Source organism: Mus caroli, unplaced genomic scaffold (assembly GCF_978045245.1).
Source record: "Mus caroli unplaced genomic scaffold, Mus_caroli_1 scaffold_8, whole genome shotgun sequence".
NCBI lineage: Eukaryota > Metazoa > Chordata > Mammalia > Rodentia > Muridae > Mus > Mus caroli.
In genome coordinates, this window is record NW_028227263.1 from 135,476,632 (window position 1) to 135,620,810 (window position 144,179).

The 144,179-nt window shown below is 42.7% G+C and overlaps 5 protein-coding genes and 5 pseudogenes across 5 annotated transcripts; 4 read left to right on the plus strand and 6 right to left on the minus strand.

The window, feature by feature from the left end:
• Positions 1–13,598: 13,598 nt before the first annotated feature.
• LOC147003643 (aurora kinase C-like) lies at positions 13,599–21,187 on the plus strand. The gene is made up of 7 exons (XM_085841058.1): positions 13,599–13,771; positions 14,305–14,338; positions 14,556–14,747; positions 15,694–15,832; positions 18,145–18,293; positions 20,645–20,819; positions 21,016–21,187. Exons 2-7 carry the CDS (start codon positions 14,316–14,318, stop codon positions 21,184–21,186), a joined length of 849 nt encoding a protein of 282 aa, XP_085697184.1. The 5' UTR covers positions 13,599–13,771; positions 14,305–14,315; the 3' UTR covers position 21,187.
• A 14,131-nt stretch (positions 21,188–35,318) lies between these two features.
• On the minus strand, positions 35,319–36,557 carry LOC147003644 (RNA-binding protein EWS pseudogene; annotated as a pseudogene).
• A 2,351-nt stretch (positions 36,558–38,908) lies between these two features.
• On the minus strand, positions 38,909–39,411 carry LOC147003645 (RNA-binding protein EWS pseudogene; annotated as a pseudogene).
• A 1,709-nt stretch (positions 39,412–41,120) lies between these two features.
• Positions 41,121–41,875, minus strand: LOC147003646 (uncharacterized; annotated as a pseudogene).
• Positions 41,876–45,553: 3,678 nt separating this feature from the next.
• Positions 45,554–46,791, minus strand: LOC147003647 (RNA-binding protein EWS pseudogene; annotated as a pseudogene).
• Positions 46,792–57,389: 10,598 nt separating this feature from the next.
• Positions 57,390–57,889, minus strand: LOC147003648 (RNA-binding protein EWS pseudogene; annotated as a pseudogene).
• Positions 57,890–60,436: 2,547 nt separating this feature from the next.
• On the minus strand, positions 60,437–63,891 carry LOC147003649 (zinc finger and SCAN domain containing protein 4C-like). The gene is made up of 3 exons (XM_085841059.1): positions 63,517–63,891; positions 61,504–61,663; positions 60,437–61,419 (listed from the first exon to the last, which is right to left on the minus strand). The coding sequence occupies exons 1-3, from the start codon at positions 63,889–63,891 to the stop codon at positions 60,437–60,439; spliced, it is 1,518 nt and encodes a 505-aa protein (XP_085697185.1).
• A 13,319-nt stretch (positions 63,892–77,210) lies between these two features.
• Positions 77,211–86,439, plus strand: LOC147003650 (aurora kinase C-like). The gene is made up of 6 exons (XM_085842482.1): positions 77,211–77,240; positions 77,458–77,649; positions 78,597–78,735; positions 81,045–81,193; positions 83,543–83,717; positions 86,200–86,439. Exons 1-6 carry the CDS (start codon positions 77,218–77,220, stop codon positions 86,437–86,439), a joined length of 918 nt encoding a protein of 305 aa, XP_085698608.1. The 5' UTR covers positions 77,211–77,217.
• Positions 86,440–111,389: 24,950 nt separating this feature from the next.
• Positions 111,390–118,994, plus strand: LOC147003651 (vomeronasal type-2 receptor 116-like). The gene is given in 5 exon segments (XM_085841060.1): positions 111,390–111,586; positions 114,410–114,617; positions 114,619–114,702; positions 116,446–117,255; positions 118,752–118,994. Coding segments are annotated over 5 exon segments (1,542 nt in total).
• Positions 118,995–138,220: 19,226 nt separating this feature from the next.
• LOC147003652 (ubiquitin carboxyl-terminal hydrolase 29-like) lies at positions 138,221–142,892 on the plus strand. The gene is made up of 2 exons (XM_085842288.1): positions 138,221–138,286; positions 139,422–142,892. Exon 2 carries the CDS (start codon positions 139,429–139,431, stop codon positions 142,051–142,053), a length of 2,625 nt encoding a protein of 874 aa, XP_085698414.1. The 5' UTR covers positions 138,221–138,286; positions 139,422–139,428; the 3' UTR covers positions 142,054–142,892.
• The last annotated feature ends 1,287 nt before the right edge of the window (positions 142,893–144,179 follow it).

Consider the following 144,179-nt stretch of genomic DNA (forward strand, 5'->3'; position numbering starts at 1 on the left):
CACACAGGAAAACTTCAGCCCCATCTCCCTACAAATTTACATCGTAGTATTATCTCAGGGATTGTTTACAAAGCAGATGCCAACAAAAATAAAATCACAGATCTCTTCAGACCTCCCAGAAAAACCTATGGCACTGTGATATCGACCCCTCAGCTTATTTGGAGTGAGGTGGGTGTTTTATTAGTCAAAGCCTTTGGCCCTTTCTTGTGCCTTGTGTATTCACATGGTGTTGGGGAGTTAGTGAAAGACTCCAGGACTCCCAAAGGGAGACACTCACTTAAGCCTCGGGACAGCCGCGCACCCAAGAAGACACTGAGACTAAACTTAAGATGTAGAGAGTAAGATTTAATAAAGCAACAACAAGAGAGCACATAAAAAGCACATAGACCAGAGGCCCTGGGGTCGGAACTCATACACCCAGTATGGTGCAGAGGAGATTCGACCACCGGCCCAAACTTTTCACAAGCTTTTATAGGAAGGAGGCAAGGGGGGATCAGGGCAGGGAAAATACAGGTTTTACGTCACTAAGAGATTCAGCCAAGGGTTTTTCCAAAGTGCTTTTCGCAACGCGTCCCACACTTTGGCCATGTACTTGATTCATTGGAACTGAGGTTTTTACTCACACCCTTATCTCAAAAATGTCCCTGGCACAGTCCTTAGTTGGGAGGGGTTGGACTGGGTTCGTTCCAGGAAACCCTTATCTCAGAAATGTCCCCGGAACAGTTTTCATTTGAGAGGGGGTCTGACTCTGGTGTGAGAGTTCAGAATGTACTCTGGGGTGAGAAGTTCAGGAGGGTTCCGGGAACAATCTCCAGATGGGAGGGGTAGGAGGGCTCTGAGTTGGAGAGTTCAGTAATTTTCCTCTTTCATTCCCCACTTCTTTTTTGTGAATAGCTCTAATCTTAGAGCTGGGTCTTGGCCTCCTGGAGGACCCGATATTGTTGCCTTAATACCATAACCTGTACTGCATTTATTCTCTCTCTAACAAAAGCCACTAACTTATTAAGAATGCAGGGGCCAAAAGTGAGCAAAAGCATAAGTGTAATTAAAGGTCCTGCTATGGTGGAAAGGAGTGTGGTGAGCCAAGGGGACTTATTAAACCAGCTTTCGAACCATCCTTGTTGGCTTTCTCTTTCTCTTTTACGTATATCTAGGCGTTCTCTAAGTTTGGCCATAGAATCTTTGATTACTCCTGAATGGTCAACATAAAAACAACACTCTTCTTTTAGGGCAGCACAGAGCCCTCCTTCTTTAAGGAATAATAAGTCTAATCCCCTCCTATTTTGCAGCACTACTTCAGACAGGGAAGTTAAAGATTCTTCTAATTTAGTTATAGACTGTTCTATAGTTCTAAGATCAATATCCATAGCTGTACGTAATTCTTCATAATATTGGGGGGTCTGAATTAAGGCAGCGGTCCCTGTACCTACTCCCGCTGCTACTCCCAATCCTAAAAGTACTGCCAGAGTTAAGGTAATGGGCTCTCTTCTCCAGCGGACCCGATGATCAAACTTATCTAAAAAGGAGCTATCATCATAATACAGGAGTCTAGGAATAAGCTGAACTAAAATGCAGAAATCTTTGGAGCTATTAAAAACAGATATAGATACACAAGGAGTGAGACCAGTATTGCAAGCCCATACTGTTTCTATGGGGGGCACCAGATACTGACCACTTTTGCTAGGCTGGATGTTCTGGGTCTGATTACAAAGGTGCCATTTATCCTGAGGCGCCTGGCCTAAACAGAGCCCACTTCCTGAAACTGCTTCCAGAGTCAGCTTTCTGTTTTCCCCCCAAAGACATTGAGAATGATCTGAAGTAGTATTATAAGTCCTGGTCTGAGCAATGCCTTCATAATAAGGGGGCCTAGAGGCATAGCATAACCAACATGATTGAGTCATATTAGGATTAGTCCTATTCAACACCAAAAAAGCTCCTTGGACCAGACTGACCAGACGGCTTTCTGTGTCTAGGGGCGATGGGGAAACTAAGGTTGTCCTCATGAGGGATGTATTAGTCCCTAGGGAAGGTCTTGCCGTGGTGGGCGGTGGAGTTGGTGGAGCTGGTACAGCCGGGACTTGTGGGGGAGCTGGTACTATTGGGGGACCCTGTTCTGTAAGGACTTTATTGGGCCCTATGGGGGTTACCTCCAACTCTTTTATTGTCAGCCTGATTGTAAAAATGAACCCAGGGTCTCTCGGTGGACTGGATACACGCCAACCCCACTTATTTCCTTTAAGCCAACTTAAACGATTTTGTTTTCCTTTTTCAGTGAATTTTATAAGTAGGGGGTTGCAGTATTTACCTTTGCATGGTCCTGGGGGGCTGTTTTCAGTAGCACACCCATAAGCTCCTACGGCTGCCTCATCTGAATCTAGGACATAATGGAGGTCGCCATCGTTTGGATATTTATGGGGATCTCTTTCTCCTTGATATGGCTTATCATAACCACTACCTCGCTTAAACCGTGATTAGGTCCCAGGCAGAGGAAGGCTTCCAGTAGGCTTCCCCTGTTGTTTCACATGTCCATTTGCCACAAAAATAATCTGATGCCCCCCCACATTTTTGTTGAAGCTCTTTGTTTTGACCCTGACCAGGGCAAACATAAAACTGTGCAGCTCTAAGATTAGCTCGGTAGAACTGCCCTGAACACCCATACGTGTTCCCTATTCCACCTGGAACACACCTCTGTTCAGGGGGTGGGTTACTAAGATCAGTATGGTCGGGGAGGTCCCAATTGGGAGATCCTGCTGCTAGTCTACAGATGTCAGGTGTGAGATCAGGCCACCAAGTCCACAGGGGAAGGACTGCAGTGATTGCCCACACAATGTTTCCCTTTTCATTAAGCACTTCCCAAGACTGCTGGACTGGGGCATGAGGGTTGTGGTTCCCTAGGCTTAGGGTGACGCCCGCGACACAAGCGAAGTTTAAGAGGGTTGTCAGTAGTTGCCACCGTCCAGTTGTCTTCATGGTTGTCTCTTTCCTGGCCAGGAGCCTTCTTGACATGGGAGGCATGGATCCAGGCGGCGATTCCGTCTACCTTTACTGCTGTGGGGGTTGTTAACAGCACCAGGTATGGTCCTTTCCACCGAGGTTCAAGAGTGCCGGCTCGATGTCGTCTGACGAGGACCGAATCTCCAACCTGGAACCCGTGGGGCACTGTTGTAGTCCCCGTGCATAAGCTTCCTTGATCTGGTCCCAGATCTGTGTTCTGACAACCTCCAAGGCCTTTAAATGGGTAAACAGAACAGAGGGTGAGGAAGAGTCAACACAGGGATCCAATGTCCCGCCAGACTCAATTAAGGGGGGCGGTCCCCCATGTAGAATTTCATAAGGAGTAAGACCGAAACGTCCAGGTGTGTTTCGGACCCTAAGGAGCGCAAAGGGAAGGAGGGTCACCCAGTCCTTACCGCCGGTCTCAATAGCTAATTTTGTTAGGGTCTCTTTTAGAGTTCTATTCATTCTTTCTACCTGTCCTGAGCTTTGGGGTCTATAAGCACAGTGTAATTTCCAATCAGTCCCCAATTGTGTGGCCAGTCCCTGACTTACCTGGGCAACAAATGCGGGCCCGTTGTCTGAGCCAATTACCTTAGGGATCCCAAACCGGGGTAGGATTTCTTCAAGGATCTTCTTAGTCACTACCTTGGCAGTTTCAGACTTGGTGGGAAAGGCCTCTACCCACCCTGAAAAAGTGTCTACAAATACCAGCAGGTACTTGTTACCATACATTCCTGGTTTAATTTCAGTAAAATCTACTTCCCAGTAAACTCCTGGGCGATTCCCCCGTTGTCTTTTTCCTTGTTCTTTATAAGGCCGGGCAGCATTAGTGAGCGCACAAGCTCGACAGGACTCTACTACCTGTTGCACCACCTTATTTAATTCTTGGATCTGATATCTGGAATTTTTAATAAGTTTCAAGAGTTTGTCAACCCCTAAATGGGTGAATTGATGTAGTTTCTGGACAAACTCTCTTCCCTCTTTGGCAGGTAGCTTGATACGTGCTTGGGAAAAATAGGGAAGCTGGTCCGCAGTCCAGATGAGCTCCCTGATATCATATTCCTCTTTTTGGTCCTGGCGTGCTTCTTGACGAGGTTCTGGCGTGGGCTCGCCTCCCTTTACCAAGACTGCTTTTTCTAGAGCAGCTTGCTTTTGACAAAATATACAATTACAATTAGGATGAGTCACTGGTGAGGGTCTTGACGAAGGCCCACTCTTTCCTGCCAAAGCCATCACCCCCTGAGCTGCTTGCTTTGCTGCTACATCAGCCATCTGGTTTCCTTGAGCCACAGGATCCTGACCTTTTTGATGTCCTGGAAAATGGATAATGGCCACTTTCTTTGGCATATGTATAGCCTCTAAGAGGGCTAGAATTTCTTCTTTGTTTTTAATGTCTTTTCCTGCCGAGGTAAGTAGCCCCCTTTGTTGATAGATGGCCCCATGGATATGGGCTGTAGCGAAAGCATAACGGCTGTCAGTGTAAATGTTAATCGCCTTACCTTCAGCCAACCGCAGGGCTTGGGTTAGTGCCATAAGTTCAGCCTTCTGAGCCGAAGTTCCTTCTGGAAGACCACTCGCCCAAATTACCTGTTTTTCATCTACTACCGCTGCTCCTGCTTTCCTTTTTCCCTCCACCACAAAGCTGCTGCCATCTGTGTACCAGGCAGGCACACCCGGCCAAGGCTGATCAGTTAGATCTCTCCTCGTTCCAGTTTCCTCAGCCAGGACATCAGCACATTGATGTACAGGAGTGGAGTCGTCCGCCAAGGGGAGGAGGGTAGCAGGATTGAGGATAGCAGGTGGAGCAAAAGTTACTCGATCATTTAGCAACAAACTCTGGTAGTGGGTCATCCAGGCATTAGTCATCCACCGGTCAGGGGGCTGACGTACAATACTCTCCAAAGCATGGGGGGCGATTACAGTCACATGCTGACCCAGAGTAAGCTTGTCAGCGTCTTTAACAAGCAGGGCTACTGCGGCAATGGCTTTCAAACAGGAGGGCCAGCCACTGGCAACTGGGTCAAGCTTTTTAGATAGGTAGGCCACTGGCCGCTTCCAAGGTCCCAGAGTCTGAGTCAAGACCCCACGGGCTATTCCGGCCCGCTCATCAACATATAGGGTAAAGGGCTTAGTCAAATCTGGCAAGGCCAGGGCGGGGGCTGCAAGCAGGGCTGTCTTTATGCTGTCAAAGGCTTTTTGGTGTTCCTCAGTCCAAGTGAATGGGACTTTTTCTTTAGTAAGTGGATATAGAGGGGCTGCCAGTGTCGCGAACCCTGGTATCCAGAGTCTGCAGAAGCCCGCCGTCCCCAGAAACTCATGTACTTGGCGCGGGGTGGTGGGGGTTGGGATCAGCATCACAGTTTGTTTTCTGGCCTCAGTGAGCCACCGCTTTCCTTCCCTGAGGGTGTACCCTAGGTAGGTCACCTCAGTGCGACATAGCTGGGCTTTCTTAGCCGATACCCGATACCCCAATTCACCCAGTTCATTCAGGAGCTTCTTGGTTCCTTCAAGGCACAGTTCCTGGGTTGAGGCTGCAACCAGTAAGTCATCTACATACTGTAAGAGAGAAATCTGAGGGTTCTGCGCCCTAAAAGGCGCAGGGTCACGGTGGAGTGCTTCATCAAAGAGAGTAGGGGAGTTCTTGAATCCTTGGGGCAATCTTGTCCAGGTTAGCTGGCCCGTATATCCTCCTTCTGGGTCCCTCCATTCAAAAGCGAACAGTGGCTGGCTATTAGGGTGTAATTGAAGGCAGAAAAAGGCATCTTTTAAGTCCAGAACAGTGTACCAAGTCCGCTCCGGCGGGAGGGAACTTAGTAGGTTGTAAGGATTTGGAACAGTAGGGTGAATGTCCTGCACTCTCTTGTTAACCTCTCTTAAATCTTGCACTGGTCGATAATCATTAGTCCCAGGCTTTCGCACTGGCAGGAGAGGAGTGTTCCAAGGGGATTGGCAAGGCACCAGAATTCCTTGCTCTATCAGTCTCTGAATATGTGGCCGGATGCCTTCTTTAGCTTCCTTACTCATAGGATACTGTTTGACCGAGACTGGGGAGGCATCGGCTTTTAACTCTACCACGACCGGAGGCACTTGTTTAGCTAATCCCATCCCTGCCTGCTCAGCCCACACTCCAGAAAAAGCAGATAGCCATTCAGGATCTGGCAATTGTTTGGGACCCTGCTCATGGAGGCGATACTCTTCTTCTAAATTTAAAACCAAACATGCTATAGGAGTCTCTCCCCAGGTGATTTCTGGTCCCTTTGAGGTGAACTGGACTTGAGCTTTAAGTTTGGTCAACAAGTCTCGTCCCAAAAGGGGCGCAGGGCATTCAGGAATCACAAGAAAAGAGTGGGTTACTTGATTTTTTCCTACTTCCAAAACTCTCTTAGTAGTCCAGGGGTAAAATTTACTGCCAGTAGCTCCTGTTACCATAGTCTTTTTACTTCCTAATTGTCCCAACGGTTTAGTCAAAACTGAGTGTTCTGCTCCTGTGTCTATTAAAAAATTAACAGGAGTCCCCTCCACAGAAAGTGTTACCCTAGGCTCAGGGAGGGGATCTGAGCCCCGACTTCCCTAGTCTTCTTTCATAGTCAACACCTTGGGTTCTTTTGGCTTCCTTTTGGGGCAATCTCTGGCCCAATGTCCTTTCTCTTTACAACATGCACACTGGTCTCTTTCAAGTTGGAGTTTCTGTTCCCGTGGAAGTCTTCTTGCCTTGTTGCCCAGGTACCCTGACTGTCCTCTTTCTGCCCCTTTTGCACCTGCTACTATGGCCAAAATCTTGGTTAAGTTTCTCTCTTGTCGGCGATCACGCCGATTCTCCCTCTCTTCAAGCTCCCTTTTTTCTCTCTCTCGCTTTTCTTCCTCTGTCTCCCTCTTATGATACACTTTTTCAGCTTCTTTTACTAAATCCTGCAAAGTATAATCTTGGAGCCCCTCTAGTCTCTGTAACCTTTTCTTAATATCAGAGGCTGACTGACCAATGAAAGCCATAGCCACAGCTGCTTTCTGACCCTCTGAAGAGGGATCAAACGGTGTATATCTCCTGTAAGCCTCCATTAGTCGTTCTAAGAAAACAGAGGGCGGCTCCACTGGTCCCTGAAGGACCTCTCTTACCTTGGCCAAATTAGTAGGTCGCCGTGCAGCTCCTTTGAGCCCCGCCACTAGAGTCCGGCGGTAGACCGTGAGACGCTCCCTACCTTCCGCGGTGTTATAGTCCCAATTAGGGCGAGTCAAGGGGAAGGATTCATCTATGAGATTGGGGAGGTTGGTGGGGGTCCCATCTTGTCCCAGGACATTCTTCCTGGCTTCTAGCAGAATTCTTTCTCTCTCCTCCGTGGTGAAGAGGACCTGCAAAAGCTGCTGACAATCATCCCAAGTGGGTTGATGGGAGAACATAAGTGATTCAAGGAGCCCAATAAGCCCCGAGGGGTTTTCTGAGAAAGGAGGGTGGTTAGTTTTCCAATTATATAAATCAGAAGAGGAAAAAGGCCAGTACTGCAAAGGAATAAGATCATTAGGTCCTGACGCCGGCCCTCCCACATGTGCTCTAAGTGGCAAGGCGACTGTTGAGTCCGGTCCCCCCTCCTCCCCGGGGCTTCGTCCTCGGCGGCTCCTAGTTCCCCCAGCCGGTCCCTGAGCCCCTCTCGCTACTGCTCCCTGCGGCGGGGCAGCCACAGGCGGCTGCTGGGGTGGGGGGTAAGGGGGAGGTTGGGAGTCCATCCAGAGGAGGTCGTCAACCTCTGGATAAATCTTGGGGGGTGCTGAGGGTCTGGATTTTTCAGCTGCATCGGACTGGGCAACCGCGACTGTCAATTTTGAAGAATTTGGAATCCAAGGCTTGACCCACGGAGGTGGAAACTGAACAAGACTCTGCCAAGTCACAATGTAGGGGATCTGATCAGGGTGACCTCCTTCTTCCTGAAAGACAATTTGCCTGACGGCGGCGATTAGTGACAAATCAAAAGCACCCTCTGGTGGCCAGCCTACTCCAAATGTCGGCCACTCGGAGGTGCAGAAGGTCTGCCAAGGCCCCTTTTTAACTTCCACCGACTGGTTGTGAGCCCTGTCTCTCACCTCTCCCCAATGCTCCAGGGTTAGAGACAGGGGAGAGGAGGCAGATTGTCCCATTTCTAGAATAATAGCAGACACGACAAAAGCAGACACGACAAAAGCAGACACGACAAAAGCAGACACGAGACTGAGATAAAAAGAAAAAACCAAAGCACGAGGTGAAACTCGAACCCACGATCTCGCAACCTGAAGCACGAGGTGGGACTCGAACCCACGATCTCGCACAGATTGAGACCTACCCAGTCTCCAGAGGGGTTCACCAGACGTCTCTAGTCCTCCCCTTGTCCTCCTGGGACGTCTCCCAGGGCACACAGACGGTGGACACCTGGACACGTCTATCCTTGTCCACAGCCCGCGCTCCTACCCGGAACGCGGTCTCACTGTGCACATTGCACACTGAGCATCTGCAAAACCGAAACTGCGATCGCACCAGATACAGAATAGCCTATCTGGCCTCTCAGAGACAAACAAAACACAGACACCAGATCAAAACAGAACAGCAGAATAGAAAATCTTACCTCTGAGTGGGTCCAGGACTTCTGGGTGGTCGCGCTGATTCCCGGCCAACGCACCAAATGAAAGACTCCAGGACTCCCAAAGGGAGACACTCACTTAAGCCTCGGGACAGCCGCGCACCCAAGAAGACACTGAGACTAAACTTAAGATGTAGAGAGTAAGATTTAATAAAGCAACAACAAGAGAGCACATAAAAAGCACATAGACCAGAGGCCCTGGGGTCGGAACTCATACACCCAGTATGGTGCAGAGGAGATTTGACCACCGGCCCAAACTTTTCACAAGCTTTTATAGGAAGGAGGCAAGGGGGGATCAGGGCAGGGAAAATACAGGTTTTACGTCACTAAGAGATTCAGCCAAGGGTTTTTCCAAAGTGCTTTTCGCAACGCGTCCCACACTTTGGCCATGTACTTGATTCATTGGAACTGAGGTTTTTACTCACACCCTTATCTCAAAAATGTCCCTGGCACAGTCCTTAGTTGGGAGGGGTTGGACTGGGTTCGTTCCAGGAAACCCTTATCTCAGAAATGTCCCCGGAACAGTTTTCATTTGAGAGGGGGTCTGACTCTGGTGTGAGAGTTCAGAATGTACTCTGGGGTGAGAAGTTCAGGAGGGTTCCGGGAACAATCTCCAGATGGGAGGGGTAGGAGGGCTCTGAGTTGGAGAGTTCAGTAATTTTCCTCTTTCATTAGCTGAGACCAAGCCTGTAAACATGCATTGCATATCTTTGTGTCCTAAGATACTATTCTTGAGACCAGTAACCTTTGTGATGAACGAGGGACACTTGAGCCATGAAATACTTCATATGTAAGGCAATATGGATCCACATTTTTCCTAAGTATCTGTATTCTTGCAAATTCCAACAGCCTTTTTCTGTTTTCCTTTAGCAGTCTCTCTCTCTCTTTTTTCTCTCTCTCTGCATGTGTAAGCTCTCTTCACTGCTGAGCCATTGCTCCACCTCTTTAATCATATAAATATACACCCTTCTTCATACTACACAGCTGAAAATTTTGCCTGTCTTTGTAGGGTGAAAATGATAAACCTTGTGTTTTCAGCTGTTTCAAATTTTTCTCAGATTAAAAAAAATGTAGTGGAGCTGGGTGGTGGACTCCTTCTTTAGGAGGCACCTCAGATTAGAATGCAGAGTCAGTGGAGGTGGTAAACTCGGATGGGATAACTCAGTGGTCCAGAGCATAACATCTTCTAGAAGACCTGAATTCAGTTACCTGCACCCATGCCGAGCAGTTAACAATTGCCTGCAATTCTAGCTTCATGGGATCCTATACCCTCTTCTAACCACCAACTGCCACAGGCATTTTTCTGTATGCACAGACACACAGAGATACAATTAAAAAAATAAATTAATATTTTCCAAGCCTATTAAAGTAGAGAATAATGGCTCTGCCAGGTGTAGCTATATGGTTCTACTACAAATCATTTTCTTTCTTTTTTTTTTTTCTCCTTTCTGAGACAATGCTAGAGTTGTCTATATAACCATTTAGCTGAGGTAGCACAGTAGTAAGAGCAGTGGTTTCTCTTGCAGAGCACTGGGTCTGGTTGCCAGCATCTACATGGTGGCCTACAGCCATCCATAACTCCATTTGCAACTGACTTCTTTGGGACCTTGGTGTGCAGGGAGTGTACATACAAACATGCAGGCAAAACATTCACACACATGCACGTACACACAATATTTACTAAAAGAAACCAAGTGTAAGACTGGGCATGGTGGTACAAGCCTTTACTAACACTCAGGGAAGAGAAACAGGTGTGTCTATGATTTCAGCTAGGCCTACATAGTGAGATCCTTTCTCCAGAGAAAAAGAAGAAAAGGAAACCAAGTGTAGTGGGGTGTGCCTACAAGTGGCTCAGGCAGGAGGACTGTGTCATGTAAAAGTTTAACTATGGTCTTTCTTGTGTGTACTCCCACATAATGACAGAGATTATATTTATACAGAAGCTTAAAGAATTACAGCTGTACAGAAATTCATCTATTCTGACCTGACTATGAATGTCTGGCCTATTTTCCAGCCCCATGTCTTGTTACCTGCCATCTTAGGCTTTCCCTGGCTCCTCCTGCTCCATCATCTCATGGAGACTCCCTCCATGACACCCTTCTTGATCTCTATCTCCACCTTGGACCCCCTCACTGGGAAGGAAAAATCCTATTTTATCTCTCCTGCCCAGCTATTGGCTATTTAGATCTTTATTAACTGACCAAGCCAGCTCAGTCAGTCAATGGGTTCTTCAGGAAGGGAGAAAGGATTGATAAGAAAAACACAATTAGACAACACTGTAAAGTAACCCCAGCCAGTTCTGAAGCTGAAGGCCTGTTTATTTTTTTCCAGTCTGCTTTTATACCATTCTAGGTACACACAAAGTATATGGTCAGTCCTAAGGCATAAACAAAATAGTTAAGGAAAAAAACAAAGCTTAAATAATGAACAAACCAGACAATAATCAAAGTAATCAAACAGGCAATAAACAAAGTCCCATTGTCACTGTGTCTAGGGATTTATCAGGTTGACCTTCCTAGAAGCAACTTCAAAAGCTCTCCACAGTTAGCCAATCAGAGGTGATGGAGAACAATTTTTACACAACATTGAGACAGGAGATGCTTCAACAATTATGACACTTCCAATATCCAATAGCAATGAGGTGTCCTTGCACAGAAATCAGCATTTGAATGCACATTATGTAAAACTATCCCACAAAGATGTACTGCTTGAGGCCAGTCTACTTTGCACAGCCCAGGGTGTCCATTGGGTACATGACAAGACATGAGCTTCATAATGAATTCCAGACCAACCTAGGCTACAGTGAGACGTGGTCTCAAAAAACAAACAAACAACAACAACTAAAGAAAAATCAAACCTCAAGCAATAAAAACTAAAACTGGAAGGCTATAGATGTTTGTTTTTAGCATAGTGACTACTCTTAAAATATATCTCTTAGCTGGCTGGCTGTAGGGCACGCCTTTAATCCCAGCACCTGGGAGGCAGAGGTGTGTTCATATTGGGAGTGCAGGGGGGAGGGGAGGAGTGTGTCTCTGTGAGTTCAAGCCTATGCAAAGGGAATACAACTGGAAACAAGTGTGTTTGCTTGTTTTTCAGGTGGTGCTTTGTTTTTCCCCTTAGCTGGAGTTGGTCTTTACAATTTTACTCACATTGCCTAGTCTGAAAAGAACAGGAAAGCATCATTGCTCCAGGCTGTCAATTTCTTTTAAAAGCAGTGAGCCAGCTGGGCACTGGTGGCACACACCTTTAATCCAAGCACTTGAGAGGCAGAGGCAGGCAGATTTCTGAGTTCAAGGCCAGACTGGGCTTGAACAGAGTGAGTTCCAGAACTACACAGGGATACACAGAGAAACCCTGTCCTGAAAAACAAAAACAAAACAGAACACCCAAAAACAAAACAAAACAAAAGAAGAAAGTAGTGAGCCTTTGTGGAAACAAGAACTTTACTGCATAGGGAGGGTTATAATACTTGGATTGGCCTTGTGTTGTGGAAACACAGGCCTTTGATCCCTGCTGTCTGGAGCCAGAGGCAGACAGATCCATTTGAATTCGAGGCCAGCCTGGTCTACATAAGGATTATCAAAATACCCAGCACTAAAAAAGGAACCCCGTGGGGTGGGGAAGTGGCAGAGGGTGAGGGATGACAAACAAACAAGGATACTTACAAAAGAGTCTCACAAATTAGGTGGGGTTTTTAAAAATTTGTTTTGTAAGAAGGAACCAAACTGAAGCCTTTTGAATAGAACTTCCATTTTGAATAGGGGTCAAATAAAGTTTAAGTTCCTAAAGACCTCCATGGATAATGAAAAGGTCAGGAACTTTGGGAAGGTCTTGGAACACTTGCTCCTCTTGGAAGGGAGAGGCTAAGGTTTCTCAGACCACAGAGTGGGAACAGACCTGCAGGTGGGGACACATTCTACAGGACAGACAGTTGCCCACCTTCAGACGAGTTTGCCATTTTGCTGAGACATTAGCTATACCTTCTCCTCCCCTTCTAGACTCATGCTCTCTCCGATTATCATGGAGTCATTAACGTTAAGAGGAGGACATTCCTCGAAATAGGAATGTAAAAATAAGTAGTGTTATACAAACAAGCATTACTGACACTTGTGGAGGCCCATGCCTGCTAGTCCTGTCTCAGAGGCAGAAACAATGCATGTCATGCCGGATCTGGCAAATCCTGATGGGTGGGAATATGTAACTGTAACTTGAAGCAGATGTTGATGGTTTCAGGCTTAAAATTTTTCTGGGATATTCTGGCTTGGAGTTGCTTTTCAGCTCCCAAGTTCTGTGGTCTGATCAGTAGCAGCCTGAGTACAATAATAGACTTTTGTCATCTACTTGTGGATGGACGTCCCAAGAAGCAGTCAGCTGCCAAGTCTGTGTTGCTATCTCCTACTGGTCAGTTTTTGCTGCCTAATTCAGTATCTTGCTTTGTATCTTGCTTTGCTTGGGTTGTTTTGGATTTTCAGCCCCCAATACTTTGTTTTTCAAGACAGGATTTCTCTGTGTAGCTTTGGCTGTCCTGGAACTTGCTCTTTTAGATCAGGCTGGTCTCAAACTCAGAGATGCCCCGTGCCTCCTGAGTGCTGGGATTAAAGGTGTGTGCAGGATTTGTAAAGATTTTAATTCCCTATTCTAATAAACATAAATTTCATCGCATTTGACAGAGGAGACACATATTTGCTGTTTCTAATTACGGGGTGCTCGAGGTTGATTGCCGGTGCTCTGTACCTACACAAACACCTAGTGCCCCTCCTGCTGACCTCCGCAGATGGTACTTTCCTTGCTAGTGATTTTAGGCACTTTCTGGACCCGCCCCCACCATCCTATAGGGCAAGCAGCCTGGCTTCTCAGGCGCGCCTATTGGGCATGCTTATGACCTCAGAAAGATAACCAATGGTTATCAGCTGGGATCTACTAGACTCTATCAAAGCGCGATCTGGAAACCTCTTGAGTGCGGCTGTGCTAGTGGATTACCAGTGTGTGTGTCCCGTGTGTCCCAGAGTGGGTGAGACATTCCGGGCGGTTGGGGAGGCTGGAGTCAGAGCGTTACCCGCCTACCTTTTTCCAGGATCTAAGCAACTAGCAGGACTTCAACTTGCCCTCACCTCTTTAGAGTTCAGGGAAGAGTCACCTCCTTCCGGCTGGGCTTCACACACAAGTAAGAGGTAGGAGAACCCGGACGGACTCCAAAGTGGTGGCACGTATGTGAAAGATCCCTGCAAGCAGGAGGAGGAGGCAGCAGGATGGGGACAGTTAGAGGTCACTGGGGTCCGCAGCCAGGGGTGCGTTATGTGTGTGTTCACTGCATTGGCAGTGAAGGCTTCAGCCTTCTCTCTCTGCGTCATCCTTCCTCTCCCTCACTCCCTCTCCTCCCTCTTTTTCCTCCCCCCCCCCTCCTTTCCTGGGTTCACTCTCCATCTCTCCTTTTCCTGCAGTCCTTCTTTTTCTCCTTCTCCCTTTTTCCTTTCCCTTCCATGCCCTCCCCTACAACTTTCTTGATGCCCCTTCCCCTCTCCTATACCCTTTCCCCTCCCACCCTCCCCCAGTCTCTGATAGGGTGATTCTCCTGTGTACTAAGTGGGCCTCAAAGTTGCTATGGAGTGGAGGGTGACTTTGAACTCCTGCCTCCTTGTCTACCTCCCACAGACTAGGGTTGCTATTGAGCATCACCAGGCCCATTTTTCCTCTCTTTCCTTAGCTACTGGCCAGATGGAGCCCAGCACCTCAACCAGGTGAGTGCTTTGCCAAAGTTTCTAGAAGAAAGAAAATGGGACTCAGGTGACTAGTAAGCAGGGCAAGAGGAGCATTGGCTCATGGATCTAAAATGCTATTTTCCCTATGGAAGACCACTGCTGAGGTTGTGAGCTCAGTGAATGAGGAAGGGGAGCGGTTGGGGACCCCTAACTCTTCCCAGTCTCTGAGATGAGGCCATCTCTTCCATCTATTCAGGAAGCATTTCACCATCAGTGACTTTGAAATCGGGCGTCCTCTGGGCAGGGGGAAATTTGGGCGTGTGTACTTGGCTCGGCTCAAGGAAAATCATTTCATCGTGGCCCTGAAGGTCCTCTTCAAGTCTGAGATAGAGAAGGAGGGATTGGAGCACCAACTTCGCAGGGAAGTGGAGATCCAGGCACACCTACAGTAAGCCTGATCTATGTGGAACTCAGAGCTGGTTCCCTCTTGCTGCCCTCGACCTCTGAACTCAGTCTTCATGACTCCCAAATAAGCATTTTGCTTTCTACCTGAAGACTTTTCTCTGTAACTCATTCCGGTTAGGACAATTCTCTCCTGGTATTGGACACACCAGTTTCAAGTGTACACACATGTGCAGATCAGAGGTCAACCCCCAGTGTTACTCCTCAGGTGATGCACATCTTTTTTTTTTTTTTTGGTTTTTCGTGACAGGGTTTCTCTGTGTAGCCTTGACTGTCCTGGAACTCACTTTGTAGACCAGTCTGGCCTCGAACTCAGAAATCCGCCTGCCTCTGCCTCCCGAGTGCTGGGATTAAAGGCGTGCGCCACCCCGCCCGGCGATGCACATCTTTTTTAAAAATGTATTCCTTTGTCCGGAGCCCCTGAGAAGCAGAGGCATGTGGATCACTGGGTGTGAGGCCAGCCTGATGGTTCCCAGTGAGTTCCAGGTCAACCAAAGTTACACAGTGAAACTCTGTCCACAGCAATCGGTTTTGTCTTATACCTACTTATTTGTTTGTTTATTTTAGTTTTGGTTTTGGTTACTTGGAGACAGGGTTTCTCTGTGTAGCCATAGCTGTCCTGGTATTTGCTCTGTAGATCTAGTAGGCTGCTCTTGAACTCGAGATTTGCCTGCACCTGCCTTTGGAGTGCTGAGATTAAAGTCTTGCACTACTCAGCAATTTTATTTTATTTTGTTTTGTTTTACAGGGAGTGGTGGCACATGGGCTACATGTGAGTCACAGGACACATGTGGAGGACAACTTGCAGGAATTAGTTCCTCTCTTCCACATACAGATTCTGGGAGTGGTACTCGGGTTAGCACACTTGGCAACAATGTCTCTGTTTGCTATGCATCTTGCCTGCCTTGACTCTTCCTTCCTTCCTCCTTCAGACACCCGAACATCCTTCGCCTGTACAACTACTTCTACGATGACACTCGGATATACTTAATTCTGGAGTATGCTCCAGGAGGTGAGCTCTATAAGGAGCTTCAGAGAAATCAGAAGTTGGACCAGCAGCGTACAGCCACGGTGAGGGGAGTTCTGGGACCAAGGATGCACGCAGTGATGACAGTTACTGATTGTAGCTGCCAATATCCCTTCCCAACTCTTCTTAACTTACTCTTTTGTGTGTTAGTGTGGGATGTGGGGTGGGGGAGCATACAGGCCGTAGTGGGCACATATAGAAGTCATGAGACAACTTGGGGAGGAGTCTGTTTTCTCCTTTCACTTTTATGTGGCTTCCAGGGTTGAAACTCAGGTCACCAGGTGTGTACAGCAAGCTCTCTTACCTACTGAGACATCTTGCTGGCCTTCATCTCTTGTTGTTCTGAGTTGCAGGAAATCTTGCTAGATAGCCCAGGCTAGCCCAGGCTTCCCTGAAATCTCCAGGATGAAACCTGGCTCACGGTGCTGTATTTCCTTCCTTGGGCAGAGTCTTTTCTAAGCAGCTCAGAATGACTTGGAACTCCTGTATAGCCCAGGTTAACCTTGAGTTTGCAACCTTGTAACTCCTAGGATGATAGGCCACCCAGCTTTGGACTCTTTGTTTCCATGAGGGTTGTTTGTTTGTTTATTTGTTTGTGTGGTTTTGGTTTTTAGGTGTGCTTACATGTAACTTGTTGGTCTAGTTCTTCTCTAGTGTGTTTATGGCCTTGGGTTGATCCCAATGTAGCCACAGAATATTATTATTGATAGATTTTTTTTTTTAGAGATAGGTTCTTTCACTTCTTGTCTAACCTGGAACAATATATACAGACAGGCTGGCCTCAAATTCACAGAAATCCTCTTGCCTCTGCTTCCCTAGTGCTGGCTACCACACCTGGTATCGTTCTTATCAAGCATTTGATTGTAACTGGGGCTGGAGAAACAGCTCATTGGGTAAGGATGCTTGCTGCTGAGGCTGAACACCAGCATCCTGGGACCCGCATGGTCGAAGGAGAGATAAAACCCAGAAGGTTGTCCTTGTACCTCTCCATGCACTTATTCACATATTTAGGCACAGAAAAACAAATAAATGCAATGAAAATAGTATATAAAAAGTCCAACTCTATTAGATAGAAAATGAAACCATAAACATATATTGGAAAGCTAGCTGGACATAGTGTTGCTGGCCTATAATTCCAGAACTTTGAAGGCTGGAGCAGAAGGCTCAGGAGTTCAAGGTCAGCTTGGTCTACATATCAAGTTTCAGGCCATAAGGTTACATAGTGCAACCTTATCTCATAAAAGGAAAAAAGAAAAGGTACCTTGAAATTGTAGGGTACTTTAAGAAAAGCCCTAGAACTCTATCTCTGCACCATCAGTTGTCTTTGCTGGACAATAAAATCTCTGACTCCTGTAGCCTTCCCTCTGATCCTTTAGGGGGAATGTTCTGACTGGCTCAGCTGTAGCCTCCCCCAGCCTTGAGTAGGCTGGCTCAGACCTTGCTGCCACTGTGAATGAGACGACCTGGGGTAGACCTTCCCACCTAGATAGCTCTATTGTTCTTGTCACCTGCTGCTGCTCTTTTCCAAGAAGCAGCTACAGCTGAGAGGCTGAACCTGTCTTCCTGAGAGAGCCAACAACCTGTGAACTTGGCGACCTAATGCTAATAGCTCTGACAGACTAGTGTTAACAACTTAGCAACAAAGCATCAAGAAGCCTGGCATGGCGGGGGATGGGCCATCCCGCTTTATAAGCACAGACTCTTAGTAAACATTGGGCCTTGAGCAGAAATCTGTCTTGGTCTCTTTACTTCTTTGATGTTCTATACAGCTCTGGCCTCCCACTCAGGAACTCAGTTAGTGTGGCTGCAGGGGGCTACAGGGTCTGAAGGCTCCATCTCAGGTGGTCTCATTCACAATGGCAGCAAGGTCTGAGCCAGCCTACTCAAGGCTGGGGGAGGCTACACTCAGCACAGCTTCTGTGTCTGGCTCCTGTTCTGCTAAGTCTATAGTGGAGGGGTGGGGGCTGGCTAGTTTATAACCATCATGCTATTTAAAGACAGGCAGATCTCATGAGTTTAAGGCTGACCTGGGCCAGACAGTGAAGGCCCTCTTTTAAAAAGAACAAAGAGGCAAGCGGTGGTGACTGAGGCCTTTACTCCCTGAGCTACAGAGAGAGTTCCAGGGTAGTAAGAGCTACAGAGAGAAACCCTGCTGAAAAACAAGGTCGATAGTAAGGCACCACTCTAAAGATTGTCCTCTATGCTCTGCATTGCTATGTATATACACACAAAGAGACAATAGAATTATTGTCAAAAAATGAGATTCCTTGGCAATGATAAAATTCGTAGTGTCTGTTCTACCTCACAGGGAAGCCGAAAAAGTCTTCCCCCCACCAGACTGCTTTTGTTCACACAGATAATACACGAGTTGTCAGATGCCCTGACCTACTGCCATGAGAAGAAGGTGATTCACAGGGACATCAAGCCAGAGAATCTCCTGCTGGGCCTCAATGGTGAGGTGAAGATCTCAGACTTTGGGTTGTCTGTGCATACCCCCTCCCTCAGGTAGGTTGGATGGGATGGGGGTGGGACGCTCACACTAGTGAGGCATTTCCCAAGTGAATTCATCTCACATGGAAGGCCCAGATACAAACTGGGCCTTGTGGTTAACAAGCACCTTTTCCAAATACACACTTTTAAAATGCACTTGCAAATTGAAAGAATAGGTGGGTGGGGTGATGGACTCAGTAGATAAGAACAGTTCCTTTGTGATCAGGAAACCTGACTTTAAATGAAAAGAACCTGTAAATACCTGGCTGTGGCTATGGATTACTTTAACCCCTGCCTTGAGTGATGGAGGCAGGCAGATCCTATAAGCTGGCTAGCCACTGGCAGAAATGACTGGGTTAGGTCCAATGAGAGACCTTGCGTTAAAGGAATACAGTGGGGAGCTTAATAAAGACACTGAATGTCGTCCTCTGTCTTTGTTAGTGTGTGTCTGTAGGCATGTACACACACACATACACACACACACCACAAATAGAGCTTTGCTTTCCTAGTCTTTATCAGTGTTTGCCTTTGCCAGTAAGATTCCATGTAAAATTAGCAAGCATCCCAGGAAGGAATTTCTCCATGTCGATGAGCTACATTTCCTTGGTTCCTCTTGAGACATACACCATCATTATGTACATCATAAATCTTCCTCAGACGAAAGGATGGACCATCTGGAGATTGCCATACCCAAGGATCCACCCCATAATCAGCCTCCAAATGCTGACACCATTGCATACACCAGCAAGATTTTGCTGAAAGGACCCTGATATAGCTGTCTCTTGTGACACTATGCCGAGGCCTGGTAAACATAGAAGTGGATGCTCACAGTCAGCTATAGGATGGAATACAAGGCCCCAATGGAGGAGCTAGAGAAAGTACCCAAGAGCTGAAGGGGTCTGCAACCCTATAGGTGGAACAACAATATGACTAACCAGTACCCCCAGAGCTCGTGTCTCTAGCTGCATATGTATTAGAAGATGGCCTAGTCTGCCATCATTGGGAAGAGAGGCCCCTTGGTCTTGCAAACTTTATATACCCCAGTACAGGGGAACACCAGGGCCAAGAAGTGGGAGGGGTGGGAAGGGGAGTAGTGGGGGTATGGGGGACTTTTGGGATAGCATTTGAGATGTAAATGAAGAAAATACCTAATTAAAAAAAATAAATATAAAAAAAATCTTCCTCAGTCACTGACTCTGACCACCAGGCTGGCCTCAGACTTACAGCAATCCTGTGATGTTATGCTACAGGTGATATGCTGCACCATGTTTTAAAACATGAGATTAGTGTTTCTTCCCTTATAGTATTTACTTTTTCTGAGTTGGTTTAGTTTTTTTAATTTTTATCTTCTATGTATGGATGTTTTGCCTGCATCTAGGACTTGTGCACCGTTTTTCATGCCTGTTCTCGTGGAAGCCAGAAGAGGGCATCAGTTGTTTTTAAGCAGCCACATGGATGCTGCAAAATCTGTCCAGGGTCTTTTAGAAGAGCAGCCAGTGCTCTTAACCACTGAGTCATCTCTCCAGCCCTGCCTTGTCTGACTGGTTGTGGATTCATTCTAGCTTCAAACACAATGCTCTTCCTGTTGCAACCTTCCCAAATGCCAGAATTAAGAGATGTGAGCTATTACTATATGCATCTGCTTTCCCTGAATGTTAAACAAAAAGAAACCTGTGTTTATTCTCATATGTGCATGTAGGCACACATGTGCCATGTTGTGTCTGGGAGGAGGGTGGGCGTGTAAGAGGACACCTTCAAGATAGTCCCTCACCTTCCACATTATTTGAGACAAGGTCTTTTGTTTGCTCTTTCATAGTTGCCTAGCTGGTCTACAGACTTTCTATGATTCTCCTCTGCCTCCCATCTCACTATAGAAGTTCTAGGACAATAGTCATGGACCCGGCTTTATGTGGGTTCTGGGGGATAGAACTCAGGTCCTCAGGAATTCCCCCTGCAAGTGCTTTGCCCCCTGACTCACCTCCTATAGCCCCTCTGAATCTTGATCCATATTAACAGTTGGTGTTTATGAACAGTTCTCCTTGCCTCAGGCATGCACAGGAGTGGACCCTTTAGGATGTCCCTGTGTCTCCCATTTCCTTGGAAGCTGAACAGGGAAGATTTCCCTTCTTCTGTTTTTTGTTTTTGCTTTATCGAGACAGGGTTTCTCTGAGTAGCTCTGGCTGTCCTGGAACTCACTTTGTAGACCAGGCTGGCCTCAAACTCAGAAATCTGCCTGCCTCTGCCTCCCAAGTGCGGGGATTAAAGTTGTGCGCCACCACTGCCCGGTTTTGTTTTTGTTTTTGTTTTTTGGTGTTTTCCCTTCTTCTGAGCCTACGCACAGCCCAATCTTCTGTGTCTTGTTCTAGGAGAAAGACAATGTGTGGGACTCTGGACTACTTGCCCCCGGAAATGATAGAGCAGAAACCGTACAATGAGATGGTTGATCTGTGGTGCATTGGCGTGCTCTGCTATGAGCTGCTGGTGGGGAAGCCACCCTTTGAGAGCAGCACCTCCAGTGAGACATATAGACGCATCCGCAAGGTATGGCCAGCGCACGCACACATGACATTCACCAGGAAGCCAGACAGTGATGGGTCCTGGGTGGGCCTTTGGGGACTGAGTGTATACAAAAGATTATCTGCTAATAGCCAAAAGGGTGCCATGAGGAGACTTATAGCACAGGGAGATTACGAAATGAAAATAACTAGATTCTATTCTTCTTCCCCTGGCTCATTAGGTGGATTTTAAGTTTCCTTCATCAGTGCCTGCAGGAGCCCAGGACTTGATCTCCAAGCTTCTTAGGTACCATCCTTCAGAGCGGCTGAGCCTGGCCCAGGTCCTGAAGCACCCCTGGGTCAGGGAACACTCTCGAAGGGTGCTGCCTCCCTGTGTTCAGATGTCTTCCTGAGTCCTGCCCATCTCTATCCCTATGTATTTCTTCAGGAAGCTCTCCAGGCTCTTTTGTTAGTGTGTGTGGTTTGCTTGTTTTCTCTTTTATGAAATGATGTTAATTAAAACTGATTATTTTCGCATCAATCTTCTTGCTTGAGTGAGTTAGTGTGTAGATTGAATTGAAAAGTTTGTCTTACATGAGTGATAGAGGTGGAGGCCAGAAGCCCACACCAGGTGGCTCCCTCTATTGCTCTCCATCTCATATTCTGAGAGGATAGATCTCTGAACTGAACATGAAATCACCAAGTGGGCTTGACTGGCTGGTAAATAAAACACTGTGATCCTTCTATGTCCAGCTCCCTAGTGCCAAGATCACAGAAGCACTAAAGTATGCCCAGCTTGTACCAGGGTGCTGGGGATCAAACTCAGTCCCTGTGCTTCTGCACATGGACAGAGGCACACCCATGCTTACACACACATAAAATAACAACTAAGTGAAAGGAAGTTGGTGTATAAGGAGAGATGATGTATGTGTAGAACTTGGGGTCCTCTCTAGAGCACTCAGTTTATCAGCTTTACATTTGCCCTGATTTTGGGCAAATGTTCCAGACATACAACACTCCAATCTACATTCTATACAGAAAGAAAGTCAGTCTCACCCAGGCCCAGAATCCTCCTGCACTGTGTGCATTGTTACTTGATGGATCTGAAGCCAGGCCTGGTGACCCATGCCTACAATCTTAAGTATTCAGGAGGCTCAAGCAGGAGAAGTTCAGTTCAAGGCCAACCCGGACAATTTAGCGAGATTGTCTCAAATTAAAACAATTTCAAGTAATAATAACACCACTCCTGGGCATATACCCAGAAGATGCTCCAACATATAATGACACATGCTACACTATGTTCATAGCAGCCTTATTTATAATAGCCTGAAGCTGGAAAGAACCTAGATGTCCCTCAATGGAAGCATGGATATAGAAAATGTGGTACATGTATATACTACAGTACTACTCAGCTATTAAAAATGATGACTTTGTGAGAATTTTAGGCAAATGGATAAAACTAGAAAGGATCCTGTGTGAGGTAACCCAATCAGAAAAGAACACCCATGGTATGTACTCACTGATATGTGGATATTAGCCCAGAAGCTCAGAATACCTAAGGTACAATTCACAAACCACATGAAACTCAAAAAAGAAGACCAAAGTGTGGATACTTCCATCCTTCTTAGAAGGGGGAACAAAATACCCATGGGAGGAGTTACAAAGTGTGGAGCAGAGACTGAAGGAATGGCCAACTAGAGACTGCCCCACCTGGGGATCCATAAACCCCGCCACTATTGTGGATGCCAACAAGTGCTTGCTGACAGAAGCCTGTTATAGCTGTCTCCTGAGAGACTCTACCAGTGCTTGACAACTACAGAGGTGGAGGCTCACAGCCAACCATTGGACTATGCACAGGGTACCCAATGGAGGAGCTAGAGAAAAGACCCAAGGAGCTGAAGGGGTCTGCAGCCCCATTGGACAACAACAATATGAACTAACCAGTACCCCCAGAGCTCCCAGGGTGTAAACCACCAATCAAAGAGTACATTTGGTGGGACTCATGGCTCCAGCTGCATATGTAGCAGAGGCTGGCTTTGTAGGTCATCAGTGGGAGGAGAGGTTCTTGATCCTAGGAAGGCTCTATGCCCCAGTGTAGGGGAATGCCAGGGCCAGGAAGTGGGAGTGGGTGGGTTGGTGAGCAGGGGGAGGGGGAAGAGGATAGATGGTTTTCAGAGGGGATACAAAGAAAGGGGATAACATTTGAAATGTAAATAAAATATCCAATAAAACAAAAGAAAAAAGAAATAACAACTACAATAATAATAAATAGTAATAGGTATGTCTAAGCCATGATGCTAGGTCTGGGACCTTATTTTAGATAAAGAGTAAGAAAACCTCTTCTCTTTGGGGAGGGAGTGATCTGTTTGTAAGCAGGGAAAGAACTATGTTTCCCAGAAGGTATAGAGCACAAGAGTCTTGTGGCTTGCTCTGCAAATAAAATGCTAATGCCTGCGGCTCTACTGGCTCCATGCCATGACGTCATCCTTGCGCTACTCTTCAGTTCACATCCTGTGTGGGAATCTTAGCTGCATTCCTGTTTAGCCTGTAGTAAGGAGGAAAACCTAAACACTGCAGTGAACCCAGCTGTGCTCTGTGACCTGGGCCTGACAGCCAGCAGCCAAAGTCACCTGCCCCGGGTAAGGAGATACAGTTTTCTACGGAGCTCACGGGATTCCTGGCTCTGCTGCCTGCATGGTAGCAGGATGGCGTCCGTGCTAGTGGGCACCGGGCTTGTGGGTTTTCGGAGACGTTTGATGCTTCCTTAAGTTTTGGAGAGCCTGTCAATCAAGAGAGCCTCTAGGATAGTCTTTATAATTGTGTTTGCTTCGGAAAAGTGGATCCGCATGGCCACCCAGTTCATCCCTAGTCTTTTTTGTTTGTTTGTTTGTTTTGTTTTGTTTTTCGAGATAGGGTTTCTCTGTGTAGCCCTGGCTGTCCCGGAACTCACTTTGTAGACCAGGCTGGCCTCGAACTCAGAAATCCAACTGCCTCTGCCTCCCGAGTGCAGGGATTAAAGGTGTGCACCACCACGCCCTGCTCATCCCTAGTTTTAGGCTTAGGTTTCAAAGCTGGGACAAAAAGCTTAATGTCTACTAAACAGAACAAAGCACACCCGCCACTGGGGTGTTTAAGCAACTTTATCCTTACAGGTCACCAAGAGTTCTTGGCTGGCATAGTTAGCCCCCTCCCCCCCTCCCTTAAACTCCCCAAGCTCTGGAGCTGGGTTGCTCTGTCCCCAGCTGCCCTTCCCTTTACAATCTAACCAGTTTGGTTATCCCTGCTCTTTTGGGCCTCTTGGCTGCTGCACCTTTCCCCTCCCCCTCCTCTCTCTCTCTCTTATGCTGCTCCTCTTCTCATATGGCTCAGGGTCATGTCCAATCTGGACTCTCCCAGGTGTTTCTGTCTCTAGCTGTGCTCTCCCACTTATCTATGGTAAACTTTCTCTTCCACCATACCTACAAGCAGTCTTGGCCTTTCCCTTTATTTCTTACTTTTCCCCTTCATGTTGTACCTGAGAGGGTCGTTTATGCACTGGAGGCCATACCTAAGAAAGTTGGAGCTCACTCCCTAATATGTGCCAACCTGCCTCCTTTTCTATAACTAACATTTTGGAATTGTGCCTGCTCTAAGTCGATCTAAAGGAACCCAGATGACTGTTTCCTAGTACTAATCTAGAAGCCCAAAGATAACTTCTGTGACAATGGGCAACAGTCGTCTAGGGTTTGGTTTAATAACTGGGTCCTGTTTGTTGCCATTTCTGCTTCTAATAAAGGACTCACATAGCCCTCACTTTCCAGCATTGCAGCTCTGCTAGTTAGCTCTCCTACAGCTTCCTCATGCCAGAAAGTCGGCCTCTGGTAGGTATTTAAGAGATTGAAGACTAAAATGAAGCTCCAGGCTAAGGACTTTCATCACTTCATATTAGACACAATCTGTTAAGCATCGAATTCTTCCTGGCTGACTTCTTAGGATCTTTTTTTTTTCTTTCTTTTTTTTTTGATTTTTAATATTTTTATTACATATTTTCCTCAATTACATTTCCAATGCTATCCCAAAAGTCCCCCATAGCGCCCCCCACTTCCCTACCCACCCATTCCCATTCTTTTGGCCCTGGCATTCCCCTATATTGGGGCATATAAAGTTTGCAAGTCCAATGGGCCTCTCTTTCCATTGATGGCCGACTAGGCCATCTTTCGATACATATGCAGCTAGAGACAAGAGCTCCAGGGTTCTGGTTAGTACATCATGTTGTTCCAACAATAGGGTTGCAGATCCCTTTAGCTCCTTGGGTACTTTCTCTAGTTTCTCCATTGGGAGCCCTGTGATACATCCAATAGCTGACTGTGAACATCCACTCCTGTGTTTGCTAGGCCCCGGCATCGTCTCACAAGAGACAGCTATATTTGGGTCCTTTCAGCAAAATCTTGCTAGTGTATGCAATGATGTCAGCGTTTAGAAGCTGATTATGGGACGGATCCCTGGATACAGCAGTCTCTAAATGGTCCATCCTTTCATCACAGCTACGAACTTTGTCTCTGTAACTCCTTCCCTGGGTGTTTTGTTCCCAATTCTAAGAAGGTGCACAGTGTCCACACTTTGGTCTTCATTCTTCTTGAGTTTCATGCGTTTATCAAATTGTATCTTATATCTTGGGTATCCTAAGTTTTGGGCTAATATCCACTTATCAATGAATACATATTGTGTGAGTTCTTTTGTGATTGTGTTACTTCACTCAAGATGATGCCCTCCAGGTCCATCCATTTGGCTAGGAATTTCATAAATTCATTCTTTTTAATAGCTGAGTAGTACTCCATTGTGTAAATGTACCATAATTTCTGTATCCATTCCTCTGTTGAGGGACATCTGGGTTCTTTCCAGCTTCTGGCTATTATAAATAGGGCTGCTATGAACATAGTGGAGCATGTGTCCTTTTTACCGGTTGGGACATCTTCTGGATATATGCCCAGGAGAGGTATTGCTGGATCCTCCGGTAGTACTATGTCCAATTTTCTGAGGAACCGCCAGACTGATTTCCAGAGTGGTTGTACAAGCTTGCAATCCCACCAACAATGGAGGAGTGTTCCTCTTTCTCCACATCCTCGACAGCATCTGCTGTCACCTGAATTTTTGATCTTAGCCATTCTGACTGACTTCTTAGGATCTTGATTCCCGGTCTGACTCACTGCTACTCAGGTGTACCAATCTGACCCAACATTTCCTTTGCTTTTCCAGCTTTTATCTTTGAGGTTTACTCCGCCTCAGTCTTCAGATCTCTGGAAGACCATTCTATGTCACATTTCTACTCAGATGCCACTTTTAGAAAGCTTTTTTAAAGTTTGGGCTGGAGAGATGGCTCAGTGGTCAGAAGCACTGGGTGTTCTTTCAGAGGACCCAAGTTTTAATTCCCAACACCCATAGGGCAGCTGATAACTGGAACTCCAGTTTCAAGAGATCTGACACCCTCACAAAGACACATATGCAGACAACACACCAATGCACATAAAATGAAAGCATTTAAAATATTAAAAACTTAACAATTTATGTATGTCAAGTGTTTGTGGGTCTACTCACATGCAAGCAATGGCTCAAGTGTGGAAGTTGTGGGACAGCTTTCAGGAATTGGTCCTGTCCTACTTTTTTTTGTTTGTTTGTTAAAGATTTATTATTATATGTAAGTAGACTGTAGCTGTCTTTAGATACACCTGAAGAGGGCATCAGGTCTCATTACGGATGGTTGTGAGCCACCATGTGATTGCTGGGATTTGAACTCAGGACCTTTGGAAGAGCGTCTTACCCACTCAGCCATCTCACCAGCCCCTCTCCTACTTTCATATGGGTTTTGGGGATCAAACTCAGGTGGTCTGGCTTGAGGGAAGTTCTTTTATTCTCTGAACCATCTCACTTGCCCAAGTAGCACTCCTTTTATTTATTTCTGTAATCCCAGTACTGGAGAGGCAGAGGCAGGAAGATCAGGAGTTCAAGGTCAGCCCTGGCTACTTAGCAAGTTTGAGACCAGCTTGGACTACTTATGACCTTAACAAAAATAAGCAACTTGCGGACATCTTTTAGCATCAAGTCACTGACCTGTACATAGGTACCAGCCATATTTACCATAGACTGTATTAATTAACAGAAGCTAGACAAGTTAAATGTGATATGATTTATCTTTCAGAAAGCTCATCTCTATTCCATGGGTATTTTTATACCCATGGTACCTTTTTCTGTTTGTTTTGTTTTGTTTTATTTTCCTTCCTCATAGCTGTTGCCCATGACATGAGAATTACTGTGTTTCTCTGGAAATAGAGGCTCTGAGATGAATTGAGGTACCTAATGTTACACAGCTGTTGAGTAGTAGTTCCAGGAGCTTAGATTGAAACTCTAGGTTTATCGACTTCAGAATTGAGGCGTTTGGCAGCATTCAGCAAGGGCAGGAAACTAGCTGGATCAGTGAAGCTCAAGAAATGATGTTTGTAAGGTTGTTGGTTTTGGTCCCATCATCATTATTTTGTCATGCCTGTGACATCCACAACAGACCCTCTCTCACAGCCCACGGTTTAACTTTGCTGTTAGTTACTTTCTAAGAGCTCCTGTTTAGGAGGCATCTGCCCTTCACACTTATATATTATGCCCTGCCTTAGATTTGTTTCCTATGTGATAAGATTCCCTGACAGAAGCATTGAGGAAAAAAGGGGTTTGCTTGGCTCACAAATCCAGATCCATCACAGCAGGGAAGTCATTGTGGCAGGAGCCTATGAGAGGTGGTTACAGCATGTTTGGGGTCAGAACCACCAAGAACAATAATTGCATGCGTGCATGCTTATGCTCCCCTAGTTTTCTGTTTGCTTGTTTGGTTTCAGGCAGGGTCTCACCAAGTAGCCCTCTCAGGCCTGAAACCAAGAGACCCATCTAGCTCTGCTTTTGGAAATGCTGGGGTTAAAGGTGCAAGCTGCCACACCCAGGACTTTCATTCATTCTAAGGTTACATGCATTCTTTTTTTTTTTTTTTTTTTTTCTGTCTTCAGACACCCCAGAAGAGGGCATCAGTTCTCATTATGGATGGTTGTAAGCCACCATGTGGTTGCTGGGATTTGAACTCAGAACCTCTCCTCTGGAAGAGCAGTCAGTGCTCTTAACCTCTGAGCCATCTCTCCAGCCTTCTTTTTTTTTTTTTTTTTTTAAGATTTATTTATTTATTATATGTAAGTACACTGTAGCTGTCTTCAGACACTCCAGAAGAGGGCGCCAGATCTCGTTACGGATGGTTGTGAGCCACTATGTGGTTGCTGGGATTTGAACAATGGACCTTTGGAAGAGCATTCGGGTGCTCTTACCCACTGAGTCATCTCACTAGCCCCTACATGCATTCTTATTAGTGAGTGCAAGTATGGGTTTGCATTTGGAGGCCCGAAGACAACTTTGGGAATTGAGTTCTTGCCTTTTCCTTGGTAAAGTCCCTGAGTAGAGATCAAGTTGTAAAGCTTGATCTCAAGTGCCTTTGCCCTCTGAGCCAACTCAGTGACTCCACTTTTCCCTTTTTATACATTCTGATACTCAAACCTAGGAATGGTGTCAACTACTTTTAGGTTGGGTCTTCCTACTTAACAGAATCAAGATTATCAACATAATCTCACTGATGTGCCCACAGGTCAACCTGTTCTAGGAAGTCCCTCACCGGGACTATCTTCCTAGGTGATTCTAGATTGTGTCAAGTTGTCAATTAAAACTAGCCATTAATGCTCCAAACAGCCTGTCTCATCCCTTGTGGCCCATGAAACAGCATAGCCTTCAGGATGTGCTGTGCAGTTTGGGCATTAATCTCTGTATTTTTAGGGAAAACCTGAAGCCAGTGCTAATATGTTTAATGACTTTTCAGGTGTCTTTCACCTTTGAGGATGTGGCTTTTACCCAAGAGGAGTCCAGGCAGCCTGCTCTAGCTCAGGGGACCCTGTACTGGGAGGTGATACTGGAAACCCTTGGGCTTCTGGTCTCTCTGGGTAGTCTTGATAGCTCCCCAGTTCAGGGTCATTGGCTGCTCTCATTTCACCCTCTGACTCCAGGCCTTGATGCTTAAGAGGTCCTCTGAGCTAATCTTCTTTTCTTCCCACTGCTTCAAGCACTTTCTAGACTCATCTCTTCCTGTGTTATTCATCTTTTGGCTCCCAGGATAATGTAGAGAAGAGGACCATGGAAGAAGGGTGTTTTGTAGAACCCAGAGTTAAGATTTCCAGATTCTTTAGCTAGTCTTCCCCTCTGCCCAACCCTGCCCCCAATATATTTTTATTCTTTTAGTCATGTCTATGTGTGCAGGGCTATGTGCAAATTCGATGGCTCGAAGAGTTCAGACAAATTTTTTTGGTGATACTTAATTCTGTATGCACAATAAAGCCTAAGGCATGACTCCATCGAAACTCTCTGTAAAGTACATGTGACCTCTTCTATAAAGATAAGTTCTATAGATTAATTGGGTCTGGGCAAGGGTGGTACTATAGAGGGAGATAAATGCTCAGAGTCTGGGGAGACAGGTGTGACCATACAAATGGCACCTGCCTGTTAACCAGCTGCACTCCCAGCCTTCTGGGTAGAAAATAGGTTCTGGAACCCTTCCTCGGAAGAGTTAACCCTGCATGGTTAACAATCCTGGTTTCCTTGAAGGCTTACCTGTGATCATGAGGATCTCCCATCTCCTACATCTGTGTGTGTGTCTGTGCATCAGTATGTGTGTGAGTACAGGTGATGGAGAAGGCCAGATGTGCCACATCCCCTGCAGTTGAAATTGCTGGAAGTTGTGAGCCTCCTGACATGGTGCTAGGGATCAAACTCAGGTCCTTTGGAAGAGCAGTCCATACTCTTCACCACAGAGCCACCTCCCCTGTAGTGAGTAGCACTTTTACCTACTAAGCCCCCACTCTTCTCCACCCCCCACATTTATTTTTGTCCAGATGTAATGATACTTTTGTGTTAGTCCTTGAGAGGCTAAGGGAGGAGGATTGTGAGTGGAAGGCCAGTTTCAGTTAAGAGAGATCTTATTTTGTTTGTTTTCTGTATTTATCATATTTATAGTAGTAAAAATTAGTTCAGTTCTTACTGTCAGTGGTCTCTGCTTTTTTGCAAGTTTTTGTTTTTCTAAAGAGTCTTATGTGGGGGTTTTCTCTCCTTTTTAAACTGTTTTTGGAAAAACATGATTATATTTATATTTTATGCCAAGGAGGGTGGCATTTGTGCTATGGCATGTGTATGTGCGTCTGTTTTCTCTGCCTACTGTGTGGAGCCAGTCTATCTACTTGCTGAGCCATCTTGCTGGCCCTCTGGGGAACTTTGAGCAGCAAATGCCATCTATGAGCCTGGCTTCTCTGAAGTTTGTTTTCTAGTTTTTCTAATAATTTTAACAGGTAGTTACTTCTCACAGGTCTAGATGCTGAGAAATCCACAGTCAGGGTTAGGTAGCTTGGGTCTATGTGCTAAGGGCCTTCTTCTTTCGAGCTCTATTTATTCGAACTCTATGCTCTATGCTTGTGGGGAGGTGACCTGGGGATGCTGTGAGAACATTCTGAATAGAATCCACATTTAGACTGTGACTTGCAAGGACACTGATAAGCTTTGCTTAGGATCTAAACAAACACTTGGGCCAATGAAAATGCATGGTCCTCTGATTTGGATAGTGGTTGTGTGTTGGAAACATATTCCTCAGCAGGGTGGTATTGAAGACTTAGGGCTGGCAGACTTGCTTACCGTTTTACTAGGAGGCTGGGGAGATGGCTTAGTTGTTAAAAGCATTGGCTGTTCTTCCAGAGGACCCAGGTCCAAATCCAAATACCAACATGGAAGCCAACAACTGTCTGTGGCTCTAGTTCCCTGGGATCTGATGCCCTCTTGTAGCCTCTGAGGGCAACAGGCACACAAAAGGGGCACAGACATACATGCAGGCAAAACAGCCATATACATAAAATAAAATAATAAATCTTTTTAAAAATTATAGAGCTTTACAAATTAATAGTAACCTGAGTGCTAACTCTAGGTAGGACCCATGTGTATGGAGAAGGAGAGAACAAAAAGTTATTCAAAGTGCTGTCCTTTCCAGGGGTTAAAGTACTCAACAGCATAGTTCTAGCATGGCCTTAGTTACAGTGGGTTACAGAAAATAAGTACTGAATGAGTGTGCTGATTCACACCTGTCTATAACCTTGAGGCCATCCTAGTAAATTAAGGAAGAGAGTGGGAACAGAGAAAAGGAAAGTGTGTGTGTGTGTGTGTGTGTGTGTGTGTGTGTGTGTGCGTATGTGGTGTGTGGTTAGTATAAGGGAGTGAGTTCAGGAAAGCCTTGTTTCAGAAGTGAGATTAACAGACTTGATTTCTATTTTTTGCAAAGACTTGATTTTCTTTTTTTTTTTTTCTTTGAAGGGACTGGTTCTTTATTTCAAATTGTCACTTGTCAATATTCAGTATTAAAACAGTAGCACAACACAGTTCTCTTTCTCTGGTCAGAGGAGAGTACAAACTAGCCAGGAATCTGCAGGGTGCCCACCTAACAGGCCGAGAAGAAACCAGCTGAACATGACAATTGGCTGGTGTCTTAGTCAGGGTTTCTATTCCTGCACAAACATCATAACCAAGAAGCAAGTTGGGGAGGAAAGGCTTTATTCAGCTTACACTTCCATACTGCTGTATGACCAAAGGAAGTCAGGACTGGAACTCATACTGAGTATGACCAAAGGAAGTCAGGACTGGAACTCAAGCAAGTCAGGAAGCAGGAGTTGATGCAGAGGCCATGGAGGGATGTTCCTGTACTACCCATTTTGTATTTCCTTCACCTTCAGCAAGCACCTCAGCAAGTCTTGGCTCTTTTCCTGGAGGATTGACCATAGCTTCATTCCTGGGTCTGTGTCCTATGTCATCCTGCTTGGATTAGGCTGTTGTAGTTTCCCATTGACTTTAATCACAGGACATGGTAGTACTAAGGGATCTCCTACATTCCAGACATAATCTTGCTTACCTCCATTGTGAAGAAGCAATCCAATTTCCCCCTGGTAATCTGGATCTATCACCCCTCCTAACACTGTTATTCCTTTCTTAGCCTGTTGGTTTAAGGGCATTAGAAGCCCAAAATGACCAGGGGAAGTCTGAGCTTCCAGTTCAATGGAATGTTTGTTGTAGCTCCTGGTAGGAGCACTCCCCCCTCTGGAGCCAAAACTTCTAGGCCAGCAGAACCTAGAGTTATGGGGACAGGAAGCAAAAATTTTCCTATTGCTTCACGAGGAGTGATAATAAGTGGACCTATTCCCTTTTCCACCCATGATTCCTAGACCCATGGATCCTGGCTATGGGGGAAACTGTACCATATAGCAAATTCGGATTCAAAGCATATACTGCCTTCTGAAGAACTCTGCCCCAGCCTTTCCATGCTGTTACCACCTCATTGGCACTGTAACTGCATCTTCAAAAGGCCATTCCATCTTTCTATCAGACCAGCTGCTTCAGGATGATGGGGAACATGGTAAGACCCATGAGTTCCATGATTGTGAGCCCACTGTCGCACTTCTCTGGCTGTGAAATGAGTTCCTTGGTCAGAAGCAATACTGTGTGGAATACAATGACAATTGATTCAGTAGTAGCTGTGAATGGAAGTCAAAGGATCTAGCAGTTACACAGCAAGCAGGTGAAGGAGCAAGAGCAAGGCTCCCTTCATCCAATGTCCTTATATTGTCTCCATCAGAAGGTGTAGCCCAGATTAAAGGCGTGTTCCACCACACCTTTAATCGCAGATGAAAGGTGTAGCCCAGGTTAAAGGTGTGTTCCACCACACCTTTAATCCTGGATGACCTTGAACTCAGAGATTTAATCTTCTGGAGTCCATAGCCACTATGCTCAAGATCTCCATACCAAGATCCAGATCAGAAACTTCTATCTCCAAGCCTCTAGATAAGGGTCACTGGTGAGCCTTCCAAATCTGGATTGTAGTTCATTGCAAATAGAGTCAAGTTGACAACCAGGAATACCCAGTACAGGTGGGGACACTTTAAGGATGAGCACACCACTAGCCCACAGACTGCAAAGAATTCTCACTGCCAATGACTTGGCCAAACTAACCCAACCCCCCAAAACAAAAACATTCAAAATAATGTAAAATTTAAAAAGTTTTTTTTTTCACATAAGCTATTCAAGATTTCTCTAGCACTGACCGATACAAAGCACAGTGAGATGGCACTTTAGAGACCTCAGCTTCAGGAAAGAGCTATGAGATGATGTTCATGTGGCTCAATCAGTGGCACAAACATAATTTTCCTTTCTCTGTCTCCCTTGGGGGCAGGTGACCTCTAAGAGGTCACCACAACACTAAGGGGCAGCAAGATCGATCTTTGAGCAGTAAGGAAAGGGGTAGAGATGCAACAAATTTGGGCTGAGGGCTGGGGCTGAATGGTAGCACATTTGCCTAACATTCATGAGGCCATGGGAGGTGGGGCTGTCTCAGACATCTCACTGTCTTATTTGGTCACATCTGATGGAAAAAGTACAAAATAAAAATAAGTGTAAAGTTGTTCTAAGAAACAAAAGCTGAAAACCTTCACAGCCTGGAATAGTTTTTCTGTTTTTGGCTAACTTCCTAGAATCTCCCTGTTGTTTGGCTAAGACTTGGTGCAGAGCACTGAGCTCTCCCACAGTGGAGCCTGCCTGGGCTCTGCTGGCTCTCAGCAAGGCACGCCCAATCCTGGGTTTCTCCTCCATGGTGCAACAGTATCCATTAGGCTAATATGTGCTGCTCCAAGTGGCAGAAGTGCTTGGAATGTTAAAAATGGTTGCTAAGACAGAAAGTAATCACAATGTGCATATCACAACTGCATTGAAGACACTGTGTTGTGCTCACAGTCTTTTAAATATTGTTCTAAAAGGTGTTCAGCCCCTCCCGCTGGAACTCTGGAAAGAGGCTGACACAGTTTTGTGCAAAAGACAAGAGGAGTAGAGGAGGTGGCAGGAGGGAAAGCAGTCTTCAGTTAAAAGGATCAGCCCTCAGTTTCAAAGTCAGCTTCAGGGAGGATGTATATGGATATATACATATATGTATATGCAATCTCTCAAATATTTATGCTCATGGTATATTTTAATCATCTCTGAAGACTACTTCCCATTATACAAACTGGGGAAAGAGATGAGGGTGGAAAGAAGGGAACAGCACTTAGGATGATCAAAAGTGAAAATGGACAGTATTTGTATGCTTGTCTGTGTGAGTCTTTCTTTGGGCTTATCCTGAACAGTGTTACATTCATCTCAGAAACCATAAGTCGCTGACAAAGAACGTGTAGGTAGAATACCTTCTTTTATGTATTTGTTCTGAGTATGTGGGGACACCCACAATAATTCACACAATTGTCATTGAACCTGACTACCAACCAGAATGTAATAGCAAGTCCTTCTTGCTGAATGTATCACAAACTTTGGAGATGGGACATGAGAAATCAAGCTCATATTGACTCAGACAATTCAGAACTGTTGGGTTACTTTTTATAACTCCTGAGTGCATTCAAGATATTGGAGGAATAAAGTTATCGAGCTTTTTACACTGTGAACTTCACCAATGTCCATTTTAGTAAGACTACCATTGCCACATTGTTAGCATAACTCTTATTGGGGTACACATTATTTTCCTGGTTGGATTTGTGACTTGCTCTATAGTGATGATTCTTTTTTTTTTTTTCTTAGTGGTCATATGGCATTTTATTTTTTTATTTTTTTTTTAATTTTTAATATTTTTATTACATATTTTCCTCAATTACATTTCCAATGCTATCCCAAAAGTCCCCCATAGCGCCCCCTACTTCCCTACCCACCCATTCCCACTCTTCTGGCCCTGGCATTCCCCTATATTGGGGCATATAAAGTTTGCAAGTCCAATAGGCCTCTCTTTCCATTGATGGCCAACTAGGTCATCTTTCGATACATATGCAGCTAGAGACAAGAGCTCCAGGGTTCTGGTTAGTACATCATGTTGTTCCTACAATATGGTTGCAGATCCCTTTAGCTCCTTGGGTACTTTCTCTAGCTTCTCCATTGGGAGTCCTGTGATACATCCAATAGCTGACTGTGAACATCCACTCCTGTGTTTGCAAGGCCCCGGCATCTTCTCACAAGAGACAGCTATATTTGGGTCCTTTCAGCAAAATCTTGCTAGTGTATGCAATGGTGTCAGCGTTTAGAAGCTGATTATGGGATGGATCCCTGGATACGGCAGTCTCTAAATGGTCCATCCTTTCATCACAGATTCTTAATCCATGGTTTATGAGTAATGGAATACATAGATTTCTGGTGGTATCAAACACTTAGACTCTACTCAGTAGCAAAACTACCACTGTAACAATTAAAAATACATATGGCTGTGGATCTTTTCACTATTTAGCTTGTTTTAATGTTTCTTCACAAATGATAAAAATAAAAAGTACAGGCAAAGAATAAACATAATATTCTCACTAACATAATAAACAAGGACTTATACTTTTAAAACATTTTCTATTTTAAAAACTAAATCTGGTCATCAATGCAGCTCTGCATGTCTCTAGTAGGGCCAGTCTCTGTGTTGCTGATGGTGCTCATGTTTATCCAATTTCCCAGGACCTCCAAGTCTGCCTGTTCCTTCAGTCTGATCCAATAAAGGTCCAGGAGGGCCACTATGACTACCTTGTCTTCCTGTACCAAAACCAACCTAGTCCATGCTGAGGCCTCCTCAGAAGTCTTATGTGTCTCCACCTCTACCACCTCTGAATATTCAGCTATGATAATCAAAGTCAGTCCCACAGTTCAACTATTCCTGCTTGCATGCCACCAGGGCTGCCTCAGCTATGATTACCACCCCGAGGTGGAAATGGTGGAGGGAGAAACCCTCAGCATTAGGGGCCTTATACTGGTTGCATTCTGTTCTCCAGGTGAAATTTGGTTTCCACAGCCCAGATTGAGACACTGCCAGACACTGCTTGCTGCTGGACATTTTACCTTTCAAAGGGATTCCCTCTTGAGCCTCAGAGACCCTTTTGTGGAGGAGCTTCTGCTACTTCCTCCATGTCCTGGCATATAAAACACGGTTCCTCCAGGAACACCTGGGAGCCAGAACTTCCACAAAGTGGTGGTGGTATCCCTCTGCCCTCACATGATTGCATGCCACCCTGAACCCTGTTCATTAGATGCTTCTCTCGGGCTAGAGAATCTTTATGTTTGCTTCATTGAACATCTTTTCCATCTCCATTCCATGGCACTGTTGGTAGATGGTGGAGCTTTGTAGGACATTGTGGCATCACATTTAGGCTTTCCTGTTTCCTTATCCATGGAGATATTGATCATGGCTTGTCCAGTTCTTTTGTTAATCTTGACAGTCCCACACTGCTTAAAGAAGCCTTTCAGATCATCCAAAGTCACATTGTCACTTAATCATTGCACATAAATTTCACTGTTGTCAGAGTCTTCATCGAGGTCTATAGCAAAGCCTTGATCAAGATCTGGTCCTTCAATCATGGGTCCAGCAGTCTTATTGAAGACACCTTGATTTCCACAGTACCCATTGCACTCCTCCCTGCCCACTTTTGCTAATGCTTCTAGAATCAAACCTCCCTCCTCTCCTGCCACAGTTATCAGGGTCACTTAAGCTCTGGTTATCCCCTTGTCAGGAAAATTCTCCATATTTCTACCCATAAATACCCATGCCACTGGAGTGGTTCTTTTGAAAAGAACTCTGGTGCCCATAGCTGCTACTCTGTTGGCTATATTGATTTTTAGCCTGGTTATAGGTTCTTTTCTGAGGGGAGTAACTGTCTTATTTTTTGTTTTACTGCTGTGAACCAACACCCTGACAATGGCACGTCTTACAAAAAACAACATTTAATTGGGGTTGGCTTACAGGTTTAGAGGATGAGTCCATTATCATCAAGGTAGCAGCATGATAGCTTCTAGGCAGGCATGGTACAGGCAGAACAGAGAGTTCTTCATCTTCACCTGAAGGCTGCTCGTGAAAGACTGACTTCCAGGCAATTAGAATGAGGTTCTTGAAGCCCATGGCAACAGCAACACACCTATTCCAACATGGATAGGCCTCCAAAAAGTGCTATTCCATGGACGAAGCATACTCAAATTATGACATTCCACAATGTGACTCCAATAGGCTCATTCAACTACGAGTCTATGGAGGCCATAGCTAGTCATATAAAATAAAAAAGTGCATTTAGTCCAACTTTTAAAGTCCACATAGTGTACAGCAGTATCAATTTTAAAATTCCAAAGTTCAATGTCTCTACTGAGACCCAGCCAATCACTTATCTTTAGTCTCCAAATCAAGACAGGAACCAGCTATGCAAACTAAACTTTGTATTTTCATGTCTGATGTCAAAGCAATTGTCAGTTCTGCAACACTTTTTGCATCTTTGTTGATGGCAACAAACTTCTTTTCCTGAGCTGGTTCCATTCTGTGTTACCAGCATTACTGAGGAGATATCCATTGGCTCTGGTACCTTGAAATTTTTGGGTCTCTGAGGCAACTTGGATGTTACAGCTTCTTTGAAACCAGGATCCATACATGATCTTCTGGGCTCCTCCTAAGGGCAGATGTCAGGTCTCCAGCTCTATTATCTGTATCACTCCAAGCTCAGGTACATCCACTCCACTGCTGCTTTTGTTCTTGGTGAGCATCCCATGGGACTGGATTCTCCAGTATGCTGGGGTATTTAGCTGCAACTAGGCTTCACCAATAACCTCTTATAGGCTCTCTTTATGATGCCAAGCTTCAAATCCTTTGCATGACCCCATCAGTCCCAAGATATCAGCTGCAACTGCAGCTAAAACTTCACTGGTGGCCTTCTATGCCTTCTCACAGTGCTAAGCCTCAGCTGATATTCATGACCCCTTCATGCATTCAAATCCAGTACAAACTGTGTGACTCTTACACACCAAGTATAGCTGCAGCATGACAAACAACCTCGGCTATCTCTGTACCATGATTTTGTGCTCTCTGTAAACACGTGCCAGAAATTTTCACCCCAGTGATGCTGGGCACCACTAATTCCTTAGATTCAGCTAACCGGCAGCAGTCTCCTCTCCTCTTGACTATAAAGTTTGAGAAAGATGTCCCGAACCACTATTGTCTGCTGAATGCAAAAGCTGGAACATGGTCCTCTTGTTCTATTACATTATCACTAGCTTCCTCTTTTCTAACTTCTTCACTGCCTAAGCTTTTCTGTCCTGTATCATGCTCTGTATATTGACCTTGAATTTAAATATCAGAATGCCTGACTCCTGGGATTAAAAGTGTATGCCATCACACCTGGATTTAAGTTTTTTTTTTTTTCTCCAACTAGAACATGCTCTGTCTCAGGGTGTCCTTCTTCAGGGATCTGTTCGGCTTTGTCTGCTGGGATTAAGTGTGTGTACCACCATGCTTGGATCTAAATTTAGTTGGGTAGGTTCTTGCCACAAGGGCACTACTTCCTTAGTCCAATTTAATATCATGAACACAGAATTCAGCTCCATTTCACTTCCTGTTTCCCCTTTAATACTCAGATTATATATTTGCGATTTTTCCTTTCTCAGCTTACCAAGTATCTTTAAAATGCTTTTTTTGAAACTTAACCAGAGGAAAAAAATCTATGATGGGCATTTCTGAGATTTCTTTCTCAATTTAATTAATCTGACTTTCTTCACCTTAGCCTCACACAGGCTCTTAAAACAAGAGCAAAATTGGACCACAGTCGTCCCCAAAATATCACAAAAGCACTCTTTAGGACACATATTGAAAATCTCCCCTGAAACCTCTTGGACCAGGTCTGCATATTTCAAACTATTTCTCAGTCACAAATTATTCCATATTCCTAATATTGTAGTTCCTTTGCCCTATTTAAAGCATTCTACTGCATTCCAAATCCAAAGTCCCCATATCCACATTCTTCCCATAAAAAAATAGATAAATAAATAAATAAGGTCAGGCCTATATTAGCAATATCCCACTCCTGGTGCCAACTTCTGTCTTAGTTAAACTTGTACTGCTGTGAACAGACACTATGACTGACCAAGGCAAGTCTTATAAAGGTGACCATATACAAGATAAGATATGATGGAGGTGTTATAACTGGCTGCCTAGTATATCTCCTGAGTGCTTGGTGATAATGGTCATCTGTATCCGAGGCTAGGCTGGTTATAATCCCCCTGTGCTAGATTGAGTTTGACTAGTCTAAGAGTGCTTGGTACCATTCTGTGGTCTTTTAGGTGGCATGGATTCTGGGTGCTGGCTACTAGCTGCTCATCATAAGCTCAGCAGGCAGCCTAGGTGACATATGCAGACTGAGCTGTGTAAAAGGCCTGTGTTTTGATGAGTGTAGAATTGTTGGTGTCATAAGCATCAGTCCCATATCCTTGTGCAAGCTGACCAAATGCCTGGGGGAAGTTGGAGTGATATAACCAGTAAGCAGCTGTCCATAATAAGTTCCCTGTGCAATCTGCCCATAGGTGGCAGTGGGTATAGCAGACATCAGTAGGCTGTCTATAGGTTCCCTGGCTTTGTGCCCATATGCCTTGGTGGTCTGTGCATATCTTTGAGTTGGCTGAGCTGGGTAGGCACTGTAGCCCTGTTGGTTTGCAGGTTAGCTTTAGGCACTGTAATCTATGGAAGCCATTTTCTCTCCTTCTTCCCTGTTCTCTCAAAGTTTGTCTCCCTCTCTTGTTCCCCAATGGTTGCAAGTTTTCAGACCAGAGGAAATATATGTTCTACAGTTGTTATGACATATTTTTTGAGAAGCATTGCTTTACAGGAAGCCTTTCCCTACAATTCAGGCCAGGAATCAATGGTAGTGTTTCTCAAAGTCCCCATCAATAATGAAGGCCTTAATTTTTTTCTAAATGATCATAGCTGGAATGTACTTTTATTAAAAAAACCATTTTATTCATTTACATTTCAAATGATATCCCCCTTCCAGTTTACCCCTCCAGAAATGCCCATCCCATCCCCCCCAGTCACCTCACCTTGCCTCTATGAGGTTACATCTTCACCCATTCAACCACTCCCACCTCATCACTCTAGCATCTCCCTGCTCTGGTTCATCAAGTGTCTCTCCCTTCCCAATGATGTCAAATAAGGCCATCCTCTGCTTCATATGTATATGGAGTCCTGGCTCCTTCCTGTGTACTCCTCCTTTGGTGGTTTAATCCCTGGGAGCTCTGGGTGGACTAGGTAGTTGATATTGTTCTTCTTATGGGGCTGCAAGCTCCTTCAGTCCTTCCCCTAACTCTTCCATTAGTATTTTCAGGCTCATTCTGATGGTTGGCTGTGTCTGCATCTGTATTGGTCAGGTGCTGGTAGAACCTCTCAGGAGACAGCTATATCAGGCTCCTTTCATTAAGCACTTCTTGGCATCAGGAATAGTATGGCTGTTTGGTGTCTGCAGGTGGGAAAAGGTCCCAAAGTGGGGTCGTCTCCGAATGGCCTTTCCTTCTGTCTCTGTGCTAATTTTTGGCCCTCTCTACCATGGATCACCCTGATCAAGTATGGGGTCCCTGGAATGTGGGTCCTTGAAGGCTAGGTGGGTAAGGATTCACCAGTGACAAACAGAAACAAACAGGGAGGCAGTTTGAATCTGAGTCTATTTTGGAGGTCTCAAGCTAGGGTTTTTATACATTAAAAAAATATATATATATATTTCAACTCTTTAAAGACATGATCAGTGAAGCAATCTCAAATACCATCATTATCATTTGGCACATTACTTAAAGCTGGCATGGCACTTGGTAAAAAGCTAACTTTAATATTTTCCACTTCTTGTCCTAGTGTTAAAATTACATCCTCTACAGCACCACGTTTTACTTCTAATATTTTATCTCTAACTCATTGCCTTGCAAGTGTTAAAGAGACATTTTTATTTACATCATAACAAAATGTGCAGACTTCATATCTGAGACTAAGGTGACTGTTGAGACTGTAAGTGAAGTAAGGATGGCTATTAAAGCACTAATAGATAAAATCAGAGCCACAGCAAAATGCTTTGCTCTAATTAGTGCATTAACTCTTTTAAGCATTTCTAAGGCTACTTTATCAAACCAAACATCATCTTTTAACTCTACAAGAAGCATAATATAAGTAGGTATTTGTAGTAAAAAAAAATAACTGAATAATTTCTAAAAGGTGTTCAGCCCCTCCCGCTGGAACTCTGGGAAGAGGCTGACACAGTTTTGTGCAAAAGACAAGAGGAGTAGAGGAGGTGGCAGGAGGGAAAGCAGTCTTCAGTTAAAAAGATCAGCCCTCAGTTTCAAAGTCAGCTTCAGGGAGGCTGTCCTCTGGCAGAGTCAAGGTCAGAGGGAGGAGTGGCCGCGGGGCAGGGATGGGGAAGGTCTACATCTCCTTTAGGTCCAGCAGGGTCCAGCATCCTTTGTGTACAGAGATGCCCCTCTTTGGGGCACTTCAATTTATCTTCCAAGTCATCAATGGTCTTCTCCAGTTTGATTCCCGATCTTTCAGCAAACTCAGCACAGGTCTCTGCCTCCTGGAGTTTATCAGTACGAATCTTTATTTCTTCTTCATACTTGTCTTCTTTTTGAGAGTACTTTTCTTCAGCAGCACTCAGACACTTCAGGTTCTGGTCCATCAGTCTGATCTGCTCTTCCATCTCTCGCAACAGGCCTTGCCAGCGGACCTCTGCCAGCTCAGCACATTCCTCCTTGTGTTTCCAGTCTCCTTCAATAATCACCAACTTATGAGCCACCTCTTCATACTTCCTATCTGCCTCTTCTACAATGTGCACTGCTTCCTTTAGCTGGATTTCCTGGAGTTCCATCTTTTTTTCATCTTTTAGACCCCTTATTTTCAATCACATTCATACCTTTCTCACTCTCATCTGCAGCCTTCTCCACTCCCTCCAGCTTCTGCAAAACAGTGGCAAGGCGCTCCTGGACATGGTCCCGCTCCTCTTCAACCAGGTGGATCCTGCAGTTCAATGAGGCCACCTCAGCATCAGCCTGCTCCCAGGCCCACCTTTCTCCCTCCACTTCCTGCTAGAGGCACTCGACCCTCTCCTCAGCATCATCAGCCTGCTGCTGCAGAACCTGGATCTTGAGCTTAACTGCCTCGATGGTGGTGCTCCCGGACATGGTGCCTACCAAGCTGCTTCTGGAAATCAGGTTCCTACCTCCTCTGCTCAGCATTGTAGTAGCTTTTCACCCTACTACCGACTCAAGACTTGATTTTCTATCTAATGGTCGTCCTTGAACAGTTGAGAGTGACCTTGAGTTCTTTATTATCTTGCACCCATCTCCCAAGTGCTAGGATTGTAATGTATGTTTTTTTTTAAAGATATATTTATTTATTTTATGTATGTGAGTACACTGTAGCTGAACAGATGTTTGTGAGCCTTCATGTGGATGTTGGGAATTGAATTTTTAGGACTTCCTGCTCCCTCTGGTCAATACTGCTTGCTCTAGATGGCTGCGCTTGCTCAGTCCCTGACTGCTCTGGCCCAAAGATTTCATTATTATTATACATAAGTACACCGTAGCTGACTTCAGATAGACCAGAAGAGGGCATCAGATCTCATTATGGGTGGTTGTGAGCTACCATGTGGTTGCTGGGATTTGAACTTAGTCAGTGGTCTTACCCATTGAGCCATCTCGCCAGCCCTATAACATGCTTGTGTGTGAGTGTGCACACTTGTGCTGGGATTCATAGAGCTCAGACGACAGCTTGCAGGAGTCACTTCTCCCTACCACTTATACTGGGGATCAAAGTCTGGCTTGGAGGCAAGTGTCTGTCAGCCTGCCCTGCTTTTTTTTTGGGGGGGGGGTAATATGTTATTGTTTGTTTTGAAATAGGGCCACAGTATTGACTAGGATGTCCTTGAACTCAAAGGTCCACTTTCCTCTCTTCCTGAGTTCTGGAATTAAAGGAGTATTCCACTACACCAAGTATGCTTTGTTATTGTGCTGTTTGTTTGTTTGTTTGTTTGTTTGTAAACACAAGGTCTAACATTATAGCCCAGGCTGGATTTGAACTTATGGTGTAACCCACCTTGGCCTCAGACTTGTGGCAGTGCAGCTTATTTGCCTCAGCCTCCCTGATACCAGGTGTCTTAGTTATGGCTTCTATTGCTATGATGGAACACCATGACCAAAGCAACATAGGGAAGAAAGGGTTTATTTGACTTACATTTCCAGATCATGTTCATCATCGAAAGCTGTCAGGACAGGAACTCAAACAGGGCAGGAACCTAGAGGCAGGAGCCGAGACCATGAGGGCTGCTGCTTGCTGGTTTGCTCTCTTGGCTTGCTCGACCTATTTCTTATAGAATTAGGACCAGGATTGACACCACCCATAATCACTAATCATCCATCCGTCACTAATTAGGAAAATGCACTATAAGCTTGTCTGCCTTCAGCCCAGTCTTATGGAGGCATTTTCTCAGTTAAGATTCCCTTCAGTACAAAAGTTCTAGCTCAAAGGTGTTCTCAACCTGTGGGTCGGATCCTTTTGGATCCTTTTGACATCATGAGTTTTGAAGGCAAATGGATGGAACTAGAAAATATACTCCTGAGGGAGTTAACTCAAATCGAAAGGAAATGCATGGTATGTCCTTCTTAAGAAGTAGATACTAGCCAAAGAATTACAGAATACATAGGATATAATCCACAGAAGTCATGAAGGTTAACAAGCAGAAGGGTGCAAGGGAGGATGTTTTAGTTGGACTTGGGAGGGAGAAGAATGAAATCACTGGACACAGAGGAAGGGAGAGGGGAAAAGGGCACATGATCTGGTATGGGGCAGGGGGATACAGGATAGAAGCCCTGAAAAAACAAATAGACGTATGCAAACTTAGGGGTGATAAATGTGGGTGGACCCTCTAGAAGGTACCAGATAGCTGGGAAGTGAGATTCTCTCAGGACTCAAAGGGAGGAACTTTAGATCAAATGCCCAACAGTGGGGAGAGGGAACTTGTAGAGTCTACCTCCATTAGAAAGACAGGGCATTGAGTGGAGGGATGAGGTTGTGATCCACAGTCAAAAACTCTGACCTAGGATTGTTCCAGTCTAAATGTGCCACAGGAACAAAAATGGAGAAAAGCCTGAGGCAAGATGGTCCAGTGACCTGCCCAATGTGGGATCCATCTCAAGGGGTGGCTCCACAGCCTGACAATATTACTGATGCTATGGTGTGCTTACAGACAGGAGCCTAGCATTGTTGTCCTCTAAGGGGACCAACAAGCAGCTAACTGACACAGATGCAGGTACTTACATTCAATCACTGGGCTTAAGTCAGGGATTCTTGTTGTTGAATTAGGGAAAGATTGGAAGAAGCTGAGGACAAGGGCAACCCCATAGAAAGACCAGTAGTCTCAACTAACCCCTGTAATCTCTCAGACACTGAGCCACCAAACAGGCAGCTTATACATGAACTGTTCTGAGGCTCTGGACACATATACATCAGAGGACTGACAGGTCTGGTCTCAGTGGGAGAAGAGGAGCCTATCCCTTGAGAGATTTGAGGCCCCAGGGAGTTAGAAGGCATTGCAGGAGGTGATGGAGATATCCTCTTGTAGACAATGGAGGAGGAATGGGGTAAGGGAATGAGAGGGCACTGACTGAACTATAAAAATATAAAAGTAATACAAAAAGATTTAAAAATACATATTTCAATGAAAGTATATATTTTAAGTTCAAAATGGCTCAGGTTTCTAATGCAAAATGAATGTTATTATGAGGAGATAAATCCATATATACCAATGTTAATGTAAAATTCCCAACACATAATACATTATATATATATATGTATATATATATGTATATATATATATATATATATATATTACTCATAAGTACATCCAGACACACACTGATGCATACCTACATATATGGATATATACATATATGTATATGCAATCTCTCAAATATTTATGCTCATGGTATATTTTAATCATCTCTGAAGACTACTTCCCATTATACAAACTGGGAAAAGAGATGAGGGTGGAAAGAAGGGAACAACACTTAGGATGATCAAAAGTGAAAATGGACAGTATTTGTATGCTTGTCTGTGTGAGTCTTTCTTTGGGCTTATCCTGAACAGTGTTACATTCATCTCAGAAACCATAAGTCGCTGACAAAGAACGTGTAGGTAGAATACCTTCTTTTATGTATTTGTTCTGAGTATGTGGGGATACCCACAATAATTCACACAATTGTCATTGAACCTGACTACCAACCAGAATGTAATAGCAAGTCCTTCTTGCTGAATGTATCACAAACTTTGGAGATGGGACATGAGAAATCAAGCTCATATTGACTCAGACAATTCAGAACTGTTGGGTTACTTTTTGTAGCTCCTGAGTGCATTCAAGATGTTGGAGAAAATAAAGTTATCGAGCTTTTTACACTGTGAACTTCAGCAATGTCCATTTTAGTAATACTACCCTTGCCACATTGTTAGCATAACTCTTATTGGGGTACACATTATTTTCCTGGTTGGATTTGTGACTTGCTCTATAGTGATGATTCTTAATCCATGGTTTATGAGTAATGGAATACATAGATTTCTGGTGGTATCAAACACTTAGACTCTACTCAGTAGCAAAACTACCACTGTAACAATTAAAAATGCATATGACTGTGGATCTTTTCACTATTTAGCTTGTTTTAATGTTTCTTCACAAATGATAAAAATAAAAAGTACAGGCAAAGAATAAACATAATATTCTCACTAACATTATAAACATGGAATTATACATTTAAAACATTTTCTATTTTAAAAACTAAATCTGGTCATCAATGCAGCTCTGCATGTCTCTAGTAGGGCCAGTCTCTGTGTTGCTGATGGTGCTCATGTTTATCCAAATTCCCAGGACCTCCAAGTCTGCCTGTTCCTTCAGCCTGATCCAATAAAGGTCCAGGAGGGCCACTATGACTACCTTGTCTTCCTGTACCAAAACCAACCTAGTCCATGCTGAGGCCTCCTCAGAAGTCTTATGTGTCTCTACCTCTACCACCTCTGAATATTCAGCTATGATAATCAAAGTCAGTCCCACAGTCCAACTATTCCTCCTTACATGCCACCAGGGCTGCCTTAGCTATGATTACCACCCTGAGGCAGAAATGGTGGCGAGAGGAACCCTCAGCATTAGGGGCCTTATACTGGTTGCATTCTGTTCTCCAGGTGAAATTTGGTTTCCACAGCCCAGATTGAGACACTGCCAGACACTGCTTTCTGCTGGACATTTTGCCTTCCAAAGGGATTCCCTCTTGAGCCTCAGAGACCCTTTTGTGGAGGAGCTTCTGCTACTTCCTCCATGTCCTGGCATATAAACCAAGGTTCCTCCAGGACCCCCTGGGAGCCAGAACTTCCACAAAGTGGTGGTGGTATCCCTCTGCCCTCACGTGATTGCATGCCACCCTGCACCCTGTTCATTAGATGCTTCTTTCAGGCTAGAGAATCGTTATGTTTGCTTCATTGAACATCTTTTCCATCTCCATTCCATGGCACTGTTGGTAGATGGTGGAGCTTTGTAGGATATTGTGGCATCACATTTAAGCTTTCCTGTTTCCTTATCCATGCAGATATTGATCATGGCTTGTCCAGTACTTTTGTCACCTTGACAGTCCCATATTGCTTAAAGAAGCCTTTCAGATCATCCGAAGTCACACTGTCACTTAATCCTTGCACATAAATTTCACTGTTGTCAGAGTCTTCATCGAGGTCTATAGGAAAGCCTTGATCAAAATCTGGTCCTTCATCCATGGGTCCAGCAGTCTTATTGAAGACACCTTGATTTCCACAGTACCCATTGCACTCCTCCCTGCCCACTTTTGCTAATGCTTCTAGAATCAAACCTCCCTCCTCTCCTGCCACAGTTATCAGGGTCACTTAAGCTCTGGTTATCCCCTTGTCAGGAAAATTCTCCATATTTCTACCCATAAATACCCATGCCACTGGAGTGGTTCTTTTGAAAAGAACTCTGGTGCCCATAGCTGCTACTCAGTTGGCTATATTGATTTTTAGCCTGGCTATAGGTTCTTGTCTGAGGGGAGTAACTGTCTTATTTTGTGTTTTACTGCTGTGAACCAACACCCTGACAATGGCACGTCTTACAAAAAACATTTAATTGGGGTTGGCTTACAGGTTTAGAGGATGAGTCTATTATCATCAATGTAGCAGCATGAAAGCTTCTAGGCAGGCATGGTACAGGCAGAACAGAGAGTTCTTCATCTTCATCTGAAGGCTGGTAGTGAAAGACTGACTTTCAGGCAATTAGAATGAGCTTCTTGAATCCCATGGCAACAGCAACACACCTATTCCAACATGGATAGGCCTCCAAAAAGTGCTATTCCATGGACCAAGCATACTCAAACCATGACATTCCACAATGTGACTCCAATAGGCTCATTCAACTACGAGTCTATGGAGGCCATAGCTAGTCATATAAAATAAAAAAGTACATTTAGTCCAACTTTTAAAGTCCACATAGTGTACAGCAGTATCAATTTTAAAATTCCAAGGTTGAAGGTCTCTACTGAGACCCAGCCAATCACTTATCTTTAGTCTCCAAATCAAGACAGGAACCAGCTATGCAAATTAAACTTTGTATTTTCATGTCTGATGTCAAAGCAGTTGCCAGTTCTGAAACACCTTTTTCATCTTTGTTGATGGCAACAAACTTCTTTTCCTGAGCTGGTTCCATTCTGTGTTACCAGCATTACTGAGGAGATATCCATTGGCTCTGGTACCTTGAAAATCTTGGGTCTCTGAGGCAACTTGGATGTTACAGCTTCTTTGAAACCAGGATCCATACATGATCTTCTGGGCTACTCCTAAGGGCAGATGTCAGGTCACCAGTTCTGTTATATGTATCACTCCAAGCTCAGGTACATCCACTCCACTGCTGCTTTTGTTCTTGGTGAGCATCCCATGGGACTGGATTCTCCAGTATGCTGGGGTATTTAACTGCAACTAGGCTTCACCAATAAACTCTTATAGGCTTTCTTCATGATGTCAAGCTTCAAATCCTTTGCAAGACCCCATCAGTCCCAGGATATCAGCTTCAACTGCAGCTAAAACTTCACCAGTGGCCTTCAATGGCTTCTCACAGTGCTAAGCCTCAGATGATATTCATGACCCCTTCATGCATTCAAAACCAGTACAACCTGTGTGACTCTTACACACCAAGTATAGCTGCAACATGACAAACAACCTCGGCTATCTCTGTACCATGATTTTGTGCTCTCTGTATACACATCCCAGAAGTTTTCACCCCAGTGATGCTGGTCACCACTAATTCCTTAGCTTGGGCTAACCAGCAGCAGTCTCCTCTCCTCTTGACTATACAGTTTGAAAAACATGTCCCAAGCCGCTATGTTCTGCTGATTGCAACATCTTGAACATGGTTCTCTTGTTCTATTACATTATCACTAGCTTCCTCTTTTCTAACTTCTTCACTGCCTAAGCTTGGCTGTCCTGTATCATGCTCTGTATTTGACCTTGAATTTAAATATCAGAATGCCTGACTCCTGGGATTAAAAGTGTGTGCCACCACACCTGGATTTAAGTTTTTTTTTTTTCTCCACCTAGAACATACTATGTCTCAGGGTGTCCTTCTTCAGGGATCTGTTCGGCTTTGTCTGCTGGGATTAAGTATGTGTACCACCATGCTTGGATCTAAATGTATTTGGGTAGGTTCTTGCCACAAGGGCACTACTCCCTTAGTCCAATTTAATATCATGAACACTGAATTCAGCTCCATTTCACTTCCGCGTGCCCCTTTAATACTCAGATTATATATTTTCGATTTTTCCTTTCTCAGCTTACCATGTTTCTTTAAAATGCTTTTTTTTGAAACTTAACCAGAGGAAAAAAATCTATGATGGGCATTTCTGAGATTTCTTTATCAATTTAATTGATCTGACTTTCTTCACCTTAGCCTCACACAGGCTCTTAAAACAAGAGCAAAATTGGACCACATTCGTCCCCAAAATATCACAAAAGCACTCTTTAGGACACATATTGAAAATCTCCCCTGAAAACTCTTAGACCAAGTCTGCATATTTCACACTATTTCTCAGTAAAAATCATTCCATATTCTTAATATTGTAGTTCCTTTTGCCCTATTTAAAGCATTCCACTGCATTCCAAATCCAAAGTACCCAGATCCACATTCTTCCAATAAATAAATAGATAAATAAATAAATAAGGTCAGGCCTACATTAACAATATCCCACTCCTGGTGCCAGCTTCTGTCTTAGTTAAACTTGTACTGCTGTGAACAGACACTATGACTGACCAAGGCAAGTCTTATAAAGGTGACCATATACAAGGTAAGATATGATGGAGGTGTTATAACTGGCTGCCTAGTATATCTCATGAGTGCTTGGCGATAATGGTCATCTGTGGAAAGCCGTGCAGCGAGCAGAGCAATCGCTGTGGAGAGCCGTGTGCGTGCCGCGAGCAATCACCATTATAAGATGGCGCTGGCCTCAGCTGTGACAAACTAGTAAACAAGCCTTGTGCGCAAGTGCGAGAGTGAACTCACTCCTAGTCACTGCCCATTCTCGGGGTGTAATAGTGGTGTGATGAGCGAGCAACGAATCAAGAGCTGTCACGCCACATCAGGTGCTGAAACGTCATGGCTGAGTGCTATATAAGGGACTCCATTTTCTGGGGTCGGGATCTTCCTGAGAAGTAAGCAATAAAGCTTTGCCGCAGAAGATTCCGGTTGTCCTGAGTGTGTTCTTGCCGGCGGGGACAAAAGCTCGGGATACGTGGCGCCGAAGACCCGGGGACTTTATACCATCACACCGGCGCCAGGAAGATCCCTCGTTCGCGGGGCGGAACCAGAACTGCGGGACATTACAGCTCTGCAAGGTAAGTATAGTCTTGAAATTTCTCCAGAGTTAGATGCCCTTTTGATTGTTTGCACGGCGATTGCACTTTCCCTTTCAGTTTCGTTTTGCTTCCACCGCTGGAACTGCTGACTGGTTCCCAGTCGCAGTCAGGCTCGGACAGCACCTGGACAGTGCCTGGACAGCGACTAGTTTCAGTCAAGGTCAGGACTGGATAGCGGCAGTATGGGAATTTCTCACTCTGTAGTAGTGGCGTTAAGGTCGGTCCTGAAGCAGTGTGGCCTAAAAATCGCCACTAAGAATATAGAGGCATTTGTCAGGGAGGTAGACCGTGTGGCACCATGGTATGCTTGCTCAGGTTCGTTAACTGTCACCTCTTGGGACAAACTGAAAGGAGATCTAGTTAGGGAACAGCAGAACGGCAAACTTAAAGCAGGGATCATGCCGTTATGGAAATTGGTGAGATCGTGCTTAACAGATGAGGATTGTCAGCAAATGGTAGAAGCAGGGCAGAAGATTTTGGACGAAATTCAAGACAGTCTATCAGAGGCAGAGTGGGGAGAGAGATTGAAAGTTGGGACGAAACAAGGTGCACCGAAGAATTTAGGCCTTTCCACGGGCCTTGAGCCCGAGGAAAAGAGATATAAAGGAAAGAATGCCTTGGGAGAGATTAGAAAAAGGGATGGAAAGGGAGAGAAGAAGAGAGAAAGAACTGGAGAGGCACATAAGGAAAGGAGCCTCTACCCGCCATTAGATGAGTTTAAGGCACTAGCTGTCAGTAGCTCAGAATTGGATAAGGAACTTAGCTCCTCTGAGGAGACAGACTTAGAGGATGAAAGATACCAGCCAGATGAAAGACGAGCTAATCAGTCACAGAATAACATAAAGAAAGCAAAAGTAGCTAGAGACAAATGTCAAATCACTATGCGATCTTCAGATCCGCAACCTCTGGGTCCTAGTACACCTCCGCTCTACGTGCAGAGGTATCAATCAGACTCATTCATTTCAAAAGAGGAACAGAGAAAAGTGCAGCAAGCGTTCCCAGTCTTTGAAGGCGCAGAGGGCGGACGCGTTCATGCCCCAGTGGAGTATATACAGATTAAAGAATTAGCAGAGTCAGTTCGTAACTATGGAGTCAATGCCAACTTTACTGTAGCCCAAGTCGAAAGGCTTGCGACTCTGGCAATGACCCCTGGCGATTGGATGACCATAGTAAAAGCCGCATCTCCTAACATGGGAATGTATTTAGAATGGAAAGCTTTGTGGCAAGACTCCTGCCAAGCACAGGCAAGGGCCAATGCCAATGTTGAAGGGGACCAAGGAACATGGACTTTTGAGTTGCTTACAGGTCAGGGACAACACGCTAATAACCAGACAAATTACCATTGGGGAGCTTATGCTCAGATCTCAGCTGCTGCAGTTAAGGCATGGAAGGCACTCTCTAAGAAGGGAGAGGCAAGTGGGCATTTGACCAAGATTACCCAGGGTGCACAGGAGTCATTCTCAGATTTTGTGGCTAGAATGACAGAAGCGGCAGGGAGAATTTTTGGGGATCCAGAGACAGCTATGCCTTTAATTGAACAGTTGATCTATAAACAGGCTACCCAGGAATGCAGGGCAGCTATTACACCTAGAAAGAGCAAGGGACTGCAGGACTGGTTGAAGGTTTGCCGTGAGCTTGGAGGGCCACTCACTAATGCAGGTTTAGCAGCTGCCATTCTACAAGGGCAAAAACGCCCTGACATGGCTGAGCTTAAACTCTGCTATAATTGTGGCAAACCGGGACACTTAAAAAAGGACTGTAGAGCCCTTGTCAAAAGGAGAGCACCAGGACTGTGTACTAAGTGTGGAAAAGGATATCATTGGGCTAGAGATTGTCGTTCAGTCAGGGACATTCGAGGCAGGCCCCTGCAGCCAGGATTCCCTCAAGCAGTAGATAATGAGACCATTCCAAAAAACCAGTACAGGGCCCTCAGGTCTCAGGGCCCGAAAACATATGGGACCTCGACAGGCAAAAGGTGGACCCCACAGTCCGCAGGGCAACAGAAGGATCAGCTGGGTTGGACCTCCGTACCACCACCCGATTCATGCTAATGCCCCAAATGGGGGTACAGCCTATTCCTACTGACTATAAAGGACCTCTGCCATCCGGGAGTGTTGGCCTAATATTGGGCCGGGCCTCCCTTACCTTACAAGGTCTTATTGTTCACCCTGGAGTCGTAGATCAAGACTATGAAGGGGAACTTCAAGTTCTCTGTTCCTGTCCTCAGGGTGTCTTTTCTATTTCACAAGGGGATAGAATAGCTCAGTTAATAATTTTGCCAAGCCTACATGGCTGTTTTCCTTCCTCTGGTGTCCCTCGAGCTACCAGAGGGATTGGTTCTACTGGAAATGATTCTGCTTACTTAGTGATGCCTCTTGACTCCAGGCCATTCTTAGAATTAGTTATAGAAGGAAAACAATTTAAAGGGATTTTAGACACAGGAGCAGATAAAAGTATCCTTTCTTCCCAATGGTGGCCAAAAACTTGGCCCGTTACTCAGTCATCACGTTCTTTGCAAGGTTTAGGTTATCAGTCCTGTCCCACTATTAGTTCCCGTTCTTTGAGCTGGACAGCTCCTGAAGGTCAAACAGGACGATTCACTCCCTATGTTTTACCACTCCCAGTAAATCTCTGGGGGAGAGACATCTTACAGGCACTAGGACTGACCTTGACTAATGAATACTCGCCACAAGCTGTTCAAATAATGAAGAAAATGGGCTATAAAGAAGGAAGGGGATTAGGGAAAGGAGAGCAGGGTAAACTTGAACCTATCCCTCAAAAAGGTAATAATGGGAGACAAGGTTTGGGTTTTTTCTAGGGGCCGTTGAGGGCTCCATGCCCATACCATGGCTTACAGAGGAAGTTGTATGGGTTCCTCAATGGCCTCTCTCCTCTGAAAAGTTAGAAGCAGCTACAAAACTAATTTCTGAACAGCTACGCTTAGGTCATTTAGAGCCCTCTACCTCACCCTGGAATACACCTATTTTCGTAATTAAGAAAAAATCAGGCAAATGGCGCTTATTACATGATCTTAGAGCTATTAATGCACAAATGCGTCTATTTGGACCAGTTCAGCGAGGACTACCATTGCTTTCTGCCTTACCCAAAAATTGGGAAATTATAATTATAGATATTAAAGATTGCTTTTTCTCTATACCTTTATGCCCTCAAGATAGGCAAAGATTTGCATTTACCATCCCAGCCATTAATCATTTAGAACCGGATCAAAGATACCAATGGAAGGTCCTACCTCAGGGGATGGCGAATAGTCCCACCATGTGTCAACTGTATGTGCAATTGGCACTTAAGTCAGTTAGAGAGCATTTTCCATCATTACAGGTGATAATTTATATGGATGACATTTTGATTTGCCATAAAAATTCACAATTATTGCAAGATGCATACCCTATATTAATAAAAACGTTAGGGCAATGGGGATTGCAGGTGGCCACTGAAAAGGTGCAAGTTGCTCAAATGGGAGCCTTCCTAGGGTCACTCATTTATCCTGACAAAATTGTTCCTCAAAAATTAGAGATTCGCAAAGATCACCTACATACCTTGAATGATTTCCAAAAATTGCTAGGAGATATTAATTGGCTAAGACCATTTTTGAAAATTCCATCAGCAGAATTAAAGCCCTTATTTGACATATTAGAGGGAGATACCCACATCTCCTCCCACAGAGCACTTACCCCAGCTGCATGTCAAGCTTTACAAACGGTAGAAAAGGCCTTACAAGATGCTCAATTACAACGCATTGAGGAGTCAAAATCATTTGAATTGTGCATATTAAAAACTGCACAGTTACCAACAGCAGTCTTATGGCAAAAAGGACCCTTATTGTGGGTCCATCCTAATGCTTCCCCTGCAAAAATCATTGAGTGGTATCCTAATGCAGTTGCTCAACTTGCACTTAGGGGGATAAAAGCAGCTATTACTTATTTTGGGAAAGAACCTCATATGCTAATCGTACCTTATACTTCTACTCAAGTTCAAACCCTGGCAGCAACAACTAACGATTGGGCAGTCTTGGTTGCCTCTTATTCAGGACAAATTGATAATCATTATCCAAAACATCCAATTTTACAATTTGCCTTAAGTCAAGCCATAGTGTTTCCAGTAATAACAGCCAAACACCCACTTCCGGATGGGGTAGTAATGTATACAGATGGATCCAAATCTGGCATAGGTGCATATGTAGTAAATGGCCAAGTAACATCTAAACAATATAATGAGACATCACCCCAGGTTGTAGAGTGTTTGGTAGCTCTAGAAGTCCTTGAAACTTTTCCGGGACCGCTCAATATTATATCTGACTCTTCATATGTGGTCAATGCAGTTAATATGCTTGAAGTTGCTGGATTAATTAGACCCTCTAGCAAGCTTGCTCACATTTTTCAGCAAATTCAGTCAGCCTTGTTACATAGAAGACATCTTGTGTATATTACTCATGTTAGGGCTCATTCTGGCCTTCCTGGCCCCATGTCTCATGGAAATGACTTGGCAGACAAAGCTACTAGAATCGTGGCTGCTGCTCTGTCCTCGCAGTCAGAGGCTGCAAGGGAGTTTCATAAACGCTTCCACGTGACGGCTGAAACATTACACCGCCGTTTCACTTTAACTAGGAAAGAAGCTCGTGACATTGTCACCCAATGTCAAAACTGTTGTCAATTTCTGCCTACTCCTCATGTAGGGGTAAACCCCCGAGGCATCAGACCATTACAGGTCTGGCAAATGGATGTCACTCATATTTCCTCCTTTGGAAGAAATCAATATTTACATGTTTCCATTGACACCTGCTCTGGTGTTATGTTTGCTACACCTTTAACAGGTGAGAAAGCCTCTCATGTTATACAGCACTGTTTAGAAGCATGGAGTGCTTGGGGCAAGCCCACAATTCTTAAAACTGATAATGGGCCAGCATATACCTCTACTAAATTTCAGCAATTTTGTCGTCAAATGGATGTCACTCACTTGACTGGCCTCCCTTATAATCCTCAAGGACAAGGCATTGTGGAACATGCACACCGTACACTTAAGTCTTATCTTATAAAACAAAAAGGGGGAGTTGATGAGACTCTGCCCTCAGTGCCAAGAGTAGCTGTATCTATGGCACTCTTTACACTTAATTTTTTGAATCTTGACGAACAAGGTCGCTCTGCAGCTGATCAACATAGCTCAGACCCTGATAGACCAAAAGAAATGGTCAAATGGAAGGATGTCTTAACTGGTCTGTGGAAAGGCCCAGATCCTATTTTGATAAGATCCAGGGGAGCTGTTTGTGTTTTTCCACAGAGTGAAGACAACCCATTTTGGCTGCCGGAACGACTCACCCGCAAGATATTCATCAAGGATGGTGCAGAAGATGCAGACCTCCCGAGGACTGCTCCTGATCCAGACAATGCTGAACTTGTCTCAGGTTCCTAGTATGAGGGGCGAACAGAGATGGGCCATTCTCTCGACTTTCCCTAAACCAATGCCAGTTCGCCATAATGCTATAGTTTTTCCAAAATTCTTTACTACTAATAAAACATTAGATTTGCCATATCTACCCTATGATCCCACCAGAGCACCATTAGGGGAAAATCGCTCTTTATTAGAACAGGGTTCTTTATGTTTTCAAATTAATGGACCAGGAAAATGTATCAACCTCACAGCTCGAGCTTTGGGGAAGTTTAATGAGCACCGAGGAGGTTGGGTAAGCACAACCCAAGATACTTCCAATGCAGATATAACCTTTACAAATCGGACCTTTTGGCAGGAGGCAATTTGGGTTAATGGTACATTTCTACCACCTAACTTTTCAGACAAAGAACGTCCCCACCAACCAAAAATAGCCCCTCATTGTAGCTTGGAAGATGAAGGGCTGATACTGCCTTGGTCTGATTGTCAATCCTCCATCACTCGTTGGGCAGATCAGAGTAAAACCTTTTCCTTTTCTCCCAACATGATAGATGATCCAGAGAAGGAATTTGTTATGAAAGAGGGACTTTTCATACAGGACTTTAGAATGCATCCCTTTCACAAGTGGGTGCTTTGTGGAGTCAATGGCAGTTGTACAGAACTCAATCCTTTGATCTTTATCCAGGGAGGAGCAGTTGGAAAGGCTTCTTTTACTGGCATCTCAAGATTTGCTCAGTATTGGGGAATACATGCTGCCTCCCAGGATTCTTATGGATATACTAATACCAGTGTAGAGATCACTGGGTTCAATAAAACTTTGGTAAACCAGATTAATTATCCATCTACCCCAGTCTGTGTTTACCCCCCTTTCTTGTTTATTCTTTCAAATGATTCATTTGAAGTCTGTTCCAATGATTCTTGTTGGATTTCTCAATGTTGGGACGTAACAAAGAACACCCGTGCCATGGTAGCACGGATCCCACGTTGGATCCCTGTTCCGGTGGAAACACCCTCCACCTTATCTCTGTTTCGACAAAAAAGAGATTTTGGAATTACTGCTGCCGTGATCATAGCAATTTCAGCCAGTGCAGCTGCTGCTACAGCTGCAGGGTATGCTATGGCTAGTACGGTTCAATCAGGCACAAAATTAAATCAGCTTTCAGCAGATCTGGCTGATGCCATCACTGTCCAAACTTCTGCTAGTACCAAGTTAAAGGGAGGGCTGATGATATTGAATCAGCGCCTTGACCTGGCAGAAGAACAGATAGGAGTTCTATACCAGATGGCCCAGTTGGGTTGTGAAAGAAAACTGGAAGCTCTGTGTATTACCAGTGTCCAATATGAAAATTTTACTTATGCAGCTAATCTGTCTAGACAGCTTTCCTTGTATCTTGCAGGAAATTGGTCTGAGGGATTCGATGAGACTCTTGAGGCCCTGAGGGTGGCAGTTTTAAAGATCAACTCAATGCGAGTGGACCTGTCATTGACAGAGGGCCTCTCCTCCTGGATTTCATCTGCATTTTCTTATTTTAAGGAATGGGTGGGGGTGGGTTTATTTGGTGTTGCCACTTGCTGTGGACTTGTGTTCATGCTCTGGTTGGTTTGCAAGCTCAGAACCCAACAAACACGTGACAAGGTTGTGATAGCTCAAGCACTTGCTGCCATTGAGCAAGGCGCCTCCCCCGAAATCTGGCTATCTATGCTCAAAAATTAGTTGACATTGGTGGCTGGCCTCTTTTGTAGAGTTCGCCATAGGTCATTTAGTAGTTACTGTCACATACCACTGTGGTATCCAGGGACGGGCAACTTTCCTCATGCACAGATCATCCTAAGACACGGGGCCCAGTGGCGATAGGGTTACCCTATGACAGGAAAGGCTGAGACATTGGAGGAACGACCTAAGACAGGAGCCACAGCGGATGGGCATAATTACACAGACCTAGTCCAGCCTCAATTTAATAAAATAAAAAGGGGGAGATGTGGAAAGCCGTGCAGCGAGCAATCGCTGTGGAGAGCCGTGTGCGTGCCGCGAGCAATCACCATTATAAGATGGCGCTGGCCTCAGCTGTGACAAACTAGTAAACAAGCCTTGTGCGCAAGTGCGAGAGTGAACTCACTCCTAGTCACTGCTCATTCTCGGGGTGTAATAGTGGTGTGATGAGCGAGCAACGAATCAAGAGCTGTCACGCCACATCAGGTGCTGAAACGTCATGGCTGAGTGCTATATAAGGGACTCCATTTTCTGGGGTCGGGATCTTCCTGAGAAGTAAGCAATAAAGCTTTGCCGCAGAAGATTCCGGTTGTCCTGAGTGTGTTCTTGCCGGCGGGGACAAAAGCTGGGGATAGTCATCTGTATCCGAGGCTAGGCTGGTTATAATCCCCCTGTGTTAGATTGAGTTTGACTAGTCTAAGAGGGCTTGGTATCATTCTGTGGTCTTTTAGGTGGCATGGATTCTGTGTGCTGGCTACTAGCTGCTCATCATAAGCTCAGCAGGCAGCCTGGGTGACATATGCAGACTGAGCTGTGTAAAAGGCCTGTGTTTTGATGAGTGTAGAATTGTTGGTGTCATAAGCATCAGTGCCATATCCTTGTGCAGGCTGACCAAATGCCTGGGGGAAGTTGGAGTGGTATAACCAGTAGGCAGCTGTCCATAAGTTCCCTATGCAATCTGCCCTTAGGTGGCAGTGGGTATAGCAGACATCAGTAGGTGGTCTTTAGGTTCCCTGGCTTTGTGCCCATATGCCTTGGTGGTCTGTGCATATCTTTGAGTTGGCTGAGCTGGGTAGGCCCTGTAGCCCTGTTGGTTTGCAGGTTAGCTTTAGGCACTGTAATCTATGGAAGCCATTTTCTCTCCTTCTTCCCTGTTCTCTCAAAGTTGGTCTCCCTCTCATGTTCCCCAATGGTTGCAAATTATAAGACCAGAGGAAATATGTGTTCTATAGTTGTTATGACACACTGTTTGAGAAGCATTGCTTTACAGGAAGCCTTTCCCTACAGTTCAGGCCAGGAATCAATGGCAGTGATTCTCAAAGTCCCCATCAATAATGAAGGCCTTAATATTTTTCTAAATGGTCATAGCTGGAATGGACTTTTATTAAAAAACCATTTTATTCATTTACATTTCAAATGTTATCCCCCTTCCAGTTTACCCCTCCAGAAATGCCCATCCCATCCCCCCTCAGTCACCTCACCTTGCCTCTATGAGGTTACATCTTCACCCATTCAACCACTCCCACCTCATCACTCTACATCTCCCTTCTCTCGTGCATCAAGTGGCCTTCCCTTCCCAATGATGTCAAATAAGGCCATCCTCTGCTTCATATGTATATGGAGTCCTGACTTCTTCCTTGTGTACTCCTCCTTTGGTGGTTTAATCCCTGGGAGCTCTGGGTGGTCTAGGTAGTTGATATTGTTCTTCTTATGGGGCTGCAAGCTCCTTCAGTCCTTCCCCTAACTCTTCCATTAGTATTTTCAGGCTCATTCTGATGGTTGGCTGTGTCTGCATCTGTATTGGTCAGGTGCTGGTAGAACCTCTCAGGAGACAGCTATATCAGGCTCCTTTCATTAAGCACTTCTTGGCATCAGGAATAGTATGGCTGTTTGGTGTCTGCAGGTGGGAAAAGGTCCCAAAGTGGGGTCGTCTCCGAATGGCCTTTCCTTCAGTCTCTGTGTTAATTTTTGGCCCTCTCTGACATGGATCACCCTGATCAAGTATGGGGTCCCTGGAATGTGGGTCCTTGAAGGCTGGGTGGGTAAGGATTCACCAGTGACAAACAGAAACATAGAGGCAGTTTGAATCTGAGTCTATTTTGCAGCTCTCAAGCTAGGGTTTTTATACATTAAAAAAAAATATATATATATATTACAACTCTTAGAAGACATGTTCAGTGAAGCAATATGAAATACCATCATTATCATTTGGCACAATAAAGCACAAAAATCAAGCAAACATTACAACTCTGAAAAGATGTATCCTGTGAATCACAAATAGAACAGACAGTATTACTATTTATAGAAATCATCCAAGTGTTACAACTCTGAAAGCATGGATTCAGTCATCCAAGGCTAGTGGCATATTTCCAAGAGCAGATTAGTATGACTTTTGGTCAATTATTTTTTTAACATCTAGTGCCTGACCCTTTTTTTTTTTTTTATAAATCTTCAACGTATAAATTTAAATTATTTTAATTCTTTTTATTTTAGTCTTTCTTAAGCATATACCAAAACCCACTTCTGATGATAAATGTGTAGCCATATGAAATTTTATTGTTGGGAAAGATTTATCTATCATAGTACAATTATATGTTTTGTAAATGATTTATAAAGAAAAGCGTTGGATTTCCTGGGGATAAGGTCATTTTAGTGACCCCATCTCAAGAGATGGTTTATTACCTATCATTCTCCCTTAAAATCTTGGACTAGGCTACCAGGAGCATGTCATAAATAAGAGAAAGAATAAAAGGAAACAAAACAGATACATCGCCATGAGAACCATGGCTCAGTATGTTATTCTGGGCAAGAGTTCCACAACAGGTTCTAGAAGGCATCCTTCTGTTGAAGTTTTATTCTCAATCTGTGGAACTCATAACTATCTCTTTTGACTGTAGAGCTGTAGACAGAAGATGACTGGAATAATAATACTTATTCCTATGACAAGAATAACTCAATGTAAACAACTAACCGGGATTAATGACCATAAACCAGAGCTAATAGACAGAGTCAAATCCTCTATGCTAATAGATTCAACATGTGCTTTGCTTAAAGCAGAGATCTGGGCTTGTAATTGAGACATGTCATGAGTAATATCATCGTCGTTCCAAATTCTCAACAAATGAGTTTTAGTAAAATTCCAATTATGACTTTCATTGTAAGGTAATGGGGCCACACACATTACTGAAAGCTGGCATGGCACTTGGTAAAAAGCTAACTTTAATATTTTCCACTTCTTGTCCTAGTGTTAAAAATTACATCCTCTACAGCACCACTTTTTATTTCTAATATTTTATCTGTAACTCATTGTCTTGCAAGTGTTAAAGAGAATAAAAGTGGAGATCAGAAAATGTTTGGAAACTCTAGTGCCAGAAAGACAGGTGTATAAAGCTGCCAAACAGAAGGACACTGTCTAAAAGCAAGAAGCAACTCAAGAATTAACAGCAAAGTATTCTAATAACTTATGCTGTAGAACTATGGAAATACAGATTAAAAAATTATACACACATACATACACACAAAAAAAATAAAAAACAAAACAAACAAAACATAAAAGTAGCAATCCACAAGCATGTTATATCATCATTGGGTAAGTGCAATTTAGTAGCAACATTCTTCTCGGTTTGAAGATGACATACTGAGGCTGAAGCCCTACCAGTCTCTGCTGAGGATGTTAGATAGTTCAGTCAGATCTGTGGCAATTCCTCAGGTGACGGTGGTAAGTGGATGATTGGCGAAAGCGACGGCTACATAGGGAACAGACATAAGGCATTTCTCCTGTGTGAATCATCTCATGAGACTTCAGGTTGGTCTTGTGGCTGAAGGACTTTTCACATGTGCTGCACTTGAAAGGCTTTTCTGGCATGTGTATGATCTCATGGGTTCGGCGGTCAGAGACTCGTTTGAACATTTTCTGACAGGTGACACAAAGCAATTCACTCTTATTCAGGTGAGTTCTCTGGTGGGATGAAAGGCTCCTGGCATGTTTGAACATCCTAGAACATTCTTCACACTTGTATAGTTTGGCATCTCTAAGGACTCTCTTTGGATGACTTTCACATGGTAAGTTTGCCTCATGATTCTTACCAAGAAGGACAGGTTCAGAGATAGGCTGCTCTTGCCTAGACTGCAACCCTGGTACCTCCCTAGGATCTTTTTCAGAAAAACATTCCCCAAGTGACTCTTGCAGGCATGTAGATATTCCTTGACTTGCTCTTGTAGAATCCTGAGGAACTCCATAAGGAATATCTCTCATCTCAGGCTCAGGATGATATATTCTCTTGTTAATGAAAAGGGAGTCTGTCTTGTTCTTGGGAATATTATCACTGCTATATACTTGAGTAGCAGCATTCCTGGAAGTGTTATAGCAATTGTTCTTGTCCTCAGAGATGTTTTTTCTAGATAAATCCATTGGTTGTTCCTCCATGGGGACATCTGTAGTAGTCAGAGCACTCGGGAAGTCTACATGATGCCTGGAGTTGCCTTGACTTGCTCTTCTGGCACCATGAGGGAATTGACAAACAACATTCCCCTCTTCATGCTCAGGGTACTGTTCTTTCTGGATAATAAGAAGGGAATCCATTTCATTTCCACTACAGCTTTCACCAACATTTACTTCAGCAGCATTACAAGAGGTGTTGCCTTCATTTTCACTGTTTTCTTGTCCTTTGGAAAGAAGACAATCTATGAAAATGTACCCAAAATGGACCCCCTCAAAACATGAGTCTTTTATCCAGGTTACCAACTAACCTGTGGCCAAGAATCTATCTTGTGTGGTGTCTACTGGCATCTGAGCATTATCTGGTGTTGGCCTTGTTGCAGATTGCTGTTGTTTCAAAAGCTTCATGACTTCTTTTAATGGCATGTTTTCAGAAAAGAGGGCTTCTTGTCCTTGCATTGACACGTGGACCTGTAAAGAAAGGCATGTTCTTCTTATGCATGAGCATGTGGATTGCAGACACCTAACCTCAACCTGCTAGCACAGGGAGACTGGAATATTGATTAGCTCATTTGTCTAGGCCTTAAGTCTACTGATCTTTCCTGGCACTCACAAATTCTCACTTCTAAAGTTACTATAGATAATGTGTTTTCAAATGTCGAGTCATTGTCCCTAGAGACACACAAAGTTGTGTTTCTGTGTGCTCTGCCAACCATAGTTTCTTTAACTGGTCAACACATTGAAGGAGAATAAGCCTTCCTTAAACTGGCTAGCCCATGTTTTCAGATTGTCTTAACTTTACCTGATTTTTTTTTTTAATGTAGTGTCTCAAAGAAGCACAAGGCCTGCTCTCAAGAACATGACTGGATATTAAGTGAACAGTGTACTTAGTATGAAATTTTAAACTTAAAATAAAACTCAAAGAGTATATGCAGTATAATTCTTAACTTACAAGGTGTGATCAAAAGATTTAATTTAGCTGGGCAGTGGTGGCTCGTGCCTTTAATCCCAGAATTTGGGAGGATGAAGAAACAGGATTTCTGAGTTTGAGGCCAGATTTATATACAGAGTGAATTTCAGGACAGCCAGGACTACAGAGAGGAATCCTGTCTCAAAAAAACAAAACAAAACAAAAACAATACCTAAAAAAAAAAAAACCCAAAACCCAAAAACCATTTAACCTATCACGTGAGCAGCAGAGGGAGGGCAATTCCTCTGATTCCAAGGCCAAGGAGGACTACATAAAGAAACCATGCTGCAGCAGGGTGGTGGTGGCACACGCCATTAATCCTAGCATTTAGGAGGCAGAGGCAGGCTGATTTCTGAGTTTTAGGACAGCCTGGTCTACAAAGTGAGTTTCAGGACAGCCATGGCTATACAGAGAAACACTGTCTCAAAATACAAACAAACAAATAAACAAATACAAAGAAACCATGTTGCAAATCACAAATACAAGCAAGCAACCAGGAAATGAACCATACAACTAAACCAATAAAAATCTAAACAAAATATGTGAAATAGGAAACATTTTCAATTGGTATATAGGGATGTATGTATGGTGTGGTTGAATATTTTCAACTGCTTCACAATTTCTGTAAATAACTGAGAATTTTGCAAATCACGGCTTTGAGAAACATCCAACTTAATTAAATCTATATTAGGTCTATCCCAATTTGAATGTTTATACTGAAGCACCATTATGCATCACAGAAATTTTTATGGGTATGGTGCTGTTTTGTATACAGCACCAACCGTATTTCAATATCAGAACTTTATCATTCTGACACCTCATTTTTCTAGACAGAGAATCAATGATATGTAATAGCCAGTTTGAGAATCCATCTAGTCAATTTAATCCCAAATTTTTGCCACATGCTTCCACGGATCACAGGCTAGCACTGTGAACCTTGTTTAGAAGTGTTCATGGCAGGATCTAACATAGTCCTCATGAATACTCAGTAAACATCTCCATGAACGAGCTGGGTCTCACACACAAGTTATCTCCTCTACATCCTTAAAATCCACCCCAGGACTTTCTCTACTACTAATTTCTCTCTACTAATATGTAAATACACTAGACTTAGTTGAGCATATCAAACCTAATTGATAGGCTCCTTTCTGCTACATTCATGGTAATTTGAGGCAATAATTTTTCTTCAGTATAAGTATTTTTGTTACAGAATATAATCTCATTTGTAAAATACAACATAGAAAGCAATCAAAGAAAAAAAACAAAACAATACAAAACAATACAAAACCCCCTACTTTTCCCCAAACCCAAATAATTCTGCCTTTCCTTCCAACTAAGTCCCCGAGGAACTCACCATGACAGGAGGCTTCAAGCACTCATCAGTCAGACTCTCCATGAATCTCTCCATGTTTCTGCCACTGGATTTCCACTTCTCTGTCAAAGCAAACTTGTCCTTGCAGTGCCCAGTGAGGAGAAACTGCGCCAAGACCAGTTGAGAAATCATCTGCTTTTTAGTCTGCTTTTCTGGCTGCAACCACGAGTTGAACATCTTCCAGAGACTTTGCAGCTCCTGATTTGCCCAGCAGCCATTGTTACTTGGGGAAAAGTTTAGCTGAGCACTTGGTGAGTTAGAGATGTCTTCTGCCCACTGCACACCAGAACTATCAGTTGGAGTAAACTCTAAATTGTTGGTCTGAAGGTCTTTTGCTGGTGCCTGCTGTGAAGCCATTTTGGTGACAATGGTCGGAAAGACTCAACTATAGCAGTTTAGTATCTGTTTTGTGACTTTAGGAAAATGCTAACAGTTGATGGATATACTCTAAAAGCTGTCAATTTTAAAAAGGAAGAAACAAATAATAATGTTAACAAAACAAACACAAAACAAAATGAGATTTGTGTCATAGATGGTTTTATGGGTTCCTGACAGTAAATGTTTCACTATAATTCTTTAAATGTGCTTGCATAGAATTGGAAATGGGCAAAACACCTGAAAAGAAGTAGAAAAAATATTGACTCAATAACCAGTGAGTCCTGTATCTAGGGTGAATAGATCTGTCATAAGATCTTAAGAACACAGCAATGTCATCTGTTCCCCCCTTGGAAAAGATGGGATATATTTTGCTGTTCCTCAAATTTTAAGTTTCACCCTTCTGTCTCATTCGAAAGTACCAGAGAATAATACTTTCATAAGAAAATATTTAAAATGAATAACCAGGAATATTAATTTCACAGAGAAGCAAACAAATATCCACACACATACCTGGATGGTTACCAACTCAGAGTTTTCTTTAGAGTTTAGAAAAACCAACCTCTTGATCAGTAAAGCTTCCAAAAGGCAATATTGAACTACTGAGATCTACCCATAATTGTGGTGAAGATTCTCCCAAGTCCACAAATAAACACACACACACATAAATACACATATACTCACACATTCAAGACCACTAGGTAGGAAAATTTGCCTATTCCTCCACCTCACCTCTTTCTCCAGTGACTTCAAGGGTGATGCCAAGAAGCCCAGAGAGGCACTGTGTGTCCCTGCCTTGGCTCTGCTTCATCTGAGGTTCTATTAGGATTGTGTCCCTTTTATAGCGCCTGGCTTCCGTTAGTCAGTTACTGATGACGATTAAATTCACACGGTGATTCTATCATACCTCCTGTCCCTGGGCGGGGCAGATTACCATTTTATCCATAGTAGTCAAAGTAATAGAAGTTGAGTCGGGAGAGTCTCTAGTCCCAGCACTGCCTATTAAGCCCAGTGATCCAAGGTCAGTCTGACCTAGGGGAACAGATAATGCCAAAAGAGGGCATCAAATACAAGCAAGCAAACAAAATAGGGAAAGACATCTTTTCCTGTTGATTGAATCACGTAAGGAATCCTAACTCAGCCCTAGTTTTGCATCTCCAATGCAATGATTGACTCTTCTTTGGAAGAAGATCATCTCCTAATCAAGTGTTGTAAGTCACTGTAGTGAATGGAAATAGTACCACACTGAAGAGGAATTCCAAGATTAGCATTTACCTTCTATGACCTCTGAGCCTGGGTTCTCACAGAGTAGTCAATGGACACTTGTTAAAATTTCCTGGTTTCCAGAGAGATTGGATCCTAAGTGCTTCATTGAACTTTGTAGAATCCTTGATAGTGGAATCAGATAGGGCAGGAAGAATCCAGAAGGTGTCTGTAGCACAATATAGTAGAGATGGAGGCTGAAGGGAACTTATGTCTTTTGATAGAGAGGAACATGCATTGCCTATTGTGAAAACATGGACATCATATGAGGACTGTATACTAGGGAGAGATTAAAATGTGTGGCAAAATGTGGTGGTCTTTGTTGTTCTGTCTTGTTTTCTCTATCTTTCCATCTCTCTCTCATGTTTGTTTGTTTGTTTGTTTGTTGTTTTGTTTGTTTTTTACAAATGTCTATATGGTATCCTAGTCTGCTCACAATCTCACTAAGTTTTTCAGAATGATTTTGCACTACAATCATGTAACTTTTTACTCCTAAGTGCTGACATCTCACAGTGACCTCACTACTTCACAAATCCTTTTTGTTTTTCTGTCTCTGTTTTCTTTTATTTCATCTTGAGACAATTTATTCCTATGTATGCCTAGATATAATAGCCTTACTGTGTGGATCAGGTTGACCTGAAATTTACACATCCTTGCTATTAATTCCAGAGTGGTGGATTTAAAGGTGGTTGTCTTTGTGAATTGCTTTGTCCAATCATGCTAATTGATAGATTCAATTGTGACCCCTAAATTCACGTGTTGATGTTTTATCTTCAAACACTGAGATTGTGCTGAACTTCAGTCCAAAACATAGAACCTTACTTTCCCTTACCCCCAAATAGGCTGGAAAATCAGTGATTTACAACTTCTAAAATCTGAAGTCTTTTACATTCACAAAACCAAAAATTTTGAAAGCTTAAACCTGAAGCTGCCCTTCCCTTTATGGAAAAAAAAATGCCACATGACAAAGAAAGCACTACAAATTCTTCAAATAAATTAGCCATTTGTTACAACAATGATTTACTCACCATGTAAAAATGTATAATTAGTTTTAATTGCTCTTGATGATGTTCAGTATATTAAGGAATTAATGCAATACTAACCAGAAGAAACATTCAGATGAAAGTGTTTTTTCATGAAAACAGTAAACATTTTACTGTTCTTCCTGCATGTGAATTTCAAAAGGCACAATTAAATTTAGCAATTAGACTACTTGAAGGAGGTTAGTGGCTTTAATCCCTGCTACACACTTAATCCTAGATCAGAAAACGGATGCTGGAGTATCTCTATCAGTTTGAGGCAAGTCTGGATTTCAAATAGAGCTCAAACATAGCCAGGCTTGCATGAACAGAAGGTATAAAAAAAAAAAGTACAAAAGCATGAAGAAGAAGAAGAAGAAGAAGAAGAAGAAGAAGAAGGAGAAGGAGAAGGAGAAGGAGAAGGAGAAGGAGAAGGAGAAGGAGAAGGAGAAGGAGAAGGAGAAGGAGAAGGAGAAGGAGAAGGAGAAGGAGAAGGAGAAGGAGAAGGAGAAGGAGAAGGAGAAGGAGAAGGAGAAGGAGAAGGAGAAGGAGAAGGAGAAGGAGAAGGAGAAGGAGAAGGAGAAGGAGAAGGAGAAGGAGAAGGAGAAGGAGAAGAAGATAGAAGTAGTAAGGTTGCCCTGGAACCACGACTACTAGGAAGGTAGAAGCCATGCTTTTAAGTCATTTTTTGTTGTTGCTGTTGGAAGGGATCCATAATGCTAGCTTGTCCATATAAAGGAAACACAATCTAGCTATTTTATTTACAAACTCAAGCCTAAATAGGGTAGATTTACAGCTATTCTAACTTATTCCCCAATAATCAAGTCCCTTATACTTGCTGTTTTTCTGTTCCAAGAGATTATATTTCATCTCTTCCCATGGCAACGTCCTCCACTTAAGTCTTCTTTCTTCTTTCTTCCCCTCTACCAGCAATCTCTTCACTCAATCCTCAAATCCCACCTTTCTCCCTCCAATGGCCAATCATAGCAAGTTGCTTTTTTTTTTTTTTTGACAAATTGTATTTCTGGACAATATTCAAATAGCAACATTTGGTGGCTGTGTGGCTCTGTACTTTGTGGACGACTACAGATTAAGAAGCCAATATTTAGCATGATAATATAAGCAGAATCAGAGCAACCCACTGCATTATTTTACTTATACTAAGAGTTAGAATTGGGGCCCGGTGTGGTGGCACACACCTTTAATCCTAGCACTTGGAAGGCAGAGGCAGGCAGATTTCTGAGTTCGAGGCCAGCCTGGGCTACAGAGTGAGTTCCAGGACAGACAGGGATATTCAGAGAAACCCTGTCTCAAAAACAAACAAATAAACAACTCTAAAACAAAACAAACAAAGAAAACAACAAGAGTTAGAAATGGGGATAAAACAGCAATTCTTCTTTTGTATGAAAAGGTATTTTATATGAATAGAGTTTGTACAACATGAGAACTTCTCTCAGAAAAGTATTTGTAATCACAACAAAATTAATAACAAAATAATAAGTCTTAACAAATACATTACTTTTAGAGAGAAAATTATTACAATTACAAATATATTCTATAAAGCAAAGAAGAAGGAACTTATATGCCATATTCTTCAAGTAAAATATCAGGGACACAGACATGGCGTGTTTCAATGCACAGAATAGCAGGACAGTATGTATGTTACAAGGTAATTGGGGCTACACATATCATTCTCCTACAATTTGTCAAAATGATATGTAATTCATAAAAAAATGAAATAATGTAGTTCAGAGGCACAGTACTCATTTTTCATGTATGACATTCTGATTTCAAACTCCAGGACTGATAAGAGAAGAATAACGATGACAATGTCAAGTATTAAGAGTGAGCTTCACTGACTATTAGAACTACAGTGAATATACAGTAAAATTCACTATAAAACCATAGTCTTTAAAAATTTTTTGGTTTGTATTTTAAATTTTAAATTAGTATACATATTATTATGTGGGTTAAATGGTGGGATCCCGAGTCCTCTCAGGGCTGGGGCTACTCAGTGAGGTAGGATGCTGGTTTTGTTGTTGTTGTTGTTCTGGTTTTCTTGATTATTTATTTCTATTTCAAATATTATCACCTTTCGTGGTTTCCCCTCAGAAGCCCCTTATCCCCTCCCCACTCTCCCTGTTCACCATCCCACTCACTCCTTCTTTCTGGTCCTGGCATTCCCGTACAGTGGCTCATTAATCCTTCACAGGACCAAGGGCCTCCCCTCACATTGATGCCCAACAAGGCCACCCTCTGCTACTTATGAAGCTGGAGCCATGGGTCCCTGCATGTGTACTCTGATTGGTGGTTTAGTCCCTGGGAGCTCTGGGTAGTCTTGACTGTGCTTTCCCCTCAAGGGCTCCTGCTTTGGGTGAGCATCAGGCTAGGTGAATTCACTTGGAACCTGCCCCGGGTGTGGAAAAGTGCTGTCTGAGTTCCCCTGGAATTTCACAAGTTGGCTCATGCTTCCCTGGAACTGCATGGAGACCAGAGATACCAGATTCTCAGACTATTGGGCCCCTGAGACACCACTTAATGATGCAGAAGAGCTGAGAACTGAGTGCCCAGCAACGTCCCTCCACAGTGGGATGGATTTAGCCCTGGGATGAGGGGAAAGGGCCAGGAGCTCAGGCTAGGTCCCACTAGGATGAGCAACCTTGACTTGTCCGATGGGCAGCTTGACTTGGTGGAGGCCATGGCTGAGAACGCTGAGAAGCCTTCTGCTGGAGACTAGACTCGACTCTTTAGATGAAGCCCTACAAAGTTCCTTGCCTCCCACATTGGATGCAGATGAAAAGAGACAGTCCATGATTTTAAAGCATTTATTTTCATGGAGGAGAGTGTTGATGAGTGAAACTGTATTCCCCTTTCTCAGGGCGTGCCTGAAGTTAAACACCTTTTGCAAGGAGGAACATCTGGGAAGGGAAATTTATTGGCTAAGCCATTGAGACCTTTAGGTACCTCATTAAAATGGAGATCTGTCTTGAGAGTACTTGATCTGTGGTCACATTTTCTACTTGTGGAGGGTCTTGAGGCACTGCCATTACTTGACTGATGGCCATAGACCTATGGAAAGCCTAGGCCTCAGGACAGGGGCCTGGTGTCCAGGAGCATGGTAAAAAGTCTCCATTCCTTGCTGGGGTCACCGTTGGGGTCACCACGTTTTCAAACCTAGCTCAACCAGAAACCAGGCTGCCTTTCATGGTCCCTCAGTATTAGGGTTCAGTATGATGTTTTCAAACAAATTTATTTTTTTCCTCTTGTCTTACATTTTGTCTCCATTCCCCTGACACACTCTCACAAGTGTATAGGTGCTTCATTATCCTTTCTCTTTAATGGCACATTTGTCCTAGTCAGCTCTCACTGATTCCTCAACAACTCTTTATTCTACCTTTTTTGACCTCTTCTCTGGTTTCATATATCATATTCACTTCTTCTTGCATTTAAATATGTATGAACATTGCGATTTACATCCTTGTATGAGACAGAATGTTCTTCAAGACTATGTCTGGGTTCTCAGAATCTGAACACCTATCAAAGAACATACACAGGCTGGACCTAGCCTGCCTTCCACATATGTAGCAAATTGGCATCTTGTTCTTCATTTGGGTCTCAAACAACTGTAACAGGGGCTATCCCCCAAAATAGTTGCCAACATTTAGGAAATGTTCTTTCTTGCCTGCTTTGTCTGGCCTCAGTGGGAAATGAAGCACCTAGCCTTACAAAGATGTGAATAACTAGGGTGGATCATACTTTCAGGGAGTCTTACTCAGAGGGGAAGGTGACAGCGGATAGGAGAAGAATTTTGGAAGAGGGTGACTGAGAGGGAGCAGTGAGCTGGATGAAAGTGATAAGTAAAAAAGGACAAAATGTCAGCCATCAGAGTGGAAAATGATCTTCACTAACCACACATTTGAAAGAGAGCTGATATCTAAAATATATAAAGAACTCAGGAAACTAGATAACTAACAAACCAATTAATCTAATTTAAAATATAGTACATATCTAAACATATCACACCAGGCTGAGTCAACAAAAGAAGCCTCTGAGGACTCCCAGTCAGTGCCAACTCCTGGTCCCATTGCTTCCTCAGAAACAGAGCAAGGATGCTTTCAAATAGTGCTTCCTGGGAAAGTCAGCCTTGGCCATGATTGTTGTGGAAATGTGGTCAGCAAGAAGTTCCTTTTTGCTTGACACAGGAGGAATCACTCTGGACTGAAGCCATATGAGTGTACCGAGTGAGGGAAGGTCTCCAGCAAGATCACATACCCTCTTCAACACCATATGGTCAATACTGGGGAGAAGCCATACAAGAACTTGGAGTGTGAGCAGGCCTTCAACCGCAAACACCATCTTACCCAGCACCAGGGGATCCACAGTGGAGAGAAGTCTTATGAATATGAGGAATACTGCAGAGCTTTCAGCCACCGCTCTATGTTCATCTTATATAACAGGAGTCACACACTTGAAAAACTTTTTGTTCCTAAAGAATGTGGGAAAGCTTTTGAGATAGGCCAGGTTTCATCTGACACTACATCCTCCACAGCAGGCAGAACACATACAAGTGCTTTGAGTGTGTACAGATCTTCAAACACAGGTCATACCTCCTGTGGCACCAGCAGACACACACAGGAAAGAAGCCCTATGAGTGCAGTGAGTCTGGGAAGGTCTTCTTTGAGAGTGCTGCCCTGATTCACCAGAATGTGATCCACACTGGGGAGAAGCCCTTTGAGTGCCTTCAACCACTGGTCGTACCTCAAGAGGTACCAGAGCATTCACACTGGGGAGAAGCGCTTTGAGTGCCTCCAGTGTGGGAAAACTTTTGTCCCAAGAAACATCTTCTTCAGGATCTACACCAAAGGGAAGCTGCACAAGTGTCTTGACTATAAAACAAAGAAACAAACAAGCAAGCAAGCAAGCAAACCCCTTCCTATTACAGCATACCCTGTCATCTGAAGAGCAACAGCAGCCAAAGACCCAGCCTTATTTTCCCTCTGAAAATTCACCCACAAAGAACTCCAGGGTTTGGGGTGGGTTGTGGTAGGGGTGGGATCTTGTTTTAAGTTCACCCAGGAAAACTTCAGCCACATCTCCCTACAAATTTACAAAGTAGTATTATCTCAGGGATTGTTTTACAAAGCAGATGCGGACAAAAATAAAATCACAGATCTCTTCAGACCTCCCAGAAAAACCTATGGCACTGTGATATCAACTCCTCAGCTTATTTGAAATGAGGTCGGTATTTTAGTAGTCAAAGCCTTTGGCCTTTTCTTGTGCCTTGTGTATTCACATGGTGTTGGGGAGTTAGCTGAGACCAAGCCTGTAAACATGTATTGCCTATCTTTGTGTCCTAAGATACTACTATTCTTGAGACCAGTAACCTTTGTGATGAACGAGGGACACTTGAGCTATGAAATACTTCATATGTAAGGCAATAAGGATCCACATTTTTCCTAACTATCTGTATTCTTGCAAATTCCAACAGCCTTTTTCTGTTTTCCTTTACCAAGATATACCTTTCTCTCTGTCTCTCTCTGTCTCTCTCTGTCTCTCAGTCTCTCTCTCTCTCTCTCTCTCTCTGTCTCTCTTTCTCTCTCTCTCTCTCTCTCTCTGTCTCTCTTTCTCTCTCTCTCTCTCTGTGTGTGTGTGTGTGTGTGTGCATGTGTAAACTCTCTTCAGTGCTGAGCCATTTTTCCACCTTTTTAATCATATAAATATACACCTTTATTCACAATATACAGCTGAAATTTTTGCCTGTCTTTGTAGGGTGAAAATAATAAAGCTTGTGTTTTCAGCTGTTTCAAAATATTTTCAGTTTAAAAAACAAATATAGTGGAGCTGGGTGGTGGATTTCTTCTTTATGAGGCACCTCAGATTAGAATTCAGAGTCAGTGGGGGTGATAAACTCTGATGGGATAACTCAGTGGTCCAGAGCATTACTCCTTCTAGAAGACCTGAATTCAGTTACCTGCACCCATGCCGAGCAGTTAACAATTGCCTGTAATTCTAGCTTCATGAGATCCTATACCCTCTTCAAACCACAAATTGCCACAGGCATTTTTCTGTATGCACAGACACACAGAGATACAATTTAAAAATATATATATTTTCCAAGCCTATTAAAGTAGAGAATAATGGCTCTGCCAGGTGTAGCTATATGGTTCTACTACAAATCATTTTCTTTCTCTCTTTCTTTTTTTCACCTTTCTGATACAATGCTGGAGTTGTCTATATAACCATTTAGCTGAGGTAGCACAGTAATAAGAGCAGTGGTTTCTCTTGCAGAGCACTGGGTCTGGTTGCCAGCATCTACATGGTGACCTACAGCCATCCATAACTCCATTTGCAACTGACTTCTTTGGGACCTTGGTGTGCAGGGAGTGTACATACAAACATGCAGGCAAAACATTCACACACATGCACGTACACACAATATTTACTAAAAGAAACCAAGTGTAAGACTGGGCATGGTGGTACAAGCCTTTACTAAGACTCAGGGAACAGAAACAGGTGCATCTATGATTTCAGCTAGGCCTACATAGTGAGATCCTTTCTCCAGAGAAAAAGAAGAAAAAGAAACCAAGTGTAGTGGGGTGTGCCTACAAGTGGCTGAGGCAGGAGGACTATGTCATGTAAAAGTTTAACTATGGTCTTTCTTGTGTGTCCTCCCACATAATGACACAGAGATTATATTTATTCAGAAGCTTAAAGAATTACAGCTGGGTGATGAAAGGATGGACCATCTAGAGACTGACATATCCAGGGATCCATCCCATAATCAGCTTCCAAACGCTGACACCATCGCATACACTAGCAAGATTTTGCTGAAAGAACCCAGATATAGCTCTCTCTTGTGAAAATATGCCTGGGCCAAACAAACACAGAAGTGGATGCTCACTCTCAGCTATTCGATGGATCACAGGGCTCCCAATGGAGAGGCTAGAGAAAGTACCCAAGGAGCTAAAGGGATCTGCAACCCTATAGTTCGAACAACATGATGAACTAACCAGTACCCAGGAGCTCTTGTCTCTAGCTGCATATGTATCAAAAGATGGCCTAATCGGCCATCACTGGAAAGAGAGGCCCATTGGACTTGCAAACTTTATATGCCCCAATACAGGGGAATGCCAGGGCCAAAAGAATGGGAATGGGTGGGTAGGGAAGTGGGGGGTGGGTATGGGGGACTTTTGGGATAGCATTGGAAATGTAATTGAGGAAAATACGTAATAAAAAAATAAATTAAAAATAAATTAAAAAAAAGAATTACAACTGGAGAGAAATTCATCTATTCTGACCTGACTATGATGGCCTGGCCTATTTTCCAGTCCCATGTCTTGTTACCTGCCATCTTAGTCTTTCCCTGGCTCCTCCTGCTTCATCATCTCCTCATGGAGACTCCCTCCATGACACCCTTCTTGATCTCTATCTCCACCTTGGACCCCCTCACTGGGAAGGAAAATCCTATTTTATCTCTCCTGCCCAGCTATTGGCTATTTAGATCTTTATTAACTGACCAAGCCAGCTCAGTCAGTCAATGAGTTTTTCAGGAAGGGAGAAAGGATTGATAAGAAAAACACAATTAGACAACACTGTAAAGTAACCCCAGCCAGTTCTGAAACTGGAGGCCTGTTTATTTTTTTCCAGTCTGCTTTTATACCATTCTAGGTACACACAAAGTATATGGCCAGTCCTAAGGCATAAACAAAATAGTTAAGGAAAAAAACAAAGCTTAAATTAAGGAACAAACCAGACAATAATCAAAGTAATCAAACAGGCAATAAACAAAGTCCCATTGTCACTGTGTCTAGGGATTTATCAGGTTGACCTTCCTAGAAGCAACTTCAAAAGCTCTCCAGAGTTTAGCCAATCAGAGGTGATGGAGAACAATTTTTACACAACATTGAGACAGGAGATGCTTCAACAATTATGACACTTCCAATATCCAATAGCAATGAGGTGTCCTTGCACAGAAATCAGCATTTGAATGCACATTATGTAAAACTATCCCACAAAGATGTACTGCTTGAGGCCAGTCTACTTTGCACAGCCCAGGGTGTCCATTGGGTACATGACAAGACATGAGCTTCATAATGAATTCCAGACCAACCTAGGCTACAGTGAGACGTGGTCTCAAAAAACAAACAAACAACAACAACTAAAGAAAAATCAAACCTCAAGCAATAAAAACTAAAACTGGAAGGCTATAGATGTTTGTTTTTAGCATAGTGACTACTCTTAAAATATATCTCTTAGCTGGCTGGCTGTAGGGCATGCCTTTAATCCCAGCACCTGGGAGGCAGAGGTGTGTTCATATTGGGAGTGCAGGGGGGAGGGGAGGAGTGTGTCTCTGTGAGTTCAAGCCTATGCAAAGGGAATACAACCGGAAACAAGTGTGTTTGCTTGTTTTTCAGGTGGTGCTTTGTTTTTCCCCTTAGCTGGAGTTGGTCTTTACAATTTTACTCACATTGCCTAGTCTGAAAAGAACAGGAAAGCATCATTGCTCCAGGCTGTCAATTTCTTTTAAAAGCAGTGAGCCAGCTGGGCACTGGTGGCACACACCTTTAATCCAAGCACTTGAGAGGCAGAGGCAGGCAGATTTCTGAGTTCAAGGCCAGACTGGGCTTGAACAGAGTGAGTTCCAGAACTACACAGGGATACACAGAGAAACCCTGTCCTGAAAAACAAAAACAAAACAAAACACCCAAAAACAAAACAAAACAAAAGAAGAAAGTAGTGAGCCTTTGTGGAAACAAGAACTTTACTGCATAGGGAGGGTTATAATACTTGGATTGGCCTTGTGTTGTGGAAACACAGGCCTTTGATCCCTGCTGTCTGGAGCCAGAGGCAGACAGATCCCTTTGAATTCGAGGCCAGCCTGGTCTACATAAGGATTATCAAAATACCCAGCGCTAAAAAAGGAACCCCGTGGGGTGGGGAAGTGGCAGAGGGTGAGGGATGACAAACAAACAAGGATACTTACAAAAGAGTCTCACAAATTAGGTGGGGTTTTTAAAAATTTGTTTTGTAAGAAGGAACCAAACTGAAGCCTTTTGAATAGAACTTCCATTTTGAATAGGGGTCAAATAAAGTTTAAGTTCCTAAAGACCTCCATGGATAATGAAAAGGTCAGGAACTTTGGGAAGGTCTTGGAACACTTGCTCCTCTTGGAAGGGAGAGGCTAACTTTTCTCAGACCACAGGGTGGGAACAGACCTGCAGGTGGGGACACATTCTACAGGACAGACAGTTGCCCACCTTCAGACGAGTTTGCCATTTTGCTGAGACATTAGCTATACCTTCTCCTCCCCTTCTAGACTCATGCTCTCTCCGATTATCATGGAGTCATTAACCTTAAGAGGAGGACATTCCTCGAAATAGGAATGTAAAAATAAGTAGTGTTATACAAACAAGCATTACTGACACTTGTGGAGGCCCATGCCTGCTAGTCCTGTCTCAGAGGCAGAAACAATGCATGTCATGCCGGATCTGGCAAATCCTGATGGGTGGGAATATGTAACTGTAACTTGAAGCAGATGTTGATGGTTTCAGGCTTAAAATTTTTCTGTGATATTCTGGCTTGGAGTCGCTTTTCAGCTCCCAAGTTCTGTGGTCTGATCAGTAGCAGCCTGAGTACAATAATAGACTTTTGTCATCTACTTGTGGATGGACGTCCCAAGAAGCAGTCAGCTGCCAAGTCTGTGTTGCTATCTCCTACTGGTCAGTTTTTGCTGCCTAATTCAGTATCTTGCTTTGTATCTTGCTTTGCTTGGGTTGTTTTGGATTTTCAGCCCCCAATACTTTGTTTTTCAAGACAGGATTTCTCTGTGTAGCTTTGGCTGTCCTGGAACTTGCTCTTTTAGATCAGGCTGGTCTCAAACTCAGAGATGCCCCGTGCCTCCTGAGTGCTGGGATTAAAGGTGTGTGCAGGATTTGTAAAGACTTTAATTCCCTATTCTAATAAACATAAATTTCATCGCATTTGACAGAGGAGACACATATTTGCTGTTTCTTACTACGGGGTCCTCGAGGTTGATTGCCGGTGCTCTGTACCTACACAAACACCTAGTGCCCCTCCTGCTGACCTCCGCAGATGGTACTTTCCTTGCTAGTGATTTTAGGCACTTTCTGGACCCGCCCCCACCATCCTATAGGGCAAGCAGCCTGGCTTCTCAGGCGCGCCTATTGGGCATGCTTATGACTTCAGAAAGATGACCAATGGTTATCAGCTGGGATCTACTAGACTCTATCAAAGCGCGATCTGGAAACCTCTTGAGTGCGGCTGTGCTAGTGGATTACCAGTGTGTGTGTCCCGTGTGTCCCAGAGTGGGTGAGACATTCCGGGCAGTTGGGGAGGCTGGAGTCAGAGCATTACCCGCCTACCTTTTTCCAGGATCTAAGCAACTAGCAGGACTTCAACTTGCCCTCACCTCTTTAGAGTTCAGGGAAGAGTCACCTCCTTCCAGCTGGGCTTCACACACAAGTAAGAGGTAGGAGAACCCGGACCGACTCCAAAGTGGTGGCACGTATGTGAAAGATCCCTGCAAGCAGGAGGACGAGGCAGCAGGATGGGGACAGTTAGAGGTCACTGGGGTCCGCAGCCAGGGGTGCGTTATGTGTGTGTGTGCATTGGCAGTGAAGGCTTCAGCCTTCTCTCTCTGCGTCATCCTTCCTCTCCCTCACTCCCTCTCCTCCCTCTCTTTCCTCCCCCCCCCTTTCCTGGGTTCACTCTCCATCTCTCCTTTTCCTGCAGTCCTTCTTTTTCTCCTTCTCCCTTTTTCCTTTCCCTTCCATGCCCTCCCCTACAACTTTCCTGATGCCCCTTCCCCTCTCCTATACCCTTTCCCCTCCCACGCTCCCCCAGTCTCTGATAGGGTGATTCTCCTGTGTACTAAGTGGGCCTCAAAGTTGCTATGGAGTGGAGGGTGACTTTGAACTCCTGCCTCCTTGTCTACCTCCCACAGACTAGGGTTGCTATTGAGCATCACCAGGCCCATTTTTCCTCTCTTTCCTTAGCTACTGGCCAGATGGAGCCCAGCACCTCAACCAGGTGAGTGCTTTGCCAAAGTTTCTAGAAGAAAGAAAGTGGGACTCAGGTGACTAGTAAGCAGGGCAAGAAGAGCATTGGCTCATGGATCTAAAATGCTATTTTCCCTATGGAAGACCACTGCTGAGGTTGTGAGCTCAGTGAATGAGGAAGGGGAGCGGTTGGGGACCCCGAACCCTTCCTAGTCTCTGAGATGAGGCCATCTCTTCCATCTATTCAGGAAGCATTTCACCATCAGTGACTTTGAAATCGGGCGTCCTCTGGGCAGGGGGAAATTTGGGCGTGTGTACTTGGCTCGGCTCAAGGAAAATCATTTCATCGTGGCCCTGAAGGTCCTCTTCAAGTCTGAGATAGAGAAGGAGGGATTGGAGCACCAACTTCGCAGGGAAGTGGAGATCCAGGCACACCTACAGTAAGCCTGATCTATGCGGAACTCAGAGCTGGTTCCCTCTTGCTGCCCTCGACCTCTGAACTCATGACTCCCAAATAAGCATTTTGTTTTCTACCTGAAGACTTTTCTCTGTAACTCATTCCGGTTAGGACAATTCTCTCCTGGTATTGGACACACCAGTTTCAAGTGTACACACATGTGCAGATCAGAGGTCAACCCCCAGTGTTACTCCTCAGGTGATGCACATCTTTTTTTTTTTTTTTTTTTTTTTGGTTTTTCGAGACAGGGTTTCTCTGTGTAGCCTTGACTGTCCTGGAACTCACTTTGTAGACCAGGCTGGCCTCGAACTCAGAAATCCGCCTGCCTCTGCCTCCCGAGTGCTGGGATTAAAGGCGTGCACCACCACGCCCGGCGATGCACATCTTTTTAAAAAATGTATTCCTTTGTCCGGAGCCCCTGAGAAGCAGAGGCATGTGGATCACTGGGTGTGAGGCCAGCCTGATGGTTCCCAGTGAGTTCCAGGTCAACCAGAGTTACACAGTGAAACTCTGTCCACAGCAATCGGTTTTGTCTTATACCTACTTATTTGTTTGTTTATTTTAGTTTTGGTTTTGGTTACTTGGAGACAGGGTTTCTCTGTGTAGCCATAGCTGTCCTGGTATTTGCTCTGTAGATCTAGTAGGCTGCTCTTGAACTCGAGATTTGCCTGCACCTGCCTTTGGAGTGCTGAGATTCAAGTCTTGCACTACTCAGCAATTTTATTTTATTTTGTTTTGTTTTACGGGGAGTGGTGGCACATGGGCTACATGTGAGTCACAGGACACATGTGGAGGACAACTTGCAGGAATTAGTTCCTCTCTTCCACATACAGATTCTGGGAGTGGTACTCGGGTTAGCACACTTGGCAACAATGTCTCTGTTTGCTATGCATCTTGCCTGCCTTGACTCTTCCTTCCTTCCTCCTTCAGACACCCGAACATCCTTCGCCTGTACAACTACTTCTACGATGACACTCGGATATACTTAATTCTGGAGTATGCTCCAGGAGGTGAGCTCTATAAGGAGCTTCAGAGAAATCAGAAGTTGGACCAGCAGCGTACAGCCACGGTGAGGGGAGTTCTGGGACCAAGGATGCACGCAGTGATGACAGTTACTGATTGTAGCTGCCAATATCCCTTCCCAACTCTTCTTAACTTACTCTTTTGTGTGTTAGTGTGGGATGTGGGGTGGGGGAGCATACAGGCCGTAGTGGGCACATATAGAAGTCATGAGACAACTTGGGGAGGAGTCTGTTTTCTCCTTTCACTTTTATGTGGCTTCCAGGGTTGAAACTCAGGTCACCAGGCGTGTACAGCAAGCTCTCTTACCTACTGAGACATCTTGCTGGCCTTCATCTCTTGTTGTTCTGAGTTGCAGGAAATCTTGCTAGATAGCCCAGGCTAGCCCAGGCTTCCCTGAAATCTCCAGGATGAAACCTGGCTCACGGTGCTGTATTTCCTTCCTTGGGCAGAGTCTTTTCTAAGCAGCTCAGAATGACTTGGAACTCCTGTATAGCCCAGGTTAACCTTGAGTTTGCAACCTTGTAACTCCTAGGATGATAGGCCACCCAGCTTTGGACTCTTTGTTTCCATGAGGGTTGTTTGTTTGTTTATTTGTTTGTGTGGTTTTGGTTTTTAGGTGTGCTTACATGTAACTTGTTGGTCTAGTTCTTCTCTAGTGTGTTTATGGCCTTGGGTTGATCCCAATGTAGCCACAGAATATTATTATTGATAGATTTTTTTTTTTTAGAGATAGGTTCTTTCACTTCTTGTCTAACCTGGAACAATATAGACAGGCTGGCCTCAAATTCACAGAAATCCTCTTGCCTCTGCTTCCCTAGTGCTGGCTACCACACCTGGTATCGTTCTTATCAAACATTTGATTGTAACTGGGGCTGGAGAAACAGCTCATTGGGTAAGGATGCTTGCTGCTGAGGCTGAACACCAGCATCCTGGGACCCGCATGGTCGAAGGAGAGATAAAACCCAGAAGGTTGTCCTTGTACCTCTCCATGCACTTATTCACATATTTAGGCACAGAAAAACAAATAAATGCAATGAAAATAGTATATAAAAAGTCCAACTCTATTAGATAGAAAATGAAACCATAAACATATATTGGAAAGCTAGCTGGACATAGTGTTGCTGGCCTATAATTCCAGAACTTTGAAGGCTGGAGCAGAAGGCTCAGGAGTTCAAGGTCAGCTTGGTCTACATATCAAGTTTCAGGCCATAAGGTTACATAGTGCAACCTTATCTCATAAAAGGAAAAAAGAAAAGGTACCTTGAAATTGTAGGGTACTTTAAGAAAAGCCCTAGAACTCTATCCCTGCACCATCAGTTGGCTTTGCTGGACAATAAAATCTCTGACTCCTGTAGCCTTCCCTCTGATCCTTTAGGGGGAATGTTCTGACTGGCTCAGCTGTAGCCTCCCCCAGCCTTGAGTAGGCTGGCTCAGACCTTGCTGCCACTGTGAATGAGACCACCTGGGGTGGACCTTCCCACCTAGATAGCTCTATTGTTCTTGTCACCTGCTGCTGCTCTTTTCCAAGAAGCAGCTACAGCTGAGAGGCTGAACCTGTCTTCCTGAGAGAGCCAACAACCTGTGAACTTGGCGACCTAATGCTAATAGCTCTGACAGACTAGTGTTAACAACTTAGCAACAAAGCATCAAGAAGCCTAGCATGGCAGGGGATGGGCCATCCCGCTTTATAAGCACAGACTCTTAGTAAACATTGGGCCTTGAGCAGAAATCTGTCTTGGTCTCTTTACTTCTTTGATGTTCTATACAGCTCTGGCCTCCCACTCAGGAACTCAGTTAGTGTGGCTGCAGGGGGCTACAGGGTCTGAAGGCTCCATCTCAGGTGGTCTCATTCACAATGGCAGCAAGGTCTGAGCCAGCCTACTCAAGGCTGGGGGAGGCTACACTCAGCACAGCTTCTGTGTCTGGCTCCTGTTCTGCTAAGTCTATAGTGGAGGGGTGGGGGCTGGCTAGTTTATAACCATCATGCTATTTAAAGACAGGCAGATCTCATGAGTTTAAGGCTGACCTGGGCCAGACAGTGAAGGCCCGCTTTTAAAAAGAACAAAGAGGCAAGCGGTGGTGACTGAGGCCTTTACTCCCTGAGCTACAGAGAGAGTTCCAGGGTAGTAAGAGCTACAGAGAGAAACCCTGCTGAAAAACAAGGTCGATAGTAAGGCACCACTCTAAAGATTGTCCTCTATGCTCCGCATTGCTATGTATATACACACAAAGAGACAATAGAATTATTGTCAAAAAATGAGATTCCTTGGCAATGATAAAATTCGTAGTGTCTGTTCTACCTCACATGGAAGCCGAGAAAGTCTTCCCCCCACCAGACTGCTTTTGTTCACACAGATAATACACGAGTTGTCAGATGCCCTGACCTACTGCCATGAGAAGAAGGTGATTCACAGGGACATCAAGCCAGAGAATCTCCTGCTGGGCCTCAATGGTGAGGTGAAGATCTCAGACTTTGGGTGGTCTGTGCATACCCCCTCCCTCAGGTAGGTTGGATGGGATGGGGGTGGGACGCTCACACTAGTGAGGCATTTCCCAAGTGAATTCATCTCACATGGAAGGCCCAGATACAAACTGGGCCTTGTGGTTAACAAGCACCTTTTCCAAATACACACTTTTAAAATGCACTTGCAAATTGAAAGAATAGGTGGGTGGGGTGATGGACTGAGTAGATAAGAACAGTTCCTTTGTGATCAGGAAACCTGACTTTAAATGAAAAGAACCTGTAAATACCTGGCTGTGGCTATGGATTACTTTAACCCCTGCCTTGAGTGATGGAGGCAGGCAGATCCTATAAGCTGGCTAGCCACTGGCAGAAATGACTGGGTTAGGTCCAATGAGAGACCTTGCGTTAAAGGAATACAGTGGGGAGCTTAATAAAGACACTGAATGTCGTCCTCTGTCTTTGTTAGTGTGTGTCTGTAGGCATGTACACACACACATACACACACACACCACAAATAGAGCTTTGCTTTCCTAGTCTTTATCAGTGTTTGCCTTTGCCAGTAAGATTCCATGTAAAATTAGCAAGCATCCCAGGAAGGAATTTCTCCATGTCGATGAGCTACATTTCCTTGGTTCCTCTTGAGACATACACCATCATTATGTACATCATAAATCTTCCTCAGACGAAAGGATGGACCATCTGGAGATTGCCATACCCAAGGATCCACCCCATAATCAGCCTCCAAATGCTGACACCATTGCATACACCAGCAAGATTTTGCTGAAAGGACCCTGATATAGCTGTCTCTTGTGACACTATGCCGAGGCCTGGTAAACATAGAAGTGGATGCTCACAGTCAGCTATAGGATGGAATACAAGGCCCCAATGGAGGAGCTAGAGAAAGTACCCAAGAGCTGAAGGGGTCTGCAACCCTATAGGTGGAACAACAATATGACTAACCAGTACCCCCAGAGCTCGTGTCTCTAGCTGCATATGTATTAGAAGATGGCCTAGTCTGCCATCATTGGGAAGAGAGGCCCCTTGGTCTTGCAAACTTTATATACCCCAGTACAGGGGAACACCAGGGCCAAGAAGTGGGAGGGGTGGGAAGGGGAGTAGGGGGGGTATGGGGGACTTTTGGGATAGCATTTGAGATGTAAATGAAGAAAATACCTAATTAAAAAAAATAAATATAAAAAAAATCTTCCTCAGTCACTGACTCTGACCACCAGGCTGGCCTCAGACTTACAGCAATCCTGTGATGTTATGCTACAGGTGATATGCTGCACCATGTTTTAAAACATGAGATTAGTGTTTCTTCCCTTATAGTATTTACTTTTTCTGAGTTGGTTTAGTTTTTTTTAATTTTTATCTTCTATGTATGGATGTTTTGCCTGCATCTAGGACATGTGCACCGTTTTTCATGCCTGTTCTCTTGGAAGCCAGAAGAGGGCATCAGTTGTTTTTAAGCAGCCACATGATGCTGCAAAATCTGTCCAGGGTCTTTTAGAAGAGCAGCCAGTGCTCTTAACCACTGAGTCATCTCTCCAGCCCTGCCTTGTCTGACTGGTTGTGGATTCATTCTAGCTTCAAACACAATGCTCTTCCTGTTGCAACCTTCCCAAATGCCAGAATTAAGAGATGTGAGCTATTACTATATGCATCTGCTTTCCCTGAACGTTAAACAAAAAGAAACCTGTGTTTATTCTCATGTGCATGTAGGCACACATGTGCCATGTTGTGTCTGGGAGGAGGGTGGGCGTGTAAGAGGACACCTTCAAGATAGTCCCTCACCTTCCACCTTATTTGAGACAAGGTCTTTTGTTTGCTCTTTCATAGTTGCCTAGCTGATCTACAGACTTTCTATGATTCTCCTCTGCCTCCCATCTCACTATAGAAGTTCTAGGACAATAGTCATGGACCCGGCTTTATGTGGGTTCTGGGGGATAGAACTCAGGTCCTCAGGAATTCCCCTTGCAAGTGCTTTGCCCCCTGACTCACCTCCTATAGCCCCTCTGAATCTTGATCCATATTAACAGTTGGTGTTTATGAACAGTTCTCCTTGCCTCAGGCATGCACAGGAGTGGACCCTTTAGGATGTCCCTGTGTCTCCCATTTCCTTGGAAACTGAACAGGGAAGATTTCCCTTCTTCTGTTTTTTGTTTTTGCTTTATCGAGACAGGGTTTCTCTGAGTAGCTCTGGCTGTCCTGGAACTCACTTTGTAGACCAGGCTGGCCTCAAACTCAGAAATCCGCCTGCCTCTGCCTCCCAAGTGCGGGGATTAAAGTTGTGCGCCACCACTGCCCGGTTTTGTTTTTGTTTTTGTTTTTTGGTGTTTTCCCTTCTTCTGAGCCTACGCACAGCCCAATCTTCTGTGTCTTGTTCTAGGAGAAAGACAATGTGTGGGACTCTGGACTACTTGCCCCCGGAAATGATAGAGCAGAAACCGTACAATGAGATGGTTGATCTGTGGTGCATTGGCGTGCTCTGCTATGAGCTGCTGGTGGGGAAGCCACCCTTTGAGAGCAGCACCTCCAGTGAGACATATAGACGCATCCCCAAGGTATGGCCAGTGCACGCACACATGACATTCACCAGGAAGCCAGACAGTGATGGGTCCTGGGTGGGCCTTTGGGGACTGAGTGTATACAAAAGATTATCTGCTAATAGCCAAAAGGGTGCCATGAGGAGACTTATAGCACAGGGAGAAGATTACGAAAAGAGAATAACTAGATTCTATTCTTCTTCCCCTGGCTCATTAGGTGGATTTTAAGTTTCCTTCATCAGTGCCTGCAGGAGCCCAGGACTTGATCTCCAAGCTTCTTAGGTACCATCCTTCAGAGCGGCTGAGCCTGGCCCAGGTCCTGAAGCACCCCTGGGTCAGGGAACACTCTCGAAGGGTGCTGCCTCCCTGTGTTCAGATGTCTTCCTGAGTCCTGCCCATCTCTATCCCTATGTATTTCTTCAGGAAGCTCTCCAGGCTCTTTTGTTAGTGTGTGTGGTTTGCTTGTTTTCTCTTTTATGAAATGATGTTAATTAAAACTGATTATTTTCGCATCAATCTTCTTGCTTGAGTGAGTTAGTGTGTAGATTGAATTGAAAAGTTTGTCTTACATGAGTGATAGAGGTGGAGGCCAGAAGCCCACACCAGGTGGCTCCCTCTATTGCTCTCCATCTCATATTCTGAGAGGATAAATCTCTGAACTGAACATGAAATCACCAAGTTGGCTTGACTGGCTGGTAAATAAAACACAGTGATCCTTCTATGTCCAGCTCCCTAGTGCCAAGATCACAGAAGCACTAAAGTATGCCCAGCTTGTACCAGGGTACTGGGGATCAAACTCAGTCCCTGTGCTTCTGCACATGGACAGAGGCACACCCATGCTTACACACACATAAAATAACAACTAAGTGAAAGGAAGTTGGTGTATAAGGAGAGATGATGTATGTGTAGAACTTGGGGTCCTCTCTAGAGCACTCAGTTTATCAGCTTTACATTTGCCCTGATTTTGGGCAAATGTTCCAGACATACAACACTCCAATCTACATTCTATACAGAAAGAATGTCAGTCTCACCCAGGCCCAGAATCCTCCTGCACTGTGTGCATTGTTACTTGATGGATCTGAAGCCAGGCCTGGTGACCCATGCCTACAATCTTAAGTATTCAGGAGGCTCAAGCAGGAGAAGTTCAGTTCAAGGCCAACCCGGACAATTTAGCGAGATTGTCTCAAATTAAAACAATTTCAAGTAATAATAACACCACTCCTGGGCATATACCCAGAAGATGCTCCAACATATAATGACACATGCTACACTCTGTTCATAGCAGCCTTATTTATAATAGCCTGAAGCTGGAAAGAACCTAGATGTCCCTCAATGGAAGCATGGATATAGAAAATGTGGTACATGTACATACTACAGTACTACTCAGCTATTAAAAATGATGACTTTGTGAGAATTTTAGGCAAATGGATAAAACTAGAAAGGATCCTGTGTGAGGTAACCCAATCAGAAAAGAACACACATGGTATGTACTCACTGATATGTGGATATTAGCCCAGAAGCTCAGAATACCTAAGGTACAATTCACAAACCACATGAAACTCAAAAAAGAAGACCAAAGTGTGGATACTTCCATCCTTCTTAGAAGGGGGAACAAAATACCCATGGGAGGAGTTACAAAGTGTGGAGCAGAGACTGAAGGAATGGCCAACTAGAGACTGCCCCACCTGGGGATCCATAAACCCCGCCACTATTGTGGATGCCAACAAGTGCTTGCTGACAGAAGCCTGTTATAGCTGTCTCCTGAGAGACTCTACCAGTGCTTGACAACTACAGAGGTGGAGGCTCACAGCCAACCATTGGACTGTGCACAGGGTACCCAATGGAGGAGCTAGAGAAAGGACCCAAGGAGCTGAAGGGGTCTGCAGCCCCATTGGACAACAACAATATGAACTAACGAGTACCCCCAGAGCTCCCAGGGTGTAAACCACCAACCAAAGAGTACATTTGGTGGGACTCATGGCTCCAGCTGCATATGTAGCAGAGGCTGGCTTTGTAGGTCATCAGTGGGAGGAGAGGTTCTTGATCCTAGGAAGGCTCTATGCCCCAGTGTAGGGGAATGCCAGGGCCAGGAAGTGGGAGTGGGTGGGTTGGTGAGCAGGGGGAGGGGGAAGAGGATAGATGGTTTTCAGAGGGGAAACAAAGAAAGGGGATAACATTTGAAATGTAAATAAAATATCCAATAAAACAAAAGAAAAAAGAAATAACTACAATAATAATAAATAGTAATAGGTATGTCTAAGCCACGATGCTAGGTCTGGGACCTTATTTTAGATAAAGAGTAAGAAAACCTCTTCTCTTTGGGGAGGGAGTGATCTGTTTGTAAGCAGGGAAAGAACTATGTTTCCCAGAAGGTATAGAGCACAAGAGTCTTGTGGCTTGCTCTGCAAATAAAATGCTAATGCCTGCGGCTCTACTGGCTCCAAGCCATGACGTCATCCTTGCGCTACTCTTCAGTTCACATCCTGTGTGGGAATCTTAGCTGCATTCCTGTTTAGCCTGTAGTAAGGAGGAAAACCTAAACACTGCAGTGAACCCAGCTGTGCTCTGTGACCTGGGCATGACAGCCAGCAGCCAAAGTCACCTGCCCCGGGTAAGGAGATACAGGTTTCTAAGGAGCTCACGGGATTCCCGGCTCTGCTGCCTGCATGGTAGCAGGATGGCGTCCGCGCTAGTGGGCACCGGGCTTGTGGGTTTTCGGAGACGTTTGATGCTTCCTTAAGTTTTGGAGAGCCTGTCAATCAAGAGAGCCTCTAGGATAGTCTTTATAATTGTGTTTGCTTAGGAAAAGTGGATCCGCATGGCCACCCAGTTCATCCCTAGTCTTTTTTGTTTGTTTGTTTGTTTGTTTTGTTTTTCGAGATAAGGTTTCTCTGTGTAGCCCTGGCTGTCCCGGAACTCACTTTGTAGACCAGGCTGGCCTCGAACTCAGAAATCCAACTGCCTCTGCCTCCGGAGTGCAGGGATTAAAGGTGTGTGCCACCACGCCCTGCTCATCCCTAGTTTTAGGCTTAGGTTCAAAGCTGGGACAAAAAGCTTAATGTCTACTAAACAGAACAAAGCACACCTGCCGCTGGGGTGTTTAAGCAACTTTATCCTTACAGGTCACCAAGAGTTCTTGGCTGGCATAGTTAGCCCCCTCCCCCCCTCCCTTAAACTCCCCAAGCTCTGGAGCTGGGTTGCTCTGTCCCCAGCTGCCCTTCCCTTTACAATCTAACCAGTTTGGTTATCCCTGCTCTTTTGGGCCTCTTGGCTGCTGCACCTTTCCCCTCCCCCCTCCTCTCTCTCTCTCCTGCTGCTCCTCTTTTCATAGGGCTCAGGGTCATGTCCAATCTGGACTCTCCCAGGTGTTTCTGTCTCTAGCTGTGCTCTCCCACTTATCTATGGTAAACTTTCTCTTCCACCATACCTACAAGCAGTCTTAGCCTTTCCCTTTATTTCTTACTTTTCCCCTTCATGTTGTACCTGAGAGGGTCGTTTATGCACTGGAGGCCATACCTAAGAAAGTTGGAGCTCACTCCCTAATATGTGCCAACCTGCCTCCTTTTCTATAACTAACATTTTGGAATTGTGCCTGCTCTAAGTCGATCTAAAGGAACCCAGATGACTCTTTCCTAGTACTAATCTAGAAGCCCAAAGATAACTTCTGTGACAATGGGCAACAGTGGTCTAGGGTTTGGTTTAATAACTGGGTCCTGTTTGTTGCCATTTCTGCTTCTAATGAAGGACTCACATAGCCCTCACTTTCCAGCATTGCAGCTCTGCTAGTTAGCTCTCCTACAGCTTCCTCATGCCAGAAAGTCAGGCCTCTGGTAGGTATTTAAGAGATTGAAGACTGAAATGAAGCTCCAGGCTAAGGACTTTCATCACTTCATATCAGACACGATCTGTTAAGTATCGAATTCTTCCTGGCTGACTTCTTAGGACCTTGATTCCCTGTCTGACTCACTGCTACTCAGGTGTACCAATCTGACCCAACATTTCCTTTGCTTTTCCAGCTTTTATCTTTGAGGTTTACTCCGCCTCAGTCTTCAGATCTCTGGAAGACCATTCTATGTCACATTTCTACTCAGATGCCACTTTTAGAAAGCTTTTTTAAAGTTTGGGCTGGAGAGATGACTCAGTGGTCAGAAGCACTGGGTGTTCTTTCAGAGGACCCAAGTTTTAATTCCCAACACCCATAGGGCAGCTGATAACTGGAACTCCAGTTTCAAGAGATCTGACACCCTCACAAAGACACATATGCAGACAACACACCAATGCACATAAAATGAAAGCATTTAAAATATTAAAAACTTAACAATTTATGTATGTCAAGTGTTTGTGGGTCTACTCACATGCAAGCAATGGCTCAAGTGTGGAAGTTGTGGGACAGCTTTCAGGAATTGGTCCTGTCCTACTTTTTTTTGTTTGTTTGTTAAAGATTTATTATTATATGTAAGTAGACTGTAGCTGTCTTTAGATACACCTGAAGAGGGCATCAGGTCTCATTACGGATGGTTGTGAGCCACCATGTGATTGCTGGGATTTGAACTCAGGACCTTTGGAAGAGCGTCTTACCCACTCAGCCATCTCACCAGCCCCTCTCCTACTTTCATATGGGTTTTGGGGATCAAACTCAGGTGGTCTGGCTTGAGGGAAGTTCTTTTACTCTCTGAACCATCTCACTTGCCCAAGTAGCACTCCTTTTATTTATTTCTGTAATCCCAGTACTGGAGAGGCAGAGGCAGGAAGATCAGGAGTTCAAGGTCAGCCCTGGCTACTTAACAAGTTTGAGACCAGCTTGGACTACTTATGACCTTAACAAAAATAAGCAACTTGCGGACATCTTTTAGCCTCAAGTCACTGACCTGTACATAGGTACCAGCCATATTTACCATAGACTGTATTAATTAGCAGAAACCAGACAAGTTAAATGTGATGTAATTTATCTTTCACAAAGCTCATCTCTATTCTATGGGTATTTTTATACCCATGGTTACCTTTTTCTGTTTGTTTTGTTTTGTTTTGTTTTGTTTTCCGTCCTCATAGCTGTTGCCCAAGACGTGAGAATTACTGTGTTTCTCTGGAAATGGAGGCTCAGAGATGAAGTGAGGTACCTAATGTTACACAGCTGTTGAGTGGTAGTTTCAGGAGCTTGGATTGAAACTCTAGGCTTCTTGACTTCAGAACCGAGGCGTTTGGCAGCATTCAGCAAGGGCAGGAAACTAGCTGGACCAGTGAAGCTGAAGAAATGATGTTTGTAAGGTTGTTGGTTTTGGTCCCATCATCATTATTTTGTCTTGCCTGTGACATCCGCAGCAGACCCTCTCTCACAGCCCATGGTTTGACTTTGCTGTTAGTTACTTTCTAAGAGCTCCTGCTTAGGAGGCATCTGCCTTTCACACTGATATATTATGCCCTGCCTTAGCTTTGTTTCCTATGTGATAAGATTCCCTGACAGAAGCATTGAGTAAAAAAGGGGTTTGCTTGGCTCACAAATCCAGATACATCACATCAGGGAAGTCATTGTGGCAGGAGCCTATGAGAGGTGGTTACAGCATGTTTGGGGTCAGAACCACCAAGAACAATAATTGCATGCGTGCATGCTTATTCTCCCCTAGTTTTCTGTTTGCTTGTTTGGTTTGAGGCAGGGTCTCACCAAGTAGCCCTCTCAGGCCTGAAACTCACAGAGACCCATCTAGCTCTGTTTCTGGAAGTGCTGGGGTTAAAGGTGTAAGCTGCCACACCCAGGACTTTCATTCATTCTAAGTTTACATGCATTCTTATTAGTGAGTGCAAGTATGGGTTTGCATTTGGAGGCCGAAGACAACTTTGGGAGTTGAGTTCTTGCCTTTCCCTTGGTAAAGTCCCCGAGTAGAGATCAAGTTATAAAGCTTGGTCTCAAGTGCCTTTGCCCTCTGAGCCAACTCAGTGACTCCACTTTTCCCTTTTTATACATTCTGATACTCAAACCTAGGAATGGTGTCAACACTTTTAAGTTGGGTCTTCCTACTTAACAGAATCAAGATTATCAACATAGCCGGGCGTGTTGGCGCACGCCTTTAATCCTAGCACTCGGGAGGCAGAGGCAGGCGGATTTCTGAGTTCGAGGCCAGCCTGGTCTACAGAGTGAGTTCCAGGACAGCCAAGGCTACACAGAGAAACCCTGTCTCAAAAAAAAAAAAAAAAAAAAGATTATCAACATAATCTCACTGATGTGCCCACAGGTCAACCTGTTCTAGGAAGTCCCTCACCGGGACTATCTTCCTAGGTGATTCTAGATTGTGTCAAGTTGTCAATTAAAACTAGCCATTAATGCTCCAAACAGCCTGTCTCTTCCCTTGTGGCCCATGAAGCAGCATAGCCTTCAGGATGTGCTGTGCAGTTTGGGCATTAATCTCTGTATTTTTAGGCAAAACCTGAGGCCAGTGCTAATATGTTTAGTGACTTTTCAGGTGGCTTTCACCTTTGAAGATGTGGCTCTTACCCAAGAGGAGTCGAGGCAGCCGGCTGTAGCTCAGGGGACCCTGTACCGGGAGGTGATACTGGAAACCCTTGGGCTTCTGGTCTCTCTGGGTAGTCTTGCTAGCTTCCCAGTTCAGGGAGTGGGTCATTGGCTGCTCTCATTTCACCCTCTGACTCCAGGCCTTGATGCTTAAGAGGTCCTCTGAGCTAATCTTCTTTTCTTCCCACTGCTTCAAGCACTTTCTAGTGTCATCTCTTCCTGTGTTATTTATCTTTCGGCTCCCAGGATAATGTAGAGAAGACGACCATGGAAGAAGAAGGGTGTTTTGTAGAACCCAGAGGTAAGATTTCCAGATTCTTTAGCTAGTCTTCCCCTCTGCCCCCAATATATTTTTATTCTTTTAGTCATGTCTATGTGTGCAGGGTTATGTGCAAACTCCATGGCCCGAAGAGTTTAGACAAATTTTTTTTTGTGAGACTTAATTCTGTATGCACAATAAAGCCCAAGGCATGACTCCATTGAAACTCTTTGTAAAGTACATGTGACCTCTTCCATAAAGATAGTTTCTATAGCTTAATTGAGAAAGCAGGCTCAGCACAAACAGCTAACTATAAGGGTCTGGGTGAGGGTGGCACTATAGAGGGAGATAAATGCTCAGAGTCTGGGGAGTCAGGTGTGTCCATACCAATGGCACCTGCCTGTTAACCAGCTGCACTCCCAGCCTTCTGGGTAGAAAATAGGTTCTGGAACCCTTCCTCAGAAGAGTTAACCCTGCATGTTTAACATTCATGGTTTCTCCAAAGGCTTACCTGTGATCATGAGGATTTCCCATCTCCTACATCTGTGTGTGTGTCTGTGCATCAGTATGTGTGTGAGTACAGGTGATGAAGAAGGCCAGATTGTGCCACATCCCCTGCAGTTGAAATTGCTGGAAGCTGTGAGCCTTGTGGCATGATGCTAGGGATCAAACTCAGGTCCTTTGGAAGAGCAGTCCATAGTCTTCACCACAGAGCCATCTCCCCTGTAGCTAGTAGCGCTTTTACCTACTAAGCCCCCCCTCTTCTCCATCCCCCACATTTATTTTTTTCCAGATGTATTGATACTTTTGTGATAGTCCTTGAGAGGCCGAGGGAGGAGAATTATGAGTGGAAGACCAGTTCCAGTTAAGAGAGATCTTATTTTGTTTGTTTTCTGTTTTTATCATATTTGTAGTAGTAAAAATGAGTTCAGTCCTTACTGTCAGTGGTCTCTGCCTTTTTGCAAGTTTTTGTTTTTCTAGAGAGGCTTATGTGGGGGTTTTCTCTCCTTTTTAAACTGTTTTTGGAAAAACATTATATTTATATTTTATGCCAAGGAGGGTGGCATCTGTGCTATGGCATGTGTATATGAGTCTGTTTTCTCTGCCTACTGTGTGGAGCCAGTCTATCTACTTGCTGAGCTATCTTGCTGGTCCTCTGGGGAACTTTTGAGCAGCAAATGCCATCTATGAGCCTGGCCTCTCTGAAGTTTGTTTTCTAGTTTTTCTAATTCTTTTAACAGGTAGTTACTTCTCACGGGTCTAGATGCTGAGAAATCCACGGTCAGGGTTAGGTAGCTTGGGTCTATGTGCTAAGGCCTTCTTCTTTCGAAGTCTATGTTTTCACACTCTATGCTTGTGGGGAGGTGACCTGGGGATGCTGTGAGAACATTCTGAATAGAATCCACATTTAGACTGTGACTTGCAAGGACACTGATAAGCTTTGCTTAGGATCTAAACAAACACTTGGGCCAATGAAAATGCATGGTCCTCTGATTTGCATAGTGGTTGTGTGTTGGAAACTTATTCCTCAGCAGGGTGGTATTGAAGGCTTAGGGCTGGCAGACTTGCTTACCATTTTCCTAGGAGGCTGGGGAGATGGCATAGTTGTTAAAAGCATTGGTGTTCTTCCAGAGGATCCAGGTCCAAATCCAAATACCAACATGGAAGCCAACAACCATCTGTTGCTCTAGTTCCCTGGGATCTGATGTCCTCTCATAGCCTCTGAGGGCAACAGGCACACAAAAGGGGCACAGACGTATATGCAGGGAAAACAGCCATATACATAAAATAAAATAATAAATCTTTTTAAAAATGATAGAGCTTTACAAATTAATAGTAACCTGAGTGCTAACTCTAGGTAGGACCCATGTGTATGTGGAAGAAGAGAACAAAGTTATTCAAAGTGCTGTCCTTTCCAGGGGTTAAAGTACTCAACAGCATAGTTCTAGCATAGCCTTAGTTACAGTGGATTACAGAAAATCAGTACTGACTGAGTGTGCTGATTCACACCTGTCTATAACCTTGAGGCCATCCTAGTAAATTAAGGAAGAGAGTGGGAACAGAGGAAAGGAAAGTGTGTGTGTGTGTGGGGGGGGGGGTGTCAGTATAGGGGAGTGAGTGAAGGAAAGCCTTGCCTCAGAAGTGAGCTAAATAGAGTTGATTTCTATTTTTTCAAAGACTTGATTTTCTCTCTCATGGCCATCCTTGAACAGTTGAGGGTGACCTTGAGTTCTTTATTATCTTGCTCCCATCTTCCAAGTGCTAGGATTGTAGTGTATGGTTATATTTTTTAAAGATATATTTATTTATTTTATGTATGTAAGTATACTGTAGCTGTACAGATGGTTGTGAGCCTTTGTGTGGTTATTGGGAATTGAATTTTTAGGACCTCTGCTCCCTCTGGTCAACACTGCTTGCTCTGGTTGGCCCTGCTTGCTCAGTCCCTGACTGCTTTGGCCCAAAGATTTCTTTATTATTATACATAAGTACACTGTAGCTGACTTCAGATGCACCAGAAGAGGGCAACAGATCTCATTATGGGTGGTTGTGAACCACCATGTGGTTGCTGGGATTTGAAGTTGGTTAGTGCTCTTACCCATTGAGCCATCTCACCAGCCCTATAACATGCTTGTGTGTGAGTGTGCACACTTGTGCTGGGATGCATAGAGCTCAGAGGACAGCTTGCAGGAGTCACTTCTCCCTACCTGGGGATCAAGGGCTGGCTTGGAGCCAAGACTGGCTTGTCTACCTGCCCTGTTTTTTTATTTATTTATTTATTTATTTATTTATTTATTTATTTTTTAGGGGGGGTATGTTACTGTTTGTTTTGAAATAGAGACACAGTATTGACTAGGATGACCTTGAACTCAGAGATCCACTTGCCTCTGTTCCTGAGTTCTGGAATTAAAGGAGTATTCCACTACACCAAGTATAGTTTGTTATTGTGCTGTTTGTTTGTAAACACAAGGTCTAACATTATAGCCCAGGCTGGCTTTGAACTTATGGTGTAACCCACCTTGGCCTCAGACTTGTGGCAGTGCAGCTTATTTGCCTCAGCCTCGCTGATACCAGGTGTCTTAGTTATGGCTTCTATTGCTATGATGGAACACCATGACCTAAGCAACATAGGGAAGAAAGGGTTTATTTGACTTACACTTCCACATCATAGTTCATCATCGAAAGCTGTCAGGACAGGAACTCAAACAGGGCAGGAACCTAGAGGCAGGAGCCGAGGCCATGAGGGGTGCTGCTTACTGGTTTGCTCCTCTTGGCTTGCTCGGCCTATTTCTTATAGAATCAGGACCAGGGTTGACACCACCCATAATCACTAATCATCCATCAGTCACTAATTAGGAAAATGCTCTATAAGTTTGTCTGCCTTCAGCGCAGTCTTACGGAGGCATTTTCTCAGTTAAGATTCCCTTCAGTGCAAAGGTTCTAGCTCAAAGGTGTTCTCAACCTGTGGGTCGGACCCTTTTGGGGGTTGAACAACACTTTCACAAGGGTTGCCGAAGACCATCAGAAAACACAGAGACTTAATTATGATTTATAAGAGTAGCAAAATTACAGTTATGAAGTAGCAATAAAAATAATTTTATGGCTGGGGGTTGGGTCACTAAACATGAGGAACTGTATTAAAGGGTGACAACATTAGAGGTTGAGAGCCACTGCTCTAGCTTGTGTCAAGTTGATATAAACTAGCCAGCACACTGATGTTATAGGGGCTAGCTGGCCTGTTTCTTTTGTATGTTTGGTTTTTGGACACTATGTAACTTTGGCTGGCCTAGAACTCACTATGCAGACCAGACCGGCCTTGATCTGATAGATATCTACCTGTCTCTGCCTCCTGAGCGCTGGGATCAAAAGTGTGTGTCAATAAGCCAGACTCTGAATTTTTATTATTATTATGTTACCCAGCCTTAAGTCTTTCTTCATAGCACAGGAACATGAAGTAATACTCATTCCTTGTTTGAATGGAAATCTTTGATGTTTTAAATATGCAAGTTTTACTCCTAAATTCTCCTTTAAATATTCTTCAGCCATAAAATGACCTAAAATACAGATACTTTTTTTTTTGCCCCTTAGATGTCCTATAAATACAGGTTATAAATGTATCGTAGTTAGGGTTTCTATTACTGTGATAGAATACCATGACCAGGAAAGCATTTTTCTTCTAGGTAGGAAACAGTCTGTCATCAGAGGAAGCCAAGGTGGGAACTCAAGACAAGAATCTGGAAGCAGGAACTGAAGCAGAGGCCATGAAGGAAAGTTGATTGCTGGCTTGTTCCTATTGCTTGTTCAACCTGCTTATACAACACAGAACCACCTGCTCAGAGGTGGAGGCAGCACCACCCAGAGTGGGCTGGAACCTCATCACTAGTTAAAAGTACCCCACTGGGGTGGAGGCGAAGCATGCCTTTAACCCCAGGGAGGCAGAGGCAGGTAGATCTCTAAGTTCAAGGTCAGCCTGGTCTATAGAGAGAGTTCCAGGACAGGCAAGGCTACACAGAGAAATCATGTCTCAAAAAATCATAAATAAAGCCTCACTGACTTGCCTACAGGCCAACTTGCTAGGGTTTCTTTTTTTTTTCTCTGTTGAGGTTCCTCTTCCAAAATATGTCTAGGTCTGTGTCAAGTTGACAAATATTAAGCAGCATTAAAATACTGTTTCCCTCCTCACTCCAGTACAAGGGATGGAACCTTTGTACAGGGTAGACAAACCCTCTAGCCCTGAGCTGTGTCCCGGTCTCTCTCTCTCTCTCTCTCTCTCTCTCTCTCTCTCTCTCTCTCTCTCTCTCTCTCTCTCTCTTTTTAAAAGATGTATGTATGTATGTATGTATGTATGTATGTATTTGAGTACACTGTACCTGTATAGATGGATGTGAGCCCTCATGTGGTTGTTGGAAATGGAATTTTTAGGACCTCTGCTCGCTCTAGTTGGGCCCTTCTCACTCAGGCCCAAAGATTTCTTTATTATTATACATAAGTTCACTATAGCTGATTTCAGAAGCACCAGAAGAGGGCGTCAGATCTCAGTAAAGGAGTGTGTCAGCACTCCAGTCAGGATTTTTTTTTAGTTAAAAACAGATTGGTTACACTATTGCATATGCCAGAAAGATTTTGCTGAAGGGACCCTGTTATAGCTGTCTTGTATGAGGCTATGCCAGTGCCTGGCAAATACAGAAGTGGATGCTCACAGTCATCTACACGATGGAACACAGGGCCCCCAATGGAGAAGCTAGAGAAAGCACCCAAGGAGCTGAAGGGGTCTGCAACCCTATAGGTGGAACAACAATATGAACTAACCAGTACTCCCCCCCCCCCTCAACCCCCAGAGCTCGTATCTCTAGCTGTTTATGTAGCAGAAGATGGCCTAGACTGGGAAGAGAGGTCCCTTGGTATTGCAAACTTTATATGCCCTATTACAGGGGAATGCCAGGGCCAAGAAGTGGGAGTGGATGGGTAGGGGAGCAGGGCGGAGGGAGGGTATAGGGAACTTTCGGGATAGCATTTGAAATGTATATAAAGAAAATATCTAATAAAAAAGAACAGATTTGTTGATTGCATATGGGTGTTTCCCTGAATGTATGTATGTATTTCAAGACCAGAATTTGATCTTGGATGTTGTGAGCCACCATGTGGTTGCTGGGATTTGAACTCAGGACCTTCAGAAGAGCAGTCAGTGCTCTTACCTGCTGAGCCATCTCACCAGCCCTCAGTCCTTTTTTTTTATTTCAAAGCAAGATCTCACTACATCTCTCAGTCAGCCTTGGCCTTGCTGTCTTCCTGCCTCAGCCTCTAGTAGCTATATTATAGTCTTGTCCCACCAGGCACACCTTTTACCGTTTTTGACATACTCTTAAGGAAAAGTTACATAAGTTTCCAAGTCACATGTTCATTTGTGTGTATTGTTTAGAGCAGCTTCATTCCAAGATCAAATTCTGGTCTTGAAATACATACATACATGCAGGGAAACACCCATATGCAATCAACCAATCTGTTTTTAACTAAAAAATCTTGGCTGGAGTGTTGACACACTCTTTTAATTCCAGCACTTGAGAGGGAAAGGCAGGTGGATTGCTGTGAGTTCTAGGCCAGCCCAGCCTACATAGTAAGTTCCAAGACAGCCAGGTCTATGTACAGAGACCCTGTCTCACAAAAACAAAAACAGAACCAAAAAAAAAAAAATCTTTAAAGAAAAATTCAACTTGTCTTCGATGTCATAAATTGATATATGGCAGGGGCTTGTCCCTATTTTATGCTCAGATCTAAAGAGTAACATCATGGCAAGCTCAAATTAATGCAAACAACTTTATTCATTTTTACCTATCTGTTGAGTCCAGTCCTGTGAATACACACAAGCACACGCGCATGCGCACAGCACACACACACAAACACACACACACACACACACACACAGAGAGAGAGAGGTCTTGCTTTCTCTATTTAACAGAAGATTGTGAAAACAAAACTCAGGTAAAGAATATGCTGATGCCTTTGTGTCTATTTTCACTCAATATTACTTGCCAATTTTTAAACAGAATTCATACTGTATATGTGTTCTGTGTAAGTTACAATTTGACTTGTAGAGAATTTGGATCATGTCTCTTTACTAGATTTTTTTATAGGCCAGGTATTTCCAGAGACAAATACTCCTTGATTAACAATTTGTGCAGGCTAGGTTTATTTTATGTCAACTTGACAAGCACTAAAGTCATCTGAAAGGAGGGAACCTGAATTCAGAAAATGTCTCCGGAAGAACTAATACCAGGCTATCAGGCATTTTTAAAAGTGGGGTTTAAAATAGAAAAGTGGAGTCTGACGGAGAAGGTCCAGCCCATTGTGGGTGGTCCTATCCCTGAACTGGTGGTCCTGGGTTCTATAGAAAAGCAGGCTGAGCAAACCGGGAGGAGCAAGCTAATAAGCAGCAAGCCAGTAAGCAGCACCCTCCATGGCCTCTGCATCAGCGCCTGCCTCTAGGTTCCTGCCCTGTGTGAGTTCCTGTCCTGACCTCCTTGGATATGGAAGTGAGAGCCAAATACATCCATTCCTCCCTAAGTTGCTTTTGGTCATGGTGTTTCATCAGAGCAGTAGAAACATTCATGTCAGCTCCATGTTTCATTTTATTTAGACTATTTTGAAGCCTCATACTGATACTTTTTTTTATTGTTATTTTACTTTTAAGACACAGGTTAAACTTACTTAAATGAATAATGCCACTAAAAATATTAAATCTATAAGCTAGTTTTTTATTGGCAAGCTCTGACCCAAATTTTGGTTTTGATACTATGTCACAAATCATAAAGTCTTGTTAACATTTGGCCTTGACTTAGTCATCTAACTTCCAAAAGGTAAATTGTGGGTGCACCCATAGTGGTTAAGAGCACTTGCTGCTGTTCTGAAGTCTTGGGTTCCATTCCCAGCAACATGAAAGTTCACAACCATCTAGAGCTTCAGTTCCAGGGTATCTAATGCCCTCTCTGGCCCTTGAAAGTACCAGGCACAAACATGATGTACATGGATGAAGGCAAAACCACTTATACAAGTAAGTCCTTTTTAAAGAAAAAACAAGTGATATTGCCATAGACAACATCAATAGTATTAAGGAATTCTTGGAAATGTTAATGATATAATTATTGATCCTTAGGAAATTCAATCTTAATGAATATTTGCATGACATAACCATTTTAATGCTTTTGTGCATAACTTTTTTGATGTTCTGTGCAATGGAACTTGATTAAGCATGTGCTTTGGATGCCTTGGATGCCACTCACATTATTTTCTATACACTTTACAAGTCTCTGTTTTCTATCTACCATCAACAGGGCGCTGTTAGTAACTATGCCAGATATGATGACAACCGACAAAGAAAAACACTTGAACATTTTTCTGATATATATATATACACATATATGTGGGGAGCAGGTGTGGCAGCAGTCCCAAGAAGGCACCAGGGACTGCAGCTAAGTCTTATGACTTGCACCTGACTTCCTCATACATCTGAATATAAGCCACAAACATCGTGAGAGCTGCGCAGGTGTACCAGGTTACTGGCGAAGCCATTTTGGTGGAGATATGCCCCTGCTGCCCTGATTAGCTGAAGCTGCGTACCTGGTGAGGTGATGTGGCCTGCTGTGAGTGGATGGGAACTGATAGTATATATATAAGAGTGAGAGGCCCAGGGCTCGGGGTCTTTCGCCTATACAGTCAATGCTCTCCCAATAAACATGTGCAGAAGGATCCTATTGTGGTGTCTTTCTTGCTGGCGAGTCAGGCGTCCCACACATATATATCCATTTATTTACAAATATTTTTTAGATTTATTTTATTTTGTGTTTATGAGTGCTTTGCTTGCAGGAATGTCTGTGTCACATGCATACCTGGTACTTAAGGAAATGATGAGCCTCCATGTGGATGCTGGGTATCAAATTGTGGTCCTTTGCAAAAGCAAGTGTTCTTCGCTATTGAGCCAATTCACCTGCGCGGATAAATCCTTCAATTTAGTTGTGCCTTTTAATGGCAACAAAGTAATTTCTTCAGTCAAACTATTTTGCCTAATAAGGCTCAATTAGCATTCATAGTGTTCTGCCTGTCTGCTGAGATTAAAGTCATGTTCCAGCATACCTAGCTTTCAAGATGTATGCTTATTTTAAATTCTGTGTATCTGTGTGTAGGCTTGTACATGTCAGTGCAATGCCTTCAGATGCCAGAAGAAGGCATCAGGATCCCCTGGATTGAGGTTTTCAGGTGGTTGAGAGCAACCTAATGTTGTGGGTGGTGGGAACTCAATTTGGGTCTTCACTAAAAGCAGCAAGTGCTCTTGGCTACCAAACTCTCCCCATGCCTCAGAACTGAAATAAGCAACATGTCATGATGCTTGCTGTCAACTGAGATGCCCACACTTGGCACTCATGAACTACAGGGTCATTTCACTCTGATACACAGCGGGACTTCAAGTGGAGGCCTTTCGGTTATGAAGAACTAAAACCTCCATTGCCAAGACTGGTAGATGCGAAGCAGCTCTCTCTGGACCTCAGAAGTAGGAAGTTAAAAGAATAAGTCATGTGCTGGAGATCCCCAACACTTGCCATTAACCCAAATGGCCAGAGAATTCAGAGGAATTCCATATAATGTGAGGGTGGTGGGCCAAATTACTGTTTTTTTTTCTTTTTTCTCCCCCCTCCACCCCCCCTTGACCTCAGACATTGGCCATAAGGAGTCACTAGCTGATAAATACTTGGCTGGATAACTGGGAAGAAACTACATTACCCACAATCCTATCCCTACGGCACCACTGAATTATGGGGGGTGAGGTGGGGGTGATGATTTCTGGGCTGGTGCAGGCTCTGGTTTAGGAGTGTGCAGCCAGATCCAGGTTCCCTTCCTACCTGCATACCACAGCAAGGAAGAAAGACCGATCTCCACGTTCCTGTGATAGCTATCCTCTATATCAGGTATAGATATCTACATATCAGATATAGAGGTGTGTCCTTGATGCCTTGCCTTCCTTGCTTTGTCTTCCTACATAAAAGCACCCAGTGGCTGGTCACTGGAGCAACAGGTCCTGCTTCTTAGCTTAGGGGTGGCAGAATGTGGAAGGGTTTCAAGGCAACAGTGCTTGGATGTAACTGAGTTAGGAGAGTTGCAGAAAGCTCAAGTGCTTGTGCCTGATCAGAACTGAGAGCAGGGGATCAGGCTCCAATTGAGAACCACAACCCGAGGAAGTGAGTTTCTGTCCTGTGGGTGATTGGAGACTGGGAAATTTAGTGCACAGATGGAGGGCTATGGCACAGGTTTTCAGAGCAGTCATCTAGCTTCAGAGTGCAAATGTGTGTGTGTGTGTGTGTGTGTGTGTGTGTGTGTGTGTATGTTGAATCCTCCTGGACCTAGAGTTACAGATGATTGTGAGCTGCCTGTTGTGGATGCTAAACTCAGGCCCTTTACACAAACAATAACACAGTCTTAACCAGTAAGCCATCTCTCCAGCTCTGACAATCTAAAAATTATTATGTATACATGTAAGTATGCGTGTACCAAGACCTGGTTGGAGTAGGTGGTCACTGTGGGTGTGGGCTTAAGACTCTCACCCAGTTGCCTGGAAGTCAGTCACAGAAGTTGATGCCAGGGAGTGGGGTTTTGCTGTGATAGGCCTGACCATGCTTTTATTTGAAAGAATGTAGATTTTTGGACTTTGGATTTGGAACTCAGTGGAATGCTTTAAATGGGGTTTAATGGGTCATACTAGAAGGAATATGGAAGACTTTGTTGCTGGGAGTAATTTGAACTGTGTTGACCTGACCCAAGAGATTTCAAAGGAGAAGAATTTCAGTATGTGGTATGAAAACTGGTTTTTGTGATATTTTGGTGAAGAATGTGACTATTTTTGACCTTGTCTGAAAAGTCTGCCTGAAGCTAAGGTGAAGAGACTTGGATTCATTGCATTAATTGCATTGACAAAGGAAGTTTCAAAAAAGCCCAGCAGAGACTTTGTTCTCTGGTTAAGTCTCACAAAGAGAAGTTTGATCAAGCATAGCAAGCTTAGAAAGGCAAAATATAAAATATATGTTTCGAGAATTAAAGGCATACCAGGTAGTGAAATGGAGCAAAATCCTGTGTTCTAGGAAATAACAGATTAATGGATTGGAACCTTGGGGCAAGATCCTACCCAAATGAATTTAGATCCAGGAATGATGGTACACACCTTTAATCCCAGGAGACAAGCATGCTGATCTCTGCATTCAAGGTCAATCTACAGAGCAGGAACCAGGATGTCACGCTTAGGCAGTGAAAGATTTAGAAAACATAAAGCCAGTGATAATGTAATAGTACATGGGGATCATGTTCTAGTTCCTGTAAGCAGCAGAACTCTGCAGCATCAGCCATGTGGCTCTGGCTCTAGTGTTAAGAATGAAAGGAACTACTTGGACAATTGAGGCTGGTTAGCTGGAGCTAAGTTATTACAAATGATTAAGAAGAGACAAGCATAAATGGGTTGACATCTGGGAGTTGTTTTCTGGGAGCACAAAGAAGCTGTGTTCCAGAGATCCAAGTTTGTACCTCGTGCTGCAGCTGGACTTGGTAATGTGTAAGAGTCACCCAGGTGGTACTGGTTTTGAAGGCATAAAGGTGTAATGAAGAACAGCTGAGGCTTGGCACTGTGAGAGGTCACAAAAGGCCATAGGAGACGGTGTAGCCTCAGCTCTACCTGATGGCCCAGGATTGAAGGTGTCAGGCAAAGGATTTGATGCTTGGCACCATGAAGCTAGCCTATGGGAAACTATTGGTGAAGCCTAGTTGGAGTGGAAAACCCCAGTGTATTGGAGATGTCAGTACCATGGGATGGTCACCAAGAATAGCAGCCATAGTGGAGTGGATCAACCTGTGCTTAGAGTGCTACAGAGGGCAGAGCTGGAGAAGTGACACCAACCCTTAGGAGGAATCGAAAAGACCAAGTTGAATACCAGACACTGAAACAAGAAGCTGTAACATTTAAATTGCCTTGGAGACTCAAAGATGTTAAAGATGCCAGAGCCATTGGATACATGCTGAGGAAAGCTGCTAACAGGGAGTGGAACTAGCCCAGGAGAAAGCAGTTTGTTGCAGGCAACAAAGATGAAAAAGGAATGGAGATCCAAAGACTGCTTCTACAACAGCCATGGAGATGCAGTTTGGAGTTTGCCCAGCTGCTTTCCTGCCTTGCTTTGGAGATTACAGTTAATTAGTTGGATGAATCTCAGAAGAGCCCTTGAACTTTGGACTTTTAACATTGTTGAGACTGCTATAGACTATGAGGATTTTGAAAGTTGGACTAAATGCATTTGCATTATGTTATGTTTAAGGTTGGCCCTCATAACCTCATGTTTTTGAACAAGTCTATGAGGGCCAGGGAGTGGAATGTGATGGTTTGTATATTCTTGGACAAGGGAGAGGCATTTTTTGGAGGTGTGGCCTTGATGGAATAGGTGTGACCTGGTTGGAGTAGGTGTGTCACTGTGGATGTGAGCTTAAGACTCTCACCCCAGTTGCCCAGAAGTCAGTCTTCCACTAGCAGCCTTTGGATGAAGATACAGAACTCTCAGTTCTGCCTGTGCCATGCCTGCCTGGATGCTGCCATGTTCCCACCTTGATGATAATGGACTGAACCTCTGAACCTGTAAGCCAGCCCCAATTATATTTTGTTTTTTATAAGACTTACCTTGGTCATGGTGTCTGTTCACAGAAGTAAAACCCTAACTAAGACCGTTGCCCTCAATTTATTTCCTAACTTTGAAACATCTATCCTGCCCCAATTTAAAATACTCATCAAAGGAACATACTACTACATGTCAGAATTAATTTCTATTGAATTAGGAGTAAAAAGAAAAACTTGTTGTCACGTGAAGCAGTAGAAATCATTAGAGCACTTAGTATAATCTAGTAAAAAAATTCATAATAATAACATGAAAATATTCTGGGAAAATATTTTCCTTTGTAACTTGTTTAATTTTAAGAAAAACGTTTTACTTTTAAGATTTAAATATAGTTTTATCAGTTCCCCCTTTCATTCAACACTTCAATCATTCCCATGCACACTCCTCAAACACTTTCATATTCATGGTATACGTTTATGAATGTTCTGAATATATTAATAAAAATTACTTAGTACATAACTTGTATGTATAAATACTTCAGGGCTGAACTCTTTGTGTTGCATTACCAACTGAATATCTCTTCTCTTGGGTAGATTACATCTCCCAATTTCAGCATTCCTTGGTTGTCAGTAGTTCTCTGCATATTGTTGAGTTTTCATGAAGTTAAACACTTCCATGTTCCCATGTCAATCAGCATCACCTTTTCCATTTTTGTTTAGGTACCACATTAGTGAGACATCATTGATATGTTTCTACCATTTGTTGGAGATGCATTCTCACAGCAAACGTCCTTTTCTCAGGCTCTTGCCATATTTTCAACCTGCCCTCCCCTTTGTTTTATTATTATTGGTTATTTTATTTATTTGCATTTCAAATGTTACACCATTCCCTGAATTCCCCTCCAGAAACCCCTATCCCATTCTCCCTCCCCCTGCTTCTATGAGGGTGCTCAAACACCCAAGCACCCACTCCCACTTCCCTCCCTGGCATTCCCCTACACTGGAGCAAGAAACCTACCCAGGACAAAGGATCTCTCCTACCATTGATGTCCAACAAGTCCATCTTCTGCTACATATGTGTTTGGAGCCATGGGACCCTATAAGTGTACTCATTAGTTGGTGGCTTAGTTCCTGGGTGCTCTGTAGTGTCCTCCACTTTGATCTCAGAGCTTTATGAGCTATTGTCCTGTGGATGAAACAGATAGGGATAGGTACCACATGAACTCCTATTCTCTGGATTTTGTTCAGTTTGTTTCCCAGTAACTGAACTGATCTGTTTCAAGCCATACGTCTCTTGAGAGTTGTGACAGCAATAGTTTTTTGCGAGTATGAGGATAAATCTTTACCATGTAGTGAGGAATAATGCTGGTTTAGTAAATTGTCAGCAGCAGATTCTCCGCTAAGATTCATGACCTCCCTAGTTCTGAAGAGGTACCTAGGTTTCCACCAAAGCTTTGATTTTCTCCAGGAAGCAGAAATTTTTCCTAATACATATTATTCAGCCATAATTGACCAAAATTAAAACAAGGTAGAAATCCCCCAAAAAATGATATACATGTATATACATGTATTCTAGCACTTTGTTTACAAATACTACCAGGATAAAGTTATGTTTCATGAAGAACAAATGGATACCAAGAGAAAATTGTCTAATCAACTAAAGCCGGGCATACAAAAAAACAGTTTCCCTACAAAATTGTTGGCAAACATCATTAATCCCAGAAATAAATAGGTAAGGAAAAAGAGTTTGTGCCCAAGACCAGCCTAATTTAGATAGTGTGTACCAGTACAGCCATTTCTAGGAATAAGTAATGATGGCATGTAAAACAGTGTGAGGGTTCAAAACTAAGGTCCATATGATTATATAGCAAACCTTCATCCACTGAGAGGACATTCAATCCCACAACTGCACTTTCTTCACTTTTTCTTTAAAAAAAAAAAATAAATAAATAAAATAAACTGAGGGAGGAGATTTCCATGCCACATTCAAAACTCTGACCCATAATTGTTCCTGATGAAAGAACTGCAGGAATGGAAATGGAGAGGACCCTGTCTAAAATGACATCCAGCCACAGGCCCAGTGTTGGATCCAGCTCAAGGGGAGGTCCTAAGGCCTGACACTATTACTGAGGCTATGGAGCACTCAAAAAAAAGGGGCATATCGTGACTGCTCTCTGAAAGATCCAACAAGCAGCTGAAAGAGTCAGATATAGATATTTGCCCCCAACCAGCAGACTGAAACTGCTGACCACTGAGTTTCAATTATGGAAATTCGGGAAGATGAGGAGGAGGAGAGCAACCTTGTAGGAATCCCAGTAGACTCAATTAACCTGAACCTCCAAGATCTCTCAGACACCAGAATACCAACCAGCCTGCATACACCAGCTGATATGAATCCACCAACACAAATACAGCAGAAGACTGCAGGGTCAGGGTTCATTCAGAAAACATGCACAGAACCCTCAAGAGACTGGAGGCCCCAGAGAGTTTAGAGGTCTGGGGGGTGGGTACTGGGGCAGGGAGGAGGTACGGGATGTGGAAGAGTCAGAGGGTGGGACAGGAGGAAAATAAAATCTGGAATGTAAATAAAAAAATAAAAAATTAAAGTTTTTAAAAAGTAAGTGTGCCATTATTTATTTGATCTGAGTATTTTGCTTTCCTAAAGGTGAATAATAGGCTAGCCTTCAGTTCTAAATTTCCTGTAGCCTAATTCTGAAAAAGTTGGCTTGCTTTATCTGCATTCAGAGACAGCTGTATCCTGGTAGAAGTCATTTAAGATTACAAACACTGTCCATTGTTGCTCCTATTCTCACATACGGATTTTCTCCAGTATTCTAAATGATTCTCCACTATAAGTTATGGGTGCCTATGGAAACCTTACTTCTCAGTGACTATGTTGATGGAGTCCAGATTGCCAAACATATTACATTTCAGTTTCCATTGTGGTCTTCATAATATCTTAGAGTTTGAATACCACTTAGACAAAATTCCAAAATCTGAAAGTTTTTGCTTTATATCTGTTCAAGTTTCTGTTTTTTCTAGTATATATATTTTCAATTTTTTAATATTTATTGGTTATTTTGTTTATTTCTGTTTCAAATGTTAAAGCCCTTCCCAGATTCCCCCAGAAAACCCATATTTCACCTCCCTTCTAAGTGATATCTATTGAGAATATTAATTATTTCTCTTGGATTTTCCAATTTAATTGAGTATAAAATTTCAATGAATGCCCTTATGATTCTTAGTGATAATTGATGCCCTCTTTTCAGTCCAGATTTTGTTAATTTGGATTTTGTCTCATGGATTTCTTCTTAGACTGGCTAAGTGTTTGACTGTCTTAATTTTTTTGTAACAACAAACACTTACTTTATTTAATTCTTTGTGTTCTTTCCTTTGTTTGTATCTTATTTATTTCCCCTCATCTTGATTATTTCTTATACTTTACTCTGATTCTCCTTCCTGAGCATGAGAAGTTAGACTCCAGAGAACCAAATAACTCTATAAAAACAAAAGTGGGGTAAAGAACTAAATAAAGAATTCTTTACTGAGGAATTTTGAATGGGCAGGAAGCACCTAAAGAAATGTTCATCATCTTCAGTCATCAAGGATATACAAATCAAATTGACCCTGTGATTCTACCTCATACCAGACAGAATGGCTAAGATCAAAAACTCAGGTGACAGCAGGCACTAGTGAGGATGTGCAGAATGAGGAAAACTCTTCCATTTCACGAAGATTGTAAGCAGGTTCAACCACTCTGGAAAACATTCTGATGGTTCCTCAGAGAATTGGAAATAGTCCTACTTGAGGACCCTGCCATAGCAACCTGGACATATAACCAAAAGATGTTCTTCATATAACAAGGACACATCAAATACATATAACCAGGACAAATCCTCCACTATGTTCATAGCAGCCTTATTTATAATACCCTGAAGCTGGAAACAAACAAGTTGTCCCTCAAAAGAAGAATAGATACAGAAAATGTGGTACATTTACAGAGTGAAGTACTACACAGCTACTAAAAACAATGACTTCATGAAATTAACAGGCAAATGGATGGAACTAGAAAATGTCATCCTGAGTGAGGTAACACAGTCACAAAAGAAAACACATGGTATATAGTCACTGATAAGTGGGTATTAGTTAAAAATGATGGAATACCCATGATATAACTTACAGACCATACAAAGCTGAAAAAGTAGGAAGACCAAGTGTGGATGCTTCAGTCCTATTTAGTAGTGGGAGCAAAATAATCACAGGAGGTAGAGGATGAAAAGGATTTGGGAGAAAGAGAGAAGGTGAGAAGAAAAAAGGGGCAGGATCAAGTGTGAGGGGAGATGAGGAAGATATACAATGGGTCAATAAATTAAAGAGAGGTGTCTAGCAATGGGAGGTGGAAAACTGGGGGTAGCCAACAGAAAGTCCCTGATGCCAGGAAAGCAAACGGCTCTCAGGACAAAACTGGGATGACATTAGCTGACATGCCCAACCAAGGGGAGAGAGCAGTACAAACCATATCCAGATGTTAGGAATGGCCACCAGTTGAGGGTTGGATTCACCCCACCCCTTCTCAGAATTTTAACCCAGAATTTCTCCTGTCTAAAGGAAACACAGGGAAAAAGAGTAGAGCAGAAACTGAAGGAAAGGCCATCCAGAGACTGTCCGACCTGGGGATCCATTCCATATGCAGTCAACAATCCCAGTCACTATTGCTGATATCAACAAGTGCTTGCTTACAGGAAACTGTTATGGATGTCTCCTGAAAGACACTATGAGAACCTGACAGATACAGATACAAATGTTTGCAGGCAACCACTGAATGTGCACAGGAACTCCAGTGGAGGAGTTAAAGAAATACTAAAGGACCTGAAGCGGTTTGCAAACCCATAGGAAGAGTAATGATGTCAACCAACCAGACACCCCAGAACTCCCAGGAACTAAAACACCAACCAAAGAATACACATGGAGAGACCCATGGCTCCAGCTGCATATATAACCGAAGGGGGGCTTATCTGGCATCAATGGGAGGGGAGGAACTAAGTCTTGTGAAGGCTTGATGCTATTTCTGAAGAAAGAGTTAGAGCAGTAAGGTGGGAGTGGGTGGATGGGTGGGCATACACCCTCATAAAATCAGAAGGGAGGGGATTGTGCTGTGGGGGTTGAAATGGGAAACTTGGAATGAGGATAACATTTGAAATGCAAAGAAATAAAATAACCAGTAATTATTAATAAAATATGCATATACATAAAAATAAAATAAAAGAATAGACCTAGAAGTAAAAAACTGAAGAAAGTGAGAAATTATTTGTCTAAAAAGGCATAAAGGAATTGGGAAGGCATAAAGGAATAAAGGAAATGTGAAGCCTATAGTTAGAAAATTTAAAGAAATATATCATTCTTGAGTTGCAAATTGAGCATGACACAGAATGTCTTGAAGGGAGAAGAGGTGGATTGAATGGAGGAATGAGTCAGCAGCAAGATGGGCAACAGACATGGGTCATGGAGGTACAGATACCAGCAAAGTACATGCTACAAATGTGTCAATGTGCCACAATGACACAATAATGCATGGTAATAATAAACACTAATGTATGGTAATTTCCTGGAAATAATAATTGTTTTTATTTTCAATAAATCGTTTTTATTTAAAATTCTATAGCTATTATAACTTGTTTCCACAAAGCTTCATTAATTATTCTCAAGGTTATTTTATTATAATACAATAGATGATTCTAAACTAGAAAAGTTCCATTAAAATGACACATACTGAATGTTTATTACATATACAGTTTTAAAGAGATATGCAAGTTAATTATATAAACTCTATAACTAAATATCCCCAGTTACTATAAATATTCATTTATTTTTATTTTTATTAATTTTAATTAGGTACTTATTTCATTTACATTTCCAATGCTAGACCAAAAGTTCCCCACAGGATACCCCAACAACTCCCACACTCATCCACTCCCACTTCTTGCCCCTGGCATTCCCCTGTACAGAGGCATATAAAGTTTGCACGACCAATGGGCCTGTCATTCCGCTGATGGCCGACTAGGCCATCTTCTGGTACATATGCAACTAGAGACATGATCTCTGGAGTGTACTGGTCAGTTCATATTGTTGTTCCACCTATAGGGTTGCAGATCCCCCCAGCTCCTTGGGTACTTTCTCTAGCTCCTCCATTCAGAGCCCTGTGATCCATCCAATAGGTGACTGTGAGCATCCACTTCTGTGTTTGCTAGACCCCGGCATAGTCTCACAAGACACAGCTATATCTGGGTCCTTTCAGCAAAATCTTGCTAGTCTATGCAATGGTGTCAGCATTTCGAAGCAGAGTATGGGATGGATGCCAGGATATGGCAGTCTCTAGATGGTCCAGCCTTTCATCTCAGCTCCAAACTGTGTATCTGTAACTCCTTCTCTTGGTGGTTTTTTTCCCAATTCTAAGAAGGGGCAAAGTCTACACACTTTGATCTTCATTCTTTTTGAGTTTCAAAGCTTCACAAATTAAAAAAATGGGGCTCAGAGCTAAACAAAGAATTCTCACCTCAGGAATACCGAATGGTTGAGGAGCACTTTAAAAATGTTCAGCACCCTTAATCATCAGGGAAATGTAAATCAAAACAACCCTGAGATTCCACCTCACACTAGTCAGAATGGCTAAGATTAAAAATTCAGGTGACAGCAGATGCTGGCAAGGATGTGGAGGAAAGAGGAACACTCTTCCATTGTTGGTGACATTGCAAGTTTGTACAACCCTCTGGAATCAGTCTGGCGGTTCCTCAGAATATTGGACATAGTACTAACAGAGGATCCTGCAATATCTCTCCTGAACATATATCCAGAAGATGTTCCAACTGGTAATAAGGACACATGCTCCACTATGTTCATAGCAGCCTTATTTATAATAGCCAGAAGCTAGAAAGAACCCACATGCCCCTCAACAGAGGAATGGATACAGAAAATGTGGTACCTTTACACATTGGGGTACTACTCTGCTATTAAAAGAATGAATTTATGAAATTCCTAGGCAGATGGATGGACCTGGAGGGCATCATTCTGAGTGAGGTAACCCAATCACAAAAGAACTCACACAATATGTAGTCACTGATAAGTGGATATTATCCCAGAAACTTCGAACACCCGATATATAAGATACAATTTGGGAAATAATAATTATTAAACAAAAAACATTACCAAATCTGAACTACTGAAAATTTCATTTGCACACTTGAAAATGAAATTTCCTCTGTTTGTTTTTTTTGTTGTTTTTCCAGACAGGGCTTCTCTGTATAGCCTTGGCTGTCCTGGAACTCACTTTGTAGACCAGGCTGTCCTCAAACTCAGAAACTGCCTGACTCTGCCTCCTGACTGCTGGGATTAAAGGTGTGTACCACCACGCCCAGCCCTCCTCAGTATTCTCATGAAGGAGTGCTTCATTATAATTAATTCCTCTAGATACAACTCTGTACTCTAAATTTATTAGAAATTCAGAAGTCATACACAGGAAAAACAGTGACTTTTACATAATGCAAAAATATACAATGCAAAACACTAAACTTGTTTGTGTCATTCAGACATAAAACGGGGCATATCATCGCCCAAACTGATGAACTGCCTATATAAACTCTGCCTGTTTCCAGTCCAAATCCAATGAAACAGGTTCATGAGTGTACAATATTCAGTAAACGCTAAGATTGTCACTGTTGACTCTAGACTACAACCAAATATACATGGGTAGAAAGAATGTATAGGATAAGTTTACACATTGAACCACAGTGTCCCGTCAAGTCACTATTTGTTTCTAAGATATTTAAAACCTATTTTTAAATAAGATTCCTTAACAGCCACTACCTCAATGTAAACTGACAAAAAACAATGTAGGAAAAGAAAACAAACATTTATATATAATACATGGGTCAGCATAAGCTATTTAGTCGTGAAAAAATGGAGCACATGGGAGGGAGATAATGGCTTGGAATTCAAATATTAACGTGATTTTTTCATTACTAATTAATTTTTGGAAGGTAGGGTGACTTTTTGTTTTATTGGAAATAAAGAACAAAGCATGGCATATTTTCCGGGTCTTGCTGAGCCTTTAAAACTCAATGTTTACCATGTAAATTAACTGTGGATATGGGAAGAATGTATGATTTCAGATAGAGCTGGATTACCTATACTTGGGATTTGATCTGTTTATAGATTCTCAAGATAATGGAAGCACAGGTCTTGTTTAGATATTCTTATCTACCACTTCTGTGACATAGTCCACATTCTACATGGTCTGTGGATCTCAGTGACTATAAACATGAGACTGCATCTGCATGACTTGGACTGTGTAATACAGTGTCCCCTATGTCCTCAGTAGCTCCAGTTGTGCTAGTACTGGATGTGTCACTATGAATCTGATTCAATCCAATGACATCATTTCTAACTGTGGTCACATAATCAGATTGTTGAAACTTTTCAAGGACCAAATTTGAACACAGGGGCTTCCTTCCACAGATTCACAAACATGAATGATATCATGGAGACTGAGAATGAATTATCCTCCTAAGTATTTACCTACACGTGTTCATTCCATGAGCTGTGGACACCAGTTGCAGAGCCCCAGGGAAGAAACTATTTAAGTTTCTTCCAGGGCTCAAGAGAAACCTAAAAATAAAATGAATCACGAATATGCAATAAACATCTCCTTTGCCCAAAGAAATAAAAGCTGGTAGAAATCTGATGTGCTGATATGCATGGCACTTCACAATCCACACTGCCCAGGTTTAATGCAGGAAAAATATGTTCATTTTCATGGGGGTGTTCTTCCTCCTTAATATTACACTTCTCATGGCCAATTTCACTGATCCCAGGTGCTTTTGGAGAATAAATTTGGATGAAATAAATGATGAATCTGTGGGAAAAACTTGTAGTTTCATCCTGGCAGCAGTTCAGACACCCATTGAAAATGATTATTTCAACAAGACTCTTAATGTTCTGTAAGTAAATTTGTATTTTAAATTGAAATGAGAACATAAATGTTTCTTGAGTGCTGTGAGGATGAGGATTAGGCAAATTCTTGAGTCTTCTGTCCTGGTGCTAAGTCTGAACTCCAAGAAACAACCTTAATTCCTTTACAGATTTAATCCTATTTTCTCCATTTAATTAATCCAGTGGAGGTTTTGGTGTTCTTCCAGGTGGCTTGTGATTTAAAGATTGGAAGCATTGGAATAAAGGAATATCTACATTGATCTTTAACATAAAGCCTGCCTTTTGACAGTTTGTATTGCACTCTAGGCGGAGATGACTTATTGAAATTGATCCTGTAATATTTCATTATGTTTTATCCCACGTACATGTAAATAAATGGACATAAATTCTGCTGACAGTCCTTCCATAAGTGTGTTGCTCCTCGAGCATATTCTGGTTCCCATAATATTCATGGCACATAACGTTGTCAAAAACTTTACATACATACAAACTTACTGTCTCAAATTCATTGCATGTAGTCAATTATTGACTTCTAAAGCTTCATCAGGTTTGGAAAGGGAAGATACTTACACTCAAATATTCCTACTTCATATGAATGTCTGGATGGATATCTTTGTATGTATATGAGCAAGTAATATTTACCTCATTAGGGGTGAAGACATCAAAGAGTTTTTAAGATAATATCCAAAAGCACTGTGGCTTTGTACTTCACACTACTTATGTACAATCACTGGCTTTTATGTTTTGCAAAGTTCAACTGGGCACTCTCTCTTTAGAGTAAACCATATTTGGAACCTATGTAATCCAATGATATGATTACATTCTTTGAATAGGCAGGCTATCAATAACAGTGGTGACTGCTTATGTCCCTTATCACTGGCATGGGTGACAATTGTATTGTGGGATAGTTTTAACGTTTGAGGACAGTGATACAGGAGCTTTCTATTAGTTTTTTTGGTCATTATTTAAGAAAAATGTCTTCTCCATTCCTGTATGAGTTGGTTAATCTCTGACCCTTTTAAAATATCTAAATCTTGTGGGACGTATTTCAATAATTTTAGTAAATATTAGTGCACATGTTACCAAAGTGGTATCAATACCAATTTTTGTGGATTGCAGATCATTGTTTTAAAACACAGCCCTTTAGACTACTAGGATACACAGACATCTTAAGTAACTGATGTTTCCTAAATTTCAGTTAAAGTAGTAGTTTGAGCATTGTACAACGTCTACTCTCAAATTTATTTTGTATATTAGTAAAACTTTAATTGAGATTTGTGTGTGTGTGTGGTAGTAAAGAATATTCTAAAATGACCTATTTTATAGGGTATAGAATGAAAACACAATAGCTGTATAATTTTTAGTGAAAGACTGATTGTATTTACTTCATTCTAATCATTAAATAAGCAGGCGTACATATAGAGTTTATTGATAAAATTATATGAAATGACAAGGATAAAACAGGAGATATTATTCTTTTCAAAAACATAAAAAAAACCCAATATGGTATTATTCCACTCCCATGGTCTAGTGGTCCACTTTCATTTAAAAAAAAAACAATGAATATATTCCATAAATTTACACAAAAATCTCTTCCATATTATAAGCATATAATATTGACATATACAAATATCACAGATATTTCCTTATTTTCCGAGTTCTAAGTAGGATACTAGTACTGTTTTAGTGTAATGACAAAGGTTGTCAAAGATGTTTCCTAGAAATTAATTTATAATGAATAAAATACTCAGAGTGAATATATATCACATTCCTTTGTAAATAAAATTAGGAGAATGATACATCAGTGGTGGGACAAGCCCTTAATCTCCGCACTAAACACCTGCCACTAATGCCTAACTGTGCATTTGAATTGAGGATAGTCTACAGGAAAGTATCTTATAAAACATTGGGTTGTATTGCAATCTTACAACCTAAATAGTCCTTACTCAAATACATACAAACTTAAATATTGACATGTATCAAATACCAAATTCGTGTTTGATATTTGAATTGATTAAAAATAAATCTTTAGAAAATATTTTATTTCAATAAAAGATTGAAAAAATAACAGCATGAGGTTTGATATGAAGGGATGTGTCAAGAATTTTGGCCACTAATTGTAAGTGATTATATGTACAGGAATCAAATGTTACTAGAGAGAGAGAGAGACAATTATGCATTGATAAATCATGGTTTGTTTTCTTTTTTTCTTTCTTTCTTTCTTTCTTTCTTTCTTTCTTTCTTTCTTTTTTTTTTTTTTTTTTTTTTTTGAGACAGGGTTTCTCTGTATAACTCTGGCTGTCCGGGAACTCACTTTGTAGACCAGGCTGACCTCGAACTCAGAAATCCACCTGCCTCTGCATCCCAAGTGCTGGGATTAAAGGCGTGTGACACCACTCCTGGCTATGGTTTCATTTCCTTAAACAATTCAGGTAATTTCACAAGAAAATATCATGAACTCAGTGGCTCTAATAACAAATTTATTTATTGCTCAATAATTTCAAAATGAAGACATGATCAGAATTACTGTTTTGTCAATATCTGTGGTTTTCTCTTTACCTTCTGATCAAGCGCTCAAAAACAAAAATGGAAATTATCTCTGTGGATGAGGTCAATACCATCGCTTATTTATGGGACCAACACTGTCATGAAATTTTAAAGTGCTTTCTATTTTCCAGGTCCATGTGTCAATCCAATCTTATAACAAAAGCCATTTGTTCCCGTCTTTAGATGTCAGATGCAGAAACTTCCAGTATAGCTTAGTGCTTCTACTGAGTACAAATGTGGATGTATAATCATCTGTCCATAATAAACTCTGTACTCTTTTACAGAAAAACAACTAGAAACCACAAATATGCTTTGGCATTGGTGTTTGCAATGGATGAAATCAACAGAAATCCTGATCTTTTACCAAATATGTCTTTGATTATAAGATACAGTTTGGGCCATTGTGATGGAAAAACTTTAACACCTACACCATATTTAATTCATAAAAATAAAGACAGCCCTATCCCTAATTATTTCTGTAATGAAGAGACGTATGTGTTCCTTTCTGCTTTCAGGACCCAATTGGAAGGCATCTTTAAGTTTCTGGAATTACCTGGACAGCTTCTTATCCCCACGTGTGAGTTATCATAGGCCAGGAATTCTTAACATCATGTCTCTTTGGGGTACTTTGATATCTATTAAGAAAGTTAATGGATGTGGTTGGACTTATGCTTATGTCAATCTAGGAAGTTCCAGGATACTTACTATTCAGAAACATGTTAGACCTTCTGCTAAGGGCTACCACCAGAAGTAGAAAGATACCAGCAAGACAGAATAGAAGAGGCCATGGAGAATTGAGTCTGGCATGGTGGAAGAGAGAATCTTACAGCCTTGACTGACTGTCAGTCAGAGTGTTTCATTATTTACACCATTCTCAGCAAGCAGAGATTTGTTCATGCTGTTCCAAAATATAGAGCATGTTATTTCTGTCCCCAGAGAGGTGTTATCTTCATCTTGGTTATAAGCTTAAATTATCATTGGTAAACTATGAAATAATAGAATTATGGTGCTGTTATAAGTTTAGTCATCAGAGAAAAACTGTGATGGAACAGAAATAAATTTTACCAACATTTTCTCTATAACCTAACTTTTAACTATCTGGAGTATTTTTATTTTTGTAAAGGCATGAAATACCCTTCTTAATATGGCAACTCATGACATTTCAGTGGTACTAGAAAGGATGAAAAGCTCCAATCCAGTCTGTGGAGATGGTCATTTGACTACCTGTGAGTGTATGACCAACTATTAAAAGTCAGAATTTAAATTGACATTACATCCCTGGCAATAATTTCACACCCATAGTGCTATACCTGTAATAAGTCATTTTCTTTAATAATATGATGATATTATTAATGGAATTAATTTAAATTATTATATTATTATCAGTATATAATATTGTTATATACTCTGTCTAATTTATTGCTATGTTTTATCTTGTTTTTTTTCCTTTTGCTTCCACATCGTAAGATACAAGATTAGAACTTCACAAGTTAACTTTTCTAAGAAAGAGGAGTTATGGGGTTCCAATACCTCATTCTTCCATATTTTTCCACATGAAGATTTTTAAAACATTATAATCACTTTTGAAGGAGGACAAATACAAGTCAATCTAACTTCATTTCTATATATTTTCCTCAAGATGTACAACTTATGAATCCCAAATATTTTGCACCAGAATTGCCTGGGTATATAGTAAGAAGAGTTTTTCTAATCCAATTTGCTGCTAACACTTTTAGGCTGCAAAATCTAGTTTATATTTTTACAAATACTTTGATCTTATTGTCTGTTTCCCGGGGAGGCACAGAGGCAGACATTGCCAGAGTAATTCAGAACAAAACCTAAAAAGGAGATCTCTGGCCGTTTTATGTGGGTCACAACCTCTAGTGTACAATATTACTGTCAAGTAGGGCAATATAAGAATATCTCTTCCAAATGCTATATCAGTATTATGTACAGGACTCTCCTCTTCAATCTTAGAAGTATTTATGGATTATGGCATAAAAGCCTTTTTAAAAAATATTAATCAAGTATCCCCAAATTGTAAAAGTATAAAATCCCTTCAAACATTTGAAACACAAATATCAAGAATAAAACTGGAAGACAGAAAGGCAGTCATTAAAATATGTGAATACATTTGTTACATCTTTGTCAAACAGCTATGCTTGCTGTTCCCATTAGAAGTGGATGTGCCAGGCTTCCATGTTTGCTAATTTGAATCAGAGATGAGAGAAAAAGTCACAGTTAATCAACTGTTTGCAGGTAAATATGATTACAAGTGTTTTCACATGCACAACACCTCATGCTGCTCTTTGTGTTGTAGCTCCTTCAGCTTACCTATGGACCTTTCCATTCTATGTTCAGTGATGATGAACAATATCCCTATCTCTATCAGATGGCCCCAAAGGACACATCTCTAGCCTTGGCAATGGTCTCCTTCATACTTTACTTCAAATGGAACTGGATTGGCCTTGTCATCCCAGATGACGATCAAGGAAACCAATTTCTTTTAGAGTTGAAGAAACAGAGTGAAAACAAGGAAATTTGCTTTGCCTTTGTGAAAATGATCTCTGTTGAACCTTATTTACAACAAACAACTGAAATGTTCTACAGCCAAATTGTGATGTCATTAACAAATGTTATTATCATTTATGGAGAAACATTCAATTTCATTAATTTGATCTTCAGAATGTGGGAACCTCCCATTTTACAGAGAATATGGATCACCACAAAACAATGGAATTTCCCTACCAGTAAGACAGACATAAGTCATGGCACATTCTATGGATCACTTACTTTTCTACCCCACCATGGTGAGATTTCTGGATTTAAAAATTTTGTACATACATGGTTCCATCTCAGAAAATCAGATTTATATCTAGTAATGCCAGAGTGGAAATACTTTAACTATGAAGACTCAGCATCTAACTGTAAAATACTGAAGAACAATTCATCTGATGCCTCATTTGATTGGCTAATGGAACAGAAGTTTGACATGACCTTTAGTGAGAGTAGTCATAACATATACAATGCTGTGCATGCCATAGCCCATGCCCTCCATGAGATGAATCTGCAACAGGCTGATAATCAGGCAATAGACAATGGAAAAGGAGCCAGTTCTCACTGCTTGAAGGTAAAAGTTTCTTCTATTGGCCGAGGTTTGGTGGCTTCAATTGCATAGTTGTTTAGTCTTTCAGATGCCCAGACTTAAAGAAATAAGAAATATTTTCCAAAATAGATAGGTTTCCACACATTTTACCTTAACAAAAGCAAATCTATAGATTGTTATGAATGTGATTGGAAAGAGAATTCACAGATTAGCAATGAAAATGTGTGGTTTTATACAGAGCACCCAAATATCTATTAGCATGCCCCTTCCAATATTGTATATAAACAGTATTTCCTCTTTAATTTTCTCCATGATTAGAAGATGAGGTTTTATTTATATTTGTCAATTATATGGAAATCATTTGGAGGAATTATTTTCATTAGTGTAATCCAGTGATTCTGCCAAGAGTGTAGGCTCTGGAGAACATTCTGGGTTTTCTGAGAGTAACTAAACAAGAAATAGTGTTGGTACTCATTTCTGTCTGTAGAAATGTGTTTATATGTGTGAATGTATCCTTCTCACTGAGTATATGTATATTTTCTACTCTTTCTGTGTATCTGTGTTTATATTTGTGTTACTTTCAACATATATGTTTATCTTCCTGTATGGAAGTGGAAGTGAGCAACAATTTTTTCTATGTAGGAATTTCTTTCTATAAGTGTTTGTTTATATATGTGTGTATGTTTCTTTGGGGTTTTGTCAGAGTAGGTTTCATTGTGTACAATGTATGTAATTTGTAAGTGTTTATAAGTACATATACAAATTTGTACCTGCTTTACTAAGTATGTGTCTGTCTATTTCTTTGTACTTGGCAAGGCCTTTGCCTTCCTTTTTGTCTTTAGGTGTGAGTATAAAAATCTCTGTGTGTCAATATAGTTCATGGCTGGTCCTTAAATATTTATACCTCTCCCCGTGTTTTGCTTTCCCTCTCCCTCTCTCTCTCTCTCTCTCTCTCTCTCTCTCTCTCTCTCTCTCTCTCCCTCTCTCTCTCTCTCTCTCTCTCTCTCTCTCTCTCTGTGTATGTCTGTGTGTGTGGTTGTATATGTGCCAGTGTATTATTTTGTGTGATTTCATATCTGTGTTTTTATTTGAGTGGAAATGATTGTCATTTATTTGCCTGAATATTTACATTTGCCTGAGTATTTACATATGTGTGTCAACATATATGTATATTTGTTTGTAAATAAATGTATAGCTGTACTATATGTGTGACTTAGAAAGGATGTGAGCCTCTCTCAGGGTCTGTGTGTATATTTATGTGTGTGTGTGTGTATGTGTGTGTGTGTGTGTTGCATACCTGTGTTTGGATCTGCATTTTTCTGTGTTTCTGTTTGGTATTCTTCGCTGAGAAAACTTAAATTCTTGTAATATTGTGATAATTTCATTTATGAAATTGCATTTGTTGTGATTCCTCTCTTTCTTTCTTTCTTTAAATATGTTTGCCTTTGCTATGAACTCAGAATGAATTTTATGACTTGAAGGAATGATATATACATTATAGTGCAATGCTTGTATTTTAGGTAAACTCCTTTCTAAGAAGGACCTACTTCACTAATCCTCTTGGGGACAGAGTGTTTATGAAGCAAAGAGTAATAATGCAGGATGAATATGACATTATTCACTTTGGGAATCTCTCACAACACCTTGGGATGAAGATGAAGTTAGGAAAGTTCAGCCCATATTTGCCACATGGTCGACACTTTCACTTTTATGTAGACATGATTGAGTTGGCCACAGGAAGAAGAAACGTAAGTGTGTGCTAGCTTACTGGTTTATAATGCAGAGCAGTAAACACTGTCAGATGAATACACGGCAACATATTGAAATGAACAATTTAGTCACATAAGGAAACAATTTCTAGTCTCCAGTATGATATTTCTTTTTTTCATTGTTCACATTTTTACCAATTATTTGAAGATTTCAAACATGCATAAAATATACCTTTGTCATATCAGAACCATTTTTTGAAATTTAAAAAATAAGAAAAAAAACTGTTCTTCACCACTGTTAGATATTCTTTCCTTTAAATTAAACAAAATTTTCTTCAAATAATTGCTCTAATGAAACAGTAATCTCCTCACTTACCTTAAACTTCTGGAATAGGTATTGATATGAAAGAGGCTAATGTTACAGTTATGAAACACCAATAGTCATAATTGCTAACCCTTGTCATTATATCCAAAAATGTTTACCATATAATAAAAGGACATTCACCACATTCACTAATGAACACAATTACAGAAAATCATATTCATAGAAACAAGACTTTTTAGTAAATTTGAAGAATCCATTCACTCTTTTACATAAGATGACCAGAAGGACAAAGGAACCTATAGACAGCACTAGAACAACAGAAAAAATAAAGGCTATTAACACACCTCAAGTACAGCAATAACAGCAACCAGACAAAAGCAACAAATAATTTTCAGTTATCATTGAACTTTTTTGTTAACATTCTATAAATGAAATCAAAGACAACAAAACTGGTTTATTTTTTAAGACATTCCTAAGTTGCCTGCAGAGGGTAGGAAGACACATTCATATACAAGAGGAGAACTTTTCTTTATTAAAAAAAATGGAGGAAAACAGTATAATGTTTAATAAGAGGGAAAAAGGTCATTCAAGATCAATACATTTGATGGATATATGTGGAAAATTCTTGACAAAAAAACCTACCAAAAGAACAAAACACACAAAAAAGATCATTCTCTGAGAACAGGGAGATTTTCTTTTAATTTTGATTGTTTTATTTATTGAAAATAACTTGTTATTCTCACATAATATATCCTAATTACAGTTTCCATTACTTCTATTTGGATGTGAACAATTGTCAGTTCTACTGGCAAATATATCATAGTTAATATTCCTATTTCCTTCCTTTTTCATTAGATCCACTTTATGTCACTCATTAGAAAATGACATGATTCTATGGGAGAATAATAAAATAAAACAGGGTTAAACAAAACTTAGCCATCATAATAGGACAAAATTTACATAACACATTATAGTAAATAGACATATGAAATTGAGCTAGGTGAAAAGACCACAAAATCCTACGTCATACCTCATATGAATAGTAGTGAGTGAAGCATGAGTTAGTGATAGACAATTGAGTGACAGTTATTCCCAGTTTAGGACTAGGAATACTTTATTTTTTGAAAATATAATTCAAACTGTCAATTCGATAATCAGAACATCTGGAACAACTGATACAAATTATTTATTCCACATTTGCATGTAAAAAACATAAGAAGAAGCGCCTATAAAATATTAATGTCAAACTGCAAAAGGAATTCCTTGGACAAAGTGATGTTATATGTCAATGGGAATTCTACACAAACACCTTGAAATAGACTGTCCTTTTCAAAGCCAGCCAAAACACAAGAATCTGGTAGTCAAACACTGTTGATATCTTCTTTTATCACTGATTAACCATAACATAATTACCAAATACAAGGGTCAGTAGGAAAATTTTTGTGACTCAAAAATGCCCTGTTCCCCTACCTGGAAATTAATCTTATATAAACTGAATGCACTCAGGACTTGGGAGCAAAAGTGTGAAAATACAATCACATTGATATTTGAGCCCAAATGAGACCAACTCATTGCTTCCACTCGACTATTTCCTCTATTGTAGACAGGATTTCTTGAGGTTTGTGGGATGAGACCAATTCTCAGTTTTGCTTGCAGACTAATCAGAGTAAATACACCTCCACAACTGCTGATAATCCTGGCTGGCTCATTCTCTTTTCTACTTTGGATTTTTGTCAACTCTTTATCATTCACTCTGAAAATTGTTATTTTTGGAGCTGTGCTACTTATAAATTATTTAGGAAGCACTACATGACAATAAATGACTGTTAGATACTCCTCATATGTATCTATGTGGCACACTGCATGAAAATATGAGTATCATTTATCAGAGTTTACATTAATATTTTATATGTAGAAACAGTAAGTAAATAGCAAGTTTATATTATATATATATATATATATATATATATATATACAACTTTATTATTTTTTACCTTTGTGCCTTCAATAAGGCCTGATATGTAGTAGGGATTTTATGGGAAAAATTTGCAATCATATACCTAACATTCAACTGGTATACAAGAGGCTAAAGCCAAAAAAAAATCAAAAACAAAAAAAAATCAAAACAAAACAAAACAAAAACTATTTATATTATCAGGCTGTCATGGAACTCATTCTGTAGACCATTATGGCCTCAACATCAGAAATCTGCCTGCCTCTGCCTCCCAAATGCTCAGATTAAAGGTGTGTACCACCACTGCCCAGCTGCCATTGGCTTAATAAAAGTAAGACATATAAAGCCTTAACAAAACAAAACAAACAAACCAAAAAAAAAAAAAACTGCTCTTATTTTACCGTTGTTTATTACCTTCTTAGAGTTAAAGATTGAACCTAGTATGTGTTAGGCTAGAAGCTACCCATGAATTATACTCCCAATTTTATTGTGATGTTGCTATGTGTGGCTTTTTTTTTTCAATTTTTTAAATTGGAGATTTCATTTATTTACATTTCAAATGTTACTCCTTTACCCTGTTTCCCTTCCACAAACCCACTATACCATCCCCCCTTACCCTTCTTCTATGAGGGTACTCTCCCACCCATCTACCCACTCCTTCCTCAGCACCTAAGCATTCTTCTACACTGGGACATCAAGCCTTCATAGAACCAAAGGACTCCCCTCCCATTGATGACAGATAGGAAACTTTAACTCCTTCAGTCCTTCCCCTAACACCTCCATTGGGGTCCCTGTACTCAGTTCAATGCTTGACTGTGAGCATCCATATCTGTATTGGTCAGGATCTGGCAGAACCTCTCAGGAGATAGCTGTATCAGATAGCTGTATTTACTGTTTGTAAACACTTCTTGCCATCCACAATAGTGTCTGGGTGTGGTGACTGCATTTGGGATGGATCTCCAGGTGGGGTAGTCTCTGTGTGTCCTTTCCTTTTGTCTCTGCTCTACTCTTTGCCCCATTATTTCCATTAGACAGGAACAATTCTGGGTGTGATTTTGTAGATGTGTGGGTGGCCCTATTCCTCAACTGGGGGGGGGGGCATGCCTAACCTGTGGATATGGTATCAACAGACTCTTCTTTCTGATTCTGGGATATTTCAGCTAATGTCATCCTTGTGGGTTCCTGGGATGCTCTTGATTTCCTGGCATCTGGGACTTTCTGGTTGCTTCCCAAAGAACCCCATCCCTGATTGCTATACACCTCTGTTCAATTTCCTGACCTCTGTACACATCTTCCATCTTCTACCATACCTGATTCTTGTCCTATTTTTCCCCTCCCCCTGTTTTCTTCCTCTAAGGGAGAATTTATTTCAGGGATGCAAGCATACTTCAATATATGCAGTTCCATTAAATGCAATACACGACAAAATATAGAATTACATTATTTTCCAAAAAACCTTCAGAAATGGCTCATAGCCAACTCCAACATTAATTCATAGATAAAGAAACAAAAATAGTGATAGAACAGAAGGAACCTATATTTATATTAGAACATTTTCTTTCACAAAACTATTTCCAATACTATAATACATGCAGAGGAAATTTTATCTATGAAAGTCAGAAATAATGTCAGGTTGTTTTTGGGATTCATGTTTTCATCCAAGCACTTTAGAGACAAAACCTGAAAATCTCTGTCTCTTTTGTCCCAGTCTACCCTATATTGTGTGTCCAAAACAGCCATGTGTGATATGGAGACACTACCTTAAAATAAAATATCATAAAGTACAAAAGTATGCAGACTTTCCATACTCTAACTCAAAATAGTCTTCAAATATAACAAAGGGTTAATATACAGTTAAAGAAAATGATGGGAGCCAGGCGTGGTGGCATGTGCCTATAATCCCAGCACTTGGGAAGCAGAGGCAGGCAGATTTCAGAGTTTGAGGCCAAACGGGTCTACAAAGTGAGTTCCAGGACAGCCAGGGCTATACAGAGAAACCCTGTCTCAAAAAAAACAAAACAACAACAACAAAAAAACAAAACAAAAAAAGAATGAAAGGAAGAATGAAAGGCAGAGGCAGGTGGATTTCTGAGTTCAAGGCTAACCTCGTCTACAAAGTGAGTTCCAGGACAGCCAGGGCTATATATACAGAGAAACCCTGTCTCGAAAAACCAAAAACCAAAAAAAAAAAAAAAAAAAAAAGAATTGCTAAATTAAGCTGTTTTCATAGGCATCGCCCCATATACCTATTTGTGTGTGAAAAGACTTAAAATATGGTTTCTTAGAGGCTTTCTCATGCACTTTTATCTTTTACTTTTACCTGACTATCAATCTCTGCTGCCGTTTTGTTTTGGTGGTTGCTGCTGCTGCTATTGTTTGAGACAGGGTCTGACTATCGTGTTGGCTTAGCTGACTTGGACGGCTGTGTACACTACACTGGCCTTAACCTCCCTCACAGAGATCATCTTGCCTCTGCCTCCCGAGTGCTGGGACTACAGGCTGTGTGGCCTGGTTGTTTCTGTGGTGCTGGGAATGCCTCCCAGACCGCGTGCACGCTGAGCAGGTGCTCTACCCACGAGTTACGTTTTTACCCACATTTCTTGACTTTGTATAAAAGAACGTTTTAGATGGGCAAACACTGAGTAAGGATGTTTCAGTCAGGGATGGAAAGCTTTCAGCTTTTATTATCTTATGTGATGGTGACCAGCATGGTGCTTGACATTCAGCAGAGGGTTAATCGCCCATTATTGGTGAATCTGGTATAAACAAACTATGCTGCCAAATATTCATCACAGAGGATCATGTATAACATACAGTACGTGTTTTAAGATTTATTTTTACAGCTGGGTGGTAGTGGCACACTCCTTTAATCCCAGCACTTGGGAGGCAGAGGCAGGCGGATTTCTGAGTTCAAAGCCAACCTGGTTTACAGAGTTCCAGGACAGCCAGGGCTACACAGAGAAACCCTGTCTCGAAAAACCAAAACAAAAACCAAAAAAAAGCAAACAAACAAACAAAAGATTTATTTATTTATTATTTTTCACTTACTTGCTCCCATCAGAGCATGTCACGTGTGTGTGGGTTTCAGGAGAAGGCCATCAGATCCTCTGGAAGAGCAGCTCTTAGCTACTGAGACATGTCTCCAGCCCTGTTGCGTGATGCTCACCAATGATAGTAAACATTAGGTTACTGGTTTATGTATTTGCTATACTATGGGTTTTTTTTCCGTGTGTGTATGTGTGTGTGTTCCTGCAACTGTGTACATGTGGAGGTCAGATGACAACTTGCAGGTTGAGTCCTGACACAGTATAGACACCAGGTACACGTATGCATCCTAGGGATTGAACTCAGGGTGTCCGACTTGTCAGCAAGAACACCGACACACTGAGCCATGTCATTGGCTTCAGCAGGTCTATGGGCTTATTCTACAGTGTAAGCAACGATGTAAAAGGACCATTGTCTTAGTTATTCTCTATTGCTGAGGTCAAACACCATGATAGACAGAGGCAACTTGCAGAAGGAAGGATCTATTTTCCTAATACCCTTACAGTCCCCCTAGGGATAGGAATCAGTGATGGTGGAGCAGATGTAGCAGGTAGCAGATGACTGGAATAGCAGCTGAGAGCTCACAGTTCAAAGTTTAAACAGTAAGCATAAAGAGCCCACTGGAACTAGCACATGACTTTTGAAACCTCAAAGCCCACCCCCAATGGTACATTCACTCCCACAAGGCCTTGCCTCCCCAAACAGGGCTACCTACTAGAACCCGAGCACTGAAATTCAGGGTAGTAATGGGAAACATCCCACTCAACACACCACAACTCTCAGAATAATCTGGAACATCTATGACAAATGAAGGCTCAGGGAACATTTTGGAAGAAGGGGCAGAAAGTTTGAGAGAGCCTAGGATCAGATCAGGGAGTTTGCGTGAGGTTGTGTCTACTAATGTCAGACCCATCTGATCTCACCAAATATGAGATGAAGAACCCCGATAGACATGCCTCAGTGGGCAGGGGTTCCCATCTGCTGCTGGAGGAAGCCTCTCTGATGATGGCTGAGTAAGGCACTGATCTATAAGTATAGCAGAATGTCATTAGGAGTCATTTTATCACCACATTTCCCCCTTGTTTTTAGAACAGTAATATTTGGTTTTACCCTAGTCCCTGGGTTATCTCAGTCTCTGGTTCTTAGTCACCCAAGCAGTATTGGAGGTATAGGTTCCATCTCATGCAGTGGACCTTAAGTCAAATCAGTTATTGGTTGGTCGCTCACACAAACCTTGTGCCGTCATTGTCCTGGCATATTTTTCAGGCAAGATGGGTTTTAGGTCAAAGGTTTTGTGGCTGGGTTGGGGTCTATGTTTCCCTTTTGATAGTGTTCAGTGTACCTTCCTGGGTCAAAGCTACTGGGTGGAAGGCTCTATGTAGGCACCAGCTCAACCTCTCCGCAAGGGTGAGTTGTGTATGTATTGTCTTCAGTAATGGGGAGCTGCTGCCAGTTTGTAGAGAGCAACCTACAGAGTCTTGGCAACAGCCTGGTTGTTTAGGGACTCCCATGGACAACAACTCAATTAGATGCAATACTCAAGTTGTGTTGAGTGGTAAGAGATGGTCATTTGGGGCTCTGTCTCCCCATATTCCTCCAAACAACTCCTTCTCCCTTCTTCTTCCCCCTTAATCCATCCATCCTCTGCCTCATTCATATCTATCTATTTCCCTTTTCTAATAAGGTCTATCTATTTTGGCTCTACAGATTGTGGCTTGGTTATCATTGACTTCACAGCTAATATTCATATATAAGCAAATACATACCATCTTTGTCTTTTTGGGTCTGGGTTACCTCATACAGGATGATGTTTCTAGTTCCATCCATTTGCCTGCAAATTTCATAATGTCCTTGTTTTTGACAGCTGAGTAGTAATCAGTTGTGTAAATGAACCACATCTTCTTCATGCATTCTTCAGTTGGGTGACATCTAGGTTGTTTATATTTTCTGGCTATTACAAACAAAACTGCTGTGAACACAGCGGAGCACATGTCCTTGTGGGATGGTGGAGCATCTTTTGGGTATATGCTCAGGAGCGGTAGAACTGGATCTTAACGTAGATCAATACCTATTTTCCTGAGGAACCAACACACTGACTTCCACAGTGGCTGTACAAGTTTGAACTGCCACCAGCAGTGAAGGAGTATTTCCCTGGCTCCATGCCCTTACCAACATGAGTTGTCCCTATGTTACTAATCCTGGACATTTTGACAGGTGTAAGATGGAATCTCAAAGCTGGTTTTTTGTTTTGGTTTTTTTTTTACATTTTATTATTATTATTATTATTATTATTATTATTATTATTATTATTATTATTATTTTGCATTTCCCTTATGGCTAAGGATGTTGAACATTTCTTTAAGTGTTTCTCAACCATTTGAGATTCCTCTCTTGAAAATTCTTTGTTGGGCTGGAGAGATGGCTCAGCGGTTAAGAGCACTGACTACTTTTCCAGAGGTCCTGAGTTCAATTCTCAGCAATCACATGGTAGCTCACAACCATCTGAAATGGGATCTGATGCCCTCTTCTGGTGTGTGTCTGAAGACAGCTAAGTGTACTCATATGAATAAAAATGAATAAGTCTTTAAAAAAAAAGATGATGAAAAATCTCTGTTTAGAACAGTACCCCATTTTTAAAATTGGGTTGGCTTTTTTTGATACCTGTGTTTTTTCCTTATTAACTTTGGATATTAGCATTCTATTGGAAGTCTTTCTCCACTCTGTAGACTGCCTCTTTTCTCTCTTACCTGTCAAGCTTGCCTCTTCCTCCTGAGTGATGGGATTAAAGGCATAGGTCACCACACCCAACTTGGATTTATTTTCAGTATATGTGACTATGTGAGCATCAGAAGGAATCCGATTCCCAAGGCAATTGTGAAACCCCCTAACCCCATGAACTAGGTGTTGGGCCCCAATATTGGGATCTTCTGAGGTGTCCTCTGGAAGAACAATAAATGCTCTTAAACACGGAGCCATCTCTCCAGCCTCTTTTTTTGTTTTGGTTTGCTTTTTGGGTTTTGGAGACAGGATCTCTCTGTGTAGTCCTGACTGTCCTGGAACTCCCTCTCTGTCTCTGTCCCTCTGTCTAACTTCTTTCTTTCTTTCTGTGTGTGTGTGTCTGTCTGTCTGTCTGTCTGTCTGTCTCTCCGTCTCTCTCTCTCTCCCCTTCTCCTCCCTCGGCCTTGAACTCATAGAAATCTGCCTATTTCTGCTTCTCAAGTGCTAAGAAAAAGGGGTTCACCTCCATCACCACCCAGGTCCGCCCACCCCGCCCCATTTTTCTCTCCTCCCCTTTCCTAGGAGAGGATGACATCAAGAAGTGGGTGTGGCTTTTCTTAGGACCGGTTAACTTAAACTACATTTTGTGCTTGACCCTTTAGTTAAGAGCCTGCAGCAGGACCATGAGCCGCCTTCTACAGCCGTGATATTCCTAAATAGAAACCTGGGTGAGTAAAGCGCCTTCTTTCAGGTTGTGTTACTCAGTGTATATACAGGATATCAGAAGGCCCAATGAGAGCAGGTTCTTGGTGGACGCTGTGCAATGGTAGGTTGCCCAAGCTTTGAATCCCAGCACGTGGAGGGGGGGGTGGGGGAGGGGGTGTTGGAGGAGGAGGCAAAGTCAGGAGGCCAGTCTGGACTGCACAGTGAGTTTCAGAACAGCCAGGGAAGTTACAAAAATTGTGTCTCAAAATACAAACGGGAGGTGGGCGTGGTGGCACATGCCTTTAATTCCAGCACTCGGGAGGCAGAGGCAGGCAGATTTCTGAGTTCGAGGCCAGCCTGGTCAACAAAGTGAGTTCCAGGACAGCCAGGGCTATACAGAGAAACCCTGTATAAAAAGAAAAAAAAAACACACACACACAAAAAAAAAACAACAACAAAAAACAAACAAACAAACAAAAAAAACAGAACCAAAACAGAAACCCAAAACCAAAACAACAACATCAACAACAAAAAACCCGGGCTGGTGAGATGGCTCAGCAGGTAAGAGCACTGACTGCTCTTCCGAAGGTCCTGAGTTCAAATCCCAGCAACCACAGAGTTGGAGTGTCTGAAGACAGCTACAATGTACTTATTTATATTAACCTCAGCACCCTCAAAGGTGGTGGGTCAAGAAGATCAGGAGTTTGGGGTTATCCTCAGCTACATAGTGAATCTAAGGCTATGCTGGGCTATATGAAATCCTGTCTGAAAAAAACGTGGGTTTTTTGTTTGTTCTGTTTCTAGTGTATATTTGTAGAAAGTAATGGGGTTCGGTATAACATTCATAGAGGCTTATAATGAGCTGGATCATTTTTGCTCCATTTATCTTTTTATTGTTTCGAGACTCATATGTATGTATAGGGCATAGTTCAATCAAATCCAACCTGGTTTCCCTCACCTCCAGTTCCTTCCCTATCCTTCCCACTACTTTTCTCTCTCAACTTCATGTGCTCCTAAAAAAACAAACCTGGGAGCCAGGCAGTGGTGGCGCACGCCTTTAATCCCAACAGGTGGATTTCTGAGTTTAAGGCCAGCCTGGTCTACAGAGTGAGTTTAAGGACAGCCAGGGCTACACAGAGAAACCCTGTCTCATTAAACAACAACAACAACAACAACAAAAACCAACCAACCAAACAAACAAACAAAAAACCCCACGAACCTGGGGCTGGAGAGATTGCTCAGTGGTTAAGAGCACTGACTACTCTTCCAGAGGTCCTGAGTTCAAATCCCAGCAACCACATGGTGGCTCACAAACATCTGTAATTCGACTCCTTCTGGTGTGTCGAAAGACAGAAAGTGTACTCATACATAAAATAAATTAATCTTTAAAAACAAGCAAACAAACGTTTATCTGTATCTGCTATCCCAATAAGGTCTTCCTTCTCCCTTAGGGGTCTTCCTTCTACTTCAAAGCCCCTTTTTAAAAAATGTAAATTCTGTCCATGAAAAAGAATATGAAATCCTTGTCATTTGGAATCTGGCTGGGTTTGCTTAAAATGATTTCCATTCCAAATTTTCCTGCTAATGTAATTTTGTTCTTCTTTTTGGCTGGATAAAACTGTCGTGTTCACAGACATTTATGTTCATTTATCTCTTCACCTGTTTTAGCTTTCTGTTCACCTGTAGGTGGGCATCTGGGCTCATCCCACAACTTGGTTTTGTATATAGTTCTGTGAAAACCATAGGTGTTCAGGCCCTATGTTGTTCCCTGGCATTGATTCCTTCAGATAAGCACCCAGGAGGTATATAGTAGGGTCACACGGTAGTTCTGTTTTTAAGTTTTCCTTTTAATTAATTAATTAATTTATTTATTTATTTATTTATTATATGTAAGTACACTGTAGCCGTCTTCAGACACTCCAGAAGAGGGAGTCAGATCTTGTTACAGATGGTTGTGAGCCACCATGTGGTTGCTGGGATTTGAACTCCGGACCTTCGGAAGAGCAGTCGGGTGCTCTTACCCACTGAGCCATCTTACCAGCCCCTTAAGTTTTCTTTTTAATATGCATTACATTTTATCTAGTTAATATTATTTTCAGTTTCACCTTATTTTATCTATTTACCTATTGGGTTTTGTTGTTGTTTACATTTTGTATATATGTGTGTGTTTGGTTTGATTTTAGTTTTTGTTTTTTGAGATACGGTTTCTCTGTGTAGCCCTGGCTGTCCTGGAACTCACTCTGTAGACCAGGCTGGCCTCACTCAGAGATCCTCCAGCTTTTGTTTTTGGAGTGCTGGGATTAAAGGGTTCGAGACTATGTATGACCAGCTACCTCTGTGCTTCTGACTGCTATTTTCTTTTTTCCTTTTCTTTTTCTTTTTTTTTTTTTTTTTTTTTTTGGTTTTATTGGGTCAGGGTTTCTCTGTGTGCCCTGACTGTCCTGGAACTCACTTTGTAGACCAGGCTGGCCTCCAACTCAGAAATCTGCTTGCCTCTACCTCCCAAGTGCTGGGATTAAAGGTGTGCACCACCACGCCCGGCTGACTGCTATTTTCTTGATGACTGTAGATGTTAAGCACTTATTGTGTATTTTAATAGTAACTTGTGTTTCTTTTTTTAACTGTTGAATGCATTTGTGCTCTCAGTGACTGGATACTCTGTTCTGTTTTGGGTGTTGTTGGTTGGTTGGTCTTTATATAAGCTGGATGTTTTTATTGCTCCTGTCAAGAATGGCTGCCAATCACCTCCATTCCATCTGTCTCTTCCCTCTGATTGTTGATCTTGCTGCTGTTTAGAAGCTTTTGAATTTGAAACAATTTGATTTAGGCAGTTCTTACAGTTATGTCCTGAGTCGTTTGAATTGTATTCTGAAGGTTTTGGAGGCATGATCGGGGACCTATGCGTGCATTCCAACCTCAAACTCCTGAATGTGTAGCAGAGGATAACCTTAATTTAAAATTCTGTTCCTCCTGCCTCTACTTCTTAAGAGCTGAAATTACAGGTGTGTACCACTAAGCCCCATTTATGAGTGGCTGGGGATCAAACCAAGGGCTTTGTGCATGGTAAAGAAGCACTCTGCTGACTGAACGCAAAGCTCCTGAGGTGTTTGTTTTTGAAATTGGGTTTCACTGTGTAGCCCTAGTTGGCATGGAACTTGTTTATAAATATCTGCGCTCATCTGTCTCTACAGTACCAACATTAAGGACATGCGTCACCATGCTAAACCTAAGAATCTTCCCTCCCTTTCTTTTTTCTTTTTGTTTGAGACAAGGCAGGGCTTCTCTGAGTAACAGCCTTGGCAGTCAAGGAATTTGATTTGTAGATCAGGCTAGCACTCAGCCTTGAATTCACAGAGCTCCTCCTGTTTCTTGCCACCTGAGTGCTGGAATTAAAAGCACACACCACCACACCTGGCTTGAGGGACTGATTTTCTTTTTTTTTTCTTTTTAAGACTGGTTTTCTATGTCACTATGGGTGTCCTGTGACTCACTCTCAGGTCCACCCCTCCCCACCCAACCTGTGACCACCTGTAAAGAAAGAAAAGAAACAACAACAAAAAACAAAGACAAGTCCAATTTGTGTTGCCCTTATACTCACTGGAGCATGGTCAAACTTCAATGGGCAGCCCTTAAAGAAAACTGAGTCCTTCCCCACCCCCACCCCTGCCAGAACGACTCAGGATCCCAGTTACAGTCTTTAAGAGTTGTTTATCTTGGCGTGACTCTAACTAAGGAAGTGAAAGATCTGTATAATAAAAACTTCAAGTCTCTGAAGAAAGAAATTATAGAAGATCTCAGAAGATGGAAAGATCTCCCATGCTCATGGATTGGCAGGATCAACATTGTAAAAATGGCTATCTTGCCAAAAGCAATCTACAGATTCAATGCAATCCCCATCAAAATTCCAAATCAATTCTTCAACGAATTAGAAAGTGCAATCTGCAAATTCATCTGGAATAACAAAAAACCTAGGATAGCAAAAACTCTTCTCAAGGATAAAAGAACCTCGGGTGGAATCACCATGCCGGACCTAAAGCTCTACTACAGAGCAATTGTGATAAAAACTGCGTGGTACTGGTATAGTGACAGACAAATAGACCAATGGAATAGAATTGAAAACCCAGAAATGAACCCACACACCTACGGTCACTTGATCTTCGACAAGGGAGCTAAAAATATCCAGTGGAAGAAAGACAGCATTTTCAACAAATGGTGCTGTCACAACTGGTTGTTAACATGTAGAAGAATGCGAATCGATCCATTCCTATCTCCTTGTACTAAGGTCAAGTCTAAGTGGATCAAGGAACTTCACATAAAACCAGAGACACTGAAACTTATAGAGGAGAAAGTGGGGAAAAGCCTTGAAGATATTGGCACAGGGGAAAAATTCCTGAATAGAACAGTAATGGCTTGTGCTGTAAGATCGAGAATTGACAAGAGGGACCTCATGAAACTACAAAGCTTCTGCAAGGCTAAAGACACCATCAATAAGACAAAAAAACCACCAACAGATTGGGAAAGGATCTTCACCTATCCTAAATCAGATAAGGGACTAATATCCAATATATATAAAGAACTCAAGAAGGTGGACTCCAGAAAGTCAAATAACCCCATCAAAAAATGGGGCTCAGAACTGAACAAAGAATTCTCACCTGAGGAATACCGAATGGCAGAGAAGCACCTGAAAAAATGTTCAGCATCCTTAATCATCAGGTAAATGCAAATCAAAACAACCCTGAGATTCCACCTCACACCAGTCAGAATGGCTAAGATCAAAAATTCAGGTGACAGCAGATGCTGGCGAGGATGTGGAGAAAGAGGAACACTCCTCCATTGTTGGTGGGATTGCAAGCTTGTACAACCACTCTGGAAATCAGTCTGGCGGTTCCTCAGAAAATTGGACATAGTACTACCGGAGGATCCAGCAATACCTCTCCTGGGCATATATCCAGAAGATGTCCCAACCGGTAAAAAGGACACATGCTCCACTATGTTCATAGCAGCCCTATTTATAATAGCCAGAAGCTGGAAAGAACCCAGATGTCCCTCAACAGAGGAATGGATACAGAAACTATGGTACATTTACACAATGGAGTACTACTCAGCTATTAAAAAGAATGAATTTATGAAATTCCTAGCCAAATGGATGGACCTGGAGGGCATCATCTTGAGTGAGGTAACACAATCACAAAAGAACTCACACAATATGTATTCACTGATAAGTGGATATTAGCCCAAAACTTAGGATACCCAAGATATAAGATACAATTTGCTAAACGCATGAAACTCAAGAAGAATGAAGACCAAAGTGTGGACACTGTGCACCTTCTTAGAATTGGGAACAAAACACCCAGGGAAGGAGCTACAGAGACAAAGTTCGTAACTGTGATGAAAGGATGGACCATTTAGAGACTGCCGAATCCAGGGATCCATCCCATAATCAGCTTCTAAACGCTGACACCATTGCATACACTAGCAAGATTTTGCTGAAAGGACCCAAATATAGCTGTCTCTTGTGAGACGATGCCGGGGCCTAGCAAACACAGGAGTGGATGCTCACAGTCAGCTATTGGATATATCACAGGGCTCCCAATGGAGAAGCTAGAGAAAGTACCCAAGGAGCTAAAGGGATCTGCAACCCTATTGTTGGAACAACATGATGTACTAACCAGAACCCTGGAGCTCTTGTCTCTAGCTGCATATGTATCGAAAGATGACCTAGTTGGCCATCAATGGAAAGAGAGGCCCATTGGACTTGCAAACTTTATATGCCCCAATATAGGGGAATGCCAGGGCCAAAAGAGTGGGAATGGGTGGGTAGGGAAGTGGGGGGGCACTATGGGGGACTTTTGGGATAGCATTGGAAATGTAATTGAGGAAAATATGTAATAAAAATATTAAAAATTCAAAAAAAAAAAGAGTTGTTTATGGGCTTCTTGTCTAGACTGTCTCTTTGGGGTGGGGGATAGGCTGCCACAGAATCCTTTTCTGTTTCTCAGTTTCAACTGTGAGCCTGTTGTAGTCAATACCACTGCAAAAGCAAAAGGTTTTTTTTTCTTTTTCTTTCTTTCTTTCTTTTTTTTTTTTTTTAAATCTAGCCCTGGCTGTCCTTGCATTCACAATGGAGACCAGGCTGGCCTCGAACTCAACAGATTCCACCTGCCTCTCTCATCCACCTAGCTTTGAATTTTTGCGCTTTCTGCCTCAGCAGTCATGTTTTGCCTGCATGTATATATGAGGGTGTTGGATCCTCTGGAACAGGTGTTACAGAAAGTTGTGGGCTTCCATATGCCAGATGGGAACTGAACCCCAGATCCTCTGAAAAAGCAGCCAGTGCTCTCAACCACGGAGCCATCTCTCCAGCCCAGAAAAAAGTAACTGTTAACAGGAGCTGCCAATTAAGTCTCAGACTGCCTTGAGTCTCAGTGTCTGACATGGACTTTGGATGTATTACATTTATTTAGTGTGTGTGTGTGTGTGTGTGTGTGTCTAAAACACATGGGTGTTGCAGTAAGAGGACAACTTTCAGGGGTTGGTTCTCTCTCTGTATCACAGGAGTCCCAGGTTCTCAGGCTTGGTGGCAAGTGTCTTCACCTGCTGAGCTATCTTGCTAGCTGGGACTTTTTGACAGGGTTGGTATTGTTTTTTTTTTGTTTTTTAAAGATTTATTTATTTATTATATGTAAGTACACTGTAGCTGTCTTCAGACACTCCAGAAGAGGGCGCCAGATCTTGTTACGGATGGTTGTGAGCCACCAAGTGGTTGCTGGGATTTGAACTCTGGACCGTCAGAAGAGCAGTCGGGTGCTCTTACTCACTGAGCCATCTCGCCAGCCCCAGGGTTGGTATTGTTAAAAGCTACAAGGACTTTTGAAATTAGATTGAATGCATTTTGTGTGGTTAGGTGTCTGGACACACGGTGGGGGGGGGGGGGGACAAAGGGAAGGACAGTTATGGCTTCAAGGTGATGCATTGGGTGTCAAGTTGACAGGAGGTGGGGTTGGGATGATTAATAATTCAAACCCTAGGGTCAACTGGGAGCCAAGTCTGACACTGCTGAGGAACTACCTAGATAAATTAGCCTTTGGTAAGCCCAGGATGACCTACCACAGGTACCGCACCCTCCTATGAACAGTGTTCTGAACTGAAGAGAAAGGAGATGTATTTACTACCCATTTTTCTCTCTCTTAGAGTCCTACTTACAATGTGTTATTTGGGGTTCTAAATGCCCCCTGAGCTTGGATGGGAGTATCTGTCCTTAGGTTTGAGAGTCAGTCTGCACTTCATAACAAAAGGAGGAAAAAGAAAGCTGAAGTTAATAAGACACTAAAGGCGTTGGAATTCTAATAGTTGCCTGAAATCCCAGCCCTAAGAAAGCAGAGATAGGAGGGTTGCCTCCGTTCAAGGTCAGTCAGTTGGTCTGGTGAGTTCTGGGCTAGCCAGGGATACATACCAAGACTCTGCCTAGATAACACAAAGAAAGGTAAGTAAGATAGGACTGAGAGAAAAAGGCTCATGCCTTTAATTCTAGCCCTCAGGCAGGCAGGTCTGAGTTTGAGACCAGCCTCAAAGTAGAGTGAGTTTTAGGACAGTGAGAGCTGCACAGATAAACCCTGTCTTGAAAATCAAAAGCATCGATATATATAGATGTGTGTATATACATGTATATAATATATATAATATGTATTGTACATATTTATGTATATATTATGTATATTACATATAATGTATATATTTGTATTATAACACACACACATACACACACACACACACACACACACACACACACACATGAAAAACCCTGTTTTAAGAAACAAACAAGCAAAAAAGAGCTGGTCGAGGTGGCACACGCCTTTAATCCCAGCACTTGGGAGGCAGAGGCAGGCGGATTTCTGAGTTCGAGGCCAGCCTGGTCTACAGAGTGAGTTCCAGGACAGCCAGGGATACACAGAGAAACCCTGTCTCAAAACAAAACAAAACAAAACAAAACAAAACAAAACAAAACAAAAACCCAAAAAGGAACATTTAAACATCTTTTGAGATTTCCAAGGGCATGGAATGGTTTTGGCCTTTTATGTGTCAGAAGGGAAGATGTTAGGCTGAGTCTTCTAAGAAGTATACTGCCTTTGAGTCCCAATGATTCTGTATTTGATCGTGTCCACTGTGAGGTTTGTTTGTTTGTTTTTGTCTTTGTTTTTGTTTTGAGGTTTCATTGTATATAGCTCTCTTTATGTTCTTACAGGGGACTCAGCTCTGCCACAGGCCCCTTTAATCCCACCACACTTGGTGCAGAGACAGGCAGATCTCTGAGTTTGAGGCCAGCCTGCTTGGTCTACATAATTCTATGCTGGGCAGGAGGATAAAAGAATTCTTGGGAAAGCCCCGTTTCTTGGTAACTGCTGTCTCATCACTCTGATAGACAAAATGAAGGAACTCAAGTGTCTCTTCAGAATATCTCAGCCGGGCAGGGGTGCAATATTTTACCAGGGCCTGGATGTGGCACATGCCTTTTTTTTTTTTTAATCCCAGCCCTTGGGAGGTAGAGGCAAGAGGATCTCTGAGTTGGAGGTCAGCCTGGTCTACTGAGCAAGTTCCAAGATGGCCAGAGTTACGCAGGAAAATCCTGTTTCAAAAACCAGAAGACATAAAACATAAACAACAAAAACGAATAATTCCATTCCTGCCAGGAGAGTTGTGCTATCATAAGTCTGAGTCCAAGTCACCTCCTGCCACCCTTATCCACAGCAGTTTTAGAGGTGGTCTCCTCCTTCCTGTGGAGGGGTGGTGCTTTGGGCATTCATTGGAGATAACTGCTATACCTTCTCTATTCAAAGGTCTGATTGATTGCAATCCTCAAGCCAAAGCAGAGATATTCTGGTCCCTTCTGAGGCCTTTCATTTGTATGCTATGCTAATCTTGAGGGTCTGTTTTTGCAACCCAGGTGTGGCAGTGCACTTGGGAGGCAGAGGCAGGAGGATTCTATGTGTTCACAGCCACCCTGGTCTATAGTGAGTTCCAGGACAGACAGAGCTACACGGTGAGACCCTGTCTCAAAAAAAAACAAAGCAAAAACGACTGCTTTTACATCATCAGTTGTTATATCTGTGGATCTTAAGGCTTTCCCTCTGTCCCTTAGTACATTCCTTTAGTGTTGTATATTAGGGTCTTTAGTTAGTTTCCTTTACCAATTCTAAGTTCAGGGGCTGGAGAAATGGTTCAGCTGTTAAGGTCCCAGCACCTAAATGGTGGCTCACAACCCTCTGTGACTGCAGTTCCAAGGGATCTGCTGTCCTCTTCTGGTATGTACGAGCACTGCAGGCATGTGGTGCACGGACAATACAAGCAGGCAAAACACCCATACACTAGGCAATAAAAATAGTAATAATTTTGAAGTCTATTATATAGCTTTCCTGGAACTGGCTATGTAGACCAGGTTAGCTTCAAGTCACATATACTCCTTCCTATCCTGGAATTAAAGGCATATGTGTCACCACAGCCAGCCTAAAAATAAATCTCTCTCGCTCTCTCTCTCTCTCTTTTTTTTTTTTTTAGAAATTATAAAGTTTAGTATTTCTAGTTTTCACTTGGTATTAGACTGTCCTCGTCACACCTCTCATCTCTCCTTGCAAACACATCTCCATGCTTTGTTTCAGATTCCTGGGGATACAGGAGAATTCTGGGTGTATCTGCTCCACTAGATTTTGTTTGGTTTTATGCAGTGTTTGTTTTATTTTGTTTTGTTTTTACCCTAATCCTTTTGGTTTTGAGTCAAGGTCTTTCTATGTAGCCCTGGCTATCCTGGAACTCTATGTTGACCAGGCTGGCCTCAAACTCACAGAGATAGGCTACCTCCCAAGTGCTAGGATTCCAGGTGACTTGCCTGTGGAGTTTTTTTTTTTTTCTTTTTTAAATATATTTATTTATTTGTATATGCTGCGATCTTACACATCACAGCATGAGTGCATAGGGGAGAGAACAATCTGCAGGAGTCGCTCTCTCATTCCACCTCTGGGTGCAAGGGATCAGACTCAGGTCGTTAGGCTTGGTGGCAAGCCCCTTACTCACTGGACCATCTTGCCAGCTGTGTTTAGTTTTTTGACACCAGTCTAACATAGTCTTGGTTAGCCTCAGACTGACTCCCTTCTCTCTTTCCTTTCTCTTTCCCTGATCTCTTCTCTGCCTCCCACCCCATGCCCGTCTCATCGCATATCCCATTCTTGTCTCACGTCTGTCTGTTTCTTGGTTTAGCATCTCAAGTGCTGTAATTCTAGTGATACAATCACAATGCTTGAGAGAGAGAGAGAGAAACAGAGAGAGAGAGAGAGAGAGAGAGAGAGAGAAGGGATTGAATGAATGAGGGCCCTTTTGCATGCTGAGTGCCTTAAATGTGAGCCTTATCTTCAGTCCAAATATATGTTTGCTCTTTTACACTCCTTGATTATTACCATTGTAACCACTGCAGGACTTGGGTCTGCGTCTGGAATCTGCAATCAGAAAGCCAGCAGCACTTACAACTTTGACAAAAACTTCCATTGTCTCAGCCTCACCAGTGAAAAGAGCAGAAGCACCGGAGCCCAACACCACAGCATTTTACTTCTGGTACTTGGTGTTATCATTTCTATTGTTATGATAAAGCACTCTGACTGACAAACAAACAAACTTAGAGGAGAAAGGTCCACAGTTACACAGTCACACAGTCTGTCACTGTAGGGAACTAGAAACAGCTGGCCATGTGATAGCCACAGCGTAAGGTAGAGAATGAATGCAGGCATAGGAGCTTGATGCCCAGCTATCTGTCTCTACTCTTTTTTTTTTCTTTCTTTCTTTTTTTTTTTTTAAAGATTTATTTATTATGTGTAAGTACACTGTAGCTGTCTTCAGACACTCCAGAAGAGGGCGCCATATCTCGTTACAGATGGTTGTGAGCCACCATGTGGTTGCTGGGATTTGAACTCTGGACCTTTGGAAGAGCAGTCGGGTGCTCTTACCCACTGAGCCATCTCACCAGCCCCTGTCTCTACTCTTAACTTAGTTTGGTTCCCCAGACCAGGGAGTAGTGCTACACACCCTTTCAAGCTGGGTCTTTCCACAGTAATTAAACAAGACAATCTCCCTGGGCCAACCTGATCTAGATAAAAATGCATTGAGACTCTCATTGATCATAGGTTGTGGCAAGGTTTCAAATAGAACTAACTGTCACAATTAACTTTGCAACAGGGGAGAGCTCCAATCGTGTTCTCCAGAGAATGGGCACAATTAAGGCTAAAGGGATGGTTCAATGGTAAAGAGCACATACTATCTTACAGAGGACTGGAGTTTAGTTTCTAGCCCCCCACACTGGGTAGTTAATAAATAACTGCCTGTAATTCTAGTTCTAGGGGAGCTGTTGTCCTCTTCTGGATTCTGAGGGCACTGCACATACATGCACAAATGCACACACATGCACAAATGCACACACACACACACACACACACACACACTTGATTTTTAGTAAAAGGATATAAGTAACTCCCAATTTTTATGAATTGTAATTAACAAACAAAAATTTAAATATTAAATTTTTCCATAGTAAGTTTTTGTTTTTTCCATAGTGTTTTACTTAAGGCATAAAGAGAAGACTAAAAGCTGATGGTGGTCAGTTAAGAGTTTAACCAACACCCCCCCCCAACATTATAATAGATACATTTTGAGTTACAGTGCCTATGTGTGTTGTGTTTTTGTGTTTTGTTTTTAGATTGTGCATGCTTTTTTGTGAAGAAAGAATGGCTCACCTAAAGATAAATGGTTTGGTCCAGATCCGCAGCACAAACAGGAGCAAGCACACCAGGGCATCTCAGTGGAAAGAAGCAGTCATCGAAATAGTAGAAAGAAAACAGAAAGTTAATCTGGTGGTTTCTTTCAAATTGGAAGAAAGGAGAAGGGTGTTTCAGCTGGGTGATAATGTTACAGGCGTAGTGGTTAGTGGTGAGCTGGGACTGTATCATCTGGACTTAACTTTGAGAGACGACACATCCTTACTCATCGACAAGTTATCCTCTGCAGATGTTGAACATTTGAAATTATTCCTGGATTCGTCTACTCCATGTGAGTCCCAGCAGCCCATGGAGCCCATGAGTAGTCAGGATGACCTTGAAAGCAGTGATCCATTTTGCAGGGAGCACCAGGAGGCAGCCTGCGGATGCCTGAATACCACTCCAGAAAGTGGGACATCACTGTCCCGCAAGATGCCACTTTGTATGTCAAACACCACGGGCGGCCAAAAGAGAGGAGAAAAACAAGGCAGGAAGAGGAAGACAGAACCATCCTCATCCAGTGCAGAAGTGAACAAGGACATTCCCAAAGAAAATACTCCTGACCAAAAAAAGAAATCCAGGCGATATTATTCCAGGAACAGAGGCGGCAAAGCAGAGAAAGCTGTGACCTTAAGAGAACAAGAAAAGCGTACCAATTGGAAACTTGAACCTGCTTTCAATTCCAAATCCTATGGAAGGGCTAACCTAGATGGCACTATCCTTCCAATCGCGACATGCTCTGATGACAGAGATGTATCAATATTTGGACTGGAGATCATAACACATAACGGAGTCCAATCTCTTCCTGACCCTTACCTAAATCAACTAAAACGTGAAGGCTTCCCAAATTTGGGAAATACTTGTTACATGAATTCCATTTTACAATCTGTCTTTGGGATTCCAACCTTTGCAAAGGACTTACTCACTCAAGGCATCCCATGGGAGAAAGTCTCCTACGATGACCTTATCATGCCCTTAAGCCAGCTCCTTGTCTTGAAAGACATTCGGGATGTAGAGATCAAGGGGGAGTTACTCACCAGTGTAAAGAAGTCCATTTCCACAGTTGCAGACACATTCTCGGGCAATGAACAGAACGATGCCCATGAGTTTTTAAGTCTGTGTTTAGACCAGCTGAAACTGAACATGGAAAAAGTAAATGCCATGTGGGATACTGAGAGGAGAAACACATGTGCTGGGTCTGCTGGCGCCAAAAGGTTTGTTTGTCCCGTTGGTGCTAATTTTGAATTTGAGCTGCATAGCTCCATCATCTGTGAAGGCTGTGGTGAGGCTACTATCAAAACCGAAGTGAGTAATTACCTCTCCATTGACCTGCACCATGGGACAAAAACACACCCTCTATCAATTCAAAAGTCTTTCGATCTTTTCTTTACACCAGAAAAAATTGAGCATAACTGTGAGAAATGCAAGAACAAGAATTCTGTTCTCAAGTACACATTGAGGAGACTCCCCAGGGTCCTCATTGTTCATCTGAAACGCTACCAAGTTACCACTGACTTGTTGCCGGTAAAGAGTGAGCAGCCAGTTGAGATTTCTAAGTATTTAAATATATCTTCCCACTGCCATGAAAACAGGAAGCTACCATTTCCCTTGGCTAATACATCCCCAGATATCTCTCAAGGGATGATGCCTGGGATCTTCAACCAGTCAATGTCATCTAAGAAGGTGACTTCAGAATCCTGTGACCCCATGGTTCTACAGGTTGGATCCAGTGTAGATGCTGAAATACAAAGCTTCCAGATAATGTATGAGGATGAAGATGCAAGTGAGGAGCAGCAGCAGAGAGGCCTGGAAAGTGGTTCCATGCTGGAGCCAGAACTAGTGAAGACAGAAAACAGGATACTCAGACAAAAGACATCACTAGCAACTGACTCAATGATTGGTGACGGATACAGCTTTCTTCCTATGCTCTGTGAGCCTCTGAGCATCCAAGATCCAGGTCTTGCAGAGATGGGTCTTCAAGAGGTTCCAGAGAATCCAGAGTTTAAGAACTATGAGAAAATTAACATATATGGAAAGTTAGATGGCCGCACTGAGTTGTCAAAACTCTACCAGAATCATGGAAGTCGAATCAAGGGTTTGTTTCTACCGGCATCCCTTGCAAGTGTTAGTTCTCAGGAAGACCCAGAGAAGGACCTGAGTAGGTCTCCAGAATTGCAGGAAGATGACCCACATTCCTTTGCATTTGGTTCTGATGATTCCAAAGATGGGGAGATGGGAGATGATCTTCAGAATTACAGGCTCGTCAGTGTTGTCAGCCACTTTGGGAGCTCCCCAAATTCAGGCCATTACGTAAGTGATGTGTATGACTTTCAAAGGCAAGCCTGGCTCCTTTACAGTGATGTCCAAGTGTTCGAGAGTTCAGATCCCTCCATTCAGGAGAACAGGCTAAACAGCGGATACATCTTCTTTTACATGCATAATGAGATTTTTGAGGAACTGTTGAAAAAGGCATCTGAGTGCAAGGTCCTTAGCACATCTAAGGAGGAAAAGAGGGACATTGATTACTTCTCAACATTGCTTAACGGCCTTACATACATCCTGGAAGAATTCTAAATCCTGCCTAAAACGAAGAAGAGTCACATAGCTCAAGATGAAAACTTGGCATAAAACAACGAACGGACATATTAGAACAGAAACACAGGCCTTGCTGATGCAGGCTATGCACCATTCTTTCCTATAAGGCTAAATGGTGCTTTTCCTGTTTTGTGGTGGTTTTAATTTATTCACGGATGTTAAGAAAACTCATCATTTTGAGAGTACCATTTGTTAATGTAATAGGGGATCTGGAGAGATGGTGCAGTAGTTGAGAGTGCAAACTTCTCTCATAGAGGACCCAAGCTTGACTTCCCAATACCTATGTTAGGTATGAGCACATGTGTCCTTGGAGACAGGAGGCACGGGATCACCCGGAATGGGAATTACAAGTGATAGTAAGCTGCCTGACTTGGGTGCTGGGAACTGAACGTAGGTCTTCTGCAAGGACAGTTTCCACTTTTAAACACTAAGCCATCTCTTGGCTTTCATTCTAATTTTAGTGTGTGTGCTATCCGTATGAGCAAAGCATGATGCTTTTTAAACGTTGTTCTGAACCAATACAACACAGCAAGGAACCAATTACAAGTTCAAATGCTGGGGTTCAATGTCAGAAACAATACCAGTAGTTACTTAAAAGTTTGAGAAACATTTATTTAGTGTGTGGAGTGTCCTATTAAATTTTAGTGTATATAAATCGCTCATGTCATCCAGAGGTTCCTCGTTTTTTTTTCCCCTAAATTCATATATGTTGTTGTTTTGTCAATTTATTAAAACCATTGTTTTCCATATGTGTTTGTGACTCATCGATGAGATCATATAGTTGCCCACCACCTGGTTTTGTGCTTCTCAGAATTACAGGGTACATTAAAGTTACACAGGAAGTAAAATAGATAGTATTTGCAAATTGAAAAGCACTCTAAGGACTCTGGGTAACCACCTGCCACCAAGCCCCATGACCCAACTCCGCTGAGTTGCCTCTGCCCTCTAGGGAAGCTATCACATGAACACCCATAAACAGATGGATGAGTAAGATCTAACTTTCTAAAGGTTTACTCATTTACTGTGTGTGTGTGTATATATATATATATATATATATATATATATATATATATATATATATATAGTGTTCTGCCTTCTTGTAGGCCTACACATCAGAAGAGAGCACCAGATGTCATTATAGATGGTTATGAGCCACCATGAGGCTGTTGGGAATTGAGCTCAGGACTTCTAGAACAGCCAGTGCTCTTAACCCCTGAGCCATCTCTCTATCCCCTAAAATTTGTTTTTTTTTTTTGAAATCTCACTATATAGCTCTGGCTGGCTTGGGACTTTGTACAGATCAGGCTACCCCTAAACTCAAGAGATTTGTCCTGCCTCTTGGGTGATGGTATTGAAGATCTGCACCACCATGCCTAACACAATAAAAATTTTAAAGCACTTTAAAGTGCCAAATATACTTGTTAAGATTTAAATCAGGATTGACATGAGAAAATGGGGTGGTTCAAGGTAGAGGATAAGGATTAGACTGTCCTGCAGGTGAGAGCTTCGTTAGAAAATAGTAATACCACAAACAGCATAGTGGGATTCTAAAGAGAACCTTCAGCTCACAAGAGAAAGCAAGGTTCCCCTTAATTTCCAAGAGCCCCATGCCATAGAGCAGTTAAAGAGTAGTGCATGCTTTCCCTTGATTCTGGGCTGCAAGGGGAAGGCAACAATAAGTTGGTGTCACTGTCTACATGGTGTGTAGCCTGATCTGAGACACCAGCACCACATCTAATAGTGTTTCAAACACGAAAGAAATAGTACAGAGTCACTTTCAAGGCTCTAGGGAGATAGTTCAGTAGGAAAGGGTCATGTGCAAGCGTGGGGACTTGAGTTCAAATCCCCAGCACCCACTTAAGGTGGTCATGGGCATAGATGGCCATGACTGTAGCATTGGACAGCAAAGGCAGATTTCGGAACTCACTAGCCAACCAGCAGCCAAAATGGTAAGAGTATGGCTCAGTGAGATTGTATTTAAAAATGGAAAGTGGAGGAAGAGAGCACTGGGTATCTTCTGGCTTTCACATGTGCATGCATCCGTGTGCAAACCATCGTACAAGTGTTATTTCCCACATTCCTCTTTGGGCCTGGAGAAATGATTA

Bases quoted from the DNA above. Each gene is read 5' to 3' on its own strand.
- LOC147003643 (XM_085841058.1), top strand. From the start codon at position 14,316: ATGGAGCCCAGCACCTCAACCAG. The intron at 18,294-20,644 runs GTAGGTTGGATG...GTCTTGTTCTAG, and splicing joins GTGCATACCCCCTCCCTCAG to GAGAAAGACAATGTGTGGGA. The intron at 20,820-21,015 runs GTATGGCCAGCG...CTGGCTCATTAG, and splicing joins CATATAGACGCATCCGCAAG to GTGGATTTTAAGTTTCCTTC.
- LOC147003649 (XM_085841059.1), bottom strand. From the start codon at position 63,891: ATGGCTTCACAGCAGGCACCAGCAAAAGACCTTCAGACCAACAATTTA. The intron at 61,664-63,516 runs GTGAGTTCCTCG...CTTTCTTTACAG, and splicing joins GCTTGAAGCCTCCTGTCATG to GTCCACGTGTCAATGCAAGG. The intron at 61,420-61,503 runs GTTAGTTGGTAA...TTCTTTCCAAAG, and splicing joins AGATAGATTCTTGGCCACAG to GACAAGAAAACAGTGAAAAT.
- LOC147003650 (XM_085842482.1), top strand. From the start codon at position 77,218: ATGGAGCCCAGCACCTCAACCAG. The intron at 77,241-77,457 runs GTGAGTGCTTTG...CCATCTATTCAG, and splicing joins GAGCCCAGCACCTCAACCAG to GAAGCATTTCACCATCAGTG. The intron at 78,736-81,044 runs GTGAGGGGAGTT...TTGTTCACACAG, and splicing joins ACCAGCAGCGTACAGCCACG to ATAATACACGAGTTGTCAGA.
- LOC147003652 (XM_085842288.1), top strand. From the start codon at position 139,429: ATGCTTTTTTGTGAAGAAAGAATGGCTCACCTAAAGATAAATGGTTTG.